This window comes from Alosa alosa, chromosome 11 (genome assembly GCF_017589495.1).
Source record: "Alosa alosa isolate M-15738 ecotype Scorff River chromosome 11, AALO_Geno_1.1, whole genome shotgun sequence".
Taxonomy (NCBI): domain Eukaryota; kingdom Metazoa; phylum Chordata; class Actinopteri; order Clupeiformes; family Clupeidae; genus Alosa; species Alosa alosa.
The window spans coordinates 33,427,952-33,540,061 of record NC_063199.1 but is presented as its reverse complement, the minus strand read 5'-3'; the positions used below and the strand labels follow the sequence as shown (position 1 = coordinate 33,540,061).

The following is a 112,110-nucleotide window of genomic DNA, read 5'->3' as shown; positions in this document are numbered from 1 at the left end:
TCTCTTTCCTGACCCCTTAGGGCTGCTTAACCTTCGAGTCTATGTCTTTGGCCGAAAATGCATCGGTGGTGTCCAGATTCTATACACAGAGTGAATTATTGGCAAAATCTCGAAAGTGCACTGGACAAGTTCCTAAAGTCTGGACAGACGGTAGCCTACACTATTTTAACTGTAGGGTCCCATGTTAAGCTGTGCAGCTCTAAAAGTAACATTTGCATACTATTGTGTCTAATTGTAACATTTGTGATTATGTTTGTGCGTAATATGAGCACACAAAAGCGCATCCCTGACTTTATTCTCTTTCTCTTATGGTCTCCCACTATTGTTCTTACAACTCCCTCACGCTCCCTGCCATCCAAAACATACCAAAACACGAATCACATATTGATAGGGAGTACTGGTGCCCGTGCTCACATATGCATCGCATACTTTATCTTATTGATCATAAGAATTGCCTATCTGGTGCGGCGGCACATATCAATGAGCGGATTTGTCTTTGGAAGCCATGACAAGCCGCGTGGAGCTGCCTTATGCAGAGTAAAGGGGGGTGATTTCTAAAGTTTCGAAAATGTCCGCGCGATCATATCCAATTTCCCTCAAATGTGGTCTAATTGAACAGTTGAATAAATAATGACGCATCATTCTTACACTGAATGGCATGAAGTGTATGCAAAGCAAATGCCATTTTGAACATGTAAGGCGGTCAGAAGACCCGGATGTGTGTAGGCCTACATGTCTTCACGGACATGTTGACAACTTCTCTCTTAGAACATCATACGGTCACGGGAAATCTGCCGTGAAGATCCTGCAGTTTGAGACAACTCTACAAAGACACCTCTTAAAATCACTCGTACCGCCACATGCAACTCCTTTTGCCACGAAGGCGGTAAGTGCAGTGAAACACTAATCCTCTAACAGAATTAAGCACCTTGTTATTTACTCTACCTTCTGTTTTTCCAAAAGATCAATTGAGAAGTAATGATTTGGCTTTTTGTCCATCGAGATATGGCACAAGTACAGTGCACAGCACATACACACGTGTGAAAATATAGGGATATACGAGAGTATGATATATAGTTGTCATAAAAACTTGACCGAGGCTCAATTGTATTTCATAAGCACATCACCAGTGTTTCTGAATTATATGCAGGCACTGTAAATAACGGTATAATGAGAGATGTCTTTGTGGACGTTACCATCTTGGAAATGTGCCTGCTAGTCCAATGTCTTCCTCACTCCTGTGATAATGGACACTCATGGGTTGGTATGAAAAGTTGGTACAGACATCATGCCAAGTAGAAAGTTGTTTCCATTCATCATGCTCCGGAAGCCCTCTCCATGTGCGTGCATGTCGTGATGATACCAACAAGACAGACGTGCTGGGGACATTACTTTAAATCAAGAAATCGGGACTGTAAAAAGCTAATTAATTATCTACATTTAAGAAAAGAAGTGATGATTAAAACAAGGTATGAGACTTTGCTCTGCGCCACATCTATCTTGATGCTTTTGGGGCATTGCTGTTCCCTACTCGTGTAATTCCTGTACTTTATTACAATAGCAAAGAGAGGGATATGAACGTGGTGCTCTCCATGGTCCTGACCAGTTGCGCGCGAGGGCACGTGAGTGGTACACCAGGTAAAATGACCAGACTCCTCAAATTTGACAACAACTGGTAAATAATGCCTGCAGCATTAGAGTATTAACTCTTCTGGTGAGACCTGTTAAACTTTTTGCCATCTTTAACTTCCCAATTTCTGCAAGCAACCAACATTGACTTGTTAACCTGAAGCAGTCTGAAACATTACTTATAATTAAAGATTAAGCATAATCTTTCCGATTGCGTGTATAGTTTCAGCAAATGCCCACATAGTTATTTACGTTGCCCTGATAAAAGTGCCTACCTCATATTGTCAATAAGAGTCACATTTTCAGGTGAACGCGATGTGGAACCCTGCCATTCAGACAGTTCAGTCTGACCGCTCTTAGTGGCGGGCTGTTACCAGGCATTTTAGCAGAATGGCAGGGGTACCTGAGGAACCCAAGCACGTGAATACGCCTATGCATTAGCGCATTCAGGAATTGGTCCTCTCACCCAAGGCGTGTGAAAAAGGTGTACTGAATGTGAATTGAAAGCTTAAGTTTTAATGTAAACAGAACAAAAGATTGCTAATATTTACAAACGTCGGATCAGCACCCATACACATTCATAGTCTAGCCAATTACAATACTGTTGCCAAACATTCACCACAGGTGTTCATTGACAGAAGTGTTGCACTGAGCCACAGATTCGTATATGTGATACTGTTCTGTATGAATGAACCAGTCTGCAACATATCTATATTTGCCATTGCATGTAACCAGATAAAGCTTATAAGCTACTTACCTTATTGGTAACGTGTTGGGACTTGTTTCAAGAAACTGAAAAAAAGCAAGACATTAAAAAAAAAAGAATCAGATCGCTCCTTTTCCAGTCAGGACGAAGAATATGGGTCACATACCGTGTTGGTTTAGTTTTCTGTTTGTCGCGAAGTGTTTTGTGTTGGCACTCTGGTCGCGAGACTGGAATGGCAGGCGAGGACATCATGCTAGGAAAACCACGTGGTTCTAAAAAGAAAAGGCGATATTCCTGCTATTGGTCATGGGATCGGACTGGAGGCTCCCTACCCTCTGCTCCTTCTAGACCGAGGGGAAGATAAGAAAAAGTGTCAGGATATCGCACTAACCCTATCCCGCGTAATACCACTATTCCTTGGCAGAGTTGCATTGACTTGGGATTTCGTTTTTTTTACGAAGTATTTTGAAGTGTTCTGATGAATTCAGAGCTTTGAGGAGGACTTGGTGTTTATTAAAGACGAAAGACGTTGTTTTCACGTACAGACAGTGGCTTTGAGAGAAGTTGTCCAGCATTCTGCCATAGTCTGCATGCGCAGCCGCCAGCACGCGCAGCCGCCAGCACGCTCCTCTCAACCAGTGTGCTATTGACCTGCATTGACGTCACTGCGTCATTAGGTATCCCTTAGAAACACTGACTCTCAAAAATAGTATCAAATTAATTCAGCAGGCAAGGAGGGTGGCCGAGTGCAAGGGTAGGGTGGGGGTGAAAGGGATAGAAGGGGTAAATAGTGAAAGCCAGAAGGAGGGATAGCACTCTTTACCTTAGCGAATGGAGCGATTAAGACTTGCAATGAACAGTCTTTCAGAACGGACCACATACATCCTTAGCCTACAAGCGAGGACCTTGGGCAGGCCGAGTAGAGAAAAAGGAGTGAGTGAGGGAAAACCCGTTCAATCTGCGTATTATGATCAGGGCTTCCCTCTAAATGCACGCTCAAATCCCGAGGGAAATGTAAACTTTCTAACTTTTCAGAACTGGTTGCTGTCTGAAGCTTGCAGATGCCATTGTCACTGTATGAACAGGGTGTATGGACATAAATAGCCTATAAAACATCACAAAAACCTAATAGTGATGGATCCTGATTAAGATGGAACACGGTAACAGGTAAATCCAATTTTTGGAGGCCTACTCCAATTACACTTATTGAGCTTTCAAAATATTTAATTGAAAAGCTTCACTGGAAAGGGAAATCTCTATTATTCCAACAGAACAGATACTTCGACTTCAAAATATCCTTACATTATGGATGAAAAGACTAAGAGGAAGGCCATGTCTCCATGACGGTGCTCCAGTCCATGTATGTGATCAAAATGTGTTCTCCCCACATAAAATATAGGCTGTTTTAGTGTCGCATAACACTCATTTGTTTTCATTGTGACAGAGGCAATATGGAACAACAATAGGCACAGTCTACCAAAATCCATTTCCGTTTGGATCTAAAATCCTAGAGTTATAGCTAACGCTCTGTGTGGTGAAATAGGCGGGGTAGTCCACGAGGCCACTTAGCTTACTGCTTGACGCTAGCAGCCTGAAACCTCTATAAAGGGCGTATTCAAACAGGACTCTCTTGCTTTGAGATTTTCTGCAGATATCAGAGCAAAGCTACAACCGAGACAAAAGCATTATTATACGTATTAGACGTCACGGCTGCAGGCCTTTAAATCGACCTCCTATTCTACTCCTATTGAACCTTATAGCATACCTGTCAACATTTAGGGCACAAGTTCAGTGTATCAACAACACTCAATAACAGTTTATGTGATGTGTTAATCAATTAAATTCCCAACAATTTCACAACAGCTAGTTCTGGAGTAGGCCATTCAACTAGCCCGCTTGCTTACGACGAGACTCAGGCTGCGCAGTCGGCACCCCCTTCCTTATTTGGGTTTTGGGTTGCCAGGTTTTAGCCTATGACAAAACGGTTGAAATTGAAACTAAGTGATCGTGTATGTATAGGGGGTATTTCATACACAATATGGCAACCTGAATGGATCAATGATTTTAAAATGAAGTTTGATGGCGTTTTGATGGGAGTTTTCCGGGAGAAATAACAAAACGGGAGGGTGCTGGGAGATGATCTTGAAATACGGGAGAAACCCGGGAAAAACGGGAGTGTTGACAGGTATGCCTTATAGCCTAGGCCTATGTGATTAACCATGACAGTGCATATGTGCAGAGTTGCAAACAGTGCAAAAAAACTAACAATAAAAAGGGACATTCCTTTTTTACAAGAGACCAATTATCCAGAAGTTCATTTGGTTTCCTTATAGCGCACAGATTGGGAGGATATCATAAACCGTATTGTATTCCGCCCGCTAAGATGACAGGATGCTTAGATGATAAACCCACATACTGTGGAGCAGAAACCATCACTGGAAACAATCATCGTCAAGCGTCACTCAGGGGTCAGTGTCAGTGCCACTTGGGCATAACCATCTCGAGGATGATTAAGATATAGACTATAGGGGATGATTAAGATATAGGCTATAAGATATAGGCTAAAGGGGATGATTAAGATAGGCTATACGATATAGGCTATAGGGGATGGTTAAGATATAGACTATAGGGGATGATTAAGATATAGACTATAAGACATAGGCTATAGAGGATGATTAAGATATAGGCTATAGGGGATGATTAAGATATAGGCTATCTAGTATGGAGACATTTTCTCTCCCCTCCAAAGACATAAACACACCAGTAACTGCACCCGTTTGGCCAGTATATCAAATCAAGTTAAACGGAATCATTGGCCTTGATAAGTACGTGGACGACAACCCCTGAGTCAATATTGCCCATTTTAAAACATTACACACCCTATTTCCATTAATTAGACATCCAAAATATTTGCTTTGGGTTGTCCGATATACAAGGTTGTGTGTATAGATCTTTTAATATGTTTGATATCCCTCCCACCTGTTTTAGCGGTTCCATCAGGCGACATGTAGATGTTCTAGGAAACGGACACTGTTTTTGTTGTTTACTATTGGGAGCTGGATGTGAGTAAGGATTGATGGGGGTTTGTTTGAATATCAAGCTAAGATTAAGAATCTCCGCCCCTCTCCTCTCTCCCTCTCTGTTTATTTTTCCATCTCTCCTGCCTAAATGATGTCAATGGAAGCCGAGCTATAGAGCTATTTATAGAACACCGCCCCCCATTCCACCGCCACCACCAGCGTCACATGGTTCAGAGCCGATGCACAATATTCACCTCAAGAGAAGCGCATGAATAAGGGCGGTGAATATTTGTGAACGGACTGGCGTTATCACATATGCCCGCAGCATAACGTTAGAAAAGTTTGTGTATAAGCTAATAGCTGAGATATGTGAGAGCATCAACTCGACCACGCCATCGCCATCGCTATGCCTCAATCAGCGCTTTAGTATGCGGCTTTCTCCAAAGACACCTACTCCTGTGTGCTCATTCATTCATCAGAACTATCCTTTCACGTACCTCTTCATTCACAACCACTTGAAGTAGGCTATCTCAATGGTCAAATGTGCGAACTCTCCCAGGGCCAAAGGGTTGGTTAGTACAGTTATGGTTATGATAAGAGCGCCAAACACAACTATAGCGCTCTGGTCATTTATTTCCTGTGCATGGCGCACTGCATGGTCGACATCTCCTCCCCAACCCCTTCTCGCTCATCACATGCCATGTTACGTAACAAGGCTTTAAGTCTCCTTCCATAATAAATAAACGCACGGTTTGCTGCACAAGCGTCTTCCATTGAGAACTCGGACTGCTATAAATAGAACACACTGTTCCCAGAATCTCTTTGAAGGGAATGAATTACAAGCACTATGCTAAAAAGAAATGTTTGAAGAGAACTACATATCAACAGAACCTATAAGAACAAAAATAAAAACGTCCCAAAGAGCCACTCGCTCAGAGAATAATAACATCATGCACCTGCGGATTCCGCAGTGCATCTGCCGTATTTTCATGACTGAGCTGCATGATCGCTTCAGTCGATGTTTAATTAATGCGAAACACGATATTTATAGCAGTCCGGTCCATATATCTGTAACTGCAACACGTGTGCTACCATTTCCCTGCGCTCCCGCGGAAGCGGACATGTTAACACTCACTGGCTGCTATATTTAGTAACCCTCGCAGTGCTGTTACTATTCCAAGCATTGTACATGAGGGGGCGAATCGTGTTTTTTATGAAAGGGAAGAGAAAGTTCCCCTTCACAAGGCGTCATTTCCAACAGTACATTTCAGACAAAGCTCTTCAGGACTGTGTTTGACCATCACGAACGTTGTGCAGCTAAAAGAAAAGACACATTTCCATCATTCCAAGATTTTCATTATGTGGAAATGGTCATTTAATTGCATCTCAATTATTGACATTTGCGTAATACATGTGTTAGCCTACTACACGACCATCTTTATAGGCTAATCGTCCTCGGGATGCTGTCCAAATCAAAGCCCGTGTAGCAGAAGTGTCTCATGTCTGCAATAACGATGAAAACGTGCATTAATGCACCATAGATAGACCACAGATGCAAAGATCCAAAGATCCAAAGTTGAGATATGGCTGTCCAAAGACTATTTTGCTGGCCTGTGGGGGAGGTTCAGTGTAATATTTGTCAGTGAAGAGTTCACCTCATTTGAGATTTCAACAGACACTCCACAGTTCTCGTAGGCTGTCACTGGCAGGTATTTTATTTGGAGGCAATAAATACGAATAGACCAAGGTGTTCACCAAATGCTGTCCATGAGGTTTCTGTATTTCTTCAGATCAGATAAATGGATTGCGTAAATAAATTCCTACCTAATTGTTGCCTATTGACAACCTCGCTGCCACATAAATGATGGTAGTAGGTCTATACGGTAGCCTAGCCTATAGTGGGTTTGTTTTGGGGTTGCTCATAAAATCAACATGGGACAACATGGAACAACGTGATTAGGCTATTTGTTAATGCTGCTGTTCAGGCTCATATGAATGGCACACAATTCGCAAAATGTGGAGCCATCAGAATGAATGCGTTTCTTCACTGTATGTGTTCACTGTGTTCTTGCAAATGGAAACTCACCACAGCCTGTTTTTAAACGATTGTATTTCTGCTTTCCTTTTTTTGCTGTTGCCCACCTCCGCCTCCCATTTTTGATTATTTTCAGCAGCAGAGAGTGCGTGTGCGGCACATGTGCAAGGTACCGGCTGGCTGGTCTGGGAAATACCTGTTCACGATCAATCAGAAAGTAGTTTCCATATGGACACATCGCCCCCAAGCGTCAAGATGTTCAAACTGCGTGTAGAACAATTCTATTTACGGAACAAATGTAGCGGTCAGTAGGCCTAGTCCACACATATCAAGTCATCAAGATATCAAACATTATAGAGGAAAGAGGAATAAGAGGGAAGTAGGCCTACAGTCAGTAGTGTCTCTGGATTCTAAGCACTCACATCTATCTATAATCTGCTGATTGCAGCCCATTCTTTCAAGGAGGCATGTAGTTTGAAATACCAAAAAGGGGAAGACTTCTGATGTAGCCAACTTATCTGTGATACTAATCAGTAGTCTCAGCGATCCTGTAATGAACTGTGAACCAAAATTCCCAAATAGGCCTGCTGAGGAAATCTGGTCAACGTTGGTCCTCTAGTGGTGAAACACAGAAAAAACATAGAAAAAACCTCACCCATGTATCAGATATAGGCATTCCATTAGTACATTAGAGTCTGTAGTTTGAGAAATAGAGGCCTCACAGGTCCTTAACTGGCAGCTTCATTAAATGGTACCCTACCCACAAAATGCAAGTCTCAACGTCCACAGTGAAGAGGGATGTTGGCCTTCTAGGCGGAGTAGCAAAGAAAAGCCATATCTGAGACTGGCCAATAAAAGCAAAAGATTAGATTAGATTAGGATGGACAGAAGAACACAGACATTAGACAGAGGAAGATTGGAAAAAGTGTTATGGACAGAAAAATCTAAGTTTAAGGTGTTTGGATCTCACAGGAGAACATTTCCGAGATGCAGAACAAGTGAAAAGATGCTGCAGGAGTAGCAGAACAAGTGTAAAGATGCTGCAGGAGTAGCCTACCTGACGCCATGCTGCATGGTGGAGCTCATGTGATAAGGGGGGCAGCGTTGGTGCTGCTAAAGTCAGAGATTTGTACAAGGTAAAGGGGAATTTGAATAAGGAAGGCTATCACTCCATTTTGCAACGCCATGCCATACCCTGTGGACAGCGCTTGATTGGAGCCAATCTCCTCCTACAACAGGACACTGACCCAAAGCACACCTCCAAACTATGCAAGAACTATTTAAAGGAACCGTATGTAAGAAATGTATTTCAATTAATCATAAAATGGCCCTGATATGTCACTAGACATTAAGAAATCATGTTCATTTCAAATACTTATATCACTGACAACAGTAGTCCGGCCAGGACATTGTCATTTAAAAAGTGAAGTTGCAGCCCTCAACTGATGTTGATGTTGTCATGTTGTGTTTTGGCCTGATGCGCCACCCTCCACCTAATTACTAATCATGAAGTCAGTAGTGTTTCGGCATCCGGGTTGCCAGCTCTGCCAATCGGGGGGGGATACACCACTCTACAGTAATTTGAAAGTGATTGTAGTACCAGTTTTGGCCACAATCTTACATACGGTTCCTTTAAGGAAGAAGCAGTCAGCTGGTATTCTGTCTGTAATGGAGTGGCCAGCGCAGTCACCAGATCTCAACCCAATTGAGCTGTTGTGGGAGCAGCTTGACCGTATGGTACGTAAGAAGTACCCATCAATCCAATCCAATCCAACTTGTCGGAGGTGCTACAGGAAGTGTGGGGTGAAATTTCTTCAGATTACCTCAACAAATTGACAGCTGGAATGCCAAAGGTCTATAAGGCTGTAATTGCTGCAAATGGAGAATTCTTTGACGAAAACAAAATTATTATTTCAAATAAAAATCATTATTTCTAACCTTGTCAATGTCTTGACTATATTTTCTATTCATTTTGCAACGCATTTGATGAATAAGTGTGAGTTTTCATGGAAAACATGAAATTGTCTGGGTGACCCCAAACTTTTGAAAGGTAGTACACGGTTTTTGATTTTATGGCTCCCAGTGGCTTAGAAACATATGGCAATTTAACATTTTTTAATTTTTTGTCCCAATTGACCTGATTCATCAGAGAATCACTCAAAATCCTTTCCCATAAAAAAGTATGGTGTATAGTTGAAATATTTTGATAACTGGCCAAACAAGTCATAAAATATCACATCATACAATCATGTGTTGTGTTATATCATCAATGTTTTAGCTGCAGTGCCCTTATTACCATCAATACTAAATCAACATGCCAGGTGATTTTCTTGCAAGTTCTGGGTCCAGTGGTTTTTTGAATCGTAACCTCTCCTATCTCAGACCAATCAAAATAATTGTTTCTTATAAATCTCTTGTAGATATAATAACATGATTAGTGATTGGTTTTATAATCCAAAGGCATTGAACGAGCAGTCTCCAAACAGGTCTCTGACTTCCTTTCACAGAACAACCTTCTGGATCCAAATCAGTCTGGGTTCAAAAGCGGCCACTTCACCAAACGGCTCTGCTGTCTGTAACAGAAGCCTTAAAAGAAGCCAGGGCTGACCTTCGGTCATCAGTACTCATTCTGCTTGACTTATCGGGTTGCCTTTGACACGGTTAATCACCGTGATCCTTCTCTCTATACTGACTGACATGGGAATCTCCGGTTCTGCTCTCCTGGTTTGAATCCTACCTCACAGGGCCTTCGTTTAACGTATCATGGCTTGGTCAGCTATCCGCACCTCACCATCTCACCACAGGGGTCCCCAGGGCTCAGTGTGCTGCCCCCTCCTCTTTGCTATCTACACACCACCTCCTTGGGACAGATTATCCGTTAAGACGGCTTCTCATACCACTGCTATGCAGACGACACACAGCTCTATCTGTCCTTTCCACCTGACGACCCCCTGGTTTCAGCATCGGATCTCAGATTGCCTTTCAGACATAGCTACATGGATGAAGGCACACCACCTCCAGCTGAACCTCTCAAAGACTGAACTGCTGGTCATCCCAGCTAAACCTACCATACACCACTACATCAACATCAAATTTGACTCCCTGTCTGTTTCACCCAACCAGGACTGCAAGAAATCTAGGAGTTGTTCTCGACAACCAACTAAACTTCTCAGATCATGTTGCCTCAGTCGCCCGGTCATGCCGTTGCGACGACTCTACAACATGCGGGAAAATCAGGACTTACTTGACTCAAGATGCTACCCAACTTCTGGTTCAGGCAATAGTCATCTCACCATTTCGACTACTGCAATGCCCTCCTGACAGGTCTCCCAGCCTGCGCCCAGTGAAACCACTTCAGATGATCCAGAACGGGCGGCGCCTGGTCTACAACCAACCCAAAAGGGCACATGTTACCCCGCTGCTCATCCAGCTACACTGGCTACCTATGGCGGCCCGCATCAAATTCAAGTCTCTAACGCTTGCCTACAAAGTAGTCTCCGGTTCTGCTCCCACCTACTTGAATGCCCTCATACAGACTTACACTACCTCCAGACGCTGGCGCTCCTCTGATCTAACGACGCCTAGCTCTACCACCGTATGCGCTCGCCAAGCCAATCCAAACTTTTTCTCATCTGTTGTTCCTCGTTGGTGGAACACACTGCCAGTTCCTACAAGGGCAGGGACATCCTTTTCCACTTTCAAAACTCCTGAAGACCCAGCTCTTTAGAGAACATCTACTCTCATAGCAACACTTACAACAAGTCTTACTGATCCTAGCACTCACCAGCCGTTTTTAAACTGACAAGTAACTGCTAAAACAGCACTCACCGGCGACTTATTCTTACTGTACTCTAATGTTTTTTGAAACTGTCCTAAAATTGTGAGAATTGTTCTAAAACTTACTGTTTACCATGTTGTTAGTCGCTTTGGTTAAAAAGCGTCAGCCAAATGTAATGTAATGTAATGTAATGTAATAATATTTAAAGAGCCCAAGATGGAAAACCTTATTTGCCCATTTTACCTGATGTCCCAGTTTCCCTGACTTCACCCTAGGTCTACATATAAGTAGAAACACAGCACAGGTGCATCACTTTTGCACCTTTTGGGAGTCAGGGGAAAACTGATTTGGGAGGCAGTGGGTGCTGGTTGGTTGGGTCAGCTGGTCGGTGGGTGTTAAACATGTCACATTTAAAAAGGAAACAAGTGTCCATACCTGGGCGGCGTTTTCCTCTCTGTCAACACACATATTGCACACTGCCCTCTCCCCACATACACAGCACACATCCCATCTCCCTTGTCATCCCCCCCAACACACACACCAAGACCCCTGGCAGTTGGGTTAGCCCCTTGAGCCGTGGATCTGCCCAAGGTTTCTTCCTTGGTAAGGGGAGTTTTTCCTTATGCCCCCCTGTTGCTTTTTCTTGGGATGACACCAGCTCCTTTGTTGGTGACAAACTTCCTTGTATCCCCACCTTTTCTTATGCAGCCCTTGCCCTGTGGCCTTTTCAGCTAGTTGTGGCAAGACACAAAACTGGCCCGCTTAAAGTGATTCTATGAGGCAAAAAGGGGCTATCCCAGCTCCAGATGTTAGTTAAGAAGCTGGTTTTATGCTAAAGAAGAGTTTGAGGTGGTGTTACAAGCAGAATGCAACTACTGGCAGCTACACCGTGAACAGAAGCAAACATACGTGTAGTTGGACCCCTTCCCATGCAGTAGACACACCTGCTGCACATCATTTGAACTGTTGTGCATAGGTTGCCTTCATGCAGCCAGATTTGCCAATAATGGTCAACATTTCATCTGTTGGCTAATATTTCTGGGGCATGTCAAAGCATATTCTGGGGCCCCTCGCTAAAGTCCGTCACTATAAAAGACATTTCTACAGCTCAGAATGTGCCCAATCAGCTTGATAAGATTACGTATATACTTGATTTTGAATGTGGATAATAAGAGGATATTTTTACTATTAATATTCATGCTCAAAAGTAAGTGAAAATGTCAACTTTAGCCAATATGCATACATTAAAAACAGACAGAGGAATGCAAAGAAAGCAGTATTTTAAAATCAAATAAATTAGAAATAAACACCTGCAATCCCACCAATTTCTACCCCTGGTTCTAAACTCTTTAAAAGCTGATGGTCAGATCATTGGTCAGTGAAATCAGGTTTGTGATAGAGGCCTCTACTGCACATTACTTTGGATAGAAGTGCACATTTACTTTGTTAATACCCTTCAAATCTGAAGTGGATTCCCCACCAGTGCCAATAACAGTACTTTTGATTGCTGATGGATTACTGTGATGTTCCCTACAATCTCACATTTTTAAAAGCAACATCACACTACAATACTTGACTCCCACCCATGATTAAGCAAATTTCACTTCTCAAAAAATGTAAATAAAAAAAAAAAAAAAAAAAACACTGATCAATACTGTCAGACTACTGTATAGACAATCGCGAGTAGTAATATGTTTCTCACAATGACTGTTATATTAAATAGAAGTTCTTCCTATGGTATGCCTAATAAACTTACAAATCTAAATCAAAGAACAGCAACATGTGACTTCAAAGACAAGTTTATGATAAAAATTCAGATGAAAAACATTATCAGGATTTTACAAACTTGCAACAGGTTTCTCTACGTCAAACATGAATCTCTAAAAAAATTAAAAGATTAAATAAAAAAGGTACAATGTAAGTCATTTTGTAAAACAATCATTTTTTTCTCCATCAATCAAAAACAAACTATCAAAGTACAAGTTGGCAGTCCTTGTTCCACAAAAAGGTCAGGCAAAGAAGAAAAACTACAACAAAATGTGATGAGGATCATTCTCTGGAAGGGATCAAAAATTCTCTTGGAAAGAACAAAAACAGGATCTAAAACTGCGCTGTTGATTGGACAATGGCACTGAGGTGATCAAGCTCAGCGCACCAATGGTCTTCTTTTGCCTCAGTTTGTGTGTGTTATATGTGGTAACAGACAGTCCTTCCCCACTCAGTAGATCCTTCCTCGGCTCCGGTTGCCTCTGCCTCCAAAGCCTCGACCTCTACCTCCTCGGAAACCACCACGCTGTTCTATAAACAAAAAACAAACACTAAAGAAAACCTTTTTTTTTTTTTTCAAATAGAAAAAAATGAATATAACTGCCAAAGTCCTCACCATATGGGAAGTTGCCGATGGTACCACTGTATTTGCCACTGGGTGGGTTGTAGATCTGGCGGGCGTCTCTCCTGGGCAGCGCTGGTGCCAGTTTCTTCACGGTGGTGCCAGTGCCCACGTCGTCCCCAGGTGGTCGTTTCTCACTACAGAACAAATCACATCATTTTCTCAAAATCCAAACTACGTCATCTTCTCAAAATCCAAACCACGTCATAGGCTTCACAGGCTGGATGGTTAAGGTTTGATTCAAGACTACAGGCAGAGAGGGTTAAAGCGGAGCTAGTAATCAAGGATCTTTGCTACAGGCTTGAACCACTGATAGTTCCTCATTTTCCCCCAACTTCTTTAGTCAATTTACACTTTGAGGGCTATATTTACTTTTCTGCATTTGTAACATTTTACTTGCTGGCTTACTATAGCATGGTGATGTTTACAAATGGCACTTGTTGATTCCACATGTCTTGCATTTCACTACCAATCCCAAGATCCCACAAATCTCACCCAACACCTTCTTGGTGTCAGAGATCAAGACCCAAAAGTTTAGCTGTGGACCTACTGAAGGTGAGAACGCACAGTAGCCATTACATTAGAGATCCTGTGGTGGTAAGGGCCTTGAGCTGACCTATGTGAAATGCAATCAGCGAGATGCTCAACTAAGCAACACATACCCTACGGCGGCAGCCTCCCGCTGCACTGGCTTCCAGGACAGCGTGACTGTGCTTTTGTAGGAGGGAGGATTGTGAAAGAGATCCTACAGAGAACGAGAGAAGGATGCCATGAGGGATCGTGTGATTTGTTTGTTTGATTCATTCAAGAAAGGAATTGGTCATACAGTGTCATTTTGAGAGATACCTTGATAAGGACGTTGATATTGTTTGTAATTTTCAAAGCCACCACTTTGATTTTGTTCTGTAGGAGAGAAAAGGATGCAGACATTAGTTCTGGGAGACCACAGATGGATATTATAGAGCTTTCCCACCAACAATGTTTTATTTTTTTTAATCTTATGTTTTTATTACTATACCAACAACACTGATTTCAAATATTTTATTTCTAACTTTTGGCAGTTCTACTTGCAGTCCAGTACTAATTGCCAAAATAACCAAGTAAGAAACAGCAAACATGACAAGACACGTACCTCGTCCGTTTTAAGCGCCTCCCCTGTCTTGCCCTGCAGTGCAACTCTGAGCTGACGAATGTACACCTGCAGTCCTCTGGCAAAGTACTGCAACCTACACAACAGCCATGAAGCCAACAATCAAGTACAACTTATATGACTCAGTTAAAAACATTATTTACAGCAGGCAAAACATATGAACTCAAACTAATAAAGAAAGACACTCTTAAGAATAACAACTTGCCTGATTTTGAAATCTTTCAACTTGTCTGCATCGATTTTGTCAATGAGGAAGTCGGGCATCTTCTTGCCAAGCTGGTGGAAGCTGAACAGGAGGCACTCCACGTAGCTGAACTGCAGCTTGGGCTCCTCGTTGGCCGCGTTCTCCCCGTGCTCACCTTCCTCTGGGGGTAGCGGCATGAACTCCTGCAGGTGGACAGACGCCACTCATCAACACAATCAATCACAACCCAAATACAGTCATCACAACCCAAATACAGTCATCACAAACCAAACACAGTCATCACAAACCAAACACAGTCATCACAAACCAAACATCAGTCAAGAAAACCACTGAGGGCATTATTTTGAAAACCGATGGACTGATGGATTGAACGGATGGATGAAAATGAATTGCTGGGTGCTCTGGGCACTGTGGCTGCAAATGTCTTGTGAACTTGCTTCGTCACTGCAGCACATGCCATTTACTTTGTGATACTGATGGGTAGCGGTATTACCAGGAGTTTCTCAAACAACATCTTGAGGTTGTTTTCCAGCTTCTCCATATCACCACAGAACGGACTCATTTCTGCCAACAACTTCAAAACCTGAACAGAAATAAAGAAAGATTACGGCATTTATACCACACACACACGGTACGGCATTTAAACCTGCCTTTCAACAATCAGCAAACTGCCCCCTACACACATTCCATCTTGAAACATTACAGCGGAGAAAGAAGCACTGACCTCAAGTTGGATATTACAGAAGAGAAAAAAGCACTGACCTCAAGTTGGATATCGAGTTCCGCCACTGGGCTGGTCAATGTGCTGAGATTTGGCAGGACGTGGTCAGAAAAATACGTCACAAAACGTGTGGAATGCACATTTTTCTAAGGAAAAAAAAAAAAAAGAGCAAAATGATTTACCGAAGCTTGGCGCACATACCTGACTCATGGATTATATTAGGGCTGCACGACACAAAAAAACTGACATTGCAGTACATTAGTTGTTGAAATATGAGAGAGAAAAAAATGTTGTTTTCACCGGATGACTTGAATAGCTCTATTTGGGATGAACAAATTATCCCGGATTGATTTGGGTTTTTCATATGAATCAGCATGATTTAAAAAAATAAAAGCTGAGGAATAAATAAATATCGGTTAAAAAATAAAAAATATTCCAGTACTACTACTACTACTACTACTTGAGCTAGTCTGACAATTTCCCCAGACAAGCAATGCTTTAGTAGCCTAGAAATCTAGACGCGCCCCTAGTGGCCGCAAATTACATTTGCTGCCAGGGCTAGTCTTGCAACTCTCCGTTGGCTTGTGAGCTCCAGAACCTAAAACTTAATCAGGCCAATGAAATCGTGTATAGAGTCGTTAGGTGGGCTTAACATAATGATTGATGACAGAGTTGCAACGGTTTGGCTTGAATTCCCTGCTACTTGAAAACAAATAAGATGGATGTTGCTGCTGGCAAACAGTGTGACACGAGTTAAGCTTTTATTAAGTAGGCAAACATTTGAACTAGCTAACTAGCTCGGCTGGTGGGAAACGCATGGGACTCATAAGCTGCCGCTGTCCCTATTGCGTGCAGAGGGAATTTGAAAGACAACTGATTATCCCGCCCCTCGGACTGAGCTCTGCGAACGGTGAGTGTCCAGACCCTACATTTTAATGTGGGTCTGGCTCGTCAGGCTAATGCTTTAGGCCTACAACTGATTTCAATGCACTAAACAAAAAGGCACTGCTATGGGGGGACAGAGGGCAGAAGGGTGAGATTTTTCAACCACTGCATTACTTTGAACTTTTGAAATATTCACTAGGGATAAAAATGCCATTACCCCCCCCATGCAAAACGGCTAATCAAGTGGTGCAGTTGCGTGCACATCATAGTAAACCGCTTGGTTTTGCCACCGACTTGGTCCAATATTTTACTATATGTGTACGACAACATGGACATGCATACCTGCAAACTCAGAAGGGCTGAAAAAGGTGACATATTTGCGAACTAAATCCTTGTAAAGAATCCCAATGTCCCCAGTAGAGATGCGCGGTTCGCGGTTACAGCCGCGGATCGGGCGGATGACGTGAAGAAATATAATATTTTAATTAAATTTGGGCGGGTGGCGGTTGAACCAATCAAACGCATCACCCATATACATGAAAACAACCAGCGGATGGCGGGCGGGTGCGGTTTTGAAAATTGGTCAAAAAACGTTTGTGCGGATGGATGATAAGTTTTGCTATGCGGTTACGGTTGAAATAATAGCCCATCCACGCATCTCTAGTCCCCAGACATTTTCAGACCTGTGCCAACCTTGAAGAAATTTTTGAGTACTACCTCAAACCTCACTGTGTGTGTTCACTGTGTGCTGAGTGTGTTTCACTAATTCACAGATTGGGATAAATGCAGAGACCAAATTTCCCTCACGGGATCAAAAGAGTATATAGACTTCTACTTATACTATATACACATACAAACATGTACTGAATTAGCACATACATTTCTGGGAAAAGAAAAGGAATGTTCTTGCTCATGCAACAGCTTCACAAATCTGATATTTAACATAACAGTAGTTTTGCTGTGCATTTTCGGCACAAGATTATGACAGTGGTAGGTAGACCTCAGTAAGTCAAATCTGATATTTGAAATTGGTAGCAACTAGTGCAATGTTGTTAAAATGACCATAACTGGAAGCTTTCGGGAGGAGTTTGGGAGTATTTTTGCATTAACTTTCTCTATACCCTGCAACGAGACCAGAGGGGAGCTTCACAGGCTATCAAGCATCCTGCTGTAACAACCGTTCAGGGGCACGTTTCCCAAAACCATAGTTGCTAACTAAGTTAGCAACCTCGTTGGTTGCAATGCAATTTCCCATTGCCAACCAACTAAGTTGCTAACAGGTTAGCAACTATGGTTTTGGGAAACACAGCCCACCATGTTAAACCACTTGTTTGCTAGCTTGTTAGTTTGCCAGCAAAGTTTAAAAAAAGATTGCCTACAGACATTCCTCTAGTCAATGAACTGCATTTGGCGTTTAAAGTGCATTTTGATTGCGGTCACAGAAGTAGCCTACTCTTCAGAACGAGTTAAGTAGTCCCCCTCCAACTAAAACTCTGCCATCACGTTTTGAGTCTGTAGTAAAAGCTTTTTAATTTAATAACATTTATACTCAACTATTGGTCAAGATATGATGGCAGAGTTTTAGTTAGGAGGGGGACTAAAAAGTCATTAGGTTGTAAACTTTCTAAACCACCTATACTTATTTTGTCCATTTCATTCGTCCTAGTACAACTTCTCCTGCCTCGTCATTTGCCCGGTCATTCACTTGCTCTCACTAGGTTTGCTTTCCTTAGTGCGCTGTACCGTTGCTCGGTCATATGGTAGTGGGGTGGTGATGGCGTAGTGGTTAAAGAGCTGGGCTAGCGCGCTGTACCGTTGCTCGGTCATATGGTAGTGGGGTGGTGATGGCGTAGAGGGGTGGTGATGGCGTGGAGCTGGGCTAGCGCGCTGTACTCGGCTTCCACTGTGGTGTCCTTGGGCACGTCACCCCCGAGTCCCAAATCGCAGGGACGGTGGCCCTTGTACAGTAATATAATTGACATTATATTGATTCATATAATTGAAATGTAATTGAAAAATTAATAAATGTAAATGTATAACCCAGAGTTGTCATTTCTTTCAAAAGGAAGAATGTAGACTTTAAATTAACACTTGTTTTGAAGTCTTTATATGCGGCAGTGTCGCGGTCATTCTAAAATTAGATCACATATAGGTGTGAACCGATATTGCGATTTTATTAGGGTTAATTATGTAGCCCAAGATTACGTCATGAATATATTTATTTTGACTCTTCTTGCCCCAAAAAGAGGACAGAGGCAATGAGGAGCATTAAACAGGTTAACAACAGTCTGGTTTAAAAGGAGGGCTGAGGGGCATTAAACAGGTTAACAATAGTCTGGTTTAAAAGGAGGGCTGATTAACCTATATTGTTAGGGTAAAACCATAGAAACCAGAGGGGCCAGTGATCAACCCAGCTTTTTACGTATTTATGTTCCTTGTGTAACCAAGCAAAGGTGTTTTAGCATGCTTCAATGGAAAATGATCGTAACTACAGAGGCCATGAAATGCAGTGTTAAAGGTTGTTTACGTTTGTTTTCAAATGATTACTAGATTTTGAGTACTTTGAGGGTTTTATGGGTTTTTCAAAGAGTGAAATAATGGAGCTTCTCCAATAGAGATTGCTAAAACACGTGACCAAGATTATAGGTACGTTTGGCCGTTTACATGGGCATGGATTGCAGCGGATCCCCAAAATGCTGTGTGTTCACCAATGGGAAAATGCCATGATGACGACACATTCTCAATCTCTAAACTTCCTTGTAACTATATTGTCACATGCATATAGTTACTGGAAGTAAGAAATGCAGTGAAATTATGTCTGGTGTCAGCCTATTTGTGCATTAATGGGTGGGGGGTAAAAATTGCAGTAGAAGAGGGGTTTAGTAGATTAAGTGGCAAGGGCTGCATAAGAAAGGTGGGGGGGGCACCAACAAGGAGCACCCAAGAGCAACAGGGGCAAGGAAAAACTCCCTTACCAAGGAAGAAACCTTGGGCAGATCCACGGCTCAAGGGGCTAACCCAACTGCCAGGGGTCTTGGTGTGTGTGTTGGGGGCAGTGTGCAATATGTGTGTTGGAGAACTTACAGTTGCTGTGAACTGCCATTGACTGCCTACTTGAGCTATACATTTCAAAACATACCAGTGCACCAAAGATTCAATCAATGGCAACATTACATAACACCTGTGTTACATTTCACCTCAACAGTGTACCCAATGTCTCTTATTAAAAGCTGATGTATTACTTTACTTACTAAAAACAATCCTGGCAGAAATGCCCTTGACAGAGTAACACAAACTGGTAAATGGCTAAGAACCAGTTATGTACTCAGATCAGTGTTAGATAGGGCTGTAACGATACACCAACCTCACGATTCGGTTTGTATCACGATTTTTGACCCACGATTCGATACGAATCTCGATTTTTCTTTTCTTTGGGAGGGAGGGAGAGACTCACCGAGAACAGGGGCAGAGCCTGACGTGTGCACTGCAGCAGACGGTCTACGGCGTCGGCGTCGGCCGGGTTGAGCGCCTGCTCCAGGAAGGCCTGCTCTACCACCAGCTCCACCAGCTGCTGCCGGCCGCTCACCGTCTGCAAGTTCTTCAGGCCGGACAGGATGCGCATCAGCAGCACAAACTCCTCCCCCGTCACATCCTCCAGCACCTGGGGAAACAGCGCAACACCAGGGTCACCGGGGTCAGGTGGAGGTACAGACAAGAATGGGGTCAGTGGGCTACAGACAAGGTGGAGGTACAGACAAGAATAACTAAGAACACTGAAACACCGGGGTCAAGTGGAGCTACAGACAAGAACACAACACCGGGGTCAAGTGGAGCTACAGACAAGAATAACTAAGAACACTGAAACACCGCAACACCGGGGTCAAGTGGAGGTACAGACAAGAATAACTAAGAACACTGAAACACCGCAACACCGGGGTCAAGTGGAGCTACAGACAAGAACACAACACCGGGGTCAAGTGGAGCTACAGACAAGAATAACTAAGAACACTGAAACTAAACAAAGCAGTACAAGCTGTGGCAGGGCTTATCAGTCAGTTACTACTCCCTGCTAATCCACTTCTCATTCATTCATCCATATTAAATGGCCATCAACAACCACAATAGTGAGACTCCACCCTTTCCATCAGTGATTGTTAAGTTTTTTTTTTTTTTTTCTTCAATGATGATTGCATCTTTCCTGACTTACTTTCTTGGTTTCAGTGAAAATATGGTCTTCAACTTCTTTTGTCATGACATCTTCAGGCATCGTCTTGAGTTTGGTGGAGAGAAACTTAATAGCGCGCTCCCGCACAATGTCCTCTCCGTGCAGTATCTGGCTGAACAGACCGCCCAAAGTACCTGGAGAACCACAACATGCAACAGGATGAGCACAATGTCACATAATGTCACATAACTAAATACTACATGCAGCATCTGGATAACATTTCACAGCATCAACGGTCTCATGTAACTAGATTATACGTGCTGCATCTAGATGAAACAAACATCAAGTTCATCAAAAATATCAGTTTTAGCCTTTCCATTCATTTGACACTGCAGCAACACTAACTGTTTTCAGACATGTCCTCCGCATTATATGCGGATCTTTGTCAGACAGATGTCCGACCCCTCAGGTGATTCAGATATGATGCTTACATTATGAGTAAACGACACCAATGCACATGAACAGACTCTCCACGAGGTTGAACAGGTTGAACGTGGTCTAACAGGCACATGAATAGAATCACAGCATGTTCTTCTCTTAGTTCAAACATGAGCTCATTTACATAATGTCCGTCCGAAATAGGAGGGGAGTAGTGCAAGAGCTGCCTAAAATCAGAGTTCCAAATGTCGGGACGTACTGTTCAGATATACGGCCCACCCGCTGGATATCCGCAGAACATGCGGACTTACACCGATGTCTGAAAGCAGCTACTGACACACTGGTAAAAGTAAAACACAAAGAAATGTACCTTTGGCATCAATCTTGAATATGGAGATCAATGCTGTGTTCACTTGGTTGAACTCTGCAGAATCATCTGAGCAGGAAACATGCAGGACGGCATGAATGGAAAATCTCAGTGCATAACAATCATCCAGTATTACCGCTTCTATGACAGCTGCAGGTTTCTGCATCCCTCAAGAAAATGTTTTGACGTCCACCGTGAAATGAGTGCAAGTTTATATAATTACTACATGTCACATTGTACAACGTGACTAAAAAGATCCCATCTTACTCTACACAGGCTGAATCATCTTGATGACCAGGTTATGAACTCACAATAAAATGAAAAATGTAATGAGTAAATGTCAATGCACTACACTGTGAGAAAGTACATTGTGTAAACCCCCCATACTCAAATAGCTGCCCACAGGCCTTTGTGGCCCTTGGGGTATCTATTAATGGCCCTTCAAGCTGTTTTGAAAAGTTTTTTTTAATTATTTAAAAAAAAAAAAAAAAAAATTCAATCTCGCTGCCTGCTCTTATTTTGAAACCGCGATCTCAATACGAGGCTGGGGGTTGCCTCCATGGCAATGATAAACAGATAGCACTCCAGTCCAGCCCTCCTAAACTCGAGACAGTGGCTCTTTCTCAATGCCCAGTGTTCTAGCCTTGCTAGGACGTGAAACGCCCAGTGATGGGGCATTTCACGTCCTCTTTGGTGAACTCCGTGGAGTATCCAATCACCAGGCGTTTCACGTCCTAGCAAGGTTAGAACACTTGGCATTGAGATGGCCCCAATCACTCTCAGCAGCAGTCACACGTTTACCGACCGGAGCCGTAATGGCATGCTCGAAATTTGCCCCAAAAAGAAAACTGGACAGCGAAAACCGCCAGTTCCAACCTGTGTGGACAGAAAGGTTTGTATTCTTTCTATCACCGTCCAGCACTCGCCCTCTGTGCTTAATATGGCAAGAATCTGTCGCGGCAATAAAACTAAGCAATGTGAAGCGACACTACGAATCAAAACACAAGCATTTTGAAGAGACATTTCCGCAAAACTGAGATCAGAACAACAAAATTAAATGCTCTTAAAGCATCATATCATACATCCAACCGAATCCTCCACACTTCTTTGACAAAGCAGCAAAAGGCAACAATGCTCCCTTAGAGTAGCGTGGGTTTTGGCGAAGCACATGAAGCCATTCACGGATTCAGAGATAATGAAAGAATGCATGATTGATGTGATGGACATGTTGCTTGAAGGCAAAGAAAAAGAGGAAATGAAAGCCAAAATTCAACAAATCCCACAGTCTTTAATATATGCTCAAATTAAAATTATATTTTTATTTTAGGTAATATTTTTGTTTTTAATAAAAAGGAAATGTTATGTTATAAAATAAGTTATATTGTTATGATACATCATCGTACACGGTCCCAATAAATGGCCCCTTGAGTCACTGAAAAAAATAAATAAATTGTGGCCCCTCATCATTTCTATTTCAGTACCCCTGGTGTAAACGATAAAACCACCAAGGCTGTTGAGGAATCATGTACCTGTTTGCAAAAGCTGTGTCAGGATGTCCGCCACTCTAGGAAGGTTTTCTCCAGCAGCAAATCTAGGGAGTTCCTTAATAGCCTGCCTTCGGATCTACAGAAAAGAGAACATCAAGGACATGCGAACAAGCCCAAACCAAGCAACCCATCTAAGACCGTTTTACAAACATGTTCATATTCTTACTGAGACATCTTCATCTTCACATAGGTCAAGCTGTGCGTTGATGGCAGCGTCAGCCAGTTCAGGGAAACTGCTGAAGAATTTAGGGATGAACTGGGCCGCCAGGCGTTTCTCCTTCGGGCCCCCCTTCACCCCATCCAGAATGACTTGATACGCATCCTTGTGCTATGTGAAAAGGAGCAGAGGTAAACATTACAACATTAAGTTAACACAATGTGCAATTGCTAAAGGTTAAAACACCATTTAGTAAGTGAAGCTTACTTATGCAGCGCCGTTTCAAACGTGAAGTTTTAATGTTACCAACTGGTTAAAGTTAGCTAGTGATACCTGGCGATAAATTAATGTTATTGGCCACCTAACAATAAAGCAATTAACTGTTGGCTAATTTAGTTTAATTAGTTAATGCTAAATGCGTCTGGTTGGGTTAGTTAAAATATAACGTGCGAGACTCGGGAGACACTAGCTAACATTAGTTTTAATATCCATCTCACGTTATATCACTTAGCCAGGAAAGCGGACAATCCCATAGGGTTAGCCAAAAAGCTAACAGTATGCGCTGGCTAGTAAGGAACTGACATAGCTAACAGATAACCCGTAGGCTAACGTAAACGTTGCTACTGCTAGCGTTGTGTGTGGCTTAACACACGGCCATGCTGTAACATTATAATGTGTCCTAGCTACTTAACTAGCTTACTTAAGAGTTTGGTTATTTATAAGGTTAGCTATATAGATTTGTTTCCCACCTAATCGCAAACGACCCACAAAACACTCTCTAAACCGACTTACCTGACTCAAGTTATCCTTTGCGTCTGCAAGGATCCCATAGTTTCGATACAGCTCCTCTACAGTGGCCGCCATCAGCTTGTGACCGTGTTTGTATAACGTTAACCTTAGCTAGCGTTTGCAAGATAAAATTCCTTGTTTGCGAAGTTTCTTCTGATGCCAAAATAGCAAATCCAGTGAAATTTTCTCCCGGCTGCAATACAAACCGGGAAGGGGAAAGGGAATGGAAAATACTAGAAACCAGCGAGATGGTATCCCACTGCTTCTTCCTCGCTTTCAAGCTGTTGATGCTACAAGCCCACGGCGACCACGATAGACAGAGCATGCGCATACGATTCACCAAGTACGCAAGCGTCACATATGACGCCAGGGTAACGAGCTCCGCCTATCTACAATCTTTGCTGGTAGCAAAGATTGTTAAGGCGGAGCAAGATATTTCATCAGGAGCCACTTCCCAGAACCCGGATCGCACGGGGGTCAAAATCCCCCTTTATGCAGAGCAGAGGCAGCGACTGCTCCATTGAAGTCTATGGTCATAGTTCAGAATTTCACCACATATGCTAAGGTCTTGGTTCTATAGAGTTAGGAATGTGAATTTCGGGCACATTTTCATGATCCTTAAACCCTTCTGAACATTTCAGGTACATTTTTAGCATTTTTGAGCAATCCAGTTTGGAGAAAATCAACCTTATAATATAGCTGCAAGCAGCAATGAGGGGGCCAAGCAGGTAGTTCAGCAGGCCAGATTTGCCATGTAAGTCATTGCCGTTGCATCAGACATATAGCCTTAAGCAGTCACAGCAAGTTCCATGCCAAACAACTCAAGATTGGCTGAGTTACAAGGTCAAGTTTTACATCAAAACATAACTGATTTTGTGGAGCTGAACCAGGGCTGAGTGTCGCCGCCCCCTCCCCCAGCCAGCCCACCGCCACAACCGCCCCTGCCCATCCCACCGCCCACTACTCTTGCACGCGCGCATTAGAATGAACTGGATGGAACTTGCTGTCATCAGTTTCTCATCAAAAATAAAAGATTGACTGAGATATGATCACACTTGCTGTGATTTAAACATAGTGGTCAAAAATTAACGTCATTGGGTGTGTTGAACTCGGTTTGGCCCAAGGATTCCAATGATCTCATTTTGACATTCGGGTCAACGGGTCAAAAGTTACGTCTGTGAACACACGTCCAACTTTGGCCTGTTGGTGGCGCTACAGCGTTTGAGGTGCCGGCATGAAACTTGGTGAAATTAATTATTGGGCTGTCCCCAATCAGTGTGCAAAATTGTATAACTTTTTACCAGACGGTTCTATGGGCTGCCATTGACTTCCATTGCAGAATAATGCACATTAGCAACTACTGGCCAAAATGCATTTTTGTCAATTACAGAGCCCCCTAGAGGTCAAAGGTCACCAGATTTCTTGAGTGTCCTCCCGATGGGCTCAAAGGTGCATGTACTACGTTTGGTTTTGATACATGAAAGCGTTGCTGAGATATGAGCTCACTTCCTGTTTGGCGGCTTCACCAAGAAATTTCGATTACCCGTTACGGGCCAATGCTTCTGTCAATAATTCCAGAAAATTAGGCAGTGATAAGGCATGGTCTGAGGATGGTCTGTGCCAATTTTGGTGAAAATCAGATTAAATTTGTGAACTGTGAAAACTTGTTTGTGTTTTTGATTAAATCCAATATGGCGGCCGAATCAATTACGCTGACATCACAAGTTGGCCTGGGCCGGCCTAAGGACCATCAACAGTAGTACCAGACACCACTAGTGCGTTTTAATTCTAAGCACAACTGCTGCTACAGGCCAAAAGGCATGTTTCTTAATTACAGCGCCCCTAGAGGTCAAAGGTCACCAAAGCGTCCCCTGATTGGGGAGTCCATGGACTAAGTTTGGTTATGATAGATGAAGGTTGCTGAGATATGAGCTCACTTCCTGTTTGGCAGCTTCACGCAAATTTCGATTGGCTGAACACGGTTTTAGTTCAAGACAAAAGCAATGCATTAATGAGGCATGGTCTATAGATGATATCTATGAAGGTTGGTGTTGATCGGACTGTGACCTCTGATCGTTTTAAGTGATTTTGGAAAATCCATCATGGCGGAAAAAATGACATCATAGGGTGCGTCCCAAGGATTCCAACGGGATCAACAGGTGCCGGCATGAAACTTGGTGCAAATAATTATTGGCCTGTTCCCAATCAGTGTACCAAATTTCACAACTTTTCACCCGGTTCTATAGGCTGCCATATAGGCTGCCGTAATAATAATAGGGAAGAAAAGACTTCAATGGCTTCTACATACCTGACGAACCGGTAGCGCCGAAAATCAAATAGGGAAGAAAACATAGAATCACTAATGGCACACGGTTTGACGTCAAATACCTGGCGCCATCCAGGGTTTGGGCCGTGTAGCACACGGTAGCGCGACAATGTGACGTCAAAATGCGCCAGGGTTTGGGCGGTAGAGATCTGACGATCAAAATGGCGTAGATCTCTCTGGCGCCAAGGTTTGGGCCGTAGCACACGGTAGGGTTTGGGGCCATGTAGCACACGGTGGCGCACCAAAACGAGATCTCATTTTTTTTTTCAGACGACAGTGTGACGCCAAAATGACGAAACAGGAAGATGGACTACCAGTTCGAGGGAAACAGGAAGATGGACTAGTTCGAGGGCAAGCGTTGCAGTGTTTTGTTACAGTCGTGAATTTTTAATAGTTTGCTGGATAAGTTAACAAAGTTACCAGTGAGAGTTGCAACACATGGAATTAAGAGGAAAGAATAGAAACGATTTATTTTCAAACAAAGGATATCTATTAAGGCCTGAACAAAATCTCTTTCCACTTCAGGAAATTACACAAACTCAGCCAGCTGCTAGCTAGCTAGCCAGCTAACTAAACTGTTTAAACTATTAAAATTAAATTAATAAAGTACCTATCTATATATCCATCTATCTATCTATCTATCTACCTGTGCACACACCTTGGAAACTACATGATAATGATGATGGTAGTTGTGAATAGAAGCAACCAAAGTCTGAAGTACCACCACACAGGCTAGCTACTGGTGTTTCTTACTGCAGCTTCTTCTGCTGTGTAAGTAGTTAATGTTAGTCTTTTCACAACAGTGACACCTCTGTTCAGGAGAATATTGCAACTAGTGTTGCGACCACCACGCGCGAGTATAAATGGTTACGGCGCTTCTGTGACGTCACATTGTCGCACTACTGGTCGGGTGCGTTGAGTATGTGGGACGTTTAAGGGTTGCCCTGCAGCGTTGCTGCTTGGCCCCCAATCAGGTGTGCGCCGGTTATTTATGCCGCTGCTGTTGGCCGGTTGCAACTTACGCTCGTCAATACGTCATCGACACGCCTCTTTATGCAGACAGGATTCGATCCCCATAGAGCATCACAGTCCCGCCCACAGGAGTTTCCGGAAGTAAGAATTCAATGCAATTTCTCCATTAACAATTCGGGTATAAGCCATAAAAACTTAACTGCACATGGTAGACTCAAAACCAGCTACGGCTGTACTAAGCGATTGTGTATGCTCATATAAACGCCAAAAGTTTACGGGGCACTAACCTCGTTTTGAGATAAATGTCTTTTATTCGCGATGTCTTGGATAAGTACTTCATTACCCACAATCCTGAACAATCCCACAATCCCACAGTGATGCCTCTGATTGGTGGAAAGGCCGTTATGATCATAGTTTGAAACTTTATCAGCGAAAATTATTGACAAAGATGGCGTAGTCTTTTACTGCCTATGGAGAAAATGTTAATATGAATAAAAAACTTTCTAGACGAACATTGGTACTTGTATCAACAAGAATTGTGGTTTACAATATCACACGAACTTAGTCAGGGCCAATAGAGCATCACAGTCCCGCCCCTCCTCCGAGAGAGCTTAGTTTCCGGAAGTAAATTTCCCATTCATTTCTCCCATTGACATTTTGGAAAAATCCATTATCTAAAGAGTTTTAGAGCATGTCTTAGGCTAATCAGCTACGGGCGTAACTCATAAGCATACAACATATCATTTCGAAAGTGAAAAACAAAGAGAAAGTCCAAAAAAATCAAAGGTACAAAACTGTGTACATATTTTCATTTCCGTTTGAAGGAACTACTCATCCCATAAACCACCGCCTCACTGAAAATATATAAGCAGCACGAACCAGCATAAAAATCATTTCCAACCTGCGACAGCACGCGAACCCTTTCCTCCAAACAATGATTTTTATACAGTTAATAGCAGTTATTTCAGGAGTAATCGTGTAAATAATAGTGTTTTGGTATTGAATGTTACATTTACCATTATATAAAATATATAGCGTATTTTATATCGTGTGAGTGTGTGTGAAAGTGGTTAACGTTAACGTTAGCAACATTGTACAGTGCTTCGTATCTGACTGCCATCCCGGTGCATGGTCTGCTCTTGGACCACCATATTCAGTTTATTATCTTGCTGTGAATTATTACACAAAATGTTCATTAAATGTACGAAGAAGTATTTCTAGGTTAATGATTGATGATACAGTATGAAGGCTACAGTAGCCTAGCTAATGTTAACTAGCATTACCAACCTCCCTGCAAAACTCACCACACAACTTCGTAGGTTTGATAGGTCTTGTCCCTCATGCTGGCCCTTACAAAACTCACAAGCTGACCCTCGACACACAACAGTCAATAATGTGACCCGATTTAAAGTGGTTTTCACCCCTTTGGACACTCTTGATTTCGTCATTGAAACAGTGAAATATTCACGGTGGCATGGACGGTTTGTTAACCATTTTACTGCAGTGTCTAGCCGGTGGTAGCATCCAGCTGAAAGCACCAGCTAGCTAGCTAGTTCAAAGGTTTAAGTGCTTAATGGGGATATACAGGGCTTTTTATGCCTCGACTAAGTTGATGTTTCATATAAACAACAATTCATGTTCATAGAAACAACAAGGTCACTAAAACATAATATATTTCATACCTGTGTTGCAGCATGTAGGCTAATGTTAGCAGCATTATAATGACATTCTAATGTCTAAAAAGGCTAATGATTAGCTAGCCTATCGGCTACCTGAAAAGTTAAGTGTTCAAACTAGCATTTACAGTGTTCTATTTGATGGTGTATTGGCCCTGACTAAGTTTGTGTGATATATAAACCACAATCCTTGTTGATACAAGTACCAATGTTCGTCTAGAAAGTTTTTATTCACATTAAGATTTTTGCCATAGGCAGTAAAAGACTCCGCCATCTTTGTCAATAATTTTCGCTGATAAAGTTTCAAACTATGACCAGAGAGGGTTTTGTCAAATATTTCCACGTTTGATTATTGCAAGGGGGGAGGGGGGGAAAATCCCCTTTAAAGCAGACCAGAAACCCTCGCTGCACTAATGTCAATGGAGACTTGTGGAATTTGACCAATAAATTGGTCATTATGTCTTTCTGGACTTGTTGAGGGTTTTGGAAAATTTTGTCATAATCTGTAAGTGTTTGGGATCATTTCAAGCCTAAAAAAGTGTAATTTTTTTAGCGCTCGATTTGTAATAAAATAACTTAATATCAGACCATGCTGCTGCCAGTTACTGTCCGTTGTTAGCAAGCCTCTTTAAGGTAACATTTTAAACAGAGAAGTGTAATTTCTTTGAAATGACAACTACTGAATAACATTACTGACATTAGTTAAAGTGGATAGTTTATACTGTGAATTTGTAAACAGTATAGCTAAGTCCTTCAACCTATCCACTTGTTATAGCCATAGCTTCCCATCCACTTGTATAGCATTTTGTTAGCTAGCTAGCTAGCTAGCTCAGTTCACATGACTAATTAAATTATTCATATCATGTCCTAAAGAATGATTCATTGGTATCATACATGATTATAGACAATAATACTGTGAACACAATTATGTTTATCTGTTCATATTGCTTATTAAGAGAGAAAGTTTATTTAGTGACGTAAGGTGACACTCCCACTTATGCAGACCAGATCCAGAGAGGGTTAAAGCGGAGCGAGAGGCGCAAACGTTCGACAATTTCCGCGTTCGATTATTGCAAGGGGGAGGGGGGGAAATCCCCCTTTATGCAGACCAAACCCTCGCTGCACTAATGTCAATGGAGACTTGTGGAATTTTACCAATAAATTGGTCATTATGTCTTTCTGGATTTGTTGAGGTTTTTTTGGAAAATTTTGTCATAATCTGTAAGTGTTTGGGATCATTTCAAGCCTAAAAGTGTAATTTTTTAGTGTTCGGATTTGTAATAAAATAACCTAATATCAGACCATGCTGCTGCCAGTTACTGTCCGGTTGTTAGCATGCTAGCTAGCCTCTTAGCTAAGGTAACATTTTAAACGGAGAAGTGTAATTTCTTTGAAATGACAACTAGCTGAATAACATTACTGACATTAGTTAAAGTGGATAGTTTATACTCAAGTGAATTTGCAACAGTATATTAAGTTTAAGCGAAGTCCTCAACTAGTCACTTGTTAGCGCATAGCTGTACTATTGCCATAGCTACTCCCATCCACTTGTATAGCATTTTAAGCTAGCGTTAGCTAGCAAGCTAGCTTGGTTCACATGACTAATTAAATGATTCATATCATGTCCTAAAGAATGATTCATTGGTATCATACACGATTATATACAATAAAACTGTGAACACAATTATGTTTATTTGTTCTTATTGCTTATTAAGAGAGAAAGTTTATTTAGTGACGTAGGGTGACACTCCCACTTATTCAGACCGGAACTGTCCCGTTTTGCTCCCATAGTAACGAATTACGTTGCTCTATCTTGCTAGTAATCAAGGATCTTTGCCAGAACTGTCCCGTTTTGCTCCCATAGTAACGAATTACGTTGTTCTATCTTGCTAGTAATCAACCTTAACGGCTTTTCCACCAATCAGAGGCATTACTGTGGGATTGTGGGATTGTTCAGGATTGTGGGTAATGAAGTACTTATCCAAGACGTCGCGAATAAAAGACATTTATCTCAAAACGAGGTTAGTGCCCCGTGAACTTTTGGGGTCTATATGAGCATACACAATCGCTTAGTACAGCCGTAGCTGGTTTTGAGTCTACCATGTGCAGTTAAGTTTTTATGGCTTATACCCGAATTGTCAATGGAGAAATTGCATTGAATTCTTACTTCCGGAAACTCCTGTGGGCGGGACTGTGATGCTCTATACACCATCAAATAGAACACTGTAAATGCTAGTTTGAACACTTAACTTTTCAGGTAGCCAATAGGCTAATCATTAGCCTTTCAGACATTAGAATGTCATTATAATGCTGCTAACATTAGCCTACATGCTGCAACACAGGTATGAAATATATTATGTTTTAGTGACCTTGTTGTTTCTATGAACATGAATTGTTGTTTATAGGAAACATCAACTTAGTCAAGGCATAAAAAGCCCTGTATATCCCCATTAAGTACTTAAACCTTTGAACTAGCTAGCTAGCTGATAGCACAAGCTGGATGCACTGCAGTAAAATGGTTAGCAAACCGTCCATGCCCCCGTAAATATTTCACTGTTTCAAGGACTGAATCAAGAGTGTCCAAAGGGGTGAAAACCACTTTAAATCGGGTCACATTATTGACTGTTGTATGTCGAGGGTCAGCTTGTGGGTTTTGTAAGGGCCAGCATGAGGGACAAGACCTATCAAACCTACGAAGTTGTGTGGTGAGTTTTGCAGGGAGGTTGGTAATGCTAGTTAACATTAGCTAGGCTACTGTAGCCTTCATACTGTACGAATCATATAATCAATTAACCTAGAAATACTTCTTCGTACATTTAATGAACATTTTGTGTAATAATTCAGAGCAAGTTAATAAACAGAATATGGTGGTCCAAGAGCAGACCATGCACCGGTCCATGCATCAGGATGGCAGTCAGATAAGAAGCACTGCACAATGTTGCTAATGTTTTCACACACACACACGATATAAAATGCACGATGGTAAATATAACATTCAATACCAAAACACTATTATTTACACGATTACTCCTGAAATAACTGCTATTAATTATATAAAAATCACTGTTTGGAGGAAAGGGTTCGCGTGCTGTCGCCGGTTGGAAATGATTTTCGCTGGTTCGTGCTGCTTATAGAGCTGGTAAGTCCCGCCTGTCCGCTAAACCCCCAGTGGACCTCTAGATTGAAAAATCGTCAATGCAAGTGAATGTGAGAAAATAATTATTTTCTGGTCCCGTTTGATTTGTGCCATGAATGTGAACATATGTCGCCTGTGAATTTTTTTATATAATTTTTTTCATGTTACGAGTTTGACAGTATATTATATGATTCTTCGGCTATCAGTTGTGGAAAAGACATAACGAGAAAGACTACATGTCGCCTGTGACGTGAGCTAATCTCTAACATTAGCTGAGATGCTAGTTTTTGTAACGGCAGGAATAAACACACATGGTAACAAAAATATTTGAAACATGTCTAGCTTCACTCAACACATTAACACTACGATACAGTGTGATTGTAAAGTTGTATGGTTCACTGTGTTCAAAGTCGATCTTAATAACCCTCTACATCTCGACCAACTGATGGTTGTTATGGGAAACTAGTGATCTGTCGCCTAGCGGAAAGTTGTAGTCCACAAAGTGCTCTCACACAAAGTTTAACCAAGATCAAACTTCTACCCGCTCAATTGTAGCATTCTTTACACGAAAATTTATATTAAAAATTCACAGACAACATATGTTCACATTCATGGCAAAATTCAAACGGGACCAGAAAATAAATATTTTCTCACATTCACTTGCATTAATGATTTTTCAATCTAGAGGTCCAGCGGGGATAGCGGAAAGGGCGGGACTTACCAGCTCTATATATTTTTCAGTGAGGCGCGGTGGTTTATGGGATGAGTAGTTCCTTCGCTCTGAAATGAAAATATGTACACAGTCTTGTACCTTTGACTCTTTTTGGACTTTTCGTTTTTTCACTCGAAATGATATGTTGTATGCTTATGAGTTACGCCGTAGCTGATTAGCCTAAGACATGCTCTAAAACTCTTTAGATATCATTTTTCCAAAACGTCAATGGGAGAAATGAATGGGAAATTTACTTCCGGAAACTAAGCCTGGGAGGAGGCCGGGACTATTGCCCATAAGACATGAACTACGACGAAAATCAAAATCAAGCATAGGCAGACTGGCTGGGTTTGGTCAATTAGCCTTTAGGCCTGACTTTGCAGCTTTTCCTACAAAATCAAAATCAAGTAGCAGACATAACACTTTTTTGGCTACACTGTCCGAAACTTGCTACCTCCAAAGTAAAATACAATAGCCTAGGCCTACATATCAGTAGACTATTTCTGTAAAATGCCATTTTGACAGAAGCGTCTGCTCTACCAAATTAAACTAGAAATGTGATTCAAACCACCATAGAACACTGTATCCTAGCCTAGGGCCTACTCTAGTTTATGGTCTGCTCACACACCAGACAGAAATGGGAAGTTAGACGACAGCATTGTTCTCTAAATGATGTTGAACAATTCTCCATATTGAGGAAGTAGCCTTGGCTATAACTTCAGTGTCAGTCAGAACATTGTGTTCACTATTATACCTGTGTAAGAAGTCATTTCGCTTTCGGGTAAGAATAATTAGCAAAAATATATGGGCCTGCTTTCTTATGGGCTACACTTTTTTATGGATATGCAGGCCTACTGCAATTAACTAACTTAATTATTTATTTCCAGACATCCAGTCGAAACGATGGGGGAACAGTTTTGTAGTAAGCCTACTATTAAAAACTGCGGAGACGATGAAGGATTTGAGATGGGCCTACCTGTGCGTGAAAAACTTAAACATTCCATTAGGTCTACTGACACTTTGGATTTAGTCTCACAGGCAGACTCTGGTGTTATGCATACGCCTCCGCCACAAGGCTATGATGCAGAGTTTGACCCTCCACTTGAGAAAAAATATGAATGTCCTATTTGCCTAATGGCGCTCCGGACGGCGGTGCAAACTCCATGTGGGCATCGGTTCTGTCGTGGTTGCATCGAGAGATCAATTCGGTGAGTTAGTTAACACGGTAGGCGAGTCGATTAGGCCAACAGACTTTCTGGCTTGGGTTCATGAATACATTATTCCTACAAAGAGGTCATATTTCTCTCATATTATTGACAGGGAAGCAGGGTCAAAATGTCCTATAGACAATGAGGTACTGACATTGGACCAACTCTTCAGCGATAACTTCGCCAATCGAGAGATTCTGTCGCTCACTGTGGCTTGCTGCAATTCCGAATGCCACCAGAAGATGGAGCTCCGATATATAGAAGTGCGTTCTGTCGTAAATGAACACAAACACAAATGCCATTTTACGGATGTTATTTTGAGTGCGGACATACTCTTTCAAAGTTATCACTGTTTTCAAAACGTTTTTTAATGCACCAGATGATGAAAAACAGTAACAAAAATCAAATGGTCATACAAAAGATTTATCACAAACTGACAAACTCTTCTTCCCAACCAGTCTCATTTGGTCCAGTGCCAGTTCTCTACTGAGCCGTGCCCGCTGTGCCAGGCTGCACTGCTGAAGAACCAGCTGGACGAGCACACAGCCCAGCACTGCCCACGTCGCTCAGTCCCCTGCCCTGCCTGTATGGAAATGTACATCTGGGATGAGAAACAGGTGTGTCACAGCCATCAATGTGGTACAGGCCTACAGTTATTTGAAGTCGGCCTGGAATATTTGTCCTTGTAGCTGAGTGTCATTTAGTTCCATCAGAAGAATTGGCCAAAATTATTTGCATTCAGAGGAGGAAATGACACTGGGACATCCTCAATTTGAGTCATGTTCAGCATTCAAACGTTGTACGTTGAGTCCTATGCTCCTTTTGCAGCTCCATGAAGGCCTGTGCCCTTTCGCCAGCGTGATATGCGAGTTCTGCAGCGGAGAGCTCATTCGTGACCACGTGAGTCAGTGGAATCAACAAGTGCTAAATGACCATTAACTAAACAGTACTGAATTGAACAGTAACAAATCAAAGGACACTGTTATATCACAAGTACCACACACCAGTCAACTCCTCGAAATAATGTAGCTGGCCATGTTTTCACTGTTTTCTTAGTTGAATCAATGAAATAGTGTAACATTATATACTGCTCAAAAAAATTAAGGGAACACTTCAATCATACACTGGATCGGTACTCTGACACTGTTTGGTTCTGAGCACAAGTAAAACTTTTGAGGCGAGTGTTTTATTTTGCAAGAACTGTCAGACAATCTGTGAATGTAGTTTGAGAATGGAGAAAAGGGTGGAAGGTTTCAAAAAATGTGTTTTAATTGTAGAAAAAAAGTGTTCCCTTAATTTTTTTGAGCAGTATACTAGATACATGCATAGTGTACTGTATAGCCTGACAGCATACAGATCAACTGAGAGTACATTTCAGAGTAGACCACTGTATTGACTTATATTAGGATACATTTTATGATCAGTTTTTTTTTTTCTCTGACAAAAAACATTCTTCCAGACTTAGGGAAAAACACAACTATATACCATGAAGAATGTGGGATAAACTATCCATGATCAGCTGGTTACAGGCTGGTGCTCCATGCTTTCTGTCACACGCCTGATCATTTTGCACAAATGAATGGTAGACTATTACCGAACCGTGGTCGAGAAAAAACGCAGAACATTTTCCAGATTACACTTAATTTTGTCATTTTAAGACTGATATTGTGGCATAAATAAAATAAAAAGTTACATTTTATGTTCAAACTTTTATTGCAGTTGGTAAACTGGGCCACGCCTTTCATTCGAAAGTATAACCTAAAACTAACTTTTGAATTAAATGCCACAGCCCATACTGATTTTCCTTTAGAATATAGATATTAAGAGATACAGACTGTCTTTACTTAAGTAGGTTGTCATTGTGGTACTTTTTACTTTTACTAAAGTAAATATTTCTTGTGTATTTGTACTTTTACTCCAGTCACCTGCACTTTCAGTTCCTTTGGATGTGAAGAAAAGGTCTGTTCACTTTTATTCAGTATTATACAGGGGTTACTATTGTCTCTGCTATTTAGCCATGAGGTACACCTCTACCATCGCTACCACCAACCCCATGAACATATTCAGTTGCTTTTGTCCACAGATGTCCCGCAGCTCCCTCGCCCAACACATGCAGGAGTTCACCCACTTGCACTTAAGTTCCATGGCTGCCTTTCTCAAGCGCCAGAACCTATTTGGAGAGCCATCCATGGGTGCAGCTGCGAGGAGTTCTGCAGTCACATCTGAAATGGATACCAGCTTGAAAAGCTCGGTGGACCACTTGGAGCTGCAACAAATGCGGGAGACGGTGCAACAGCTGGACGGTCGCCTAGTGAGGCAGGTCCACCTGCTCCGCGAGCTGAGCATCCAGGTCCACAGCCAGGCCACGCAGCTACAGGACCTGCACAAACACACGGCTGCTCTGGAGGACGCCGTGCAGGGGCTGAAGGCCGTGCCGTGCAATGGTGCTTTCACATGGCGTGTGAAAGGCTTTCAGGAGCACCTCGAGAACCACAGAGCCAACCGGCCCGTGGTCTTGTACAGTCCAGGCTTCTACACCGGCCGACCCGGTTACAGGCTCTGCCTAAGGCTGCAGCTGCAGCCGCCCACTGCCCCCCACAACCCCAGCTTCCTCTCTCTGTTTGTGCACACCATGCGTGGGGCTTTTGACAACCAGGTGGCCTGGCCTCTCCAGGGCAAACTAAAGCTGACCATCCTGGATCCAATGGAAGGTCTGCACATGACTGAAGTCATGGAGACCAAGCCAGACCTGCTTGCATTTCAACGCCCCACTGCTGAGCGCAACCAGAAGGGCTTTGGTTATGTCACTTTTGTGCACCTGAGCAAGCTGTCTAAGAGGTATATGGAAGACGATATCCTCCAGGTGCATTGTGAGGCCACACTAAAACTTTAAGCTTAAGGGGAAATTAAGCCATTGTGGTTCACCTCAACATTTAAAGATGCTGTAAGTGATTCTGGATGACATCACGTTTGTTGATATTTGAACCAAACACCACACAAAACACCAGGGAAATGAGCTCACTTACTACACTACCTTACAATTACTCTGAAACAGGTTTTTGTATCAATCTCTTGTTCATTAATAGTGCTTTAAAATAACTTTTAGAGGTTCAAGCAACTACAAGTGATAATCGTAGAAAATATAGTCATATGTTGTCAATGTTTTAATATTTTAACTAAGAACTGGATTTTACCTAACAAAGATTTTAAATCTGGAAACATTATCATCATAAATAATAATAAACATCAATGTTTGTGCTTACCGGTAGTCCTACCCATGTAAGAAAATTGATTTTGCCTTGTTATTAAATTAGTCACATTTAAATGACTGCCCTTCAGTGTGAAACTGTTGTCTGTGGTATATAAAAGGTATTCTATGTGATCGACTACATGAGAATACTGAAAAAAAAACATGAACTGACTAAATCATGACTTCAGAATTGTGATTAAGCATTCCCGGTTATTTTCGCTCCTGACGTACAGGCTTTAAATGAGAAACCTAGGACTCACAACAAGACTAACCATGGCCAGTTTGACCTTCAAAGGTCAAATGTCACAGTAACACTGAAAGAGGAAGAGCTTACTGCTAGACGAAAGCATATTACGGCACATAAACAAGAGTGCCTCTGTTCTACAGGTCTCCACAAAGGTTTTCCCAGGAGAGGATCAGCACTAGAATAAGGCCGCCAAAGCTCCTTATCCACTCCAGGCCTGTGAATAGATCACGTAGAGAAGCTCTATACCTAATGGGTAGTGTCTACGTCATTTTGATTATACTGTATGTCAGTGAAAAACTATTAATAATACTTTCATTCTAACTCTCTAGAAATGCATCAAGTTAATAATTATCTTTATCTCATTAATAATTCACTTTTTTTACACATCATGAAATATTTTATTCATCCATTTTATTGAAAAATACATTGGGGAAAAATCTTAATAAACATTCAACACATATATATTTTGTACCAGAGCCTCCATTCACCAAAAAACTGGACAAAACCACTCCATGACTAAAGTCCAGTTCATCAGTATCACTTGTTCATTAATGTGCTTTACAAGAACCTTCAGAGACTCAAGCAACTGAAAGTAATAAAGGACCAGCTCCTCTACAGACTATACTATGTAAACTCATCCCTGGCACGTCATGGTTGTGTGAGGTTTTGGTGTTAATACCAAATGAAGTCTTTGTAAACGAAGTGGTGATGCTGAGCAGGACTGGAATTCCACACGCCAGTGACACTTCCACAGCGGATGGGACCGAAGGGGAGGAGCCTGTGCCTCTCTCCCCAAGATAACAGACCGCTCCGATCCCGTCCCCATTCCTAAAGATGGAGCTTCCTGTGCCTTCGCCCTCCACCACTTAAAGGCATCTGGCTGCAGGCTGGAACACAGTGGCATACAAATCCCACAGCTGGAAAGCATTCATTCCCCTGTTAGGGGAAGTGTTGCATTCAGTGAAAAGCAGGAGTAGAGGCAGTGATCTCCCATAAGGCCCCATCAGTGAAGGGAGTCCTCCTTTACACAAGCTCATCTTCAGAGGGGTCCATTTGGACCTCCCAGGCCGGTGTCCAGTGAAGAGGGCCATCTCCAGTGACAGTGCTAGCTGGGTGGCGCACAGATGAGGTCTCCAGAACTCTGCCGTCTAGATAGTCCGATTAGCCCTACAGGGGACTCTAGGATGTCAGGTTCACTGGAGAATGTCTTGGCCGCCATACTTCCCCCTCCAGTCTCCCCACTGCCAGCATGCATCCTGTTGGCCGTGGAGAGGAGCTTAATGTCTGAGTGGGCATTAGCAACTGTGTGACGTCGAATGCCACCTGCTTTCTCCAGGTAGGCCTCACCCTCTTGTTCCACCAGGGGTCCGAGTGGGTCAAACTGTGTGATCATGATCTCTGGCTGGCCAAACTGTGATCTGGAGTGGGGCAGGTTGCATTCTATGAAAGGTTCAAGAAATATGTTAATGATAACTAAACAAGATGATCACCCCATTTAATTGACTACTCTTAGAGGTAAAGTCTTCACTTCTGGCAAAAGGTTTCTAAGGTTTAATATCTACTGGCAAACCACCTCCCTAATGTCTGGGTGCTTGAAAAACAACATGCTGATTGGGTGGAATTGCTTATGGCTCGGACCAGAACTTGCGTTTGTTTGAGCACTCTCACAAAGCAAACAGCTACAAGACTGTGAGGAGTAACTAACTGGGGTTTGTGTGTTGGAATAGAATTATGAACCCCACCTTTAACTGAAACCAGGGATGAGTTTTTGGTGTTTCATGCAATTGCAGTTACTTCAGATAAGCATCTACCAATATGAGTAATTCTGATACTTTACAGCATATCTGTATCTGATTGCAATTTGGTTTCTATCGTTACATGGTTTCTATCGTTATTTCCAAAGTGTTGATAATGTTGCATTCTGCAGAAATAGATTTAACATCACTTCTAAATACCCATGTATACAACTCCCCAATGACTTCTACACTGCTGGTATCATCTCCAGGTAATAGTGTTTTCACTCTTTTATATAAATAGTCTGCTGTTGCCCATTATTTTCTTTAAATAACTAGACATCATGACATTTAGCTACATGTAGAGACTAACCCCCAGATATATTAAAGGAGAATTGCGGTGTGATATTGACCTAAAGTGTATTGAAACATGATACCGAGTGTGAACGTATGTCTCATAGCCCATCTCGGCTTGTCCCCTGCACTCCAAAATCTGGCTTTAGTTAGCCGATGCTACCAACAGCTTTTTCAATAGTGGTGCTTCGGCATCGGGCTAGCCATGCAAATAAATCACTGTTTTACACCCATTTACAAGGCTCAATGTATCTCCACACTTCATTGGTAGACTTCCGAGGGCCCTGACATTTAAAACGAGACATTGAGAACTTTGAAAAAGCACTCCTGCTAGTGTTGCTGCCCCAGCTGCCCTGCACCTTATAGCGTTGCTGCCCCAGGTGCCCTGCACCTTATAGAGTTGCTGCCCCAGGTGCCCTGCACCTTATAGCGTTGCTGCCCCAGATGCCCTGCACCTTATAGCGTTGCTGCCCCAGATGCCCTGCACCTTATAGTGTTGCTGCCCCAGATGCCCTGCACCTTATAGCGTTGCTGCCCCAGATGCTGCCCCAGATGCCCTGCTGCCCCAGATGCCCTGCTGCCCCAGATGCCCTGCACCTTATAGTGTTGCTGCCCCAGATGCCCTGCTGCCCCAGATGCCCTGCACCTTATAGTGTTGCTGCCCCAGATGCCCTGCACCTTATAGTGTTGCTGCCCCAGATGCCCTGCTGCCCCAGATTCCCTGCACCTTATAGCGTTGCTGCCCCAGATGCCCTGCACCTTATAGCGTTGCTGCCCCAGATGCCCTGCACCTTATAGCGTTGATGCCCCAGATGCCCTGCACCTTATAGCGTTGCGTAGAGCGGCCTCCACATGAGTGCAGCACACTCAGCTTTGGTCATTTGATGACTTTTACAACATTTTTCTCAATACAACCAAGTTATCATTTCAGATCATCATACAAGTCTAAGCGACAACGTGACACAACAAGCAGAGTCTGGTAAACCAAGTCCTTACTGGCCAACTGGCCCATTTATCTGCGTCAGGCTCGGATTCTCCTACTGTAGAGCAAAGCTTCACTCCACGCTCTGAGTATACCACACCTCTGTGTGAATGTTTATTTTCTGCCCTTCACATGGCTGCTAACCTGGAAGATGTTCCCCGTTGCTCCAACTGAGGTCGTTTCCCAGGTACGGCGAGATGACCATAGCCACTAGTCTCTCTAGAAGGCAGTATTCCTCAGTAGGCCCATTGGGTTCATGGATGCCCTGGACCAGAAACACACACACGCACACGCGCACGCACACACACAATGCAATGGGTGATGTTTTTGAAGTGAGACTGGGCAAATGTCATGATTACAAAACATCTACAGTACCATCATGGAGCAACACACACTTCATCAGATTAAATCAATCATGTATAAGAAATGAAATTATGTTTGAGGCCATACACACTTTGGAAAATAAGATAAGAACTATATGTAGGTTCATGTAAACACGTTATGGAGGGAGGATGAAGTGGTACAGACGGCAGTGTAGAGGCTTCGTTCACCTGGAGGATGAGCAGCATTTGTGTGATGGCGGGAGGGTGAGGAGGAGGCGCTTTGGGGAGCAGGGTCTCCAGGGGCAGCTTTAGGAGCACAAGGTCTCTGAAGCTCAGTAGGGCCATCTGTCTGACTGTGAGCTCCTGGCCCTAAAACACACACACACACACACACATGCATACACACACCACCAACAGAAACAGTTAAATCCAGGGATACCTTTCTTTTTCACAATGGACTCTGTCATGGACTGACACATTATGAAGTCAGACTTCCACTCTGAATTACTGGAGTCCATTTCTAGCCCTAACCCACAAAAGACATGGCATAGCATATACATGTACCCAAATTAGAATCACACACGCGTTCTCATGGGAGGATCATAGTTCCTGGGCGTACACCCACGTAGTCCAGAGAACATTACACCTCATTTTACAACATGAGACAAACACAGATAATGGGGCTGTGATGCCAGACACGACCCACCTGCACTGGATAGAAGATGGCCTGAAGGGTCGGCATGGTTTCTGTGAAGAATCTGCCCCACATCTCAGACAGGATGAGCAGCTGGTCATCACCTGAAGGGACTCCACAGAGCTAGAAAGTCATACCCGTGCCTCTACTCTTACTGTGCCTCTCAATTCTAGATTTCTCCAGCTACACAGTATATGAACACTGAATTACTGTCTTATTTGATTTGGCAGATAGAGCAATCAATAATTAAGCAGGAGTTGAAAGCAAATTATCTCATATAGACAAGCATAACACAACGTTGCCATCATGCATACCATCATATAGCTGAATTCTCTCCAGTATATAAGCAAGGCCTTTGTTTAGAAGCTGATTCTGTAAAGGAGCATATTACAAAGTTTCAGTTAGTAAAATTATTTCATTAGCAAGATACTGATTTTGCCTCAGGAGTGTCTATTGTCCACTATGCCAAACCTTTACAACATGGTGGTCTTCAAGAGACACCTTTAACAACATTTCTAAATTATGTGGTGTATTTATGTTTTTTTATGTTTCATTTAGTGGATATGTAGGTTTGTTTCCATCACTGAACATATCAGCATTTATTTTCTGTCATGCATTTACTTGCATCATCTTATAACATTATCATAATGTTAAAAAATATGACATTTTGTCCTATAGTCTTTGCCCCAGTTGAAGTCACACATACCTTGGTCTGCCAAGTACCCTTGACTTCTCACCCCTTAATTTAAGCAAGGTAGCAGAATTTGGCAAGGGTGCAACTGATTAAGATGCCCAAGCATGCAAGCAATTTAAAGTTCCTTTGTGTAACTCTGAAACAAATCAATCTACTCCCCACTTTCCCAACTATTTAAGGTAAAGGTCACATGCCCCAACAGTGAGTTCGTTCTAATTACATTCTAGTGCTTTGTCCACTGACTGGACATACCCAAGGCTGACAACAACAAAAAACCCATATTGTTTTAATGAGTCAAGTCTACCTGGAAATACTCAGTGATGAAAGAGCCCAGTTCTGTTTTCAGAAGCCACCTGCAGGAATGAAGCAGGAGAAATCATGTCATCAACACGACTGTACAAGAAATGATAATGATGTCAAATGTAAATGTAAATAAGGTGTATTGGCCAAGTATACACATATACAAGGAATTTGTTCTCTGCATTTTACCCATCCGAGGGTAGTGTACTACACCCCCACACACACACACAGTGTTCACCTATTCATACACACACACACCCTCAGTGAACCCACACTAGAAGCACACACACACACACCCGGAGCAGTGGGCAGCCTTAATCCTGGCGCCCGGGGAGCAGTTTGGGGTTAGATGCCTTGCTCAAGGGCACCTCATCCGTGGATGTGGATGTGGATGTGGGAGAGCACTGTTTAATCACTTACCCCCACCCACATTTTTCCTACCAGTCAGGGATCGGACCGGCCACCCTTTGGTCACAAGTCGGATTCCCTAACCAGTAGGCCACAGAAGCCCCACATCCGTATAATAATACAAAAAATAACAATCAATAGTCTTCAAATATAAAAACAAGACCTACAAGTTTCCTACAAAACAAGCATAGATTACTGTGGGCTATATCACTTCGTACCTTATGCTTTCATTGAGGGTGAAGAGCTCATTGGTCTGCAAGCCTCCTCCTTGGAACACTTTGACCACAGCAGACTGGACACTACAGAGCATGAGACATTAGAACAGAACACAAGCAGATGACATGGCCATCCTCATTTTCTCTGACTGTTGTACATTTAAGAGTTGGGACCTCCATTTACAGCAGAGGTTTTCAACTGATTGTGAACCAGGGACCACCATTCTGACTAATTACACCACCACTGAATAAAAATACTGATTCTGACATTGAAACTATATTACTGAATCCATGGTCACGGACCACTTGCAAAGTCCTCACAGACCACAAGTGGGCCGCGGAGCACTGGTTGAAAAGCCCTGATTTACAGTTTATTAGCAGGTTAACTAGTCTATGCAGCACAAAACAGGGATGTCCCTTTATTGGGCATCTTTTGGCTAACATTAGGGCTGCTATCTGATCTCTAACCTCATATGCTGATGTCGTTTTCAGTCTAACAGAGGTAACATAACAGCCATGCTGTATGATTTCAACACGAACACACGAAGACAGAAAGACAAGAAATCAGAAAAGCCATAGCTGACGGTCACTGATCAGACTGTCAGACAGTTATTTGCTTTTTAATCGTTTCATTTGTTTGGACTTTCTGGTCCTCACTTTGAGCACAATACATTACGCAACAGGAACTTTGGGTGCTGCATTTGATGGCACCAGATACACAATGCAACCTTTCAATTGGCTGATCCAAACACCAGTGTGTAGAAGTGAGGAGATGTGGGCAAGAGTATCTGCCACTCAATCATGATATGACAGGATCTAATGGAGGCAACACCCTTTCAACTTACAAAGCTTTCATGGCACAGTATATTTCAACTGATGCCTTTGGCAAAAACTATACTAGAAAAACTAGATTTTTTAAACTATAAAAGGGGTGTGGACTGGTCCGTTGCACTTAAATTCATCAAGCAAGTCATCACCCAATATAGGGCCAAAACAAAATACAGAACATGCTGCACGTCTGCTTTTCACACTTAGTAACGGTACCAAACTCACACATGCAAATGAGAACTTGTCACCGAAGACAGCAGTCATTGATGCCTGATAATATCCTGCTCCAATGGGGCCTCTCTGCCCTTTCCTGAATGGGAGGACCAACCTTGCACACGTTTCCACACGGAAGTAAAAAGGGCAGAAGGCTCACTTCCGTTTCCCCAGCAGGACATTCTCAGAAACAGCTGCCTCAACAGGATTCTCCTGCCTCCTGTATTTTTCCACGCCTCTCGACCGCACATTGGGCTTACCAGATGACAGGCTAGGCACTGTGGTTTGGGAGGATACAGTGATGATCTACCTCGAGTTGTCCAATTCTGACCCGAACACGTACTGACTACACGTCGAGCTGACTGCCCAGCAAAACATTGAATTAACTTCTACTTCTAGTCCCTAACACTTTAGCTATAGACACTGGCATACTTATTACGGACATTGATGTGGAAATGACGGAGATGTCCAGATATATATTTGTGAGAGTTATGGCTTGTGATGTTCTTTGTTAAAGATGAGATGAAGCCTGATGTAACCCAACAGTGACAGCCTTGAAAAAAATCTAACGATCCATTTTGGACCAGATTGTCCATATATGTGTAAAAGCAGTCCACCCACCTGTTCCACATGCTTGCATTTGACAGCTGCAGCGCAGGCGAACTCGCATGGAAGCGAGCAAGGTCTGTGAGCACGGGCGAGCTCATGAAACGCGGGCGCGGGCGCCTAAATGAACCCATCACACTCAGCAGCTGGGAGAAAAGAGACAAATGTAAACACAGAAACACAGGCATCCTTTTCTGTTTTGTTTTACAGGTACAATCAAAAGCAACTTGTAATTCACATGTAAAGGGTGGTAGGGTGTGGACCTCACAAGAAACGTACACATGCACGGTGTAGTAATACCCACAGTGAGAGTTTACACTTTAGTTTTTAAGTTAAAAAAAGGCGAACTGGAAATACCCAGGGCTTGTCAAATAAACAGCGCCACTGTGTGCAACCACAAAGTCGCTAAATAGAGGTGTATGTCATTCTGAAACCGGAGTGACAACCCTGCTCAGTGTGTTCATGCTAACTTCCTCTGGTCTGCAAACTTCCTGCCTCTTCTGTAGGGTAAAATTATGATTACAATGCAATACGTGCAATGCCTGATGCCTGTTCTTGCTTTCTGTTCAATAATGACTGGATGGTGCTTATGAAGTTTTGAAGTTGAGATTGAATGTAATTAAGTAGACTCAATAGGAGAATGGTCCTTTGAGAGGCTAAGCATTGTCTGTAGGCACAGAGAGTTTTCATTGTCAACAGGCTGGAACCTAGTCAAAGGCTACAAAGCATGTCCCTCCACTCCCTGTGCTCAGTACTAATTGCCATGAGGCATGTCCGTCTGCGTCTGTGAGCGCCCAGTCATGGACAATCCTACGGCTCATGAGTAAGCCTCTCCCACTCCTTTTTGGCTGTGATGAACCCTTCTTCAACACCTCTTTCTAAACAACATCTGATAACTGCATTTGGTTCTCACAAGCCTGTGCTTCTGTGGTTCAACTGTACGTTGTCCTTCTTCATTCATTGGTTCAATCAAATCAGAAAATCTGTGAGTTATCATCAACTGGCAAAAGAGCATGCAACAAATCTGGAGCATGCCAGTGAGTCTATTATGTTTTTTAAAAGCGGACTACATAAAACGTGTTGCTAATGGTATATGGACCAAGATATCCATGGCAGAGTTGAAAAGGCAGCTCAATTGGTCCTTCTCATGTTCACAATCTCTCCCAGCCTCTCTGTCTTTCAACCCCCTCTGATGTCGTTGCCTTTGTCTGTGCGACTGAGGGTTGCTTGGCGACGCTAAAGAAGTATTTAGCGATGCCTTCTCTCTTTGGCAGGCAGATGAAAATAAACAAAGGCATGCTTGTGAGCACCAATCCTAAGCGCTCAAAGTGCCTGGCTCCAGAAGCGCGTGCTTATGGATTGAACTGAAACGGGCAAGCCAGAGCCGACACTCCCATTATACCCAAACAGCCAATGTGCTGGCTACTTTGTGTGTACCAGTATAAAGTAAAGCGTTGTTTTTCTAAGACCACAAATTAAAGATGTGTTGAATGTGCTCATACATAACATCTTATAGCCTAAGGTTCAAGAGTAGCCACAAGCATAGAAGATTTAGCCTACGGCCTGTTGTCTAAAAGCAGGCCAGGATCTCTGCAACATTTTAATTGTGAGCTCCATCAGTGACTCGCATGTTGTATGGAGAAAGGTAATTCTTGGATCTGTAATCCTATAAACGAAGACCATGGTCATGGGAAACTACTCAGTTGGGTTAATGCAATTAAAATGTCCAGAGAAAGAGTGACATGCACAGAATTGTTTGAAATGTTAACGCAATGGAAAAGTGTCTATGCCCATATTAGTTCAAGAGAACAAATGACCATTCAAAATTCAACAGAACACTGGCTAGATGTGTAAACCTCCAACAACAGACCTAATTATAGCATCATTCTGTTGTTTTAGTTATGGAAAAGTAACGTTATAGGCGGATACTGTCCCAAACTCAGCGTTTATAGCCTAACTGAGTCCAGCGGTGGCCTCCATTAAGTTCTCCATACGGCATTTCCTTGACTTATCTAACATTATTAAGACAAATGAAAGCTCAAGATAAAAGATGAGATCATTTGAGAATTCGGTCATTTTACATTTGACAGCAACGCTCAGCAATTAAGGATAGGCTACTCACGGTTCTCTTGCTCCAAATAACGTTTTCCCAATCTTGTCGGTCTAAAATCAAACGAATGCACAGGTGCAATGAACAGTGGACAGATACTAAGATAGATACTTCAGGGACAGTAGCCTAACACTGGACTACTTTTCAAGCCTACTCCCATCCGCTTTGAAGTTAAAGATATTCGTGTAGGCAACGCAATCAATGCGAAACAGAAGCCTCGGATTCTGTCTGATCCATTTCCAATGACCAATCAATGACCCAAATATACAGCTATGGGCTTCACATTGAAAATAATTGTGATGCTAGTCCCGTTACAGCTCGCACCTCCGTGAGGCATGGCGCATGCGAAGTTTTAACGTTGATTTGGCGCCTCCCAGACTTTAGGGAAAGTCCTCCTCTTTATAAATTAGGCTATGCATAGCCTACTTGTCAAACATTTTCGAAGATTGTGACAGCAACTCCACAAAAATTCAAAATGACAATGTGCACTCTCTCTAAATGAGACTCTAGGCTCACTGTCACAGACTTAACCCCCAAAGTTAAGCAGAACACTCATAAAGTGGCAGGCGCCGTAGGCTTCTAATTTACGACGCCATATGTAGGCTAATCTAAACGCCAGAACGCTGTCTACGATACGATGCCTTCAATAATTATTCAATGAAATAAAACGTAGGCTACAGTGAGTAGGTTTTTGTTGTGACAAGACATTTACATGATCCTACTCACTCTGAGGCACTTCCACAATGTTATTTCTATAGTTTAGACAATAAATAGGCTATTTTCCAGTAGCATGAGGAACTCAATGTACCTGAAATAGAGGCTGGGAACATTTTATTATTGGTAATTTCCTCCTAATAGAGTTTAGGACAGAAACCTAATTTAACCTACCTGATAAGTGACGAGCGGAAACTAATAATTGAATATGTTCTGCCACCCAGTGGCTCACTGTAAAATAGCTTAGGCTAATTATCCCAACACCGTATGACAGGATCATTCCTCCTAGGTCCTCTTATATTGTCTGTAGGCTAATAGGCTACAGCGTTGGTGTGGTCACCTAGGCTATTCAACTTTCCTTCATAGGACATCCTCGTCCGAATTGGATGATCACCCAAATGTTTTTGTCCTCAAAGGCCACCCTCATCCTCTGGTCACCTACTAGACTCATGTTTTTTTCTTCAGAGGACATCCTCATGTGGTTCGGATGAAGATGTCTTCTGAGGGGAAAAAACATTAATGATCAAATAACATTAAATAATTGATGTTGATGCAAGCAGGAATGACTCTGAAACACAGCAGTAGAATTACCAGTGAATATATTGACAATATCTCATTTTATCCCATGCATGCAGCATCTGCAGCTAGTGACAGACAGGGGTGGATAAAGTAAATTTACTTGATTACTGTACTTAAGTATGATTTTTAAGTATCTGTACTTTACTTGAGTATTAATATATATTTTTTAAACTTGTGACTTTTACTCCACTACATTTGAAAGACAAATACTGTAGGCCTACTTTTGACTCCACTACATTTGAAATAATGAGTATGAAATATGAGTATGAAGTATTGTCAGCCTGGGAGAACATAAATAACCTGTTTGCAATAGATTCTTCATCAGAACATCCTCATGTATACAGCCTGGGAGAACATCAAGAACCTGTTTGCAATAGATTCTTCATCAGAACATACAGCCTGGGAGAACATCAAGAACCTGTTTGCAATAGATTCTTCATCAGAACATCCTCCATGTATTCTTAATACACAAAGCAAATTCTTAATCAGAACACCCTCCATGTGGGAAACTACACAAACGTGTTTGCAATTGAGACTTGAGAAGTGGTCTAGTGTTAACCAGGTTATTCTCCATGATCATTGTGAAATTGGAATGAAATTATAATCAGCTGACATTCACCACATAGATCTTTAGCGTACATCATTAAATGATAAATAATCTACTCAAAATTGAGTTATCTTTTGTATTTGCCGGTTAAAATATGTTTAGATTTGTGAACGGAGAATGAATAATGATTTAAATTATATTATTGCATCCATCCGAACAGTTGCAAGGTTATGAAAATAGGTAAAATGTTTTCGTTGGATGTAAGTCCTATGAATGACCAAATGATGTAGGCCTACACCTTATTGACCAAATAAACAACAATAAAAGGACAAATACTTGTACTTCTGAATACTTAAGTATTTTTAAAAGCAAGTAGGCCTACTTCTGTAGAACTACTTCAACTTAAGTAAAAATCTGACTTAGCATCTTTCACTTGTATTGGAGTAATATTTGACAAGGTGTATCTACTTTCACTTAAGTAAAGGAATTGTGTACTTCGTCCACCTAATGGTGGCAGATGGGTTTCTCCTTGTGACAGATTCCAGTTAAATGTTTCTTCCTGTTAAAATAACCTTTTTTCATTCTGTGCTGGTGTGCTTAGTAAAGGTACTGGTCTTTGACTTCTTAAAGTAGTTTAAAACAACAATTAACATATAAATTACAAGATTCATATCTTAGAAGAAAAGTATAACCACTCAGACATTCATTCCTATGTTTTTGCTTGCCTTAAATATTGTTGGATGAATGTGCCTAACTGAATCTGAATGCTGGTCAAGAAAAATTAGAGTAGCATAGCCTAGAAATCTAGACGCACCCTAGTGGCGGCAAATTAATTTGCTCAGCCTGTACATTTCAATGATATAGGATGGCCTGCCAGGCTAGTAGGAGCACATTCTAAGAATGTTTGATTGACTTCACATTCTCACATTCAAGGTAAACAAAGAGAGTCTGCTCTAACAAGATCAATGAAAACACTTTTAGGCAAGAGGATGTGAAGATAAGAGTAGCCTAACAACATTAACTTGACGAAACAAGATCACAGTGAAAAAAATCCCAGCATCTGATTCATTGTGCAAGATGCCATAGGCTAAGGCCCAGCCTGCAGGCTAGCTCAGGTCAAAGGGTGGGCTACCTATATTATGCCTTTCATCAACAATCATGGTAATCAGATAGAATTACACTAAAATAAACATGTGGTCGAGTATCAACTATGAAGCGCTGCCAATGTTGGTGATTTGATTTTGATCAGTACTGGTCTATGATCTTGAATTAATTATAAACTACATGGACTACAAAGACGCATTTGTGTGACGTTTAATATAGGCCACTTTGCTGTGTCGCTTCTAACACGTCATTGGCAGAGGGAGAGAAGGTTCAATAGCTTGTTAGTTGAGGAGAAACAGTGAACTGAGTTCTCGTGGTTGACAGAGGTTATTGTGGGGTGAAAGTGGGCAACGTTGAAAATTTTAACAACGGGAGTAGATTAGATTGTGTGTACGAACTAAGATCAAACTCTGATATTTAGTGTCATATCGCACAAAGGATTTCACTGCAGTGAGTGTTGCACTGTACAGGGACGCAAAAATGTCGTCTCCAAGTCCGGGCAAGAGGCGAATGGATACCGACGTGGTGAAACTGTATCCTTTTTCTAAAGATTAAGAGAAGCTAATTTTTTGTTCCGAAATTACAATGACAGTTATCAAGAAGTAATTGCATATATATTATTATTCTATGTATGCTGTCCATTTCTTTGTGTAACGTTACTCTTATGTCAATTTACAAATACTTTTTATTTGTGTTTGTTATGGGAGAACAAAAGTACAAAACATATTTTGACGGCCACCAAACGTTCGAATAAGTATTGTGTTGTCTTGTAGTAAGCCTTTGTAGTTTGTCATTTCAGTGACGCAAGGTAACGTTAGATAGCTTAATAGCCGAACGGTCACTTGTCAAATTTGTTATTGCGAAAGAAAGAAAAACAACGTCTAGGGAGCCAACTTCCATTTGCTATCTTGCTACTTAGAAAACGTCAGATAGTCTTAGTTAACTGAGCAAACAATAACTCGTCGTGGCAGTCGAGCTAGGTAGCTAGCCACAGAGCTGTTGAGGAAAACAACTCGAGTTCATTTGTCGTTAACCGCTAACGTTAGCGTTAGCTAGTTATCTGTAACAGTTTACTATTACTCTCCATCCTGTTATATTTTAAGCTGCATTAACGTCAACTACAGCTGTTACCTTTATTTGATGCATCCTGGCTATCTTTTGTAAAGTATTCTATTCTAGCCAAGTATAACGTTGACAGTTCGCTAACGTTAGCTAAGTAAACTGGCGTAGTCAACCATATTTATGGAAGCAGTTCACCGAAGGAGTAGGCAACCATAGTTCTTTGATCAGGTTTTAGATGCAAAGCAGTTCAATTATTGGTCGTCAGGTTGAACATAGTGGTTAGATTCATAGATGGCTATCTAACCATCTCTTGTTTTATAACACAAGTACTCGCTTGGGTGATATCACGTAGAGGGGTCTGTATGAACAATCGTTACGTTGTTGACAGGCCTGCTGTCTGAAAAGACAAAAAATACAACGCAGTCTCTATATTTAGGCACAAGGGTATGACGTTGGGATGAAAATCACATATAAAGTGCGAGTACAAAAATTCTCATTTGTCCATCGACCTCTCCTTTTGTATGCAACATTTGGTGGGGATTCGGATAGATCTTGTCTGATTGAGCTTGTTATGCAATATTATTAAGCTTTTTACGCATCCGTATCTGCAATCGCATATGATTTATATTTGGGTAGCAATTGATAGGCCTACTAGATATGACAGAAACAAAATAGAGGCAAAAGTAATATAGGGTTCTTGTCGAGACGTGGCCAAATGTAAGCCATAAGGCCTATTACAGTGCCGTTATGCATGAATCCGTACTGCAATTAATTCATCAATAGAGACATGTCGATATTGACATATGTTATGGCGTTCGTTATTTGTGCATGTTTGTAGCTTAGTTACGCTGTGCGCAAAATAGGGGATCACTGAATGTAGAACTGCGCGTCAGAATTCTGCATTCAAATCAGTTTTTTGTCAAATTTGTATGTTTCTGTAATCATTTGCGAATATTTTAAAAATCCAAACTGCCTGGAAAATAATTCGTGTTTGACACAGTGCGACCATAGAGAAGATTAACTGAGCTCTGGTATCTGTTGTACATTGCGTTTCTCAGAATAGCGCCTTTGCAAGGAATCTATCTGTCGAGTTGTATCGTGTATCCGAGTGCGTTTTACTGTATGCATCAGCGGGATGTAGCCACCGAAGTTTGAGCAAAGGCAGTGTGGACAAACGGGTCTAGTATTGTTTTTGTGCTCATGCAGTAGCAGCTGGGAAAGTGATTGGATGGTGTGTTACCATCCGGAAACGGGTTGGAGGCGGAGTTTTGCAAACAGCTGATCGAGGACAACAAACCATACACTAGTCAGGAGCAGAGGCTGGGAATAGCATGCTCAGTGATCAGACTATAAATTGGGTCCCACCTGGCTAACGTGTCCAGATTATGGGAGTGAGAGACCCCCATAAAATCACTCACTCCTGAAACTTTTTGGAAATTATTTCAAGCTACAAATCTGACATTGATTTGTGTCTTACCATTTAACTCCCTTTAACTCCAATACTGGCTAAAAATATTCCCAATTCCAATGTGGCTACTATTTCCAATACTATTTCCAAATGATTTTAAAAGGAGTAACCAGTTGTACTGACATGGTCATGGATCCTGTTTTACTGTTCGAACTCTTTAATGCTCTAGAACAGTACACATGCTGTAATGCCACATGTTGCAATGTTGTGTGACCTTAACATTTAAACATATCATTTTACAAGTTGAATGTACTTTACTTGTATACGTTTTACATTGAACTTAATTGAATTGAATTTGATTGAATTTAGATAGCTGGAAATAAAGTTTAGCCAGGAGAGTCAACGGTTAAAAATGCTGACCACTGGTGGCGGGATGGCAGTTCTGACCCAACAGGTTGAGGCCTTTTTGTATGTGTTTGTGGGGGGTGGGGGTGTCTGTTGTTGCTTGCCTATGTGAGAAGTGGGACCAGAAGTGTAAATTCCCCTAGTCCTTCTCCTCATCCTGGAGTTCCGCATGCAAATGAGCAGTGTTTAGGATGACGCAGCTTTCACAGTGGAATTCTGGAGTTCAGTTTCATTGGAGCAGCTGGATGGTCTTGCTTATGAGGTTGCACTTCTCTTAGGTTTCTCTCCTCATCAGTGGTTGCTTCACTAAGAAATGGTCTCAGGCCCAATTGGAAGATCTTATCCTAGTTTTGCATATTTGTGTCAAGTCCACAAGGGCTTTTATTGAAACACTTGTAATCTAAAAGAGGGGAAAGAAACAAATAATAATATTTTAAGATATGTGAAGCTTATTTAGATATTGAGCCTCATTAGCTACTTGTATTTAACCTTTTACACCACAGGCCATCTTTACCAGATGTGGTGACAAAAATCCAACTGCAATCCAGAAGCGATTCAGTGTTCTTTTGGGCAGGTCAAAACACCGCAAATAGTGGATGTTTGCTAGTGTGTGGAAAACAAACTAAGCTACATTGGGCTAAAAAGGTCTAAAAAACACCAAAAAATAAAGAACAAATGGAGGGTGGATGTTTGCTTAGTTGTGTGATTTCAAGTACTTTGACAATGTTCAAAATAAGACAAAATACATGCATCTCCTTTGCTAAACCAGACATTTGAAAAGTTTACATCCTCAACAGGGAAAAGCCACAACTAAACAATATTTAGTGAAGAGATGCTGTAAAATTACAAAATCGATATCAAATAATACAAAATCTGTTATTTAGCAGGTTTCTGCCAAAATAGAGGTGGGCCTCATGTACCAACTAAAGGTGTATATAATGTTGCTGTATTACAGGTGTGTTAGAGTTTTTGATGTATGACCTATTGAGACCTAAGGGGATGTTCTCCTCCTCTGTCTCTGTACTGTGTAATGTCATCTTCGGAGTGACTAGCCTCAGCAGCAAAGGTGTATGTTTTTTTCCCCCTTCTGACTCAGTTATGTTTCTTAACAACGTGGCAACAGCATTGAAAGCAAACATGAAGTTACCATCTTGAGTGGACTGAACGAGTTTGTGGTGAAGTTTTATGGACCACAAGGAAGTAAGAGTTTTGATGCTTATGTTCGTGTTTACACATTACCAAGTTACACCATTTGTTTCCATTCTTGTGCACATTGTGCCATTTTCTTTGTTGTGGCCGCAAGGAAAGTCTCAGAGGTCATGTGTTTTGAGCTGACGATTTTTACACTTGTGGAGCAAATGCCCTTTTTTTGTTGAACAGCTGTGAGATAAGCTGTTCTAATTTTAGCATCCATGAAGGGAAATGGCTTTTCATATCCAGTCAGACAGTAGGATGCACATACATATTCACTTTGGTCTTATATAGCTGATTGCACATACATATTCACTTCAGTCTCATATAGCTGATTGCGATCTCTGTGATCTCATTTTGGGCCACATGACCACTATAAAGTAGGACACAGAAAGAATGTTTCTTTGGAGTGTTTTTTTCTGTTGTCAAATTTTTCAGTTGATGAATTCTTTTTCAGCGCCATATGAAGGAGGAGTGTGGAAGGTGCGGGTCGACCTACCAGACAAATACCCGTTCAAATCTCCGTCTATAGGTATGGGTAGGGGTGCTATGTGCTGTGATGTCTCGCCACAACTACAATAACAAAAAGATGCTTGCTGCAACAGGAAATCACTCCTGAGTCATCTCTTCAGTTAGTAATGCATAACCGCATGCTCAGTGTAAAATAAATGTGACCAGTATCATGTAAACAATATAACAATAAGACAGATATGTAGTTTTATGTATGGATGTATGTAGTAATGCAAATGATATGTGTTTCTGCCACACAAATGTCCTATTACAATCTATGTCAACTATCTCTATTCTGACTTAAACTATTACGCTATACACATAACATATTTATGCATTTACACGTACACGCTCTTGCAGACAAAGTGTGTCAGATTTGTACATACATTTGAGGTTTGACATGGGTTTTGTTGTCTTTACAGGTTTTATGAATAAAATATTCCACCCTAACATTGATGAAGCGTAAGTGCAGATAGGAGGCACTGGTTTGCACAGAATTCTAACATTTGCTGCAATCTTCCTGACACCCCCCGGTATTGATACACTTTCTTGTGCACCTTACAGATCAGGCACTGTCTGCCTAGACGTCATCAACCAGACATGGACAGCCCTTTACGGTAAGCAAAGCTGAAGCATACATTCACCAGAAAAGTAGAGGTACACCCAAAATGGATATTTATGTATCTTGTCCAGTTTTGTGTGAAAATGAGGGAAAAAAAGGTTTTACAGTGTATCAGTATAACATTAAAATGACACAAGTTACCACGCCAGTAAGCTTTATGTAGCTGTTGTTGCTGTTTTGCCTTTTTGGTCGTTATTAGTAGATTGGTAGTTTCAGAACTTACTGCTGCTCTGGTATATGTGACCGACTTCCTCCATGTGTGGTCATTTTGATACGTCAGTTGTAGTGGTAAATACTACAGTGATTCTGTTAATTTCATTTCACTATTTGTGTATTTTTAAAACCGGCCATATTTTTCCTTTCAGATCTCACCAACATCTTTGAGTCCTTCTTACCTCAGTTATTAGCGTACCCTAATCCCATTGATCCCTTAAATGGAGACGCAGCTGCCATGTACCTCCATCGGCCAGAGGAATACAAACAGAAAATCAAAGGTAAGCCTCGAAGGCCTGCTTTTTGAGCTGAAAACATTTCAATCTTAGTAAAAAAAAAAATGCAACTAACTCAATTAACATAATGAGATTGATTTTTCCAGTTCTTACAGACTGTGAGTTAGAATGTTGATGAAGCATATTACTGTGATTTTTATGTAATATTGCTTCTGTTTTAAAACATTAAAGTGGAAGAGGTCTGTTTCTTTTAGAGCGGTAGAGGTTAGTCTGTAAAAAGGTTTGCTTGAAGATCGTTATCTGGCCGAGCTGCTCCCGTTAGTTATTGACCTCTTCCCTCAGGGCTTTCTGTGCTGCTCATTCTGTTTCTGTGACTGATCTCAGGCCGGGGTCAGGCTGTTTAAAATGTGAAACTAGATCATTACATTTCTCATAACTTCAGACACAAACATTGTCCACTGTCCCGTTTCCCTCTCCGGTAGAATACATCCAGAAATATGCAACAGAAGAGGCTCTTAAGGAGCAAGAGGAAGGCGCTGGGGACTCCTCTTCAGAGAGCAGCATGTCGGATTTCTCCGAGGACGAGGCCCAGGACATGGAGTTGTAGTGTCATCCTGACTCCTTTCCACACAAAGACTATGATGTTTTTCCTAAATATCTGAAGCAGACTTATGATATTCATATTTAAACATGGCAATTTTTTATTACTAAACAGGAATTTTTATGACTATTATTAGCGTTTGTGTTAAATGGCACCCTTTTGTGAGGGTTTTTCTTTTTTTTAATTTCTTGATCATCTTCCCTTCAAATTTCACAAAGCATCGTCAAGTCCTGTCCCACAACAGTAGTAGCCCAGTCTGACTGCATGAGACGACTCATACCCCAGTCATTATTCGGCACAGAAAATAAATGGGGCTGATGTTGATGGTAAACGGTGGCCTCCTACACCGACTGGAAAAAAAAAAGAAAAGAAACTGTTGCTGCATCATAGCAACACTAAAAAGTTCACTTTCACAAATGGCCACTTTTCGTCTGTTTTGAATTGAGCTGTTTATTTTTACAGTATAAGTAGTTCTATATGGACCCGAGTAAGGATTTCACAGGCTTGTGCTCGTTATCTACTACCTTATTTGCCTCTTGCAAATTTTCTCTGCGGATTTTGGATTTCTTGCTTACTCTGAGTTGTGTGTGTGTGTGTGTGTGTGTGTGGGGGGGGGGCAAAGGGGTGTTGGACACAAACATCAGCAAGACCTTTTTTATATGCACAATGGATATTTTCACCTAATTGTTCGTATTAAGAGCATCTTGTGTACATAGAACATGGCGACAAACTGAGGAGCGGGGGCTTTTCTGATCTGAGATGGGAACTCTTCGTAGGCATCAACCAAGACACTCTTCAGGTGAACTGTTGCCTGGCCACGAGGCTGCTGCGAAGGCTGTAGACATCTGTAGTGAAATGCAGCGATCCGATTGTTAAGCCTCTGCCCATCTGGTTTTGTGTCTTATGCGTCTTTCATCCTTTGCTCGTGACCACAAGGATTATTTACACGGAGATACCCACAATAAAATGCCCTGAGCATTGCTTTTAAAAATAGCCTGCAGATATTTTGGGTAACTGGCTGTATGTATGTATACATCTTGTGTAGGCTAATCAGTATTCAGTTTTTATTTGGGGAGTGGGAAGAGGGGGGGTAGAGTGTGTTTCATTTATCTTGTTTTTTTCCAGATTGTTGTTTTTAACACATCAATGTGTTGATTCAAAATAGTCCCGCATATCATTCTCCATGTTGCCAGTCTAGACGATGGCTCTGTATCATGACAAATAATTATTATTTCTGCATGTCAGCAGGATTTGCTCTTCTGTTCTGTCACTATACAACACACTGTACAAGCCATGTCCTGTAAAGAAAACCAGTTGCATTCCCTGACCAGAGGAAATGGCAATAAAGAGTGATGTGGGGCAAACAGATGATATGTTTGAAAATGAAGAGGCCTAGTGACTCTCTAGTTGGAGCAAGAACAGTTGGCTATTTGCTATATTTGAACCCTGACACAAACAAGCCAGCACGTTTCGAAAATCAATTGACTGTTGCCATCTTGTTTGAAGGTATTGTAAGAGACGGCAGACTGATATTTTTTCTTGAAAGTAACACCGCAAGCCAAACTTTTTTTTTGAATTTCCATTTCAAAAGCACCTTGATCTGTTCAGTTTTACTGCGCTATGGGAGAGAAGCTATTACTCAATGGTCTATTGCCTGTTGAGTTACATATTAATGTCTGCTGGAGTTTTCATACAGGGGGAAAAATAATAAGGGGTATCAGTCCCTCTTATGAAGAAACTATAGATGTATACAACAATAGCACAAGGCTAATGAGTTCTCCACTAGATTGTCACTAGGTTTTAAATGCAAGTATATGCTAATGAGCAGGAATACTTTTCATGGTTCTGGCATTTGACATTTCATTGGAGTGACCAGAGCTTACTGGAGTTCTGTAGGCTATTGGCATTTTGATAGATTTTAGTGTTTGAATCAACCAATAAATTCATGTTGAATGAACGGGCACAGAACGTGATATTACGTTATTTATTATTTGACAGAAATTAGGCTGAAATGTGAAATGATATGTTTTGCTAAACACTTCTAAATTGTTGCTGTGGGTCAGCTATATCCCATAACTGAAGGACTCCAGATGCAACATCACTTGGGTAAACCTTCTGTGTTTTCCTCCTTTATCTTCATAATCAGTAGTTCAGAAGCAAGCCGTTGCTCTGCTTCCTCTTTCCTTTTCACATTTGAATACTATTCTGTCACATAGTGTGGTCATTTTAGCTTTCTTCTCTCTGTTCAAAAACGTTTCAAAGCCCTCATTACAATTTAGGGGAACTAGACAAGCCTGAAGCTGAACAAGGTGTTGCTGATATTATACCGGAAGGTTATTACAGCACCACAATGTCAAAATGTGTCATAAGCCATACAAAAAAAGCCAATTCATTAACTTGTGAAATCAAAGACAACCGGATACTTTGACACTTTTAAGTTAAAAGATTTTCTCAAGAACATGCAAATGGGTGTTCTACATGATTAAAGTTATGACAACCAACTTACACAATAAAATGGCTTCGCTCCCCTCCCCAAGACTGTTGTTCTCAAAAGGGTGGGCCTCATAGTGGTCTGTAACACTTACCTCTATACAAATTTATACATGTATGACAGAAAAAGGTCATTCAGAAGTTAAAACTACCCTGTAAAGGCCTCTGAAGTTTCAATGTCACAATTAGGACTGTAACTTACTATTAATCAGATATTATTATTAATAGTATCTTAATAATAAATGAATACTGTTAAATTTGTTCAATTCCTGAAATATCTGTTTGGACTATTAGGTGGTATCAAACGTTAGCCAGTGTGCTCCAGAGCCCAAGCCATATGGTGCCTTGTTTTGTCCTTACACCAAACACATTCAGTTTGTCATAGAACTGTAAGTCAGCTAGAAAAAAAACAAATTTAGCAAGATGGAATCAGAGAAAAAAAAAAACCCCCTACTGAAACCGATTGATTGATAACCAAAACAGGCGGTTAAAACAAGACTTATTAGAACAGGCGGTTAATTCAACCTCTTAAGTTATTAATTATTTGTTGCAGCCCACTGAAGCCAACATGGCCCAATTTGCATTAGTTAAATTTGTTTTTTTTTTTGTGGGATGTTGGCTACACTCACCACAGTTGGATATACAAGATAGTTAAACGAGAACAGAACTGAGATGGAACGGCAAGATGGGCACCATGTGGTCCGATACCCTTAAAACTCATTTTAAAAGCGTGCAAATCTCAAATGTTCCAAAATGACAAGACATATCAAAGTAGAAAAACTCTTATACTATACCCATAAAAATGCTTACAATAAAATACGGAATTAAAGACAAAATTTGATTGCGTATACAATAACTCCCAAAGCATTCGTAGCTAAAACTGGTAAAAGAAATATCTGTGGGCTGGTGGAGCATGTTGTTGTGTGGGCACAGCTCTGGGTTCTGCTAGCTGTTTGTCTGTTTACACTATTCAGCTTTTCACCAAGCTCACAACATTGTGAGTCATAAAGACACAATTACATGTTGGCTCATCCACCATCAAAGGGTTCCCATCTATGCTAAATATTTATGTTAAATAAATAAATACATAGAATGGTAATTTTATCATTATTCAAATCATTATTAATTACATTAATTGTAATGGATTTAACCATAAGCAAGAATTGGCCCGACTAATGAAATGTTCTGTTTATATGGCTTTGATTGCAATGATAAATCAACTAATGAAAATACAGAAACAGTTGATGAAAATTCACCTTTCGGCGTGGCTGTAACAGCCTTCATGCACAGCAGCCATTGTGTTCCAGGGCATGTCCGGTCATGAGTAAATATTTTGTGGCAAAGCCTATCCAGGTCTAGTCACGATCAGGTCAATGCCAGGACTAGACCTCATGACGGGCTGCATTTCTTTGTCTTACATGGATGATCACATATCTGGGCCTGTTGTCTCTCCTCTTTTAAGGCAGAAATGATTAACTCCATCCACAGTATTAACAACTGAAGGTAGGAGGACCTTAAGCAGGTGCCCATCTTGCTCATGCAATCTGTGATCAGCAGTACAGCCAAGACAGTGGACTTCACTGAATCAGACTGTCGCAGTGACCACCTGGCTGTTGTAGTCGGTGGACTCCATCTTAAGGATATAGGGGATGATGCTGTCGATCTGGACATTGCCAATGAGACCAGCGAAGAAGAGCTCCTCTGTGATGGCCGCACTCATCAGTCGGAGCGCCGGGAGACGCAGGAGCAGCTTGGACAGCCTGAAAGAGGGAGAGAAGAACAGCTCAGTGAGACGCCTGAAAACAGAAAGAAAAGAGGCTCTGCTGACAGACTTCAATGTGTTGGCAATCTGTGCAGGAAGGTGTCAGTTGGACTTGTCAAGTATGGCAGGCGCTCATTCAAATGTAAAGCCCTCCAGTCTGCAGTGCTCTCCTCAGTCAACTGCTATAAGATAGCTGCTGACATAAGTGGACTTCTTTTCAACTGCGGCACGCTAAACAGTTGACAGATACGCCCAGACAAACACGAGATGCTTGTTTGTTTTGTGTTATTTGCTAAATCTTTTGCAAAAAACATGTTGTGCCATGTATGTAAACAATTCCAAACATTATTACAGTTTATGACGTAACTACACTTACATAATGTATATATGAAGGGTATCACAAATACTGTACATTGCCATATAAAACTTATATCAGACAATGTATCAAGGCTGAAGCCTGTGTCTTTCTTTTCTCCTGGCATTTCTGAGAGTGGGTGAGTGTCCAACCTGTATGCGTCCTCAGGATAGGTCCTGACCACATAGTCCTGCAGCTCCATGATGGCCTTGTCTTGGAAGCGCTCGATCTGCAGGGTGTTGTCAATGCCTGGGTGATCTGTCAATCACAAATGGATTTACAATCACAAGCGTCACAAGCACAGGTCTATTACCTCCGATATGGAGGCTACAGCTCTGCAGCCCAGGCCAGACTTACCCATTAGGATGCCAAATTACGCAACACAGAGGTAATTATACTCAATCTATTTATGACCATCCCTCCCACAACCATCACACACACACTCTCATGTGTCTGACCTCACCAGGGCTCCCACAACCATCACACACACGCTCTCATGTGTCTGGCCTCACCAGGGCTGAAGAGGACGGCAGCTTTGAGGTAGGCGTACTCGTACGCATCTGGGGAGAGCTTGGCCATACTGTTGCAGAACTCCTGCATCCTCCAGATGTGCTCCATCACCAGCTTGATCCTCTCGGCAGAGACCTTCTCTGCAAGGCCATAACCAAACATCAGTCATTCTCTGTAGACTTCAGAAGACCTCTGTAGAGTAGACCTCCAAAAAGCTGAAATAAGTGCTGGCAAGTCGTGCATCTCCCAGTATATGTAGGGTTAGGTTATGTAGGCATGCATCTCCCAGTATATGTAGGATTAGGTTATGTAGGCATGCATCTCCCAGTATATGTAGGGTTAGGCAGCCCTCTCTACATGCAGCCCTCTCTACATATCTTGTTTTGGCACTTTATCTTAGTTTAACAAAGTAAACAGTGATCTTGTTTTGGCACTTTATCTTAGTTTAACAAAGTAAACAGTGAAAAAAAGCCATACTTGAAGGGAGACAGATTTATTCTGAGAAGAAAAAAAATCATTTCATGAAGTTAGAAAGTACAAAGCAGGGGATTTGGGGGCTTTCCTCTTTACAGAATATCTCTGCATCGCTCAGATTGCTAGGTCCACTCTTTTGCATACACCTCTTAGGCTGGTCTGGGAACCATGACAGAAACTTGATTTTGTGTTCAGTAAACCATTTTTGTGTTGATCTGTACATATGCTTTGCATCACTGACCTTCTGGGTGATCCAGTCATGACCCACTTTTGGTATCTTGGCAGAGGCATCCAGATTTTGATTTAAAATGCCCGAGTATTTCATGGAGTTCATGATCATGAACCCTAAGGAGGATCCCTGAGCTTCTGGATTAAAAAGCCCCTGAACACCCAAGACCCACACCATCCTTAGGCATGGGGTTTGAAGTCTGTCAGATCTTTTTATCTGACCCTAGAATATGATTCCAGGCCAAGTCCCAGTAGCATTAGCAACCCCTGCAATTTGCATGACACGAAAGGATATTTCCTGGCATGTCTTTTCAATAATCTGTTAGCATGGAGGTCACTTGTGATGTTTTTCTAGGTTTGATGACCCCAAGATGCTATATTTATCTGTATGTTATCCATCTTTATTACACGGCTCTTCACAAGGCAAGTAGAACGCTCCATTGACTTGAATGGGATTTCCCAAAGTTCTAGCAGTCATTATTTCTTGGGAAAGGACCTCTGAAAAAATAATGACCGCTGTCAATGGCAACGGAGTTTGTGCTTCAAATTCAGGTCTTTCATATCACTACGCAAGGACTGGAACTTCATTCAAAAGTGAAAGCAGATGGTTGATCAGCTGTGTTCTAAAGAATGTTTGATTCAAGTTCAGCGTGTGTTGTTGCGAACAATTTGTTTCTCAGCAAATGCTACAATGAATGGTAACTAACAAATAGGCTAGGCTATGTAGGCTAAAGTCATATCGTGGGGAGTTTATTATTTCGTTTTGGCAAGTAGCCGTGTAATAAGCGGGATAATGTATAGAACGCCGGTCATTATTGGGAAAATAAGTCCCTTCAGGGCTCCACTGCACGTCGGGGTCCGGTTCGCCCTGTCGGGACTTATTTTCCCAATAATGACCGGCGTTCTATACATTATCCCTTACGTATCTGTTTTGCCTTTTACTTCACTCCCCACTGTGTGCAGGGCAAGGTACACATGTTGATCAGATCTTGAGACATTCGATTGGAACTTTTTAATTATAATATGCATATTTCCAAGTATCTGTATTTTATATCCATTTCTTGACTTCTTGACCATGTATTTTTGTTAAAAATATGTAGATCTTTTTTGAGGACCTTTTTTCATCTCAGAATAAATGTGCTTCCCTTCAAGGTCGGGTTTTTTTCTCATTGCCATTTTGAAACTAAGAAAAATAGATCATTTTTAAATACCTCTGTTTACTCATCTGATGGACTGGGGGTGCTGTACTTTCATTGTACAGTACATACCTACACATGTGGTACATGTATAGACTGCTATTTTCCAGACGTTATTCTTATCTGGTCTGTGGTGGAGTAATATAATACAGTAGTACTGACCTTCCTGTAGACTGGTCTGTGGTGGAGTAATACAGTAGTACTGACCTTCCTGTAGACTGGTCTGTGGTGGAGTAATACAGTAGTACTGACCTTCCTGTAGACTGGTCTGTGGTGGAGTAATACAGTAGTACTGACCTTCCTGTAGACTGGTCTGTGGTGGAGTAATATAATAGTACTGACCTTCCTGTAGACTGGTCTGAAGATGGTTGATGATGGCTGCCAGGATAGTGGCTACGTTCATCACACTGGAACACTGAGCCAGGCCGAGAGCAAACAGCTCGTTCCAACAAGCCTTCATCAAATTGATTTCATTCTCTTGCCCACTGCAACACAGAGAGCAAACATAATTCTTCTTCTTTCTTTCGTGATTAATTTTCTTTTTAAGAATTTGCTCTACTGATTGCTGCAATCCTCTTATGAATCTAGCCAGTCAGCAGTGAGGATGCAGATGGAGATACAGCCAGACTCACCCTAAAAGTTGGAATGCAGGTAAGGAGCGCGCCCAGTGCACCGAGAGGAAGAGGAGGCGGGAGGCTGACTCACAGATGTAGTTCACGTTGAGGTATTCAGGCGTTGGCGAAGGCATCATTAGCTAGATACAAAACAAAGGAATGTCAGCTCTAATCTCAAACGGGCAGAATGCACTTTGATTACCCTTGAGTTTGATCCCTGCATATAAAGGAACAAAGCTAAACCTAATCCTCATTATTAATATTTGTGGTCATCTAAGGCAACAGATTTCCAATACTATACAGTTTGATAAAAATCATCTCACGCGAGTACAAAGGTAATGGCATGATGCCAAAATATTGGTGTTGAACTATGTGTACTGAGCGTATTAAAGCTATGGAAAATACATATCAAATCTATAGAACACAAATTAGAGATCTGCACTGCCGCGGTAGACCCGCGGGTCCCGACGCAAAAGAGTGCGGTGCTGGACAACTTTTGAAAGCTCTTTGCGGGAGCGGGTGGGATGGGAGAGGTGCGTTCACGGGTGCGGGACAAACCCGATGATTCACTGCACTCCCTGCAAATGAAATATGTGCGCAAAATTAAATATGGAAATGATTAAAGTAGTGTTCATAACTATAGTTCAGCTGGATGTTCTGTTAGGCAGCATTAAAAAACAGGGTTTAAGCATAACTGACGGATAGCAGGCCTATAGCCTATATTGTCGTTTACGTGGGTTCAATTGGTTCCTGCTGCTCTTTGTCAAAACTCGAAATCGAAAGCATGACAGAGGAAGAGGGCACCAGACTAGGCCTACTTCAGTTGTTAGCCTACATTCAGAACCAAGAAACTGACATCTGGAGTCTCTCATGTGTGTGTGCTCGTTTCGAGACAGAAAGAAAAGCTGAATAGGCTATCCCTCCTGCATGTGGGCTTTAGCGGGCGGGAGCGGGACATCATGTTACAGATGCGGGCAGGAGCGGGACTAAAAATGACACATTAATGCGGGAGCGGGCAGGCGTGGGACAGAATATTACGGGAGCGGGACTGAAAAATCAGTCCCGTGCAGACCTCTAACTCTAATACAAATCTTTGATCACTGGGAGGATTACAAGTTCAAGAAACACATTTCCATATCTGAGGTGAGTCTTTGCAGATCTGCGTTCACAGATTTGGGGGAGCTGTACTGTAGCCGTAGCAACAGCGATCAGCACCTGTAGTCGTAGCAACAGCGATCAGCACCATATACTGTAGCCGTAGCAACAGCGATCAGCACCTGTAGTCGTAGCAACAGCGATCAGCACCACATACCTGTAGCCGTAGCAACAGCGATCAGCACCACATACTGTAGCCGTAGCAACAGCGATCAGCACCTGTAGTCGTAGCAACAGCGATCAGCACCACACTGTGGCCGTAACAACAGCGATCAGCACCACATACTGTAGCCGTAGCAACAGCGATCAGCACCACATGCAGGCCCAACACAGCGATCAGCACCACATGCAGGCCCAACACAGCGATCAGCACCACATACTGTAGCCGTAGCAACAGCGATCAGCACCACATACTGTAGCCGTAGCAACAGCGATCAGCACCACATGCAGGCCCGACACAGCGATCAGCACCACATACTGTAGCCGTAGCAACAGCGATCAGCACCACATGCAGTACTGTAGCCGTAGCAACATCAATCAGCACCACATGCAGTACTGTAGCCGTAGCAACAGCGATCAGCACCACATGCAGTACTGTAGCCGTAGCAACAGTGATCATCACCATACAGGCCTGAGTAGTTCAAGGTCCTTTCATTTCTACTATCCTGTCTCAATAAAGGCAACAATATCCCCAAAGTAAAAAAAAAACTGTCCCTTGTTCTCCATCTGTCTCACCTTGAAGGGCACATGGCAGTCTGAGAGCAACGGGCCCTCCAGCTCCAGGATGCTGCCAGACTGGTCTCCCGACACCAGTTGCATGGTGGCCTCCAGGGTCTCCTCAGCAGGGCTGTCTCCGGGGTTCAGAGCCTTTGCCAGGGTGTCCAATGCCCTGCCACAGAGATGCAGCACAGTCAAATACTACTGGATTTGTGTGTATATATACTTTGACTTATTTGGAGACTTGCACTGAGGAGCGTATATTTCCCAAGTGCTCTCGGTGGCCTACAAACTACAGAAGTGATCTTGTGGAAGCAAACGTGTAACCAAATGGTCCCCAGATCAAATCTCCAGCTGATAATCAGAGGTAAAACAACGGCAGACACCGCATAGGACAGGGTTTTTCAACCTTTTTTGAGCCACGGCACGTTTCTTTCATTAATAAAATCCCACGGCACACCACCAACCAAAAATGTAACAAAATTACACACTGTAGCCTAATACAGCTTTGTAGTTTGTTTGTAGTTCAGTTCAGTTCAGAGTCTGCATTTTTTCCTTTTCAAGTAGGCTAGCCTATTTATCTACAGCATATGTAGCGCTGGTTTAGGTCTTTTCACCCATAGATATGCCTGCCGCACGGCCTGTGGAGCTCTATTAAGTGACATAGGCTACGTGAATGCGGCCGTCACATTGCTGGGGGCAAACACCTATGGGCAACACTTGCCGACAATCAGAGACACCTGTCTCCCCATTGGCCTCCAGTGATTGTTGCCCGCGCCACAAAGTCCTTTTATGCAATTCCTCCACTCAGCGGCCATATTGCAACGCTTTTTGGGCACATATTGGGCATCTATTTTGGGTAGAACTGCTTCACGAATCACGACACACCAACCTCGCTCAAGCTGCGACATCACAACACATGATTGGCACGATGTACTATTCACAACATACCACATGATTGGCATGATGTATTCACATGTCAACTTTTGGAGGCGGAAGGGGCAGAATGTGTAGATGACTGCCATGTTTGCGTTACAAATTAACCCCATACATTCCTATGGGAGATACTAACCCCATACATTTCTATGGGAGATACTAACCCTATACATTCCTATGGGAATTTCTTTGAGTGCTGTGTCTCCTCATCAGAAAGTCTCTGCCCACCATGATGGCAGTGCTATTTATGTAGGCTACATTCTGGAGCCCAATGCTGTATCTAGCTTTCTAAGATCTATTTTTCACATCTACATCTCGTGCGCATCACTTAATTAACAAAGTCATTATTGCTCTACCTAGTGCCACCCACTGACATGAAAGAGTATTTATTTACTTAGCAAGTCACTACATTGCAGGCACAGACGCTCAACAATGGCATAGCCTACTATTTGCAACAACTAAATAATACATGTTTTGGACCGATTAAATAGGGCAATGGACTAGTTACACGAAAGGCTCTCGGTGAGCTTGTATGTTTCCTGTGAAGCCTTGTGTGTTTGAACCTGCTGGTACTCTGAATGTAATTAGTGTCTAGACGTCCTTCTTTATCGTAATGTGCTGATCACTAGGTGCATTACCTAACCGGGTCCATGTAGACACTAATTACATTCAGAATAGGGGCAGGTTCAAACACACCTGGCTCCACTGGAAATAAACAAGCTCACCGAGAGCCTGCAAATAGTCCATTTCCCACGGCACACCTGACCATCTCTCACAGCACACTGGTGTGCTGCAGAGTGGTGGAAAATCACTGGCACAGGACACCACTAGGGTGTAAATATTAATCGAATCGATGCATCGATTATGCAGCCGGCGATCGATTAGATCCGCCAAGAGTATCGATTAATGTGTTTTTTTGCCGCCTGTTTGTTTGCCTATCTATTTTCAGCATCAGCTCCGACCTTTTTTTTTTCTGTCTATGGCTCCAATGTAAACTTACCTACTCCTAAGTGGTTTTTTTTTTTTTATATGCAAAGACATGAGGCTGTATAACGAAGGCTTTAGATACCTGCTCCTACATTCCGAACTTTTGTTGATTTATTTGAAACTTCATAGATATCAAGTAAAATTTTGAGTATTGAATCGTATCGAATCGTATCGTGGGGAATTCTGAAGTATCGAAAATAATCGAATCATTGGCTTAAGAAATCAATATTGTATCGAATCGTCATGAAGACTCCGATTTACACCCCTAGACACCACCTTAGCTCAACATAGGACTAAAATAAATACACATAACATATTCTCACCATAAGCATCTGGGGGGGAAAGGCTATTTCCCTCACCTTGTTATGTCACTCGCACTTTGCTCTTTATCCATCGGAACCTCAGCTGTGGTGCCATCCTCGTTGCTTTGCCTCTCTGTGGTCAGCGTGTCGGGGCAGCCATCGCTCATCTCCCGGGCCTTGTTCAGGTGGTCCAAGGACGTGACCACATTTGCGAGAGTGCTCAGGTCATCCTGGGAGTGCTCATTCTACAGAGAAACTCAAGTGTGAAGTCCTGAACCCAAAAGTTTTCAGACAAACCTAAAACTTTTTAAATTGATGCATGTAACAGACCACCACAAGAATAGGTGCTAAAAGCAACGTAAGCATTTTCCTGAGCTAATCCATATCTTTCAATGCTTTCCTCATGTGCACTGACATGTGACAGATGCTCACCAGTCCTTTCTTTTGGGTTATAAGAAGAGAGGAATGAGATACCTGGGCTATATTTGAGTATGACCAGTGCGATCAGGGGCAGTCGTGGATGGGCTTGAACGGCTGAAGTGCCCTTGAGCAAGGCACCTAACCCCTCACTGCTCCCCGAGCGCCCCGTAGCAAGGCAGCTCACTGCTCTGGGTTAGTGTGTGCTTCACCTCACTGTGTGTTCACTAATTCACAGATGGGATAAATGCAGAGACCAAAACATAAAAAGTATTTGGCGAAAACCTGATTTACATTTACATCAAACCAGGATTTACAGGGCACCCTTTGAGGCACTAGAAGCATCCTAAAAAGCTGTGCATTTCACTATAATTTACAGTCAAAAGCATTTGTTTTAAATTGAGATTAAGCTCACCATTTCAGGAGATGCTGAGAGCAGGACTGTGTTTTCCACTTTGGGAAAAGGTTGCTGAATGTTTAGTAGCATGCTAGACTCCAGCAAACCTGAGGATCTATTGAAAGAAAAGCCAAATAACAAGCAAATCCTATTAGCATTCCTGCAAGAACACAAAAAAGAATCTGAGGCTGCAGATTCAGTTTGAAAGTATCCCCCATACTTTGCTGCTTTGCTGGTCACAAAGGTGGGCATTGCAGTCAGTGGGCTGCACAGGTTCTTCCGGATGTAGATTTTCTCTGTGGATGCAGCACAGTTGTTGGGCTTTTCTCTGCATACCTCCACTGGCTTCCTCTCACACTGAACAGCTGCATGAGTTCAAATCCACATGAGATTTACATAATAAATAACAATAGCATGATACATAATAAACTAATGTTAAGTTATTTCTGAGTAGAAAGTAGAAAAGTAGAAAATAAGTATATAGTTGCACTACTGTGAGTTTCCAAGACCCAAAAAGTGTGCTATAACCCCTATGGGAACTTAAACAAATCCATAGAACTTCCTCAAAGCTCTGACAGACTTAAAGGTGCTCTAAGCGATGCCACGCGTTTTTTAGGCTAAAACATTTTGTCACTTACTGCAAACATCACCTAACCAACCGCTAGCTGTCTGTGTCCTGAATACACTGTAAAAAAAACGCGATCTCTGTGGACAGTCCAGGCTCCAAAACTGTCAACAAAAACAACCTGGGCAAACCTAGCCCATAAAAACATAACAAACTGTTCCAGCAAATCACAGACGAGATGCGCGTTTAGGAGAGTTTCAATTGCATGGGAGCAGCACGGGAGAGAGGGGGAGGAAGTAGCAAGCTAGCTCTCTGTTTTGTTTAAAAAAAACAACAGATGTCATGTTACCCAGCATCGCTTAGAGCACCTTTAACTGGACAACAGCTGAAAATGAACTTTATGCCTTGTTTAGCTCTGCTTTCTGTGCTCCCGGCTCTTTTCACTGATATCAGGGGTTGCTTTATCACATGTGGGACATACAGGCTCTTTTAACAAGTCCAGAAAGAGGTGATCACAATTTTGCACTTGGCTAAATTAAACTAAAATATATGTCCCCTCTACCTGTGTGTGACTTTAAAGAGGTTCTGCCTTATAGCCACATTCAGAATAACAAACAATAGCTTTCAATAATAAGTCTACTTAAAAAAATAACTTCTGTTCATACATTCTTGCTTCATGCCAACAGCTATGCAGCGCTGCAGTCGACAATATTGACAGCGGTTGCGATGATGCTTGTTGATAACACACTCTCCTGATCCTCTGCATGTGTACATGAGGTTCTTCCGGATGCTCCGCTTGAAGAAGCCTTTGCAGCCCTCACAGCTCACCGCTCCATAGTGTCGCCCTACACAGAGCAGCAGAGTGAGTGTGGGAGTTATGTCTGTGTTTGTGATACGTCATGCAACACATGTTGTGACCTTGAAATCGTTACCTGAGGCTTTGTCTCCACACACCACACAGTACTCAACCAAAGTCTTGACAGGTGACTGCTCAGAACCATCTTCGGTCACAAACTGAGGCGAGGTAGTATTAAAAGTGATTTTTCAAGCATAATTTTCAAGTTACAAAACACACCACTGAAATGCAAACTTTTCTCAACATTTAGACATTTAAAGCTACAATAACTTATTATTACCATCACAATGTATTGATCTAAAAACTCCTTCCCTGGCAGCTCACAAACAGCTTGATATGAGAGTGCAAGTGGAGTCCTAACCTGTATTTGTTGTCCAGCTAGGTCAGAGGAGGTAAACAATAGCTGATTGCCATCGGGTGTAGCAAGAATGACTTTGCCCTGAGGGGACTCCTGCTTGGTTAGAATCACTTTGCCTGCTGTGCCATAATCTGCATTGGCCAAGACGAACTGCTGTTTCCCAGCAGACAGCTGCTCCAATGCTGTAACAATCTGTAGTTTCTGGCCTGTCTGTTGATCTGTCACAATCTAATCATTGAACCACACACAAGAGTGTTAACTTATCTTGAGCAATTCCTTGTCACCAACACTAATTAGTAATTACTCAGATAGGATGTTCAATGATTTAAAAGTTTACACATAATTATGTATTATTTATATTTTGTATGTAGGCCTATATGACCTGAATGCGATGTCCTAGGCCCACTGCTGAACCTTCTCCTGAAACCAGATGAATTTGAGGAGTCTCTCCATCCATGCTGATAACAACATCAAAGCTGTCACTTCACAGGCCCATGATGTACATGAAATTGTTGAGACTGGAAGACAAAGACTTATGTGACACACAGAAATCATATCTGCGGAGTCAACGAGCAGGATGAGCTTTCCTCTTGAGAAATTTGGAGGCACAGAACGTGTTGCTCAAAAGAATGGCGCAAGCACTTTACAATCCCATCGTCAATGCTATCAGTATGTGCATTAGCATCCATTGACATGTTAGGTGTTTTGGAGCTTCACCGAGCATTTTAACCGATTGAGTCATGACATTAGGCCTACACAGATATATTGAAAGCGTGATCGAAAACATCGAGTTTATTAACAAAATACTACATCTTCAGTGTCCCAAATAACTAGAGGATAACATTTAACGTTAGTCTGTTCGTCATGCGATTCAGTGTAAAAATAATGGTTTTACAACGTTCCTTTGTTTGCTAGCAGCTAGCCAGCTAGTCAAATACGTAGACGGTGTGGAACTATTAAGTCAGCTAAAATTATGTGGTGAAATATCACGTTTTATGGTAATGTAGCAGAGATACCATAGCTGTCAACATTGAATCACGTTTAACACACACAGTCGGAGTTCGTAACAACGGAAGATAAATAGATATTTCTTTTCCTGTAGGTGAAAGGTCAACATTGAAGGGTTAAAGAATGCTGAGGTCGACTGTGCAGCAGCCACGAGACGAACAAACAAGATGGAATGCAGTGAAGCAGCTAAACATAGCCTCAATGTTGCTAAGTCATTAAATAAATCAGTTATGATAACACACCAGTTGTCTGTATGGTTGTCTGTCATATCATCGAGGAGCTTCGGACCAGACGCTTCCAACTGTTCTTCAGTCGACACTCGATACAATGTCGGCTAGCTTATCTGGCTAATATTAGCGAATTTGCTAACGGTGAAAACAACTTAGCTTGACAGCTGTGTTGACGTGGCTACGTTTCGAGTGAAATGTACATCATGAAATACAATGGGTGCTTCCACTGTAGACAGTTATCGGAATTAACATTACTGCGGCTGTGAAACGATGCAACTGTAACAGTTCTTAGATAACGTTAACATACATCATTTTGAGCAAAGGGCAAAATCTAGGCTAATAACACTGGCTAACTTGCTAACTATAAATGCATGTAGTAATATCAATCCTAATGTTACACTTATTTCAGTCGAGTGTAAAGGACATTTTGATAGCACTCTTGAAATAAGTCAAGATTAATTTTTTGAGATCATGGTCGACACTGCTGAATTTAAACTCGTAACGTTACACATGCGCAATAGTTATGCTTGTTGGGAGCATCTTGCTGGCAGCATTTACTAATGTGGCTACTTGAAACGAAATACAATAAAATAAACGTTTCCATGTCTGGTTAAATGCCTTCTTTTTCATTAATAGTTACAGTGACTATAAGGTATTAATCTCAACTGCCCTAGCGCTTTCTTCAGGTAAATACAGGTGCTGGTCATAGAATATCATCAAAAAGTTGATTTAGTAATTCCATTCAAAAAGTAAAACTTGTATATTAGATTCATTCTTTACACACAGACTGATATATTTCAAATGTTAATTTCTTGTAATTTTGATGATTTTAACTGACAGCTAATGACAATCCCAAATTCAGTATCCCAGAAAATTAGATTACTAAAGACCGATACAAAAAAAAGTTTTTTTTAGAAATGTTGGCCAACTGAAAAGTATGAGCATGTACAGCACTCAATACAGGGCTGCTTCAGCTCTTCTGCATTGTTGGGTCTGGCGTATCGCATCTTCCTCTTCACAATACCCCATAGATTTTCTATGGGTTAAGGTCAGGCAAGTAGTGATGGGTAAATGAAGCCTTTCCCTAATGTGCCGAGTAATGTGCCGAAGCTTCGAAACATGGAAGACAAGAAAAACACAGCGACATCTGGTGTTTTGCATAAATTATCGCAGCCACGGACAAGTGAAAAGAATGCCTACAACATTCAACACAATGCCAAAGCTTCGAAATGTTCTCATTCATTACATTAAAAGTGTTACAAGAAATGTGCATTTCTGTTTGTCTCAATTTAATACAATAAAATACGATTAGGCAACATAATCCCGTCACTCGTTATCACGTGAAGATTGGTGTTTCCGTGGAGGCGTGAAATCATGTGTTATCCCAGTCAATGATCCAATCGGTCTCCCATCCCCTTAACCATAGACATAATATACATAGACGCCGCATCGACCGCTACTCCTTACTAGCGCTGACGAGATTTGGAGCCGCCATCTTGGACCGGTCATCCACTCCACTCAGTGTAATCTGTTTGGCCGGTGAGATGAGCTGTCAGCGCACTTAATTAATCATATCTCACTGAATACCGAACAGATTCTCACGCGGTTTTTTTTTGCTGCAAAGGTCATACATGTAGCTATGATACAGGACACATGATTTAGCGTATTTTAATATTCATAGTGGGTTTAACAGTAATAGAATATTCTGATATATGATATAAAGTGACCTGACGTCCGATATTAAAACTGGGAACATAATCCATGTTTGACAGCATAGACAAAACTAGTTTGATACAAGTTTAATGAGTTAAATATAGTTCACAGTTGACAGAAAAGTTCCATCAACAGCATTATTCACAGTCCACAGAAAGGTTCCATAAACATTTAAGTGAGATCAGTGCCATTCAGACATCTGAGGGGTATTCCAAGTAGGCCTATGTGGTTTAGTGACAAACTTGGGTAAATTGACTCAGAATAAGTTGTAAACCTCCCAGTAGAAAAGCTGTATGATACAGGAAACATGGTTGTGTGTATTTTAATATTCATAGTGGGCTTAACAGCAATAGAATATTCTGATATATGATATATTATAAAGTGAGGACATCAATATAAAAACTGGGAACATAACTAATCCACTTTTGACAGCATAGACAAAAACTGGTTTGATACAAGTTTTAATGAGTTAAATTTACAGAAAAAAAATCCATTAACATTTTCAGTTCAGTGCCATCAAAAATAAAGTGATGAACAGACATTGGTGTGGCATAAAGGAAATGGAGTAACTGGGTTCAATATCAACAGCATTTTGTTAGACAAGTTCCATAAATATTGTAAAGTGCAAGTTTGTAGGTTTGTTTCTGATCCTTAAAAAACAGACATTGGTTTGGCATAGTAAGTGTAACAGTTCATCAATTCAAGACAAAAAGGTGACTTTGGGTTCATCAACAGCATCTGTTATTTACAGTTCACAGAAAGATTCCAGCCCCAATGAAGAGATTAAATAAAAAGGAATTAAGAAACATTTTAGAAACTGCTAAGATCAACCCGTTCATTGCAATCAGTAAAGAATCAGGAGTGTCTTCACAGGCTCAGTGAGACAGAGTTACCGTCATGCAGTTGGTTCTATGATTTCAACAACTGGTGCATGTCATTTTGTATGTTCCCACCTTGCTAAAATTGCTTGGGTACACTTTGGCTGAGAACAAAAGTGCTTCAGACAGCAGGTGGGCAAATAAGATGGCATAGTAAACTGGGTAAACTCCATAAAAGAGGACTGAGTCAACCAGACGATGGGAAAATGGGACACAGAGTGGCGAATGCAGGTGATGAAGGTGGAGCTCATAAATGAAACATTCAGTCACAGTGTAGCAGATGCCCTGCAGTACTGCAATGAAGAGCTGCACCTTCCTCAGTTCCAGGGGTGTGAGGAGACCGTTCAGTTCATTCACAGTCTTCTTGAACAAGGCAGTTGTTCTGGAGAGATACAAAATAATAAATAAATGAATGAAAAGGAATTTGAGAGGCATCTTATTCTTGTTAGGGTAAATGACATGTGAATAATACAGTGTTGGGCAAGCTACTTCCGAAATTTTAGTGAGCTAAACTATCAGTTACTTTGCCATGAATAAACGCTACACAAAACTACCACCCAGTCAAATGTATTAGTAGCCTAACACAAACACAGCAGTAGGCTAGTTCACTACATAGGAAGCTACTTTAAATTGTGCTAATTTCACATGACAAGAAAAGTGTAGCTTGTCTGGCTAAGCTACTTGATAAATAAAGAAGTTGAGCTATTGAAAAGTTACTTTATTCAGGAAATAGTGAGGCTACCACCAACACACTTAGGCTACAAGTAGAAGCTAGCGATTGCCCAATAGGCTAGTCTGTGCCACTTGTGTAAAATTCGCCCGGCCAAATCTAGTATGATTTATTTCTACAATAGCCTTCTTGTGTCAGTTGTAATCTAAGTCACTGTTATGGAATATGACTTATCAAGTCTCAGTTCATAGCCGGGTGAACACCGAGTAAACATAGCCTAGCTAGATGGCTACGATTTTCATACAGTAATATCAAAGATTGCTCCTTCTCAGCTCTCTGGTAATATTCTATTCACAAAATACAACCAATAGTACGGTTATGTTAAATCTTACTTGTGAAAAGTAAATCCCCTGAGTATGGTCCGCCGATTTGAGAAGGAACATTCTGCACAGTGCTGTCATCTTCTGTCTTCTGCTGCAACACAACGAGGAGTATGACCGGTCCAAGATGGCGGCCGCATTTCTTGTTTCCAGCAGCCAATGCGGCGTCTATGTATATTATGTCTATGCCCTTAACGACCGCAGTAGACACTACTTAGCTTCTGAACCAGGACAAAGTATTATCAACCTCAACACGCTATGGACGAGAGTGAAAAGGAAACGACCAGGCGCCAAATTAAACCAAACCCTACATGGCCTGACATAGTTTGACGTTTCATAAATCAAACTTTCATTAAAAGGAAAATATTATGACAGCCATTATTGTTAGGCCTACATAGAAATTATTAGCCTGTATTGCTTTTAAATTACATGATTGAAGTTGAGACAAGATTGCAACGCAGACACGTTTTAATGTAATTGTTCTAAATGGCAAAGCTTTAGGCTAGGCCTAGGCTATTTCTTCTTTATTTCTATGTGCATGATATTATGGATTATGGACATTTTCCGGAAAGAAAACAGGGCTACCCACAAATTTCGCCTGACTCAATACAACACAACTCATTCCGACACTAGAGCGGGTGCCATGGTCCGCGCAATGCAAAGCCTTTGAATCAGATTCCGAAGCAGTCACGTGGGTGGGTGTCAAAAACGAAGCTTCAGACATCACATTCACAAACCGAGGCCTCGTTTGTCATCAGTCACGTGATTTTTATGGAAACGACACAAGCCTCGAACCGGGGCTTCATTTGACACGCCCCTTTCTGCTCGACACAAGCTCCGAAGACTCGCTTCATTGGGCACATCACTACAGGCAAGTTTGCTGGCCAATTAAGAACAGGGGTACCATGGTCCTTAAACTAGGTACTGGTAGCTTTGGCACTGTGTGCAGGTGCCAAGTCCTGTTGGAAAATGAAATCTGCATCTCCATAAAGTTGGTCAGCAGCAGGAAGCATGAAGTGCTCTAAAACTTCCTGGTAAACGGCTGCGTTGACCTTGGACCCCAGAAAAACACAGTGGACCAACACCAGCAGATGACACGGCACCCCACACCATCACTGACTGGAGACTTTACACTGGACTTCAAGCAATGTGGATTCTGTGCCTCTCCTCTCTTCCTCCAGACTCTGGGACCTTGATTTCCAAAGGAAATGCAACATTTACTCTCATCAGAGAACATAACTTGGACCACTCAGCAGCAGTCCAGTCCTTTTTTGTCTTTAGCCCAGACGAGACGCTTTTGACGCTGTCTCTTGTTCAAGAGTGGCTTGACACAAGGAATGTGACCGCTATCCTCTTGCATACATTTGTGTGTGGTGGTTCTTTGTAAATCTCCCCCACATAGTGATGTTACGGTTAATACCGAGGTTCGAAGCATGTGTCGAGAACGTCAAGCCATTCCCAGCAAAGCCCCGTATCGAGGTTTGAGTTGTATTGGTAATTTGGCGTTTGAGGCCTCGTTTGGCTCCACTGCTTCGAGTTGTGGTTCACTTTAGGCAGGACGCTTCGACTAAGATACCCCATACTCGAATACGTAGCCTACTCGCGGGCAGTTGTCATTCGTTGGTTGGTTGTAGGCCTATATTTCACTGCTCTCTGTTTATTTAAAATCGCTGCCCTCTGTTCTTCAAACATACTCAGTTACAAAAGCGCTTTGCTTTCTTCTGTGTCATTTTACCCAACGTCAGCCTACAATTTAATATAGATTTTTTCTCTGGAAGACGGCTGATTGTAGGATAGGACACTGGGTAAGACGTTGGACTAGAAATCGCGCGTCCTGGGTTCAATCCTCTTGAGATTATATATTCTCACGGATCACCTTCTACTTAATTTGTTACAAAAAGAGAAAATATTTCGCTACACTTAAGTCACTCTTTGGGACACTGGGCAAGGCGTTAGATTAGGGATCTTGCAACTTGGGTTCGATCCTTGTCTCGATTTTCATGAACTTTCAGAGATCGCTTATAGCTACTACTTTAATAGGCCTTTATCACGGCAGCCCACAGGCAGCTGAAGCAGGGCTGTTGAATTTCCTGTTGGCAGGCAAACCACAGGTGTTCCTAAAAACATTAACGAGGCCTCTGGTTGAAGTAACTGTGGCCGAATCTGACACTTAATTAGAAACACCTGTGCTCACACAGGAACAGGGCTGTTCACTTCCTACTTTGGCTGCAGTGATAAAGGCCTATTGTTAGCCTACAAAGAGAGGAAATATTTCAACATGGGAATCGGTTGTATTCCCCAATGCCTGTACTTATGAATGTATCAAGCATTTGCAGACCAAATGGCGCTTTTTGTATTGCTCTTGTGTGTGGAATTTTTATGTGTTGTATTTTTATTGACCAGTAGGTGTCCTAGGGTGCATTCGAAGCCTCGAGAAATGAACCACTTTTCAACACATTTGGCTGGAAAGCTTCAAGAGTTCAAGAAGGTTCATCTCGCCATCACTACCCCCACATATGGGTTTTACAATCCTTTCCAGGGTGCGGTTATCCCTATTGATTGTACACTTTTTTTCTACCACATCTTTTCCTTCCCTTTGCCTCTCTATTAATGTGTTTGGACACAGAGCTCTGTGAACAGCCAGCCTCTTAGCATTGACCTTTTGTGTCTTGCCCTCCTTGTGCAAGGTGTCAAAGGTCGTCTTTTGGACAACTGTCAGGTCAGCTGTCTTCCCCATGATTGTGTAGCCTACAGAACTAGCCTGAGAGACCATTTAAAGGTCTTTGCAGGTGTTAGAGTTAATTAGCTGATTAGAGTGTGGCACCAGGTGTCTTCAATATTGAACCTTTTCACAATATTCTAATTATCTGAGATACTGAATTTGGGGTTTTCATTAAGCCCTCCTTACACTGACAGACTTTGGAAAGATTCGCAAAGATTTGTGAAAGACTACAGTCTCAGACCCTCTCACATCTAAAGACAAGTAGTAGAGTTTTAAGTCACAGACTATGATTTTGCAATGACTAGGGATCTTGCAGGGTCACTATTTACAAGACTGCGACTAGATTCCTTTAAATTATTACCCATCGTGCAATAGATAAACAGGAACTGAAATTATAGCATACTAAACTCAAAGTCGTATTTTCGTGTTTCTGGAGCATTGTTTCATCCCTAACCGATATAGAGTTGTTCTGTCACGTGGAAGAGCCGACTAAATATGTATAAGAAATGACAAATATTCTAAGAATAACAAATAATCATATAGGCTATACATCTGTCGCCTACTTTGCCCCTTCCTGTTTGGTGTTGGAGAGAGGTAACTATTGGTTTTTATAGTTCACGTCACTATTTGCATGAGCCACGACTAAAAAGACTTACGATAATATCAAACATGTTTGATATTGTCGTAACGACAAAACTAGAAAAGGACTGACTCCGACTGACTTAAAACCGCTAAGATTGGCACCTTACACTTAACGATCTAGTTGACGGGAGCGCGCCGCGATTCCAGCGCAACTCTCATGATTTCTGTCCGACTTTGGAAATGTAGTCGCCGACTGTAAAAACAGACCAAAATCGTACAATGTAAGGCCGCCAGTTGTCAGTTATAATCATCCAAATTAAAATAAGTAAACACTTGAAATATCAGTCTGTGTGGAATGAATGTATACATTATACAAGTTTCACTTTTAGAATGGAATTACTGAAATAAACTTTTTCAATGATATTCTAATTATATGTCCAGCATCTGTATATAACGGCTTGCCTAAAGCAGTGTGGATGGGACATATAGTATAGGGATGGGTCTATAAACAATCCAAAAACTGTGCATTTTTTTATTTGAATCGTCACTTTTCCATGATGTGCAGAGTTATCTGCACCAAATGCAAAACAAGGCAAGACATTAAACAAGTTAAATAAATATTGACAATATTTACAGTGCATATGAACAAGGGAAGGGTGGGCCATATAGGCTTAGCCTACATGAAAGGATAAACCTGCCTTGTGCTCTCTAAAGACGTGAGAAAAACAGAGTAATTTATTACCACAATAATCTAACATGGAAGTCCACTTCTCACCTAGTGGTGAAGGAAATGGCCATTTAAATAGAATCACCCTGTATTATATGACAGCTTAACTAACTAAACATTCTGATCCATCTTCAACCATTTCCAACAATAAAGAACAGAGGCTTTAAACAGTATGTTACACAGGTAGAGACAAGACTTTGTGTCAGTTCCTGTTAAGATCTCCAGATAGTTTAGTACTTTGTTTTCTCGGTATTAGAAAATATATTATCTTATGTCTGAACCACAAATACTAAAATAGCATAGTTTATTTTAAAAACAAGTTTTACAGAATGTATATGGTGAGATAAAAGTTAGCCTACTTATCAACGCAAAGGGTGGTAAAAAATGTTTTCATACATTAAAATCATTTCATTAATTACATTGCATAGCCCATCACATGCATGGTTTCATTAGTCCACTGCATTCATCTATGAAGCAGTCACTGAAAACTACAGAAAATATATTTGGCAGTTCCCACTTTAAACCTATTTGTTTATGGGATGCTTCAGGAGAACTTCAGCCGACTCTTGGAAGGTTCTCTTTGCGGTCAGTATTTGTGTTGCATCCATGCTATGTCCATTTACTGATTCACACAATAAAGAGCCTGAGAGACAATCCATGAGTCTTGGATTAAGGTCACAGGACCATGGCTTTTTGGAAAGCTTCTGTCCATCTGCATAAGAAACACAGGAACATATCACTTCACTGTTGCCCAATACATTTAATTAGAGGCTACTCATAAATCTGAAAACAGAGCTGAATCAAAATACCTCTGCAAAGCATGGGTGTCATCTGCTTTAAACATGTGATGGAGGGTGTCTTTATGATAGAGCTTGAACTGCAGGGTCTGTGTGGTGCCAGCCCTCTCCTCCGTCCTCAGCTTGAAGCCCAGAAGAGGCTGACTCTCAAGAGCGGCAACATCCTAAAACAACAACGAACCATTCAATATTAGAACTCTTCATTCACTTGAAAAATGTTTCGGTCTACCAACTGTATCATATATAATATTATAAATATTATATAACATATATCATCAAGTAATCTTGAATGATTGATTGGAATGAATGAATGTGAGTATAATTTGTGTTTAGAGTACTCACACAAAGTGAATATTATATTGTATGGTATTAACTAAAATAATTTATTGAGCCAGCAATAGTTTTGATATGTATTGTTTGTAAAGATACCAACGCAGCACTTGATATACAAGTCTAACTAAACAAAGAAAGGCACTCGTTTCTTACCTCACTAGCAGCATATGTGTATAGGACTTTGTCCTTGATGACAAACCAAAACCTTTTCCATTGCTTCTTGTTACCCTTTGACCTTTCAAGGTAGCCACTCATAGATGAGACATCTGTGTTTGCGGACACCTAAAATGTGGTTGGAATATGACCATTTGAAGCCTTTCATCTCTGTGAACATGTTTGATAGATTTTCTATAACTGATTTAAGGGTTGTAACTCTATTGTGCACAATGGAGAGAAGCAGCGACCTCTTTGAGAGCTGCAGGGATCCTCTTCTGCTTCCTGAAGGGAGAAGGCGGCAGATTTGCCAGTTGAAGAGGCATTGCTTTGCGCCTGGCCACCTAAGAATGGACAAGTTGGAATGTTTTAATCTTCACTCTTCATTCTTAAAAATAGAAACTTCCACAATATTAAATTCACATTTACTGCAATAGTTAAACTACATAGTAATTTTAAGAGACACTTGTTAATGAGCAAATGAACAGAGCAAATTCTAAATGAAATAGCACTACTCTGAAATGGAACCGAATCTTCATATTACTGAAGAATTTTGTCTGTCAATCCCAATGTTTAGTTATTTGAAAAGCCGGATTATAATACCTGTGCCGAGGGTCAGTTCTGCTGTCCTCTTCTGTAGAGAGACAAAGCACTGATCACACACACGAGCGGGTTGGTTCTTCAAGTACTCGAGCTGATGCTTGTTATTTGAACAAGTCTGACACACCACCTGCCACAAGTAAACACAAGTTAGCAATGTACAATGCCCAACCTAATAAAAACTTTAACTAAAATGTTTCAGTTTGCAACAATATCCTAATTTTTAACATGTATAGGAAGGGATTTTTCTGTTTTTGTTTTCAGATGCCACTGTCTGTATTTGGATGTGAGGAAGGGAATTGAAATGGCGGGGGTGTGAAGCACCTCACCTTCCCGCAGGCCCTGCAGTGGTGTCGCCTCCAGGTGAGCGTGAACTCGCAGGTGCAGATCATACACATGGTGGCACGCGGGTCTGGGATCCAGATGGGGGCTTTAGAGCCCAGGGAGGCCCCAGAGGCATCTCCCTCCCCCTACACACACAGAGCATCCTCCAGTTACACTTACAGGAGCCCAGGGAGGCCCCACAGGCATCTCCCTTTCCCTACACACACAGAGCATCCTCCAGTTACACTTACAGGAGCCCAGGGAGGCCCCACAGGCATCTCCCTTTCCCTACACACACAGAGCATCCTCCAGTTACACTTACAGGAAGATAGGTCATGCAGTGATCACAGAGAAGAGGTTTGGGCTCACAGTCAAACATGAACCCTAAAACCATAACATGACAGCAGAGGCTGCTTACCTCTTCCTGATATCTGCTTGAAATGAAAGTGATCATCTTCTTGGTATATTCACCGATGGCTGTAGAGATGGCCTCTAACCAGGCATCCCGTTCTGATTCGGAGCTAGGAAGAGTGAAGAAAAACAGAGTAAGGTAAAGAAGACTTTTTCATTGACATGACTACATAAATAGTAGATGTTATTCTAAAAGTATACAGAAGCCATGTACCGGTATAGCCTTCATTGTCTGAAATGTCTGTGTGTAATATAATTACCTTGCTGATAGAATGAAAGAGCGCTCAACACTCTCGATGTTGAGTTCATTTTGGTAACCCTCCTGACTGGGTCTAGTGACCTGCACATTGAGCGTCATTCAGTCAATAACCTCACCGACTCATGCATAACAGTGAGACAGAAGTCAGACAACATTGTGTTCCAACCCACCTTCATTCCTGCTAGAGAAAGCATGTTGTTCAACTTGAACTGCCCCGACTGGACCGGAGTTGTGTACAGCAAGGCATCGTTGAACTAAGAGACAAACATGTCGTTTTGTAGTAACTATCGCACGCACAAAGTTATTTTAGCTCATTTAAAGAACAGCAGCACCATTTGTTTGTCAGAAAACGCTAAGTAAACAGAACAGGAGTTTTGGAAGTTTGTAAAAAAAAAAAAAAAAAAGTCTTTGTATAATATTCATAAATATGTTACAAACATGCAGTGGACATAGTAAGCAGCTAGATGGCAGCAGTGAACATAGTGAGCTGCTAGGTGGCAGTAGCTTCTGAATGAGAATAGACTGCATCTTGCACCAACAGAAGTCCAGTTCTGCATTGTGATCAAACGCTACAACAGAAGGCATCACGTGTGGGCCAAAAGCTCTGGTTTCAGGCATGAGGAACTAAGCAACACGTTTCACACCACTGAGCTCTGTGCAGATGTGGGGGCAGCTGTGGCCTACTGGTTAGCGCTTGTAATGGTCTTCGGACTTGTAACCGGAGGGTTGCTGGTTCGGACCCCGACCAGTAGGAACGGCTGAAGTGCCCTTGAGCAAGGCACCTAACCCCTCACTGCTCCCCGAGCGCCGCTGTAGCAGGCAGCTCACTGCGTCGGGATTTCACATCACTGTGTGTTCACTGTGTGCTGCGTGTGTTTCACTAATTCACGCATTGGAATAAATGCAGAGACCAAATTTCCCTCACGGGATCAAAAGAGTATATATACTTATACTTAGACATTGTATATATTAACGTCCTAAACGCAACTCCCCTTTTGTTTCCCTCCCAGTCTTAACCATGGTTCGAATGCAACCTGAGAAACATACTCCAGCTCTGAGACCAAAACCTGAAACCTTGCGGCATACATAGAAGAAAGCTCAGGGAAGGAGGTTCATACACAGGTTGGATCCACTTGCCCACTGACATTTTATATCTATATAACAGATACTAGGTATTATATCTATATAGCAGATACTAGGTATTATATCTATATAGCAGATACTAGGTATTATATCTATATAGCAGATACTAGGTGTTATATCTATATAGCAGGTACTAGGTGTTATATCTATATAGCAGATACTAGGTATTATATCTATATAGCAGGTACTAGGTATTATATCTATATAGCAGGTGAAACCATTCGTAATCGTTTGCCTTCCTTAAATGAAATGCGCTACCACACTTTCACCATCACCAACTTCAGGAAAAAACTCTGCTTTTCCAAAAGCCTTTTTTTTTTTCAAAACCTTTTCACAACCTTAGTTGTCTCAGTAAAAAGTCTTACCAGGAAAAACATTCGTGGTTGCATGACTTTCCGCGAGAGCTTCATCAGAATTCCCTCTTTCAGGAACACCTGCCATGACAGAAAATCCCAGAACCTCAGACTCATCCCAACACAAGCCTAAGCTCACATGGACTACTTTAACCCAGTTTCAACCGGTTCCTTGTTTTTCAAATAGTAGGTGAACACTCAAAATCCAATCATGCATCACAATCTGTGATTTGTTGTACACTAAAGACAAACTTCTCTGTCAAATGTCTGACAAAAGGAACAATAGCTAGTGACTGGTATTGCATTACATCCAGAGATGAATGCTAGGCAGAGGTAATTCATAGTGAAACTTATTAATGCATGTTGGTAAAACTATTTTTGGGCAGGAAAAAAGAACTAGTGTATGATGACCACCTTCATCATGCTATGATGACACTACTTCCTGAGTATATAAATAGAGTTAGACTGCTGCTAAGTGGATGTAGCAAATGCTTACGGAACAGAATACACTCAGACTAGAATATCTCTCTGTAATGCAGGGTCTGAAGAACTCACCCTGCTAGAATATCTCTCTGTAATGTATGGTCTGAAGAACTCACCCTTCCAGAATATCTCTCTGTAATGCAGGGTCTGAAGAACTCACCCTGCCCGGCTGAACACACTCAGACTAGAATATCTCTCTGTAATGCAGGGTCTGAAGAACTCACCCTGCCCGGCTGAACAATCTCATGGTGCCCAGTTAGCCTGCACTGAACTTCGATGAGTTTCTGAAAGTTATCCTGTGAAAACAGAAATCAGTCTACAATTGATAAACTCTGCTATAACACTTCCCTAGATAAGTATACACATATTTAATTGGATTATGCCCTTACCCCTTGTTTAGTTCAAATGGATTGGATTATCCCCTTACCCCTTGTTTAGTTCAAATGGAATTGGATTATCCCCTTACCCCTTGTTTAGTTCAAATGGATTGGATTATCCCCTTACCCCTTGTTTCATGATGTCGTTGGCGTGATTGGCTACCTCCTTAACAATACTTAAAGCAGCTGCACAAGAGGAGAACATAGAAGACAAGAACATAGAAGACAAGAATATAATTTTACAGTCCAATTTAGGAACTGGCATCTTACAGTACACCAGGATTACACAACATCAGGGATTCTTGATACATAATCTTTAATTTGTACTGTGTTACTCAACCTTGGGTGTCTTTGTAGTCTGTTGAGTCTTCTGTGAGATTCTTTAAGTAATCTGGAAAGATAATTAAAAATTGTTAAGCCTACAGTATACTTTACAAAATTAAATGTTTGCGACAAATTTGCAGCAAACTTGCGGGTGATTTGTGGGAAACAAATAAGTTCACTTGAAAATATTGCCAGAAGTTTGCCAATGTTGGCCGCTAGAAGCAAACTTTCAGCAAAGTTCTGGCAACAATGAGAAGTTTGCCACTAGTGGCAAATGTGTTCGCCAGTGACCTGCCACCACACTTAGTCAATAATGGCAAACTACCAGTGAACTTCTGGTGACAAACCTAATTTGCATATGACATTCCTACAAATTTGCTACAACATAGGCAAAAGTTAACCGCAACTGTTTACCAGAAATCTAATTTGCATGTGAAAATGTGACCTTGTCGCAAATTTGCGGCAACTGTTCACCAGAAACCTGAAATTTCTGTAAGGGATGTCTGAACTATACCTTTATGTGAATACATGTGCATACAAGGTTAACAAAAAGCCTGTTTAATCAGATTTGATACGTAGTTTTAGAGCATCAAGAAACACAAAGCAATGTAAATGAAAAATGTTTTATGTAAGACATTCTTTGGAGGATGACTTTTGAACAGGCTGGTCAGCTATTTCCACTTAGGGTCCATGACTTAGGCTTTTTGGAGGCAGGAACATGATGTAAATAACAACATATTTTACTGGATTTACAGAAAAGATTATATAGCATGAGGTGCCACTAAGACTTAGAGAAAGTTGTGTTTCATAAAATGATACAGTAATCATTCCCTGTAGGAAGTGCAGCAGAGCCGGCACTAAGGGGGGACAAAAGGGGATGGTGCCCCATGCCCCCTCAAATAAAATCTGTGCCCCCTCAAATAAATAACGGTAATATCAAAATATAAATACTAAACCAATAAAGAAATTGCTACAATGTACTGCACAACATTACATTAAAAGTAGCAGCCACTGTACACTGTACCACTTTAAACTAAATGTATCAGTAGGTATGACATTACTGACATATCAGCTAGCCCACCTGTTAGTAATAGCTGGTATTGAGGTATCCTCTGAATGGGTTTCAGTAGGTAATGCCTCAGTGCTAAGTTGGCACAACGAGGGCTTGCCTGTGACAAAAAAAACATTAGAGGATGAAGACAAAATTTGTCTAGTGGAAAACCATTATCCACCCAGAAATCCACCAGGCACTTCTTCAAGGTAAAAGCCATAAACTGACCAGACTGGTTGACCTGGATGACTTACTTCAAATTCCCTCACAGCTGCGGCGAAGCTTGGGTTCTTCCGACACTGCTCATCTAGTAGGGCCACATTCTTGTCGAACTCGCGGATATACGTGGAGTACATCTTTAGATATGGCCCTTTCTTAACAAAGATGTCGGCTAACTGGGAATACTGATCCCTGTCAAAACAAAAGGGAAACGTTTTGTTTTTGTTTTATTTATGTTCACATAGACTCTAAAGCACTTTGTGCTTTTATTTGATAAAAGATAAACCAGTAAATAAATAGCAATACACTTTTTAGAGCTGAAATGCCCACTTTATATGGCATCTTATTCTTCCTCTATTGCTGGTGCTATGCATAAACAAGCATGTAGAAGATTGTGAAGGTACCATTGGGCTACCCGGTCCTCCAGCTCTTTAAGCAGGTCCTGGTTGAGCTCATATAACTGTGGGAGGTAGTACAGGATCTGATTCAGGTTGCGCTCCTCAATCACAGGCTTTCCTGCCTGCTGAGAGACCTTGGCCACTGCATCTCGAAAGTCCTACAGAGTCACAAATAGGTGCATCAGACAGAAAACCAACAAACAGTGACAAAGGTACAAAACTCACTCACAACATTCTAAAATGTCCTACTGTAACTGTGCATAACAATAGCAAGACTCTGCCCCTCTGAAGATACACCCTACAATTTCACACAAAAAAAAAAAATAAAATGTCACACCAGCAAAATATGGCCTAATTCTCGTTCTCTGGCGCGTCTGACAGGGCTGCCCTGGGTTTCCACAGCCTAACAATAGCATGGGCTTCAATGCAAGGGTCCGCCTGGTACAGCTTAGCAGATTGCGTGGTGCTTTGTTGTGTCCAAACGCTTAGCTTGAAATACAGCACTTTGCAAAGCCTTAGGCCTTTTAGACGCCCCTGAGTCTTATGACCACAAGTGCTTCAAACAAGGTCTGATATTTACGTCTTCATGTAAAGGTCTGATATATTTATGTCTTCATGTAAAGGTCTGATATATTTACGTCTTCATGTAAAGGTGGACAGGCCAGTTCTTTCTACAGTTACTGCTGTCAGTTGTTGACAGAACCAAAGCCTTTAAACTTAAACCATGACGTCTGAAATGGTTCAGACTTCTGGAAGAGGGCACAAACTGAGCATGCTACATGTATATTCACAACACCACATCTTAATGAGTTCAGACCTCCTCTCATCTGGTCAAAACAAAGCACAGAGCAGAGGGCACAGAGTTCACAGTCTCAGTTCCCAGTCTCAACACTCTGGACTAAGTTGAGACACAAGTGCGCATGGGTAATTTGGGGGCCACAAACAACCACTGAAGAGCTGAACAAAACCAACAAAAATGCCAGAAATTCAGCCTGTTCTTCAGACTAAAAATGTTCATGAGTACCATATGGGTGTGCCCCGACTGTGAAAACAATCTAAGACATAAATGGCACTCTCACACACACTGTAGCACATAATAAATATAAAACACTGAGAGGTTTTAGTTGCTTTCAAATACTCACAATATGAAGAAGCTTCAGAACATCCACAAACCTATAGGGAGAAATGAAAATGATTACTTTTTCTTGCTAAATGTAGGTAGAAATAGTAATATTCCTGTGGTATAGTAACTTACACTTTTTCTGAACTCATTATTTCTCTGGCGATATGAACCACTTTGCTCTTCTTGGTTTCTCCAACATGCTGATGAAAGACCAGTTTGGTATTAGACATTTTATGGGGTATATGACATGGGACATATGATTACATGTGTTTATATAGTGTACTGTAACTCCAAATTTGATCCACACCTTCAACTTTGATCTCAGGTTAGATATACATCTGGATTAACCACAGTAAGCCCACAAGCATAAGAGACTCACATGATTGTGTTCAGAACCTTCATGATCCCCTTGGCTTGAGCTTGTGCTCCGATCATCCTCATCCTCTGAACTGTGGCAGATCTCCTCTTCAGAGTGCCCATAACCCTGACCCACATCCTCCTCAATCCTGGCCCTGTGAAAACACACAGAATGGTTTTCGTTTGGCATGAGACCAAAACATCCCTACCCAGTTGTAATGTTGTGTTTGCCATAATTGTACTGAAGCATTTTAAGAAAGTCAACAAACTACACAATGTTTTATTAGCTTCCAGATCATATTTGCACAATAGTATTTTCTGTTTACTGGTTTTACCAAACTATGTTTTATTAGGTTCCAGATCATATTTGCACAATAGTATTTTCTGTTCACTGGTTTTACCAAACCGAATCACATGTTTTGTATTGCCATGGTAAATGGCACTTGGTGCGAGAGCTTAGCTTATGATAATCTTGTGGAGCTATCCCTCTGTAAAGACTAATCTCCAAAAACTATAGCTAACAGATAAACCTGTTTTGAGTTTGTTTTGAGTTATTGCATTGAGGCATCATCCATAATGTCCTTAACATGCATCATTGTCCTGTGACTTGGTTTCATGGAACGATATGCTGTGCAAACAGCTGTCCAACACATCGGTTACACAGTGGATATTAGTCAAAACTGTACCATCCCAAAAGACAAAACACAACAAGAATATAAGACTGTAACTTCTACACAAACAAACTAATGCAATGTTGTTGTAAACCAAAAACATTGTGAGTCTTCCAGTGAGAAATCATCCAGATGATCTCTAGAGAGTATAGTCCATCATTAATCTTGCAATGTCATAACACCAACGTTGATGACTATGTTAAAATGAGCCAACAGATTGATCTGACAGACTCGAGCATCTCCTACTTCATCACGGAGTGTGACAAACTACGCAAGGGACATTAACATTCAGAACATTCTGAATCCAGAGTTTGGATGCAACGCCGCACTGAGCTGCTTACTGCTGCGGACGTGACCACTTCTGAGCCCCGTTTGCAAACAAGCCTCTTATTGAAGGGTGCTTGCTGCTCAGCACAAGATTATTATGGTGCAAAGTATTAACCCTGAGTGTTTTTATTTTCAACCATGAGTATTTCATCAGATCATAAATATTTGGGTGACAAGAAGTTTGCTGTTACCTGGACACTACTTTTTTCTTACTTCATTCACACAAAGTTTACCAGGGCTTCCTTGAATTCCAGCAGGCCTATAGACATGATGCTGTGGGTGGCAATTGATGTGTTGAAATAGAAAGGGAAACGACTTGGTGGAAACACCTAAACATATTTAAAGAATACTTTGCATACTTCTGGAGCTTGTACTCCACCTCGTCACCTGCACCAGCCACTTTATTGTGTCATCATAATGGCTGGTCTGATAGAAGAATGAGGGTGTGGACATGTAAGAGCATAAATCATTAAGAAACAGCAAAACTGTGAATTTACTATATTGTGCAAGGCTGTCATGTTCTCCCAATATTAAGAAACTGTACGTCATCAATGTCTGAGAAGACATTGCTGTATGCATAGCAGGCCATTTGAAATGAAGGTAAATTCTATCATATCAAATCAAGTGTTTTACCCACTCTATGCTGGTGTGACGAGGTATTATTATTGGTCCATTTATTAGTCTGTGTTCCATATGCACATTGATAATTACCTCTCGTATCCGTTGTGCTGTTGTGTGTCATCAGCGTACTCTCCTATCAGCTCATAAGGCTCCTGCTCCTCATATATGTCCTCCTCCTCCAGCCAGGAGGAGCTCTGCCACGAGTCTGGGGCTGTAGAGGGAGCTAACGCACTTGAGCCTGGAAGGTTCATGTAATCTGGAATATCCTCATAGATTGGGAAGTTCTCGTACTCCACTGCAGCTTCTGCCCCAGGGAAGATGTCCTCTCCGTCCACACTCTGCTCCATGCCGATCACTGGACAGGACAGCTTCCGATTCGCGGGAGGTTTGGCCTTCCCAGCGGGGGTTCCCTCTCTCTCCTCGTCCCCATCCACAGACTCTTCCATTTCCACTGACATGCAATCAGTGGCCTGTCCCCGTTTGGTCAAAAGTTTGGGCAGCTTTTTCACGGAAATATTAATGTCCAGAAACTTCCGGAAAGAGATTTTTTTGCTTCCATCAGGGCGAAGCAGATCCACGGATGTGAAAGACTTGGCTTTTGGCCTCAGGCTTTGACCAAACAGCTTCCCCTTTGTGTTGCCAGGGCTGGAATTAGAAACTTGCTTTCCAACTGACTTCTTTGTATTGTCCAGTTCTTTTGGAGCAGGATTAAGATAGCTCTGATTGTCTTTAGCTATTCCCAAGGTGTTCTCCTCTTTCTTTGTGCTCTGAGATGTGACAGTAGGGAAGTGCTGTCTATGTTGCTTTTCTGGGGATGTTATTGGTGGCTTTCCATTTTCTGACCTTACCCTTGTTGCCACAGTGAGTTGATTGGTAAGCTTCAGCTGTTTAGGTTGGATAACTGTGCATGGACTCTCACTGTTCTCAACGTCACCGTCATCAGCATCTACTGAGAATTCCGTTGCTTTATAGAAATACTCTGCCACGTTTGCGATCTCCGTCCGGCCAAACGGAGCAGGCTTTTCCAGGTTTCCCGTTTTCTGTCTCGGAATAGGAACTGGCATGTGCAAATCCACATAGCCTGTTTCAACAGATTCATATAAGGAGGTGTTTTCACTAGAAACTGCAGTGATGTTCACTGCATCAGTCATTGTCTCAGTGAGATTCATACCACTAGATGTTCTCATGTCATCTTTGCACATTTTAGTGTCCCCCTGGTGTACTGGGGTCTCTGCCCTCGGCCTGCGGGGCGCTGGAGTAGGTAGGGGCTTCTGGGGGGCTGCTGGGATTGAGGGGGTGATCCCTGTGGAGTCTCTGATTTGGTTCCCGTCTAATCTGTGGCTGTCTGAGGGCTCTGCAGAGGTCCTTGAAGGTTGACAGTGAGTGTTACCGTTGACCTCATCGCTCCAGGTCCTCTGAAGAGGAGTGCGTCTAGTTCTGAACGTGGAGTTCCTGTGAGCAGCGTTACGGTCATCAAGCCTCTCGACAGGGCTGCTCTGCTCCTCCATCACTTCCTGAGCCCTTCGCACGGAACTACTGTTGCTACGGAGACTCTCAAGCGGTGAGCTATTTGGAATCCAAGTGCTGATAAGGCCGTTCTTGGTTTCTGCCATGTCAGGCTCTATGTCAAATTTTGTTCGACATCTTGGTACAAGCTTCTTGAAGCCTTCATTTTGCTTGTTTCCCTGGTCTTTTCCTGGATGGCCAATATTTGTTATAGCTTGTTTGCTGTCCTCCTTTGGCTTGCATTGTGGACAATCGTCCCGACTGCAGACACAAATTGGAATTATGTAATCCCATTCACGTTTCTTTGGCCCCAGATGTATACCATTCCTTGAATTGAGCAAACCCACATTACTAGTGGTCCCTAATTTCTGTTGTGCTAAGAGAGGACCATTTGTCCTCAGAACTGGAGGTTTCTCATGTGCGGATGTGTGGGTATTTTGGGGAAGGCATGGTTTAGGTGCAATTGGTGGCTTCTCTGTTCTTTTCTCCACTGAAGAAGGCTGTGAAAGTACACCTGGCTTAGGTGCTATAGGTGGTGGTTTTGGTTTTTGTGTCTTTTGAATGGCTTTTGGCTTGGGTGCCAAAGGGGGTTTTTCCACACCTGAGTAATTAGATGACAAATGATAAAAGGACAAATCATATCAAGGATTAAGATAAATAAGTACTTAAAAAAACAATAAACCAGCAAATAATTAGCCAATCGGAATCGGATTATTCGGATTGTATTAAAGAATTCCTGTAATTCTCCAACAGTACCATGACAATTGCCTATTTGTTTTAGTTAGTAAATATCTGAAACACAAGGCTGAAAACTAAAAAAACATCCCACAGGATCCATGTAAAAATGACACATGGCATAGCGGGTTTGTATATTATATCTTATATGCTGTCTCCTGTATACTGTGCATCATCTTTACTGTGCATTATGTCTTGCATGTTCCATTTGAAAATATTCCTTTATACGCTATAACTTAAAAATAAAGTTTTTAATAAAATAAAGCCCACAAGACTTAAAGACTAAAAGTCATCTTTACAAAGGACCATGTAAAAATGCTGTTGTCAAACTTGTTTATGATACTAAATCTAAAATTGTTACTACAACAACGTCAACAAATTGGCATTCACATCTCCTTGCTGATTTAGAGGGGGAAAACAGTGTTAGACCACACACTCCATATATGATAAACTGCAGCTGGCATAATTCAAGGAGTTTAATGTTCTGACAAGGTGCCAAGGATTTCCCTGTGCCCCACAAAAATGTTTTTCTCCAGGTAATGTGCCTTATTTTTCGATAGTTATTCTGTTAAACAGCAGGTTTGCCCATCATCAGGTGCTTTTACAACTTGATCACAGATTATGTGGAAAGTAAGGGTGCCTAATAGGCCTAATTGACTTAAGGTAGCACATCGTTCACAAAGAACAACTATGAAAACAATCACAGCCAACTGTAAAATCCTGTTTAGGCAAACACAGTGTTGGATAGAGGCCGTTCAATAGGGTAAGAGAATGCCTATTCCCTGATAAGTGTATAGGCAACCTTAGCCTAGGCCTACTACAAATAAGTGAAGGGTAATCAACTTACCTGTTCTCATCATCATCGTTCCAACGCCGCTGTTCTTACAGTTCTCCAGTAGCCTCAAACATAATCCAAATGTTACTTCTGAACGAAGTAGCCTATAATTGACATCGATAAGACAGCAGACATAACTTCTGTGTTGTTTTCATGGGTAGTTACAATTTCCTTCTCAATTTCGCGTGTGCTTCAGTAGCCTAGGCTACAACTGCTTTCCTCTGTTCGAGCTTCACAAACACTGCGGAGTAGCAGCATACTGCCTACTCTCGAGTCGAGTGGAAGAGCACGGTCAGTAACCTAACTCACCGCTAGAGGCGCTAAATGTTCTTCTATCTCAGCTGTGTCATCATGAACCACACTAATGGCAAACGCGTACAAATGTAAGACCAAGCCCAACCACATCCCATATTTAGGCCAAACATGATGTCACTGGGGTTTAGACAGACACCCGGTAATAAGATGCCATTTCATCAGTCACGACATTTCTCTTAATTTGGTCTCATTGCCGATTTGTTGGTTGTGAACTTATTGCAGCATCATCACAACTATTCCACCAGTGTGTGCATAGTTAAAATTCTGAAGTGCATGATAGTTTAGGCTACAACACACATATTTCCATCCATAGATAAAAATAGGCAAGTCTAACTTCTTAATTTATTTTCAAATGTACCAGATTGATGCATTTAAGCATTAAAATATACAACATTTTCTTCCCAGGGAGCATGCCCGAGACCCAGTTAGGTCAGACTTGCTCTTCACAAACTCAAATCTGGTCACCCTGCCTGTGATAAAGTCAGCTGTTTCAAGGGGTTGACACTGAGTCTGGATTGGATTTGCAGTGGATTTGAACTGGCAGCAACAGCAAAGGACCAAACTCTGGAAGAGGCCACACATGCAGTGTGCCAATGCGGAGAAGGTATTTAGTGCCTTGGCACAGCTTACTCACGGAGGTCTCGCGTGATGGTGTACCTTCGCCATGCCACATGTGTAACTGATGAAGTTTTGTGCATCCTGCCTGTCCTCTGCTCCCTCAAGAGGATGTGGGCCTGACTGGGTGGTGAGGCCCCTGCATCCTCCCGTGAGGACTATCGGCCAGTCCTGCTCACGCCCTCACCGTCACCACACCCTGCTCTCACCTTGGGCCAGCTTCACTCATCAAACCGCTACAGTGCCATTCTCTCATAAAGTGCTCTCTCTCATTAAATGGCTTCCACATTCTTAGACAGTGCCATTCTCTAAATGACTACCACATTATTAGATAGTTGCCTAAAAAAACTAACTGATGATATTCTGCTAATGGTAAAGAGTACTAAAAGGTTTAGATTTAGGTTTATATGGTGCTTTTACACTATATTGGCAAAATTATTAGGTCACCTGCCTTGACTTGCATATAAACTTAAGTGACAACCCATTCTTAATCCATAGGGTTTAATATGACGTTGACTTTGTGCACTGGTGCACAGTCATGTTGGAACAGGAAGGGGTCATCCCCAAACTGTTCCCACAAAGTCGGGAGCATGGAATTGTCCAAAATCTCTTGGTTGATGCTGAAGCATTCAGAGTTCCTCTCACTGGAACCAAGGGGCCAAGCCCAGCTCAGGGATGCCCCTTTCCTGTTCCAACATGACTGTGCAAGTCAAGGCAGGTGACCCAATATTTTTGCCAATGTGTATATTAAATGTAAGATTAATATGGAGGTGATAGAGTAGCTAGTTGATAGAGGGTTGATTAAGAACTTAGATGGCAGCTGAGAAGGCAACTGGGGGACCACAGAATAGAATTTAACGAGTGATGACAGAGGTTTTGAGCAACATCAGTCTCAGGAAAAGGAAATTGGTTATGATGTGGGTGGTTGTGTAAATATGGAGTTGCAGAAAGGTCCGTTTCAGAGAAGTGACTCAAAGGTGCTATTTGTAGGATTGTTACCGAACGTTCTGCAGGCCAAAATCAAAACACCTGGTGAACGTTCTCAAGACTACCAGACGCGAGCCTCTTCTGGGTTGCCAGATGTAATGAAGACTTAGCTAACGTTAGTTGACCTGCAGCTGCTTTAACGTTTCTCCAACCATGACCCAGCTACACATTACGGAAACAGTGAAAACAAAAAATACCTCTCTAACCAACGTAACATATTTAGCTGAAGTTAGCGATGCAGATGAAGTTTAGCCTAGGCTACCTGTTGTGGAGAAATATGGCCAGCTCTGCGTCACACTTGATATTCTTCGTTTGACGAAGACGTCACCATCTCAGGAAGCTCCTCCGATGTCCACTTAATTTGTTTATTGTTTTAATTTTGGAAATTTGCCTGCCTCTCGTAGGCGTTCATGACTACAACTGACAGCTGTTGACAGTTGGCCTTTGCTAATTTGGCAACCCAAATAGGAGGACGCGCTAGCCCATTATTAATACGCTATTCTAGAATTAATCGTTCAAAACATAAACGAAAATTCTAAGACATTCCGCCCCGTAACTCATTTTTTTTCATGGGTTTTACGGGGTTTTACAGGTTAGAGTAATGTTGTCAAATAAGCCATTCCTTCAATTCATCGTGTTTCCTTATTCTCTGACAACATATGGTGATCATTTTTGGAATGGTTACAGTTTATTTTCCATTATTTCCTACATACTGGACCTTTAAGGCTGATCACAGAAGAAATATCAGGAATGGAGGCAGTTCACGTCATGGAAATGAACACTGTTTCAATTCCACTGCAGCTATATCCTGAAGATCAGATGATGCTCAAGTTGGATGGCCAAAACCTATAGAGCTAAGGTTTTTGTGCGTTGTAAGATGTTAAGAAGGTGCTGACATTGTAAATAAAACGTGTTAATGTCAGTCACACAAGACTGTTGCTCAAACTCCAGCACCCCCTCACTTAGCCCAGTGAGTAAGTTGTTGAATTAGAGCAAGAGTGAAATAAGGAATTTATATTTTTGTTCATGTACTGTTTCTGTAATCCTTCCTCTTGGTAGACTATTCATAGATTTTGCCACATCATCTTTGTGGGAGTATTGTCATGTAAGCTGTCTATGGTAGAAAAGTTTTAAATCAGCAAATGCCACCTAATGTGTCAGAAAATGTGTCCATATCACATGGTATGACTGACCCATGTCAAGGGCTGTCATTTGAACTTTTGAATGTTTATAAATCTTTTATGATGTTACATGAAAGAAAACACATCTAAAATACAAGTATCTGAAATACAAGATACAAAAGCCACATTTAAAAAAAAAGCCACATTTTTTCTCCACCAATGACAGAATCTAGCCAGGACTGTCAAATCTCTGTGCGACAGCAGTTTCATCCATGCTTACTTATGGTGTCAGCTGATCTTATTTTGTTTCCATAGCTGGCTGCACGTTGGGGGGCTGTTGCGGCAGTGGGCTACAGTAACAAAATGTGACATTGTTGGTTCCACTGCACTCAGGCTTAACCTCATCGCTTCAAAACATACTGTTTACACGAGAAGCAGCAGGAGGTTACTGTGGTTACTGAAGGGTGAACTGCAGAGAGTCTTCTTGGCCTGCATGAAATAGAATAGCAATCAAAATGAATGTGTAGTATTTGTCAGTAAACGCTTACTATAGATGATCTTTGTTCATTACATGTGAGGTAAACCATACCTCTTAAAGTCCTGCAATATTCCCCTGCCAATGCCTGGCACTTGTTATGTGTATTCCAGGGAATCTTTTGGGGACTGATTCATACACAGACCTCCTTCAGCAAGAGTTTGATCTCTTAGCCCTGGATAAGAACCAAGGACAGTGCCAAGGACAGTGCCACTCCTCAACTGTGAACTGACCGAGGGGATATGTCAGGGATTTCTGATGTTTGCTCAGAGTTAGAGTTGATGTGCACATATTGCAGAATATATTGTCTAGAATTGCCTTGAATACATCATGTACCATTAATACAAGAGAATAAGATGTTTTTACTTATCACAGATTATGTGGCTGTTAATTCTGGCTTCCTTGGTACCTGGATTTAAAGTCTGAAGGCAGGAACTGGCCAAGCCGGTACTCTCTTCTGGTTTTGGCCACTTGTTTTTGAAGTTCCCCAACAGAGCAGCCGTGAGCACTACAGATGTAGTCGGCGAAGAGAAGCTTCCCTCTGAGATACAGCTGTGGACAGTTCAAATAAATACTTTTCCCTGGCAGAATAAAGCACACTACAAACATTTAGTATCTATCCGCTTCTTATGATCTAAAAAGGAGTTGGTTTCAGCTGTGACAAAAGATTGAAGATTACAATAATTTAAAGCATTTTCAGTAGTAAGCCTACAGTTACAGTGTTTGGTCTTAAGTGTAGGCCTATCTGTGTTCATTTTTACATGTGCAGGTAAAAACTGATTTCAGGATGATAACACAGTTCATTTATCGACATGAGACCATGTTTTCATTCCATGACACCAAATATTTCAACTACACAAATACAACACACAATAACAAAAGTAATTCCAAAAAAACCCAACATACAGCTTAAAGTGATGATACATGGGGCAACTTCTTGAGCAATGTTGCTGGGCAACCACATAACCAGTTCCATTTATTCTGATTGGATGATCATGACAACTTGCCTACTGATGATTAAAGTTTTCCAGAAAAGAAACTGTTGCCAAATATCAATGTGAAAATGCCAGAACCACAATAATGAGGAACATTGCCCAACAACATTGCTCAAAAAGTCCATGTATCATCAGTTTTAAAAACAGGGACATGACAACTCAGTGCTATTGTGTTTTCCCAACCTGATCTGACCTGTTCTTTACAATGGTTATCTGTAGTCTGACGGAAGTAGTGAGTCATGTGTTAGAGTAGGGAACATAAAATAATATCACTGCTGTCACAAAAGAGAAGTATGTCAGGTACTCTTCTCTTCTAAAGCTAATCATCCTCTGCATAGCAACATGCCAGTGACCCTGCACCTCTGACACACTTAGACACACTTAGAATGACATATAATACACTGCAAATGCTGCCCTCTAGAGCATTATGATAAAAATGCATGCTAAAACAACTGACATACCAGGAACATCCCAGGAGCAACATTATGTCTACGCTGCAATAGCGTGATGTGGATCTCCCTCCGGACTTCTGGACTAGGAACTTCATATCGCAGGAGTCGGTAGGAGTCCATCTGACACTGAAGAAACAATGTAAAAAGAGCTAGAGTCCCTGAACGTACAAAGAGCAAATCAACCAATAAGGGTAGATTTACTTGTTTGCTCTCATCCATGTAACTCATGATGCTGTCTGAACAGACTTAACATTCACACCAGAATTCCCAAGAACTCTATTCCCGTTCTTCAGATTGCTACTCCTTGACACGCATACAATTTTAGACTTTTAGAACCTTCAAAACAGATTATTCATCATTATTATTTCTTATTAATGTGCAAGCCTAAGGATGTATAATGATGAATGACATGTTTGGCTTTACCTGTGTACAGGGCATATTTCTATTTCTGTTGATCTTCCTGTAAAGCTCTTCCAGTCTGTCACTACTGGGTGAAGGGGGTGAGGTGATGCACACCACCCAGATCTGCTCACTGTCTGACCCCTGTCCAGCTATGAAGGCATCGAACTCCGTGTCAGTCAGGGTGGGTATCTGCTTGCAACTGCAGCGGCGCGACTGCCAGCTCTCCTCTCCCCTCAGGGTGGCACAGAGAACAACCGGGCAGGCGATGGCAGAGCCAAAGGGATCATGGGGCATGGGCCAAAGGGATCATGGGGCATGGGCCAAAGGGATCATGGGGCATGGGCCAAAGGGATCATGGGGCATGGGATCAGTTTGGGGCCAAACTGAACTGGGCATGTTGAGATCATGGGGCAAAGTGGGGATGGGCCCAAAGGGATCATGGGGCATGGGCCAAAGGGATCATAGGGGCATGGGCCAAAGGGATCATGGGGCATGGGCCAAAAGGGATCATGGGGCATGGGCCAAAGGATCATGGGGCATGGGCCAAAGGATCATGGGGCATGGGCAAAGGGATCATGGGGCCAAAGGGATCATGGGGCATGGGCCCAAAGGGATCATGGGGCATGGGCCAAAGGGATCATGGGGCCAAAGGGATCATGGGGCATGGGCCAAAGGGATCATGGGGCATGGGCCAAAGGGATCATGGGGCATGGGCCAAAGGGATCATGGGGCATGGGCCAAAGGGATCATGGGGCATGGGCCAAAGGGATCATGGGGCATGGGCCAAAGGGATCATGGGGCGACGGGTGCCAGTTTGCAGGGAGCCATGGAACTAAAACTGAACTGCAGAAGAGAGAGCATTTTGAGATGGGTCAGGTACAAAGGGAGAATGGAATGGTATTGGTTGCATGAAAACATAAAGTCCTAAATTGTACTTTAGTTTGATGTTACTGTGAACCCTGATGATCCCGGCGTCTGTGAGGTGCTGCGGCTCGTCCTTTAGCGGTTTCATCTGCGCCACATGGCTGTCAATACACATGGACTGAATAATCATTCAGTCACAACACAATCATTAAGATACCTAGCCAAAGTAGCCATCTATGACTAGATCGCCATCTTGTGGTCTTCCTTACCACTGTTTTTTCAGTGAGGAAGATGAAAGGTGACTTATCGGAGCACATAAATGTCTGGTGGTCTGTCCTCTTCCAGAGCCTCTGTGGGATTGAGCTGAGCTGTCGTGTTTTAGGACAGAAGTGGCCAAAGAGGGCAGGGGTACAGATTGCGTCTTCTGCCCCAGCTTCTGCTGCCCCAGGGGCTGCAAGCTCCTCTTATCCAGGCCGCAAACACCTGATGGAACAGAGCATTGGGGAAGACACTCTGTGTCTGCATAATTATGACAAATGAACACATTTTATAATGAATAATGCAGAAGTAATTAATCTTCATTGTTCATCTGTGAATTTCAAAAATCAAAAGTCTGTGTAAAAATTGCTGCAATATTACTCAGCAATACAAGCGAAGGCATTCAAGTGACAAGTGACATACAAGTGAAATCAAGTATAATGTCCTAATGTACATAATCCCTGAGAGGCCTTTTCAGTATTATTTTCCCCCTTGAAGCGCCCCATGAGGCAGCGGTCGTCTCATGTACCCGTGACTATGTGGTAGTGCTGCAGCCACGTCTCATGTACCCGGGACTATGTGGTAGTGCTGCAGCCACGTCTCATGTACCCGGGACTATGTGGTAGTGCTGCAGCCACGTCTCATGTACCCGTGACTATGTGGTAGTGCTGCAGCCACGTCTTATGTACCCGTGACTATGTGGTAGTGCTGCAGCCACGTCTCAGCGATGAGCCTGGCTCTCCTCCGCAGCCTCTTCAGCTCCAGGAGTGGACAGGCTCTCTGCTGAAACCGAGATGGAGCCTCCCCACATGCGGCCTCCTGGTCGACCCGAAGGGCCTCACTGGCTTGTGATGACATCTTGACAATGCAGAGGGTTTTGTTACTCTAAAGTGAGCCACTGAACACTCACAGCCAGACACTGAGGTACATGCAACAAGGCTAGCTAACAACATCAAGAACACATTCATTCACTTTTACTGTCTCCTGTATTCTTCCCAATAACAGGTCCTAAAATATAAAGTGGGTGCAAGCGTGTATATTTTCTCTATATTGTAAATAAAAGTAACAACTGTAATCGGCAAAGCAAAAAGCACTCACACAAACTTACAGTATGCATATTCAAAAATAACTGACAGACACCTAACCTGTTTGTTTTGCGTTTCTAGCTCAGGTAGAACAGGTAATGAGAGATGGACAGTTTCATTCTGAGCTATGAACATCAGGCTAGCGTTGGTGCCACTGCATAGTCTCACAGTCATTTCTTCTGTTACCTGCAGAAAATGTAAGTGTTAGAAAGTATTAGTAAATTGATTGAATGTTATTAGGTGACCATAGGCACCAACTGCACAATGAATTACCTGCAATAATACTTGGCTGAAACCTAACCGGACCAACAAGTTATGAACAATGGCTGTCACTCCTCAATATAGGCTGTTTGGAAAGCAGATAGTGGATCCTGATCAGGATAATAATTGGCCTGGCACTGATACTGCAATTTGATAAGCTGGGTCTCCGAGGGTCACTCGACAAGTCCAATGTGCCCCCCTTTCTCTCTCATTCTTCTCTTCTCATCTCCTGCCTCACACAGGCAGTCACATGGCCACCTGTCCATCACCCATGCACGGCCCTCTCTCCAGCTGTCAATCACATGACCACCTGTCCATCACCCATGCACGGCCCTCTCTCCAGCTGTCAGTATATGATGACCCTCACCATACCCGATCTCACCATATCTGACTAAAACGAGCACCTTCGTTATCCAACACATTGCAGAGATATACACGTAATATTCAGAACCAACATGATATTGCAACACATAGGACTCAGGCCTTTAGATATATATTTGCTAAATACATTGTCAGAAGAGCAGCGCAGTGAGCAAATGAACTGAGCTGATAGTGCCAAAACGGTCAGAGTGAGTGTAGCTGTGTAGTAAATGTCCACCTCCAGTTGCCCTCACCTCGATCAGCACGGCCTTCCCTGGCTTTTTGCCCGAGCACCAGCTCCATCTCTTAGTCACTCTCCCAGTTGGGTCCAACATCATCCCCCCACTCTGATCCCACACAGCACACATCACTCCCCTGGAGGAGACAACGGAACACTCAACATCATCCCCCGACTCTGATCCCACACAGCACACATCACTCCCCTGGAGGAGACAACGGAAAACTAAATACATTGAGTTCTGGGCTTGGAAAATGTGTGAGTTTACACTTCAATAAGCTAATAATTTGAATTCTGGAATTCATATACTGTAATTAAACATGTATATGTTCATAACTCATATAACATAGATCAATATACATTAAGTGTGAATAATCGAAAACAACAAAGATTATCATATGGACCTTCTGAATCAGGGTCCATTGACACTGAATAGTGTCTGAATGTTTATTCCGCATTGTGTAATGACACACATTTATTTTTCAAACTTGTAAAGTGCACAAAAATCCTTATGTTTACCTCTGAGGCCGTGAGACAGTTCCACGTCCAAATGCTGTGACAGTGGCCAAAACACACGCTGGGGACGTATCGCTGTAGACATGTGTGTAGAAACCACCAGAGCCCAAGCCCGAGTGACTCTGGCACACCGCAACTTGACCTGAGGGATAGCTGATTAAAAGCAGTCATGGGGAAACACACGGTGTTGTGTTTTTATAGATATAGTTTACATTGAAGGGACACCATCCAAACCAAATACATCAGGTAAATAATGTCTCTAGAATTAGGCAAATGTTCAAATACACAAGGTAAATAACGTCTCTTAAATTAGGCAAACGTTCAAATACACCAGGTAAATAACGTCTCTAGAATTAGGCAAACGTTCAAATACACCAGGTAAATAACGTCTCTTGAATTAGGCAAACATTCAAGTTTTTACATAAAAGACTACAGTCTCACAGAGAATACTGGTCTGAGTAGTTCAAAAAAAAAATCTTGTGCGTGGATGAGTGTTTGTGTGTCTGTGTGGGTGTGTGTGTGTGTATGTTTCTTTATGTGTGTTCGCAAGTGAGCGTGCCAGTAACAGAACTCTTCATAACAGATGCCAGATGCTTAAGGATACTAAATGACCGATGTTCCATCTTGGACCCTGTAGTGTAGTTTCTGCAGTGGTGCAGTCTCAAGCCTTAGCGCTGGGACTTTGGGGGTGCCATTACGCAGAACAAACATCTGAACTTTGCTGGTGGTGATTTTATTCCCATGGTCTTTCGAGTCACCATAGTGACGAAGGAGAACTGCACTCTGCCCCGGCACACCTCTTTATTTACCAATGGGAGTAATCACACGAAACATAACAGTCGTACAAGTCAGTCATATGTTGCAAGTATTGCATATGTGACAAATTGTAAGGGATATATGTGAGATCATTGTATCACTCACAAAGGTTTTTGAGCTTGTTGAAGCCGATCCAAAACCCACTGACACATACTAGTCCAGTGAGAGTCAGTGGGAGTTGCTTCCACTGGCTGAATGATCCATTCTAGACGAGACACATCACTAAGGTATATAACAACAAGTGTGTGCCTGCTCACAAACGACATGATTCATTCAAGAAATTGGAATTGTTACCTTGGTCTTTGCAGGATTTGGAAGACATTGCAAATCCAATGGTTGTTGATGCTTGAGACGCGGGTACTGAAAAGAATAATCGTAGATGTAGTCGACTATATAATGTCAGAAAGGGCTTGCATGTATCATCACATTCCTGGATGTCCATTTCTCCATCTATTACTTATAGCAGCATAGCCAATACAACTAGCCTAGTTTAAGCCCAGCCTATTGAGGCCTATAAAACACACATGGGAGAACAATGTAGAGTGTCTACAGTAATTCTTTAACAGTCCAAGTTGCTTTCTTTTAAAAGGAGAGAAACCTCACACTAGGTGTGCCAGTATTCTGAATAGAAAGGGGGATAAATAGTTGTGTCATTAACACTTTGTTTAGTGTAAGTTTATCTCATCACGAACAACGAACAGGAACCAGATAGGCAAGTCAAGAGCCAATGATGTCATAAGTGTTGACTTTGATAAATGTGATTGCTTAATTTTTCATCAACTGAACTGATCTCTCTGGTTGGCCTATGTTGTGACTGTTTAAGTAAATATCGACTTCTTTGCTGTTTCATGTAGCCTAAGCTAAGTTGAAATAAGTTGTTCTGATCTAACTAATTACCTGTATGGTCATTCATACCCAGTGTCAGTTTAATGTTATTTGGAGCATCTTCGACACTTCCCAGCGGCTCATTTCCCAGTAGTTTTGCTTGCGTTTTACCTCTGTTCTTTCTAAACGAAACACCGGACCTTTTCTCCTTTCGTTGTTTGATCGTGTCTGTTTGTGAGGGGCTGCTTGTTTTATGATGAGCATCTGCAGTCAGTTCTTTCCATGTGCAGTTCAGAATATTCACCAATCCGCGTGGGAAGACGTCTTCTCCCGACTGTGCGTAGCGGCAGAGAAGTTCACCCAAATCCGTAAGCATCTGCGGAGCGGCGCGTTTGCGTTCCTCTATCAAGGAGATATCATTTTGCCTCTCTGTCATCTCAGGATTGATATTTTGGTCCATATAGCCCTCTCTCTGAAGGTGCGAACTGTCCTTTGGTTCCACGATATGGATTCTATCCTGCGCGTTTATGTCCTGGATATTCATGAAATCTTCCTGCTTGTCTTCTAACTTTGTTGATAATCTGTAAAGGGTAAGAGAAAATAAATAAGTAACCTAAATGTAAAGTAACCTAATGCTGTTCATTTTCACATGGTTCCTATTTCGAATCCCTAATAACTTACCTCTTTACAGATGACTCCGTTTGTCTATCCTGTTTATTTACACGTTGTTTGACAACTGTTGGCTAAAAATGTTGAAATGGCTATGAATTACTCGGAAGCAAAAAGTGGTTACCATAACCTAATGAAGTTTTACATGTAAGTAGGCTATTAGGTATTAGACTAGCTCACCTGGTCAAAGAAGAAAATAGGTCCCGTGTTTCCTCTGAAATGAATCATTTCATAAGGCGATCAGTTGTAAAGCGAATAAGCAGTGATGAGTAGATGTAGGCTTATGTATACTCGACGTTTTTTTTCATCATTATTTATATGATGTCTATTCTAATTAATCATTTAATTAATTTGGGTCATCACTCGTCGTCACTGGCGTCGTGCCTACAGTCTACCACTTGTTGCTGGGAGACTTTGTGTGCTGTTTGCGTCCCCTGTTGCCAAAGTCATCAGTCTCTGACTCTCTGTTCTTCCAGCAATTTTCTATCTTAGGAAGCAAAATGTCCCAGACAACATCATACATCATAAATAACCTCTCGCAAGTAATCTGGGATAAAAAAAAAAAAACATGCAACAATAGTGAAAGTGGTCCTCTGTGCAGCTCTGTCCTTGTCACTTATGGCGACTTATTATTTCCATAGAGACACATTTTGACACAACCATTCATTGTTCTGTATCAGTTTTGTGTATGATGGACTACATTTCACCTGCTTTGCTATCTGGATCATGGCATTTGTCACTGTTTAAAAAGGGAAGCAACGCCTGTTTTGAATGAGTGAGGTCAGTTGGTGAGGACAGTTATTGTAATGAGGGCAAAAGGTATTATATATACTATATAATAGGCGAAAGGCGACACTATGACAGCGTTATGCTTTTGGGGTGAACATGTGATTGTAACGTAGAGGGAGCAACACACGAGTGTCTTTGGCTTCTCTTTGTGATACACACATACACAGCAAGCATGAATACAGATCATGGAGCAGTTGCCGCACAGACTGAGAGCTCATGTTACTGGTGAAGGGATGGGGTGTCAACCCACCCCCCATAAGCCAAGGGCCAGTAGAGCCAGTCGGCTTGTCCTGTGTGACCTCTGGGTGTTGTCCCGCCAGCTGTACCCAATACACAGTACATGCCTCTGCCCATTGGCTTGTTGATGTATAAGTATAAGCATATATACTCTTTTGATCCCTATATAAGTATAAGCATATATACTCTTTTGATCCCTATATAAGTATAAGCATATATACTCTTTTGATCCCTATATAAGTATATAAGTATAAGCATATATACTCTTTTGATCCCTATATAAGTATATAAGTATAAGCATATATACTCTTTTGATCCCTATATAAGTATATAAGTATAAGTATATATACTCTTTTGATCCCTATATAAGTATAAGTATATACTCTTTTGATCCCTATATAAGTATATAAGTATAAGCATATATACTCTTTTGATCCCTATATAAGTATAAGCATATATACTCTTTTGATCCCTATATAAGTATATAAGTATAAGCATATATACTCTTTTGATCCCTATATAAGTATAAGCATATATACTCTTTTGATCCCTATATAAGTATAAGCATATATACTCTTTTGATCCCTATATAAGTATATAAGTATAAGCATATATACTCTTTTGATCCCTATATAAGTATATAAGTATAAGCATATATACTCTTTTGATCCCTATATAAGTATATAAGTATAAGCATATATACTCTTTTTTGATCCCTATATAAGTATATAAGTATAAGCATATATACTCTTTTGATCCCTATATAAGTATATAAGTATAAGCATATATACTCTTTTGATCCCTATATAAGTATATAAGTATAGCATATATACTCTTTTGATCCCCTATATAAGTATATAAGTATAAGCATATATATACTCTTTTTTGATCCCTATATAAGTATATAAGTATAAGCATATATACTCTTTTTGATCCCTATATAAGTATATAAGTATAAGCATAAATACTCTTTTGATCCCTATATAAGTATATATAAGTATAAGCATATATACTCTTTTGATCCCTATATATAAGTATATAAGTATAAGCATATATACTCTTTTGATCCCTATATAAGTATATAAGTATAAGCATATATACTCTTTTGATCCCTATATAAGTATATAAGTATAAGCATATATACTCTTTTGATCCCTATATAAGTATATAAGTATAAGCATATATACTCTTTTGATCCCTATATAAGTATATATGTATAGCATATATACTCTTTTGATCCCTATATAAGTATATAAGTATAAGCATATATACTCTTTTGATCCCTATATAAGTATATAAGTATAGCATATATACTCTTTTGATCCCTATATAAGTATAAGTATATATACTCTTTTGATCCCTATATAAGTATGTAAGTATAAGTATATATACTCTTTTGATCCCTATATAAGTATATAAGTATAAGTATATACTCTTTTGATCCCTATATAAGTATATAAGTATAAGTATATATACTCTTTTGATCCCTATATAAGTATATAAGTATAAGTATATATACTCTTTTGATCCCTATATAAGTATATAAGTATAAGCATATATACTCTTTTGATCCCTATATAAGTATATAAGTATAAGTATATATACTCTTTTGATCCCTATAATATACTTATATAGGGATCAAAAGAGTATATAAGCATATATACTCTTTTGATCCCTATATAAGTATATAAGTATAAGTATATATACTCTTTTTGATCCCCTATATAAGTATATAAGTATAAGCATATATACTCTTTTGATCCCTATATAAGTATATAAGTATAAGCATATATACTCTTTTGATCCCTATATAAGTATATGAGTATAAGCATATATACTCTTTTGATCCCTATATAAGTATATAAGTATAAGCATATATACTCTTTTGATCCCTATATAAGTATATGAGTATAAGCATATATACTCTTTTTTTTTTGATCCCTATATAAGTATATAAGTATAAGCATATATACTCTTTTGATCCCTATATAAGTATATAAGTATAAGCATATATGTCTTTTTTGATCCCTATATAAGTATATAAGTATAAGCATATACTCTTTTGATCCCTATATAAGTATATAAGTATAAGTATAAATACTCTTTTGATCCCTATATAAGTATATAAGTATAAGTATATATACTCTTTTGATCCCTATATAAGTATATAAGTATAAGTATATACTCTTTTGATCCCTATATAAGTATATAAGTATAAGTATATATACTCTTTTGATCCCGTGAGGGAAATTTGGTCTCTGCATTTATCCCAATTATCCCGTGAATTAGTGAAACACACTCAGCACACACACAGTGAGGTGAAGCACACACTAATCCCGGCGCTGTGAGCTGCCTGCAACAACAGCGGTTAGGTGCCTTGCTCAAGGGCACTTCAGCCGTGCCTACTGGTCGGGGTTTGAACCGGCAACCCTCCGGCTACAAGTCTGAAGCGCTAACCAGTAGGCCACGGCTGCCCCTACAATCGAACCCGGGCCGCGGCGGTTAGAGCGCCGAATCCTAACCACTAGACCACCAGGGAGACATGTAAGAGCTGGGTTGCCAACGTGCAATATAAATGTTACTCAAGTCCATTACTCTGGGCATGGCCAGCCTCTGGGAGACCTTATTGAACATGCCAGCCTTGAAGTCAATGTGCAGCATCACAGGTACACCAAAATAGTAGAATGTCTTGCTGACCTCTTGCTGCCTCTGGTCACCTGGTGAACGCCACAAGGACGTAGTCAGTGTGTTGGGCCCAGGACATCCACGTCCACTAGCTCCAGTTACCTCCAGCTGCCTGGCCATGACCCGAGGGGAGGTCCTGCCAGTGATCAATGAATGAATTTCCTACAATCTGGTATTGTAAATCAGGTCAGCTGCACTGTACAAAACTTTAAAAGTTGGTGTGAAAATCACCCATGCAGCCTCACTGACCTCAGTCAATATGTCTTGAAAAAGCCCCACTCCCCTCTGGGAGGCATTACAGGTCTCTCCGCACCCGAACCAGCAGGTTCAGAGGAAGCTTCTTTAGCTCTGCACCCTGGTGACAACCAACCAACTAAGCCCTCCACCGCCCCTGCCCGATGCCTCCTTGCCTGTGCCTGTTGAGGTGTCCACGACCATGGCTACCTTGACAGGGACAACAAGGAGGCGGACCCCCCCACCCCACATACTGTAATTAAACTTACATATAGCCATTTTCTACTGCTCTTCATACTATCCATCCTGCACATACACTTATTCTTCTTATAATGTTACTGTTTCTGCACTACAATGGTACTGTTACCACACTGCACATAGCTGTACATTCTGTATCTGTATATATTTTTCATACTGAATATCCACATTTATTCTGTTTTCTTATGTTAATACACTGCATCTATATTATTCTTACTACTATTATAATGTTACTGCTACTACATTGCACATACAGTATCTGTACATGTTGTTCATTGTTCATATTACATAGTCATATGTATTCTGCTCTTAGGTAAGGTTACTGCTAATACACTGCACATATTTATATTTAATTTATACTACTCTAAACCTCCTTCTGTAAATAAACTGTATACTACCAGAGAGTGCCCAAAAAGCGTTGTCAAATGGCCGCCGAATGGAGGGACTTGCCTAAAAGGACTTTGATCCTACTGGCTACACTGCACTATATTTATTGTCCTGTCTATGCTTTGTATCACATTGCACTTTTCTGCTTTTTGCACTTCTGGTTAGACGCAAATTGCATTTTGTTGTTTTTGTACTTGTACTCTGCACAGTGACAATAAAGTTGAATCTAATCTAATCTAATCTAAAAGGCAACTTCCATATATCAGTCAGTGCTCACCCACTTTACCTGTTTCAGGTAACCTAGGCTACTTTCTGACTCCCGCATAGACTTCCGTCTGTAAAAACTTATTCAGACACTCATTTGTTCCCACTGTAGTTTCTCTGCTGATCTCAGATCAGGGACAGAGATAGTTTGCATTGGTTTATCATGTGATATGTTTTAAGTGGTATATGACCTGGCTGTGTCTCTTTGGTCAGTATTCCCAGGTTAATTCCCATCCACCAGCATTATTCCGGGCCCTCGGTGCTAATTAGTTTGATGAATTGCCTAGAAGTGTCTGTAATGTATGAAGACTTACATTAATATTATACAAGGCATAGTTTTCGTGACACTGGTGGATATATTTTTTGTCCTAGAGCAGTGTTTTTCAAAGTGTGGTCCGAGTGGTCCGTGAGCAGACGTGGTAAAATATAATATTGATGAGTTGTTTGCAATATTGAACCAACTTGTATGTAAATCCAAACAGTTCTGCAACACTGTCTATAAGATATGCCAGTTTAAATCATATGAATCATCATATGAATGAACGCAATAAGCAAAGTGCAAAGACAATAGGCAAGGTGGTTCAGTGAGTAGGCCTATTGTGTAGGCTAATATACTGTTGAAGCAGGTCTAATCTTTTTTTATTTTTTGGCTAGGTGGTCCGTTGAGTGGTCCTTCGTCTGAATAAGTTTGAGAAACACTGTCCTAGAGGATAAGGATATGAGGTGTGGTGCATCCACATACATCCTGCTTTTAAGGAGAAGGCATGTTATGTAAATACTGTAGCCTACATCTGCACAGGGCACCTGCATTGTTTAGGTCATGCAGACATGGCAGACACGAATGCAGTAATAAAAATGTTTGCAGAAACATATTCATTTAGTTGAGGGAGAGCAATTGTTATTAGCTTAGTCTATTGGCACACATAATTGGAATGGGCATAAGCGTCGTGCGGTATAGAAATGGGCTCATTAAAGATTGTTCTATGTAAAGCTGCCTACGTACATGCATGGATACTCGCACACTCACTATGTAAAGCCTGCATGGATACTCGCACACTCACAGGCTACTGCTTCATGGTGTGTGCACTGCGCATTATCTGCGCAAGAGTATTCTCTCCACGCTCAATTTAGAAGGACAACCCCACAGCCTGAACTCCCAGCAGCCTATGCGTCTGTCTTTTGCTCGGCTGCATCAGTAATCATGGCGGACGGAGAAGTTCAGGTGCAGGGAAAACTCGAGCATGAGGCAGTAGCTAACGGGGAAACAGTGAACAATGTGATAGAGGCGACAGATCCCGCTGAGGAAACTACTAAGAAAAAGAAGAAGAAGAAGAAGAAGAACAAGTCAGCTGCCTCAGGTTGGAATTATTATTTAAAACTGTCTCGCAGTATGACTTGTGGTAAACTGCTTTGGGTAACATTATGCTAACGTGCTACTTAGCTAAGCCAGGCCAGAGTAACGTGAAGTGTCAGCTAATGTCTGAAGATTGGATAACGCTGTGATAGTTAGCTTGCTTTTGTGGTGCATTTGAACTAAATTGAAACAACTTTTAAAGACCATAGCAGTTATGACTATGCAATGTCGGTATTCGTGAAAGCGTAATAAGAAGCATTTTTGTCCAATTTAAACATTGCGAGCCAGCCATGTGATGGAATGTGCTCGTAATATAAATGTCTCAGCCTGCGGTCTTACGTGATTGTGCCAACTCCATGTTTTCAGTTGTAACTTGTGTAACTCTATGCAGAAACTGCTTACATAGACACTAGTTATACTAGCATTAGGTGCGCTTCATCTTTATGGCGTGAAACTCATGTGCGTTGGCTTTTGAAAGGGCAACAGGCCTACATTTTTTGTTTTGTGCAGGCATTCGTTTAGCTGCCTCTCAAAGCCTGCTAAATGTTATAAAACTGTTTAAGTTACTCAGTAACATTCTCTGAATACTCGTATTCGATGTATTATTGGAATATAATGTTATGCATCCACTACTTTGTGTCCATATAACACATGAGATGGATAGATAGATAGATACTTTACTCATCCCGAGGCAAATTTAGGCATCCAGTAAGCTTATAAAACCATAACACACATACACACATATATCTCACATACATAACAATCACTCACAGAAATGTTAAAATTAAAGAGCATGTGAAGTGATTAAAAAGGTCTGGTATGGACTGACCATGTGATGCATTGACCATGATAAGGTGCTATGGTAGAGTGTGTGCAATGGTGCAAAAGTGAACACTGCAGGTATTGAACAGTGCAATAACTTGGCTTGTTATTCAATATTAACTATGACTATGAAAATACAAGAATGTAAACATAATAGAATTGCTTAACAAACCAGAAAAATAATATACTTTAAGAACAATATATAACAGGGAATAAGTTATAATACATTATAATACGTTATGAGTTATAATCACAGTTATAAGACACTGATTGTGTAGAAGGGCTAATATAGCCTGTAACAGTCAGATGGACAGCAGACAAAGTGATATGATGGTAGGGGCTGAGAGAGAGAGGCTCATGCTGAAAAGTCAATTTCTCCCCTCCCCTTTTGTGTGGCATTGAAATGTTGGATGGCCCTGGGAACAAATGACCTCAACCTATAGTGTTGTGGGGCATGATTGTCCTCATATCCTTAATGCATAATCTGTGTTATTTCCTCTGTGTAGCTTGTATTTTGGGTGCTCCTGTCTTTCGGTTCCCCTGGGTCACAACAAGGGCATGTTCTATTTTCATCAGCGTGCACCCAGTAACCTATTGATGCCAAGTAGCCTAACAGTGCAATTAGAGTTGGAGAAGCCAAAATGCAAGAAGTATTTATGGCGTATTTTTCAGACCCCTTGGGGAATGGTGGGATCTTGCGTTGGTTATAGTTTTTTTGGATACCTCTGCTGTATATGGCCTCGTTTAACGTTTGTGTGTGCGCACGCGCATGTGTGTGTTTGACTTTGAAACAGGGAACAACGAGGCAGAGGGCGATGGAGACTCGAGCGGTGTGGGCAAAGTGACGAAACAACTGGAGCAGCAAGTCCTGGAGGAGAAGGAAGAGGATGCAGAAGAAGGTGTGTCTCGCCACAGCTGTTCCGCACCACTATCATCCATGCTTGCACCACTATCCTCCATGCTTGTCATGTTAAAGC

General features: G+C 41.6%; 8 protein-coding genes across 14 annotated transcripts in view; 3 read left to right on the top strand and 5 right to left on the bottom strand.

The window, feature by feature from the left end:
• Positions 1-12,321: 12,321 nt before the first annotated feature.
• On the bottom strand, positions 12,322-24,306 carry api5 (apoptosis inhibitor 5). 2 transcript variants are annotated; one of them, XM_048257249.1, is made up of 14 exons: positions 23,985-24,306; positions 23,202-23,363; positions 23,018-23,111; positions 21,492-21,557; positions 20,726-20,877; positions 19,973-20,179; positions 15,675-15,779; positions 15,406-15,495; positions 14,913-15,094; positions 14,690-14,783; positions 14,404-14,460; positions 14,220-14,302; positions 13,552-13,694; positions 12,322-13,466 (listed from the first exon to the last, which is right to left on the bottom strand). In XM_048257249.1, exons 1-14 carry the CDS (start codon positions 24,054-24,056, stop codon positions 13,387-13,389), a joined length of 1,587 nt encoding a protein of 528 aa, XP_048113206.1. In that variant the 5' UTR covers positions 24,057-24,306; the 3' UTR covers positions 12,322-13,386. The 2 variants fall into 2 exon arrangements, with proteins under 2 accessions (XP_048113206.1, XP_048113207.1); XM_048257250.1 differs by having other exon boundaries at positions 21,492-21,545.
• Positions 24,307-33,191: 8,885 nt separating this feature from the next.
• LOC125302854 (TNF receptor-associated factor 6-like) lies at positions 33,192-37,344 on the top strand. The gene is made up of 8 exons (XM_048256170.1): positions 33,192-33,584; positions 33,691-34,011; positions 34,124-34,274; positions 34,470-34,628; positions 34,840-34,932; positions 35,541-35,544; positions 35,933-35,970; positions 36,095-37,344. Exons 2-8 carry the CDS (start codon positions 33,707-33,709, stop codon positions 36,902-36,904), a joined length of 1,560 nt encoding a protein of 519 aa, XP_048112127.1. The 5' UTR covers positions 33,192-33,584; positions 33,691-33,706; the 3' UTR covers positions 36,905-37,344.
• Positions 37,345-37,899: 555 nt separating this feature from the next.
• Positions 37,900-47,477, bottom strand: prr5l (proline rich 5 like). The gene is made up of 9 exons (XM_048257248.1): positions 46,981-47,477; positions 44,874-45,004; positions 43,215-43,295; positions 42,593-42,641; positions 41,909-41,966; positions 41,607-41,698; positions 41,129-41,269; positions 40,722-40,842; positions 37,900-38,948 (listed from the first exon to the last, which is right to left on the bottom strand). The coding sequence occupies exons 2-9, from the start codon at positions 44,990-44,992 to the stop codon at positions 38,614-38,616; spliced, it is 996 nt and encodes a 331-aa protein (XP_048113205.1). The 5' UTR covers positions 44,993-45,004; positions 46,981-47,477; the 3' UTR covers positions 37,900-38,613.
• A 2,695-nt stretch (positions 47,478-50,172) lies between these two features.
• Positions 50,173-58,117, top strand: LOC125303478 (ubiquitin-conjugating enzyme E2 H). The gene is made up of 7 exons (XM_048257247.1): positions 50,173-50,445; positions 53,911-53,987; positions 54,436-54,510; positions 54,911-54,950; positions 55,053-55,105; positions 55,476-55,604; positions 56,042-58,117. Exons 1-7 carry the CDS (start codon positions 50,393-50,395, stop codon positions 56,164-56,166), a joined length of 552 nt encoding a protein of 183 aa, XP_048113204.1. The 5' UTR covers positions 50,173-50,392; the 3' UTR covers positions 56,167-58,117.
• A 13-nt stretch (positions 58,118-58,130) lies between these two features.
• Positions 58,131-72,283, bottom strand: LOC125303477 (nuclear receptor subfamily 2 group C member 2-like). Of its 5 annotated transcripts, XM_048257244.1 has the most exons (15): positions 71,730-72,277; positions 70,862-70,997; positions 70,483-70,707; positions 70,198-70,279; positions 69,931-70,110; positions 68,921-69,065; positions 68,719-68,815; positions 67,944-68,131; positions 65,680-65,833; positions 63,808-63,929; positions 63,477-63,660; positions 63,338-63,431; positions 61,280-61,417; positions 60,920-61,025; positions 58,131-60,410 (listed from the first exon to the last, which is right to left on the bottom strand). In XM_048257244.1, the coding sequence occupies exons 2-15, from the start codon at positions 70,934-70,936 to the stop codon at positions 60,236-60,238; spliced, it is 1,965 nt and encodes a 654-aa protein (XP_048113201.1). In that variant the 5' UTR covers positions 70,937-70,997; positions 71,730-72,277; the 3' UTR covers positions 58,131-60,235. The 5 variants fall into 5 exon arrangements, with proteins under 5 accessions (XP_048113201.1, XP_048113198.1, XP_048113202.1 ...); XM_048257241.1 differs by having other exon boundaries at positions 63,338-63,660; positions 71,730-72,278; XM_048257245.1 differs by lacking the exon at positions 63,338-63,431 and having other exon boundaries at positions 63,518-63,660; positions 71,730-72,272.
• A 7,935-nt stretch (positions 72,284-80,218) lies between these two features.
• On the bottom strand, positions 80,219-94,995 carry LOC125303949 (FYVE, RhoGEF and PH domain-containing protein 6-like). Of its 2 annotated transcripts, none has more exons than XR_007195147.1 (20): positions 92,802-93,219; positions 89,804-91,820; positions 88,117-88,249; positions 87,870-87,937; positions 87,757-87,787; positions 86,621-86,772; positions 86,252-86,408; positions 86,028-86,115; positions 84,963-85,013; positions 84,750-84,808; positions 84,470-84,541; positions 83,775-83,843; positions 82,437-82,520; positions 82,268-82,347; positions 82,015-82,117; positions 81,602-81,742; positions 81,276-81,402; positions 80,924-81,016; positions 80,673-80,801; positions 80,219-80,350 (listed from the first exon to the last, which is right to left on the bottom strand). XR_007195147.1 is itself a non-coding variant. In XM_048257944.1 (20 exons), exons 2-20 carry the CDS (start codon positions 92,815-92,817, stop codon positions 80,758-80,760), a joined length of 3,585 nt encoding a protein of 1,194 aa, XP_048113901.1. In that variant the 5' UTR covers positions 92,818-92,893; positions 94,969-94,995; the 3' UTR covers positions 80,358-80,757. The 2 variants fall into 2 exon arrangements, 1 of the variants encoding a protein (XP_048113901.1); XM_048257944.1 differs by lacking the exon at positions 80,219-80,350 and adding an exon at positions 94,969-94,995 and having other exon boundaries at positions 80,358-80,801; positions 92,802-92,893.
• Positions 94,996-96,137: 1,142 nt separating this feature from the next.
• LOC125303950 (uncharacterized protein C3orf20-like) lies at positions 96,138-98,355 on the bottom strand. Its single transcript, XM_048257945.1, has 5 exons — positions 98,233-98,355; positions 97,819-97,935; positions 96,772-96,914; positions 96,417-96,590; positions 96,138-96,316 (listed from the first exon to the last, which is right to left on the bottom strand). Exons 1-4 carry the CDS (start codon positions 98,245-98,247, stop codon positions 96,461-96,463), a joined length of 405 nt encoding a protein of 134 aa, XP_048113902.1. The 5' UTR covers positions 98,248-98,355; the 3' UTR covers positions 96,138-96,316; positions 96,417-96,460.
• An 11,767-nt stretch (positions 98,356-110,122) lies between these two features.
• LOC125303899 (methionine aminopeptidase 2-like) overlaps positions 110,123-112,110 on the top strand; it is a 14,408-nt gene continuing 12,420 nt past the window's right edge. Inside the window, 2 exon segments of the mRNA XM_048257855.1 lie at positions 110,123-110,315; positions 111,928-112,032. Coding sequence (XP_048113812.1) covers positions 110,159-110,315; positions 111,928-112,032 — 262 coding nt within the window. The 5' untranslated portion in view covers positions 110,123-110,158.

Excerpts from the sequence above, each read along its gene's own strand:
- LOC125302854 (XM_048256170.1), top strand. The coding sequence starts at position 33,707 with ATGGGGGAACAGTTTTGTAGTAAGCCTACTATTAAAAACTGCGGAGAC. Across the intron at positions 34,012-34,123 it reads TGCATCGAGAGATCAATTCG|GGAAGCAGGGTCAAAATGTC; the intron begins GTGAGTTAGTTA and ends TATTATTGACAG. Across the intron at positions 34,629-34,839 it reads ACATCTGGGATGAGAAACAG|CTCCATGAAGGCCTGTGCCC; the intron begins GTGTGTCACAGC and ends CTCCTTTTGCAG.
- prr5l (XM_048257248.1), bottom strand. The coding sequence starts at position 44,992 with ATGGGTTCATTTAGGCGCCCGCGCCCGCGTTTCATGAGCTCGCCCGTG. Across the intron at positions 41,967-42,592 it reads TCATCACTGAGTATTTCCAG|AATCAGCTTCTAAACAAAGG; the intron begins GTAGACTTGACT and ends GCTCCTTTACAG. Across the intron at positions 38,949-40,721 it reads CAACGGGGAACATCTTCCAG|AATGCAACCTGCCCCACTCC; the intron begins GTTAGCAGCCAT and ends AACCTTTCATAG.
- LOC125303950 (XM_048257945.1), bottom strand. Across the intron at positions 96,915-97,818 it reads TTGCTCCTGGGATGTTCCTG|CTGTATCTCAGAGGGAAGCT; the intron begins GTATGTCAGTTG and ends AACTGTCCACAG. Across the intron at positions 96,591-96,771 it reads CCTTCAGACTTTAAATCCAG|TTCACAGTTGAGGAGTGGCA; the intron begins GTACCAAGGAAG and ends CCCCTCGGTCAG.
- LOC125303477 (XM_048257241.1), bottom strand. The coding sequence starts at position 70,936 with ATGGATGGAGAGACTCCTCAAATTCATCTGGTTTCAGGAGAAGGTTCA. Across the intron at positions 68,132-68,718 it reads TCTCAGCATCTCCTGAAATG|AATGAGCACTCCCAGGATGA; the intron begins GTGAGCTTAATC and ends GTTTCTCTGTAG. Across the intron at positions 61,418-63,337 it reads ACAGACCAGTCTACAGGAAG|AGAAGGTCTCTGCCGAGAGG; the intron begins GTCAGTACTACT and ends ATGGCCTTGCAG.
- api5 (XM_048257249.1), bottom strand. The coding sequence starts at position 24,056 with ATGGCGGCCACTGTAGAGGAGCTGTATCGAAACTATGGGATCCTTGCA. Across the intron at positions 15,780-19,972 it reads AGGCTCTGCCCCTGTTCTCG|AAAAATGTGCATTCCACACG; the intron begins GTGAGTCTCTCC and ends TTTTTTCCTTAG. Across the intron at positions 13,467-13,551 it reads CATCGGCAACTTCCCATATG|AACAGCGTGGTGGTTTCCGA; the intron begins GTGAGGACTTTG and ends TTTTGTTTATAG.
- LOC125303949 (XM_048257944.1), bottom strand. Across the intron at positions 81,403-81,601 it reads ACTGCAGGGCCTGCGGGAAG|GTGGTGTGTCAGACTTGTTC; the intron begins GTGAGGTGCTTC and ends TACTTGTGGCAG. Across the intron at positions 80,802-80,923 it reads TCCCTGCAGCTCTCAAAGAG|GTGTCCGCAAACACAGATGT; the intron begins GTCGCTGCTTCT and ends ACCACATTTTAG.
- LOC125303478 (XM_048257247.1), top strand. The coding sequence starts at position 50,393 with ATGTCGTCTCCAAGTCCGGGCAAGAGGCGAATGGATACCGACGTGGTG. Across the intron at positions 50,446-53,910 it reads GATACCGACGTGGTGAAACT|CATTGAAAGCAAACATGAAG; the intron begins GTATCCTTTTTC and ends ACGTGGCAACAG. Across the intron at positions 55,605-56,041 it reads ATACAAACAGAAAATCAAAG|AATACATCCAGAAATATGCA; the intron begins GTAAGCCTCGAA and ends CCTCTCCGGTAG.